At 43.2% G+C, this 144,179-nt stretch overlaps 2 protein-coding genes across 8 annotated transcripts; one reads left to right on the plus strand and one right to left on the minus strand.

The window, feature by feature from the left end:
- Nucleotides 1–6,083: 6,083 nt before the first annotated feature.
- LOC311040849 (uncharacterized protein) lies at nucleotides 6,084–85,485 on the minus strand. Of its 5 annotated transcripts, none has more exons than XM_084051215.1 (13): nucleotides 85,286–85,485; nucleotides 64,201–64,291; nucleotides 62,886–62,922; nucleotides 62,222–62,380; nucleotides 52,505–52,643; nucleotides 49,833–49,898; nucleotides 42,143–42,372; nucleotides 34,677–35,011; nucleotides 33,686–33,799; nucleotides 23,381–23,516; nucleotides 22,040–22,075; nucleotides 6,907–6,951; nucleotides 6,084–6,740 (listed from the first exon to the last, which is right to left on the minus strand). In XM_084051215.1, the coding sequence occupies exons 5-13, from the start codon at nucleotides 52,597–52,599 to the stop codon at nucleotides 6,475–6,477; spliced, it is 1,323 nt and encodes a 440-aa protein (XP_083907341.1). In that variant the 5' UTR covers nucleotides 52,600–52,643; nucleotides 62,222–62,380; nucleotides 62,886–62,922; nucleotides 64,201–64,291; nucleotides 85,286–85,485; the 3' UTR covers nucleotides 6,084–6,474. The 5 variants fall into 5 exon arrangements, with proteins under 5 accessions (XP_083907341.1, XP_083907342.1, XP_083907343.1 ...); XM_084051216.1 differs by having other exon boundaries at nucleotides 64,201–64,310; XM_084051217.1 differs by lacking the exon at nucleotides 85,286–85,485 and adding an exon at nucleotides 79,966–80,046.
- Nucleotides 85,486–86,439: 954 nt separating this feature from the next.
- Nucleotides 86,440–120,824, plus strand: LOC311040893 (NACHT, LRR and PYD domains-containing protein 1 homolog). Of its 3 annotated transcripts, none has more exons than XM_084051276.1 (15): nucleotides 86,440–86,789; nucleotides 86,988–87,057; nucleotides 90,722–90,888; nucleotides 91,219–91,351; nucleotides 92,253–92,302; nucleotides 92,482–92,696; nucleotides 93,247–93,497; nucleotides 95,620–95,733; nucleotides 95,966–96,107; nucleotides 107,488–107,769; nucleotides 108,564–108,637; nucleotides 111,541–111,586; nucleotides 111,811–112,053; nucleotides 115,467–115,718; nucleotides 119,348–120,824. In XM_084051276.1, coding segments are annotated over exons 3-15 (1,965 nt in total). In that variant the 5' UTR covers nucleotides 86,440–86,789; nucleotides 86,988–87,057; nucleotides 90,722–90,727; the 3' UTR covers nucleotides 119,350–120,824. The 3 variants fall into 3 exon arrangements, with proteins under 3 accessions (XP_083907402.1, XP_083907401.1, XP_083907400.1); XM_084051275.1 differs by lacking the exon at nucleotides 86,988–87,057 and having other exon boundaries at nucleotides 86,440–86,563; nucleotides 86,676–86,789; XM_084051274.1 differs by lacking the exon at nucleotides 86,988–87,057.
- Nucleotides 120,825–144,179: the final 23,355 nt, after the last annotated feature.

The following is a 144,179-nucleotide window of genomic DNA, read 5'->3' on the forward strand; positions in this document are numbered from 1 at the left end:
CTTGTACATTTAAGTTTAATCCTAATAATAAATTGTACACTTTCTTGTTGACCCTGGTTTGGTTTGAAATGTGTTACTCCTTTTTAACCTCTAGACCCTTATAAGGTCGTAACAACGCTGAAGACACACAACAGGTACTGTTGAGCATTCAAGCAACCTCAACAATAAACCCTCACTACACACATATTGCACTAAGGCAGGGGTCTTCAACGTTTTCAGACCAAGGACCCCCTAGCTGAGAGAGAGAGAGAGATGAAGCAGGGACCCCCTCTGTATTGTATAAAATTGTGTTTCAGATAAACTTTTGCTGCTCTTTTTCCCTATACACCTATAACTCTTTGCCAAAAATAGCCGATCTAGATCTGCTATTTTTGGCTAAAGTTCTCCTCAGAAAAGGGATGCTAGGGTTGAAGTGGTTAATGTAAAAGGAACAAAAATCATATCACACAAAGAATTGGCGGACCCCCTGTAGGAACTCTGAGGACACCCTAGGGGTCCCGGACCCCCTGTTGAAGACCCCTGCACTAAGGTGAACTGTGCAAAATACTAAAAGTGCCAATGTGCTGTGCAAATATCATTCAATAAATAAGGGTTATTCCAATACTCTTTTCATCTTAAAATAACTAATAACAGAAAATAATAGGCTATGTACAAGCTTACGTGTCGCAGACGCGTTGTAGATCGCCTATTTCCATTCAGTGACAAACTTCCATATTATGCTGACTATATCGATTCAAATCCAAAAGACTGCAATCTTTAAATCTTTAATCCATGTGGACGGATGGATGGATCATCAATCAAAAAAATCACACCTGTGTGAAGGTAGCGGCGCCTTTGATACATTTTGTCATCAATAAGTGTTTATAATGTGTTTATAGCCACGTGTCACGTGAAGCTTGACCAATCACTTTGTTGACGTGTCTGACCAATCAGAACGTTGACGCAAAAGCCGGGGTATAGAGGGCTAATATCCGCTCTAGCGCCGCTAAAATAAACCTTGACATCATAGTGATGTCATGAATAGTCCCCTTGCCTGACAAATCAGTCATCTCCTTGCCTGTGGTTCTCCTCTAATGTGATGATTTCAAACAGGTTCCAAAGCAGATCGGGTGTCCAAAGAGGTTTCATGCGAAAGGATAGTTTATAGTCATCACACTGGGGTTCATCAAATATGTACCTTGCCTGGCATGGTACACATTCTCGCATAACGGATGACTGGATCCCCGAACTCAGACTTTCTATTACTTCACCCTTCGTCTGTTCATCATTCAAAGATTGTATTTGAACATTACTTTCTTGTATCTTTCTCTTTCTATTCGTCATATTGGGAAGAACCTTGGACAGATCCCAAGATTCCCAAGATAAAGTTAAATTGAGGATCTAACTTTAAATAACTTACCTAGAAGGAGACTTTAGCCAAATGAATAATAAAATGAAATTATTAAATATTTCTAGATATTACTCATTGTTTATTTAGTCATTGTTTATATAGACATCTAATTCTATATTCATGACATCATAGTGATGTCATGAATAGTAACATAGTGATGTCATGAATAGTGACCAATCAGAACGTTGACGGACCTGACCAATCAGAACGTTGACGGACCTGACCAATCAGAACCTTGGCGAGCCTGACCAATCAGAACGTTGACGCAAAAGCCAGGTATAGAGGGCTAATATCGGCTAGCGCCGCTAAAAATATAGGCTGTGCCATCGATAACGCAGCTGCCCTGAACGTTCCAAACTTTGTGAACATCCCTATAGCGCTAAGAAACAACATATGAACGCGTGTCCTTCTCTATGAAGGGCAGGACAGACCAGTTCCACCTGAAGTGGGAAAGATCTCTTCACTATGTTAATGGCTTGTAATGAGAGACTACTGGCTGGCTCCACCATACTGTATGTATACCAGTTATAGGTATACTGTATATCCCTGCTTGTTCACAGGTGGTTCTATTTTTTTCAGGAAATGGGGAGAGAGCGATGTGGAGTGACACGCAGCAAAGGCCGTCGGGCCGGGACTGTCTCTTTCTGCCTGTCTCCTTCTCTGTCCCTGTCTCCCTGTCTTCTTCTCTGTCTCTCTTTGTCTGTGTCCTTTCTGTCTCTCTTTGTCTGTCTCCCTGTCTTCTTCTCTGTCTCTCCGTCTCCCTGTCCTTTCTCTGCCTCTCCTTGTCTGTGTCCTTTCTGTCTCTCTTTGTCTGTCTCCCTGTCTCTAGTAGGGGCTGCTAAGTGAAAAATCGTTACGCGGCGGATAAAAGCATGAAATTTGATACAGATGTCCCTTGGGTCATCCTAAAACATCCTAGAAGGGGTGCCCAAAAAAATCTTAAACAGGAAGTGAGTTATGGACAAAATCCAAAATGGCCACCTAAACTGTTGACCGTTGACTCAAAAGACAACTAAAGAATCTCCAAAAAGCATAAAATTTGGCACACATGTCCCTTGGGTCATCCTAAGACATCCTAGAAGGGGTGCCCCAAAAAGTCTTCAACAGGAAGTGAGTTATTGACTAAATTGAAAATGGCCGCCTACAGTGTTGGCGATTGGCTCAAAAAGCCTATAGAATCTCCAAAAAGCATACAATTTGGCATATATGTCCCTTGGGTCATCCTAACACATCCTAGAAGGGGTGCTCAAAATAATCTGAAACAGGAAGTGAGTTATTGACTAAATTGAAAATGACCGCCTACAGTGTGAAAGATGATGCAAGATACCTAAAGAATCTCATAAAAGCATGAAATGTGGTACAAATGTCCCTTGGGTGATCTGAACGCATCCTACAAGGGGTGCCCAAAGAGGTTTTAAACAGGAAGTGACCGCCTAAAGCAGTTGACACAAAAGAAAACATAAAGGGACGTCATAAAAGTGTACCATTTGGTAGGTACATTGAGTGCTTCTTAATATATCCTAGAAGGGTTTATTTATTTGTTTGTTTGCTTGTTTATTAAACTTTTTAGGAAGGGACCATGTTGAAGAAATTCTAAATGGCTGTTTAAACAGTTGACCACGGCAGTCTGCATATTATGCAGACTCAATACGACAGGTTATGCAGTGCATAACCTGCCATATTTTGTAGTCTACCTTCTGTTTTCATTTCTACATCATCTTATTTATTTTACTTTCTGCATTATTTGTTTTATTTTACTCTTTGAATCTTCTTTATTTATCTAACTCTCTGCATATTCTTATTTATTTTACTTTGCATCTTATCTTACTCTGCATATTCTTATTTTACTGTCTGCATCTTATTTATTTTGCACCCTACATCTTCTTGCTGGTTTTACACTATCTTCTCATGTATTTTCTTCTTGATCATTACTGTTTTTTTGTGATTAGTGTTTAGTAACTACATGTATTCATGTGTGCCATTTCGCAATTACCAGCACATTGTCATAATGCTCTGCAAGGTAACCCAGCATCCCGGCATCTACACTTTCTCGAACAGAAGGGCTCAGCTTTGCAGCCACACTTGAGTTCTCTACAAACTTTGGCAGCCTCTGGCAAGAGGGTTCCATAAAGGTGTCCACGAATCAGCGACTTTAATCCATCCATATTTGTCAGGAGATGGTAGAGATTGCATAGCTTTCAGGCTTCTGGACCAAATGCCAGATTGGCAAACTGCTCGATTTGAATGTTGTAGCAGTGCAGCCCGTGGGGGAGGAGTGTTTTCCATTGAGAGACTATTAAAACTATTTTTGGGCACCCCTTAAGATGCATTCAGATCACCCAAGGGACATTTGTACCAAATGTCATGCTTTTATGAGATTATTTTTTATGAGTGTCTTTTGCATCATCTGTCAACACTGTACACGGCCATTTTCAATTTAGTCAATAACTCACTTCCTGTTTCAGATCATTTCAGGCACCCCTTCTAGGATGTCTTAGGATGACCTAAGGGACATATGTGCCAAATTTTATGCTTTTTGGAGATTCTTTTGGTGTCTTTTGAGTCAACGGTCAACAGTTTAGGTGGCCATTTTGAATTTTGTCCATAACTCACTTCCTGTTTAAGATTTTTTTGGGCACCCCTTCTAGGATGTTTTAGGATGACCCAAGGGACATCTGTATCAAATTTGGTGCTTTTATCCGCCGCGTAACGATTTGGCCATTTTTTGTGGTTAGCAGCCCCTACTACTCTCTGTCTCCCTGTCTTCTTCTCTGTCTCCCTGTCTGTCTCTCTTTGTCTGTCTCCCTGTCTCCCCATCTTCTTCTCTGTCTCTCCGTCTCTGTCTCTCTATCTTCTTCTCTGTCTCTCTGTCTCCCTGTCGCTTTCTCTGTCTCTCTCTGTCTGTCTCCCTGTGTCTTTGACTCCTCTCCAGCCACTCCCACATTCAATCCCACCTCATCTCACTCCCCTCAGCCTATCCTGTGTGGATGGTGGATTATGTTCATCTGTGTATAAGCCTGTTCATTACTGAGAGCAACCTGCTACTATATGTGTGTGTTTGTTTGTTCTGTAAGTAACTGAATTACTAACTGAGTTACCTGGAACTTGAGAAGTTGGGTTAAGGACAGCGTGTTGCATCGCCAAACAGAGAACCAAGGGGCTATGCCAGCAACATCATCACTAACTGGTAAGGTAATTGGTAAAGTTATATCTTTGTTGAGAATTGACAAAGTTCTTGTGTTTGTGTACAACCGGGTGATATGAGTCTTAACATGAACCAGGTCGCATCGGCATTTCATAATCAAGAAGGCCCATAGCCATAACGAGAGCCCATGTAGTAAATCGTGGGATTACACCTGGCCGCAGCTGTGCAATGGATCGCCGCGAGCGGATTTTTCCCTCTACTTCCCTCCATGTTCCCTCTACTACGTCGACAACCCTGTGCGTGTAATGAGGCGAAGGTACAGTAAATTTGCCGTTTTTGCTGGCAGCGGGGTGCTACTATTACACTATTACTCTGGCAGTTAAAGAGATAAAGCCGATCTACATGTGTACACACACACAACGGTATATGCAGGGCTGTTACCTGACTGGTTTGCTCTCGGGGTCCGTGTCTCTGAAGCCCATCTCCTCCAGCTTACAGCGTTGGTACAGCTCGTAGTGCTGCGTGTGCGTCTGCTCACGCAGGTCCTCTATGTTCATGCAGATCAAGCATCTCTCTCAGCGGAACTCTATGCCCACGGATCTAAAACTAGTGTGTTTAACAGAGGACTCAAAATCATGGTTAAAGTCAAATCAACAGTGTTCACATGAATAGATTCTGACAGGTTATTGGAATGATTATGTTGCTTTAGTTTCACAGTTAATGTATTGGGTCTGATCAGAGTTTTTCATTACAATGTTTAATTCCTTGTATTGGATTGGTTTTCAGATTAATGTTCCATTTTGAAAAGCCTCCTGTGGACAGGTGTTGAAATGTCATTTGTGATGTCCATGTCAAATAAAATAAACATAACAATGCTTGTGTCATTGCCAAAAGAGAGCAGCCAGATCCCAATACTTAATTTCTGCCTTCGTTCTCAGTCTTCCAACGTGGCAGTGTAGTGTCACAGTGAAATTGGTAACCTGACGAAATATGTGACCATTTTGTGGACATAATGCACACAGCAGTGATCTATGCACAGACACTGACGTTATGTTAACCCTGGAACGCATCAGTGTCACTTTAGATTTCTTTGGCTATTCAAAAATAGCAGATATACAAGCTCATAGCGCGGTATGAGCTTGTAGATCTGCTATTTTACAAAAATCTTGGAATTTTTTTTGTTGTTGATTTTTTTTAAAAACTGGATTTAGAAAACATTTTTAAGAATCGCCTCAGGTCTTAATAGGTTAACCCATTGAGGAGGAGTAAAACTTGAACATGGAATCTCTGTGCTGAGAGTCTAATCATTGGACCACCATCACTCAGTCACTCTCAGCAAATGGCACTCTCTTCACCTCTACCTAATCTTTCACAAGAGAACAGATAAGCATGAACATAAGCATATGGGTCAGTATGGGTACAAATAACATGTTGGTATATACCTGTACACTTTTTACTATTTCATTTTTAAACAAACTAAATTTAAAACTGTAAAGTCAAAATACTGTAGTCAAAGGAAGGAAGTTTGTTTTGTGTCTTTGAATTTATTTTCAGCATAGTGTTCTTTAATTCTTCACAAAATGTCCCATATAAAACCACAGCCTGGATAGTGAAACGCACCACAAACAATGCAATCAGTAAAAATGATTTTTTTTTGTACACGAAAAAGATATAAACAACTAGACAGTAGCAAACCTTTCATACTGTACATAAGTAGGTCTTAGATAAACAAAATCATTGAGGAACGTTCCACTTCACATCGGGCCTGTATGAACCCTATTGGGGGTTGTGTTCCAATAATGTCCAGCTCATTGAACATTATCCCTATTATTCTAACTACTTACAAGCATTTATTTTACACTAAATCTTGATTTTAAAATGATCTGCATTACAGTGGCCTGTTGAGAATACTGTGGTCAGTTATCAGGACCAATCGGAATCAGTCAGACACCCAGTTATCCAGTAACACCATCATGAGTGTTTTCTCGTGCTCAAGAAGTGCCAGGAACAGGGCCTCTGCTAACACATCGGTGGTCACACTGTCAAGAATCCTCCTCACGCGTGCATCACAATGTGTCGCAGCATCAACTTTGGCGGCCATTTCTTCATGGAACCCCATACTTCGCAGGTCATCAACGATGGACTCCACATTCTTGACTCCTCTGACTAAAGGCCCCCGATTCTTCACAAAGAAATTCCGTTTGTCTTCATGCAAATGAAACGACAACATACTGTAATAAATATCTTAACATTGGATAGGTTAAAAGAACCTCCCCCACACACACACACACACACACACACACACAGGATATCTTGTAAAGGTGACATCTAAAGGGATTGTGAAGTAACTGTGTCAAGAATGGGTCTGTACCTTTAACAGTTGTTGTATTGTTCGTTCTATTTCGTTCAGATGGTCCTGTGGACGACAGAAGTGAAAGACTTTATTGCAGTGTGTACACAATTACATCTAGATTTTTTGGGGGGGCTTTTTTTGCCTTTTTTTTTTTACAGAGGGATAGGGAAAGTAGGCTGACAGGAAATGGGGAGAGAGATGGGGGGGTTTTTTATGCCTTTTTTTTTTACAGAGGGATAGGGAAAGTAGGCTGACAGGAAATGGGGAGAGAGATGGGGGGGGTGACACGCAGCAAAGGTCGTCGGGAACGGGAGTCGAACCCAGGACACACTTTCAGGCTGGCATTGCAGCCTAGGGTGCCTGGACCGTCACGCTACGGCCCAGGCCAATTACATATACTAGACCATACCCGGTGAAGGGCGCCCTTCACCATACCCGGTGAAGGGCGCGCGTCCCCTCGTATATATATAAAAATTTGCTATATAAAAGAGCAAAATAGGCTTGCTATTTTCTGTTGCCCTGCAGCAGGCTTGAGTATATTTTTGATGGCATTTTACACCACTAACAACATTAATCAGAGAATCACACGTCTTTGTCACAACTCGTGTTTTGTCTTTTTTAACCAACACAGTACAAAGTACTGGACACACAGATGACACACAGGTCATAGATGACTCAGGTCATAAACCTGGAAATACAGGAAAATAAACATTGTATTACCATATATTCATAGCATATATGATTCACAATTAAACAGCAGGTAATGTAGCACAGTCTATCACAGTAGAACCGAAATAGCAGAAAATGACTACAATACCCATGAGGCATTCTGAACCATGAGCCAACAACGCGTCGCCCCAGCTACCATTAAGTTACAGTGTCCAAGTTACAATACACAAAATACACCAAAATAATACTTTTCAATGGACTACTTGGGTAGCACTGATAATATTAACCACAGTAAGGTTCATAAAGTGTGTTGATGAAACGTTTACATTGTTGATTAAGTCACGATGACGACGTTAGCATTAGCGTTAGCCGCATGCTAGCGCCAAACGTCCGTTAGCTTAGCATCACGCTAACGGCTCATAGTAACTTGGTTTGGCTAATAAACATTAATCCCAACTAACGCCAACACAGTAATGGATGTAAACATACACAGACATGTTTTGGACATTATTATCAGGTTGCATGTTGGTGGTATGGGGTTCGTTTGGTTTGGCCTCGTTTTCATAGACCTCGTTGCTTGTTTCTCTCGCGAAACCTGTGGCCATGTTTCCCATTGAACCCGGAAAAAAACCCTACGTCCGCTGCCACTACTGCTCCCGGTTTGGCTACAATGGGAAACATGGCCACAGGCTGACTAAATAAGCGATTTAAACGGGTAGTTTCGCTGGCGACCTAAAATATTATGCAGCCGACCAAACCTTAAACATCCGTGCGGTTTAGAATCTACCATTAGTTTTGGGATACGATGTATACAAAAGGGTAAACAGCGGAGCCTTGGCGGACGTTCGCCCGATCCTGGAAGAGAACGACATAGAACCGTTCTTTATGGAGCTAATGTGCATCGTGTGTGGGGAAACAAATCTGGAGTGTTTACTTTCCACAGCAGAGAGTGGGCGGGGTCTATGGTGTAGAGTCGGTGTTGCCATGTCCGCCGATTGTAAGCGCTTTAGGGCCAATGTTGGTGTTATAGGGTTCGTTTGGTTTGGCCTCGTTTTCATAGACCTCGCTGCTTGTTTCTCTCGCGAAACCTGGCACACAACGACGCATGCGCAGTTTGATCGGAGACCCAAGACCCCATCCACCCACCCACCCACCGTCAGCTTACTAGAATTATAGTAGGATACATTTGATAAATATACTACTATATACAGTAATTATATGAAATCATTTCAGTCATCCAAGTAAGTCAAATGTTGCAGTATGGTCAGATGTTGTCCCAATTCAAACAGTCACTATAGCGCTATCTGAGAGTGATGTTGCTTAGACACACGTTGTAGTCCAGTGGTTCTCAAACTTCTTCACGTCAAGGACCCCCAAAATGATATGTATTTGGCCGAGGACCCCCATATAAAAATATTTTGTTCCAGGGACCCCCAGAAGCAAAGATTTGAGTTACAAATGTTCGCTTTGAAAATATATATATTCAAAGATTTGCACAAATTTAAGATTTTTCAAAAATAGCAGACCTACAATATCTGCTATTTTTGAATAGCCAAAGTATAAAAGGTCATAATTATTCTGATGCTATATTTACACATTTCTCTGGGTACCCCCTGGAACACCCTCAAGTACCCCTGGGGTCCCCGGACCCCACTTTGAGAAACAATGTTGTAGTCTAGACCAGTGTTTATCAACCCTGGCAAAGGGCCCAATTTTGGGCCGCGAGTACTGCAGAGGTGTGCCGCGCCGTTTGAAGAAAGTGTGAACCCAGTCCCTCGAGAACAATAGCGGTGATCGTCCGTCAATCGATACGGCCATCATCCGTTTCACACACAGCCACGCCCGAGTCCATTCAGTGTAGCGACCATCACCCATAGGAATGCAAATATGTTGTCCTACCTGATACTGTATAAAAGGGGCACAGGGTACATGCTTTGGCACTCAGTATTATTACTACAAGATGATGAGAGCTCCACCAGCAAAGAAGAGATGCACCCAGGGCCAGAAGACGCTAAATTCTAGGTGTGCCCTGGGATATTTTGGCTATGCCTTCATAGATTGTCCTGGAGGAGAGGACCTGGCAACCCTGACGTAGCCCCGACGGTAAGCGTGTTACGTTCCTATACTGTCTGCGACGCTAGCGAGACGTACATCGTTTAGCTGCGCAAGACGCTAACGTTGATATTATTGTATTGTTGTGATTTGAACACACACTATCACTGCTAACTACTACCCTATCTCTCTACTGTGTGGCGACTTTATCGCTGCTTGGGCTGACTGTCTAGCTAAAGGACTAACTTTGCCGTTGGCTGTTGGCTTCACAGTTAGCCTAGCTTTAGCTTTAGCTTAGCGGCTACTTTGGGCTGCTGGGCGATGGCTTCTCTCTCCTTCCCCCCCTCCTTCCCCCCCGGGTTCCCGTCTCGCTCTCATCCTCGCTCCTGTGCTGTATGTCTCATGCATAGTTACAGCTCCGACGCCTTTATTGGATGTACGGATGTTTGTGTCAAGTGCAGTGTATTTGCAGCGCTGGAGGAGAGGCTCTGGCGGCTAGAGGAAACCATGTCTAGTGGTGCTCACTTTAGCCTAGCCTCTGCTCCCGTGCAACAGGGAGCAGGGGGACATTACCAGCCACGGTCACCGACCGTGACTGATCATAGTCCCCACACGCACCCTACGACCCAAGACGGCTGGGTGACTGCTCCTGGTCGTAAGCGTAGAAATAAACAAAAGCACACGGGACACCAACCACTTCATGTTTCAAATAGATTTTCCCCACTCGCTGCTACACCCGTTGAGTTTAGCAGTGAGACGTCAGCCCCACTCTGTGACACGCCCCCTCCGCGTGTCGGGAGGCATGCGATAATCCGACAGACCTTTTCTCCGACTATGTGGCATCCGCGTGCGGTTAGGGTTAGGGTGCGGGTTTGGTTCGGGTTAGTATTGAAACGTCGGAGCGCTGCGCTGTCGGAGGAATGCGCTGTCGGACTAACGTACTGCACCCCCGCGTGTCACTGAGAACACAACTCTGGTTATTGGTAGTTCTATAATGAGAAACGTGAAGTTAGTGACACCAGGGACCATAGTCAAATGCATCCCCGGGGCCAGAGCGGGCGACATCAAATCAGATTTAAAAATGCTGGCTAAAATTAAACATGAACGTTATGATACAATTGTAATCCACTGCGGTGGCAATGACACACGACGTAAGAGATCAGAGATCACAAAGATAAATATTGAGTCTGTGTGCACATACGCAAAGACAATGTCGGACTCCGTAGTTTTCTCTGGTCCCCTGCCAAATATGATTGGTGATGAGATGTACAGCCGTATGTCTTCATTCAACCGCTGGTTATCAAGGTGGTGTCCAGATAATAACGTGGGCTTTATAAATCATTGGCAAACTTTCGAGGGGAAAACTGGTCTGATGGGGAGAGACTGCATACATCCAACTTGGGATGGTGCAGCGCTCATCTGTAGAAATATAGACGAGTTTATCAATAAACTATGACCACCCAGAGTTGGGACCAGGAAGCAGAGTTGCAGTCCTACACGCTCCTCTGTGCTTCCACCAGAGCAGCCACCTACCCTACAAATCAGAACAATTGAAACTACTCGACCCCCTAGGCATGTGAAACCAAGGGTTCGAGGAGCTGTGCATAAAAACCTGGCACAAATCAAAATGAATGCAGTAGTGCCACAAAACAAAATTATTAAATGTGGACTCCTGAACATTAGATCTCTACGCTATAAATTTGTGTAGCAACCACTAATGTAATAACGGCTCATAATGTAATAAGGGCTCATAATGTAATTTAAAAAATGTAATAAAAACTCATAATGTAATAATCAGCTCATAATGTAATAAAAAAACGAGCGCATAACGTAATAACGGATTTTTCAATAATGTAATAATGTAATAATTTGTTACATTAACAACCTCCACATAGGAGGCTCATAATGTAATAAAAGTTCATAATGTAATAATGTCTCATATTGTTGAGAAAAGTAAAGTGTTACATCATAATAATCATTATCAGTATCATGGTCAGTATCAGTATCATGGTCAGTATCATGGTCAGTACCATGGTCAGTATCATGGTCAGTATCAGTATCATGGTCAGTATCATGGTCAGTATCAGTATCATGGTCAGTACCATGGTCAGTATCATGGTCAGTATCAGTATCATGGTCAGTACCATGGTCAGTATCAATATCATGGTAAGTATCATGGTCAGTACCATGGTCAGTACCATGGTCAGTATCATGGTCAGTATCAGTATCAGTATCATGGTCAGTATCATGGTCAGTACCATGGTCGGTATCATGGTCAGTATCATGGTCAGTATCAGTATCATGGTCTGTTTCATGGTCATTACCATGGTCAGTACCATGGTCAGTATCATGGTCAGTATCATGGTCAGTACCATGGTCAGTATCATGGTCAGTACCATGGTCAGTATCATTATCATGGTCAGTATCATGGTCAGAATAATGGTCAGTATCATGGTCAGTACCATGGTCAGTATCATGGTCAGTACCGTGGTCAGTATCAAGGTCAATACCATGGTCAGTATCATGGTCAGTACCATGGTCAGTATCATGGTCAGTATCAGTACCATGGTCAGTACCATGGTCAGTATCAGTACCATGGTCAGTATCATGGTCAGTACCATGGTCAGTATCATGGTCAGTATCATGGTTAATTATGATCAGTACCATGGTCAGTATCAGTACCATGGTCAGTATCAGTATCATGGTCCGTACCATGGTCAGTATCATGGTCAGTATCAGTACCATGGTCAGTACAATGGTCAGTATCATGGTCAGTATCAGTACCATGGTCAGTATCATGGTCAGTATCAGTATCATGATACTGACCATGATACTGACCATGAAACTGACATTCTAAAGACCATGATACGATACTGACATTATACCGACCATGATACTGACCATCATACTTGCCAGGAAACAACAATTTGAGCCGTTATTGTCTCCGCCAGGCCGAAAGGCATGGCGAGAGAGTATGTTTTACCCCTGTCCGTCTGTCCGTCCGTCCGTGTGTCCGCGTGTCCGTCCGTCCGTCCGTCCGTGTGTCTGTCTGTGAACAGCTACCCTCTGGCACCGTTGCGAAACTGTGCACACACACTCCCTGGATGCCAAAGCCGAACCTCTGTCCTAAAATGTTCAGATTGTCCTGTTATAGCGCCACCAGGAGGCCGATTTGTGCGAAACACATTTTTGGATATCACTCCTACAGATTTTGTCCAAACCTCACGTAAATCGGTACACAGTATCTATATAGTCATGCGATCAACACGGATCTCCCCGATTTTTTATATTCTATCCTGATTGGCTAAGATTGGCTTCCAAAGTTTGCAGGATTGGTTTGTTTTGAACAAAATGCCTTAGTAGAGCATTGCAGTAGTTCAGCCTGGAGGAAACAAAGGCGTGGACGTGTTTCTCAGCATCTGGCAGGGTGAGTGTGGAGATGTTCCTGAGGTGGAAAAAGGAGGTCTTACACAGGTGTTTAATGTGTGCCTCGAAGTTGAGGTGCGGGTCCATTTTCACACCCAGGTTGTGACTGTGGGTGAGAGGGGGAGATTTTGACCGGAGAATGAGATGCTGGTTATGGGGCATGATTTGATCTGGTGGAGGGTGCCGATTAGAATGGCTTCAGTCTTGGAGCTGTTTAGCTGAAGGAAATTGAGGTTCACTAGATGTGAATCTTAGCCAATCAGAATGGAATATGAAAAATCAAACAGATCCGTCTTGATCACACGACTATAGAGATAATGTGTACCAATTTGTGTGAAATTAATAACATGGGAAGGAGTAATATCCAAAAATGTGTTTTACATAAGTCGGCCTCCTGGTGGCGCTATAAAAGGCAGATGTGAAAAATGCAAGGTTTTTCCTTGGCCTCTAGGGAGTGCACATAAAAAGGTTTACACAGATCGCTGTAGTTATAGGTAAAAACACAAATCGGCCTGTTATAGCGCCAGCATAAGGCTGAAAAATGTCATGGCAAAAAAAGTGTCATTTCTTCCTCGGCCTAGTGGGAATGTGCGTGCAACATTTCACGGATGTATGCTGGGGCAGAGGTTGGGGCAGAGGTTCTGCTCTGGCATCCAGGGAGTGTGTGTGCACAGTTTCACTGCGATCAAGCCAACAGTGCCAGAGATTAGCTGTTCACAGACAGAATGACACACGGACGGACGGACAGGGTGCAAAACATACTCTCGCCATGCCTTTCGGCCTGGCAGAGACAATAATCCGGGAGTAGCCCGATGATGACTTAAAATGAAAATGTTCCAATGAAACCATCTGCAAAGATCTGCCCTGTCATCCAGATGACAACAATGTGTAAGGGATTTGGCATTTACAATGAAAGTGCACAATCAACTGATATTAAAGGGATTCTAGGCAACATTAAGCATACATTTAAAAAATATTTATATATATATATATATATATATAGCGCTTTTTCCCCCTCTATCAGCCACTATATAATGATGCTGGGGTGTTTTCCTGCATTGAAACACAGTCCTCTTTCTGAAATCCGTATTTTCCCTACTATGTTTTGACATCCGGGTATCCGGGACGTAAATGAAGTGCATGTGCGTGTGTGTGCGTCCGTGTCCGTGTGAACTGTTCGAGTGAAACCGAATGGAACCGAGTGCAGACTACACAAATGGAACGATCCGCCATTGTTTTCTGCTGCGCTGTTTTAACTTTTTACTTTCGGTTTTAAAATGCCCTCTTCTTTTTTGAGGCACGGAATTTACTTTTAAGATATCGTTTGGATAGAATTTAATTGTTTAACTTCATATATGTGGTCAATTTATCATGACAGAGCCCATTTAAAAACAAATATTCAGTGTTTGACAACAGTTTTTTTCTTTTTTTGATCTCTGAACTTGCCTAGAATCACTTTAAGCTACAACACATTATAAATGTATGAAAATCAAAAGGAGACTATGATGGAGCACGTAATAACAATTTGAGTGGGGTTTAAATCCGGGCCACATGAAGACATTCTGGGCCCAAGGGCTTCAACATTTTACAACATTAGTCTCCAATGTGTCACCTGAACTCTTTTTCATGAGGTCTTTCAAGATTTGTACAGCTCTCTCCGCTAGTCCATTTGAGGACGGATGGTAAGGAGCTGCTGTAATATGTGTGATTCCGTTCTTTGCCATAAACTTACTTGCCTCACTGACAAAATTTTGAGCATTATCTGAAACAATTATCTCAGGAATTCCATGTGTACTAAAACTGTTCCTCAGACAATTTATAGTAGCTGCCGATGTGGCTGAACTCACAGGATACACATCCATCCACTTTAGTCCAGGGGCCAAGCCAGATTTTGGTACCACCTAAGGTGGCCGTACATTTTTGGTATTTTTGTATTCCTACATGTCTCTAGTTTATATTTTGATATGATACATTTTCCAATTCAGTAGCTTAATGACAGTAATCACTCTAAACCGGCTAATGTATCCGGTAGGAGACACAAAGTAGAATCTTTGTGTCTCCTACCGGAAATACACCCGGGCATCAAATTATTGCGACAAAAAACAAAATATATCCATGTATTCAAGGGAATACCAGTCATTTCGCCCATTCCGCAGTTCGCCCAAAAAGTCGGACATTTCGCCCAGACATTTCGCCCATTTTCACGGACATTTCGCCCAGACATTTCACCCATAGATAGTGAAGCTAGTTTGTGTGCGAGAATGAGAGAGGGTTAGGGTTAGATAAAAGCTCTCTCTCTCTCTCTCTCTGTGTGTGTGTGTGTGTGTGTGTGTGTGTGTGTGTGTGTGTGTGTGTGTGTGTGTGTGTGTGTGTGTGTGTGTGTGTGTGTGTGTGTGTGTGTGTGTGTGTGTGAGAGACGCAGTCAGTGGGGCAAACGCAGTCCCCACGAAAAATATTTACGATTCTGTCCCTATCGGTACATAACTCGGACGGCGCGTAGTCGACTAGCAGGACCATCGGCTGGTCGTTGCGGGCACTCGCGCCTGGAGGCGCTCGGGCGCAACTCCTCAGCCTCAAGGTCTGCTGAATCGGCGCGCCTCCGTCATGGTCCAAAACTATACTTTATCGGCGAAAAAAAGTAGTCCGCGGATGACTGAAAATTCCCCTCTTCAAATAAAGCCATTTATAATGAATCTCGCACAACAACTGATTGATTATATATTTATAATGAATGTCGGGCGAAATGTCTGGGTGAAATGTCAGGGGGTGGGCGAAATGTCTGGGAAAAACGTCTGGGGTGGGCGAAATGTCTGGGCGAAATGTCTGGGGGTGGGCGAAATGTCCGCTCAAAAACACGGGCGAAATGGATTTAGGGCGAAATGTCTGGTTACCATTCAAGGCTTCATGGGGTGTGCAATTGATAGAAAATAAATTATTTTTTGGCTGAACTCCTCCTTTAAGTTTCCCAGGGGGACTCTCTACCCATTCAGCTATGACCACCCTAGACCGAAGGAGGGTCAACATTTACAAGCTTATGGAAAGCAGTCTTTTTGCAAACACCAAAAATCTGAGAAGTTATCAATTGCACACCCCATGAAGCCTTGAATACATGGATATATTTTGTTTTTTGTCGCTATAATTTGATGCCCGGGTGTATTTCCGGTAGGAGACACAAAGATTCTACTTTGTGTCTCCTACCGGATACATTAGCCGGTAGGTAGTGATAACTGCCAATAAGCTACTGAATTGGAAGATGTATCATACCAAAATATAAACTAGAGACATGTAGGAATACAAAAATACAAAAACTTTACGGCCACCTCAGGTGGTACCAATTTGTGAAAATATCAGTGTTGGCCCCTGGACTACTTTGAGTGTGCATCTATTATCACAAGAAACATTTTTCCCATGAAAGGCCCGCCAGGGTTTGTCCGGCCACTCCCAGGGGTGGAGAGGTGCACTAGCAGGAGCCTTCCTGTGCTCTTGACATGTGGTGCATGACTTGACCTTATGCTCTATGTCCATGTCCATATTTGGCCACCACAGATAGCTTCTGGCTAAACTTTTCATTCGACTCATGCCTGGATGTGATTGATGCAGTTGCTCTAACATTGCTGCTCTTCCTTTCTGTGGAATCACTACCCGGGCCCCCCACAGCACACACCCATCCTGAACACTAAGCTCCTGTTGTCTCTGTCGATAAGGACTAAACTCAACCCCCATGTTATCAGGCCACCCCTTCAGCAGATACTCACGTACTCTCGCTAGAATGGGGTCTCTGCTTGTCCAGCCCCTGATCTGTGCAGGTGTCATCAAGGGGAACTGGTCTTGTGCCAGCATCAACACTTGGTCCTCTATGATAGCTGCCTCTGTATAATCAGGTAATGGTAGGCGGCTGAGAGCATCTGCATTTCCATTATCCTTTCCCGCTCTGTATCTCATATTCATATGCTCTCAGTGTTACCGCCCATCTCATGACCCTTGGCGAAGCCATCTGGGGCACGGCCTTCATCTCATTGAACAAGCTTATCAATGGTTTGTGGTCAGTGTAGATTTGAAACTTCCTTCCATACAGATATTTATGAAAACGTTTTACCCCAAATATCACAGCCAGCCCTTCTTTGTCCAATTGTGAATAATTTTTCTCTGCTGGATTTAGGGTGCGTGATACGAACCCAATGGGCTTTTCGGATCCATCCGTCATGCGGTGAGCCAGGACCGCCCCCACACCATACGGTGACGCGTCACAGGCTAGTATCAACTCCTTGGTTTCATCATAGTGCACCAATACACTGCTGGACTGTAATAGTTCTTTTGACAGCTTGAATGCTGCTTCTTGTTCTGGTCCCCATGACCACGGCACCTCTTTTCTCAGCAGCTTGTGCAAAGGTGCTAGTAATGTAGACAGATTTGGCAAGAACGTGTTATAGAAATTCAAGAGTCCTAGATATCCTTTCAGCTCTGTCACTGATGATGGTGTAGGTGCTTGCTGCACCGCTTTCACCTTCGTTGGCACTGGGTGAATGCCTGTGGTGTCCACTTGATGCCCTAGAAATGTCACTTCTTTCTCCATGAACTGGCACTTGCTTCTCTTTAAGCGCAGTCCCGCCTCCTTCAGACGCTGTAGCACCGAGTCTAGTATATGATCCTGGTCATCCTTTCCAGTCAGTATGATATCGTCTAAGTACACCGCTACTTGAGGGATGCCCCTTAACACCCCCTCCATAGTACGCTGGAAAATAGCTGGACTCGAACTAACCCCAAATGGTAACCTGGTGTACACAAAGAGCCCCTTGTGTGTATTAACTGTGACATATTTCTTGGATTCCTCATCTAAAACTATCTGTTGATATGCATGGCTCAAATCTAACTTACTGTATTTTGCACCCTCTCCTAGGGTTGCAAACATGTCTTCCATTTTTGGAATGGGGTACTGTTCTAGTGAAGACACTTTATTTACAGTCAACTTGTAGTCCCCACACAGCCTAACTGTCGTATCGGGCTTCAACACCGGGACTATGGGTGCGGCCCATTCTGAGAATGTCACTGGTTCTATTATTTTCTCCTTCTGCAACCGATCTATTTCTGCCTCCACCTTTTGTTTCATAGCAAATGGCACTGATCTTGGTTTATAGAATCGGGGCTTGGCATCACTGTCTACGTGTATCTTTCCCAGCTCCTCTTTGAACACTGTCTCATGTCTCATCAACACGTCCTGCACTCTTACTTCCTGTTCTGCTACTGTATTTACCCTTTGCCAATCCACCCCCAGCGCTTTTATCCACCCTCGTCCTACCAGGCTTGGTCCTACTCCTTCCACTACTACCACTGGTAATGACTTTGTCCTGTCTTTATACTCGACTTTCACATAAGCTGCACCTATCACTGGTACTGGATGTCCACTGTAAGTTCTCAATTGTATTCTGCACTGCTTCAACTTGGGTGTCCTGGCCTGCTTTCCCAAATTCTGAAATTCCCCTGTTGACATTATTGTATAGCCACAACCTGTGTCTACCTCATAAGTCATTGGTGTTCCATTCACCCTCAATTTCTGCCTTAGGGGTTCTTCTCTAGGAATGATTATCTCCTGATCTATATTGTACACAGTGACTACGTCCTCTGTACTATCTATGCTGTATACAGTGAAAACATCCTCCTCCTCATTACTATCCTCCCTTTCCTCTTGAATGAAATGCGCCTTTTTCTCAAATCTCCCTCTCTCTCTTCCCTTTTCTTCCATGTGTTTTGAGTACTCACATTTTCACCTGCCTTTGACTTACAGGCCCTCCTAATGTGTCCCATTTTCCCACAGTTATGACACTTTTCATCTGCAAATCTACAGTCATTCGCCAAGTGGGTAGTTCCCCCACATCTGAAGCATTTACCATATTTGGCAGGCGGCTTCGCCCGGACATCAGTCACTTTGTTTACAGTTCCCTCTGCAGCGCGACTCCATTTTGCGCTTTCCCGCGCGCTGTTTAACTCCTTCATGTCCTTGTGAGCCGCCTCCATGGCCTGCGCCTTCGCCTGCGCCTTCCTCAACGCAGTGTCAAAAGTTAATCCATCCTCCGAGAGCAGCCTCCGCTGAATACTGTCCTCGTTGATCCCACAAACTAAACGATCTCTCAACATCACCGTGAGAGTATCTCCAAAATTGCAGTCCTGGGCGAGCTTCCACAACATTTTAACATTTTCCCCTGGCCTCCTGTCCCTGGAGTTAAACTTCCACCGCTGTACTATTTCACTTGGTTTTGGGTTGAAATGAGTTTTCAGCAGACTCACCAACTCCTCATAGGATTTAGCTCCCGGGCGATCAGGACTTAACAAGTTTCTCATTAACGTGTAGGTCTGTGCGCCCACACAGCTTAGCAAAATGGCCCGTTTCTTCTCAGCATTCGTAACCTCATTTGCAATGAAAAAATGATCGAGGATTTCACAGTATTCCTCCCACGTCTGCACGCCACTGTCAAAGTGTGCTACCGATCCCACTGTTCCAGCCATCTTCACGGACACCACCGCCAGCACCGAGCCGCTCGGATTCACAACACTGTTTTCGTTCACAACAACACTGTCTTTATCCGACGACTCTGACGACATATGTCCGTAAAAACGTGATAAGACTTCTTTTACTAAAAAACAACGCAATCTCCTCTCACCCAAACACTTCATCCGATTTGTCCTCGTCGCCATATGTAGTATATTGAATATATAAGACGCCACACAATGGATACTGTATCAACCGGCACAGGCTGCTTGTTTATTCTCCAGCACGGACACATACAAGTAGAACGAGCGCCAACATACATGTACTGCCCCAGTGGGCGGATACTTCCAACTCTGGCTAACTTAACTCTTAGTCCTGGTGTACTTGTGCCCCCTCCTGTCCAGGCCCCATAATGACAGTCCATAACATCCTCCTATAATTCTAGTAACCTCACGGTGGTGGTGGTTGGGTGGTGGTTGGGTGGACTCTTGATCAAACTGCGCATGCGTCGTTGCCAGGTTTCGCGAGAGAAACAAGCAGCAAGGTCTATGAAAACGAGGCCAAACCAAACGAACCCTATAACACCAACATTGGCCCTAAAGCGCTTACAATCGGCGGACATGGCAACACCGACGCCGACGCTACACCATAGACCCCGCCCACTCTCTACTGTGGAAACAAAGTAAACACTCCAGATTCTTTCCCCCACACACGATGCACATTAGCTCCATAAAGAACGGTTCTATGTCGTTCTCTTCCAGGATCGGGCGAACGTCCGCCAAGGCTCCGCTGTTTACCCTTTTGTATACATCGTATCCCAAAACTAATGGTAGATTCTAAACCGCACGGATATTTAAGGTTTGGTCGGCTGCATAATATTTTAGGTCGCCAGCGAAACTACCCGTTTAAATCGCTTATTTAGTCAGCCTGTGGCCATGTTTCCCATTGGAGCCAAACCGGGAGCAGTACTGGCAGCGGACGTAGGGTTTTTTTTCGGGTTGAATGGGAAACAACGTCCGCCAAGGCTCCGCTGTTTACCCTTTTGTATACATCGTATCCCAAAACTAATGGTAGATTCTAAACCGCACGGATGTTTAAGGTTTGGTCGGCTGCATAATATTTTAGGTCGCCAGCGAAACTACCCGTTTAAATCGCTTATTTAGTCAGCCTGTGGCCATGTTTCCCATTGGAGCCAAACCGGGAGCAGTACTGGCAGCGGACGTAGGGTTTTTTTTCGGGTTGAAATGGCCACAGGCTGACTACATAGCCTGAATAAATAAGTTTGCCACGGGACCCGGGGCGGGCGCCAAACTGCACATTTTGGCTGCTCATACTCCCCTACTGAAAATAAAAATAAATAAAAAATAAAAAGCTCACAACGTCTCGCGATGCGTTGTGAAAATAGGGAGATGGAGAGAGAGAGAGAGGGACAGAGAGAATACTCAAATACCTTGAGTAAAAACACTTCACAGTACTGAAAATGAGTACAAATACTTAAAAGTACTGAAAATGAGTAAAAATACTTCAAAGTTGAAAAACAAAGTACAAATACTTAAAGATTGATAAAAACACTAAAAATACCTAAAAGTTGAGAAAAACAGTAAAAATACTTAAAAATAGGGGGGCGCCACCACGGGGCGCGCGCGGGGGAGAAACCGCGCCACAGGACGTGCATTAACCCCAACTTTGCAACTACTTTCGCCTGCGCCCTTCCCCGGGTATGGTCTAGTGCCTAGTAAACCCACCATATAACAGTAACATTTCTTTGATTAAAGAAGGACAAAACGATTCTCTTACAGGAAATGTTTTCTTGCTCATCACAGGTGAGACATAATAAGATCTATTCGAAGTTTAATGAAAACGTACAATGTATGTGTTTCAAACATATAACAGCACGATAAGCATAATATAAAATATATGCAGTGGTGTAAAGTAACTAAGTAAATGTACTCAAGTACAGTACAATTATGAGGTATGTTTTACTTTACTGGAGTATTTCCCATTTTCAATACTTTCACTTCTACTCCACTACATCTCAGAGGCAAATATTGTACTTTTACTCCACTACAATTATTTGAAAACTTTAGTTACTAGTTACTTTGAAGATTTTGAACATTATTACAAAACAACCACAACATAACCACTTATATATACATTTCGGACATTTGAAAATAGCCGATCTGCAAGCTCGCGACACATTGTGAGCTTGTAGATCTGCTATTTTCAAAATATTTTTATAAATTGTATACATTCGAAAACTTGTGAAATGAGGCATTCTGCACAATGAGCACTTTCTACTTTTGGTACTTTAGTATATTTTGCTACCAATACCTTTGTACTTTTACTTACTTACTCAAGTAAATTTGTAATCCCGGACTTTTACTTGTAACAGAGTATTTCTACATTACAGTATTGATACTTTTACTCTTTTTAGTAAACAATTTGAATACTTTTTCCACCACTGCATATATGACATAGATGTACAGTAGACAACTGTAGACACTGTTCACATATGCTCACCTTTATCGGCGCTCCTTGTCTGTGGCGGACCAGCATCTGTGGATTCATAAGCATAATATAATCGGTGGAGTAGCCGTTATATGCCGGCTACAGTACAACATAATTATCCATTTAACTTGAAGAGTAACTGTAAATTGAATTAATTCATCCACTGTGTGTTATCCAAATGTTCATATCCTTGGACTGCTCCAGAAAATATGAAAGCTATGCCTCCTTTAAAAGTAACCTACGGTAGCCTACTTAACAGTAACACACTGGACCTTTGATAGACATTTGCACTGTTATTCACTCAGCAGCTTTTGTCAGATGGTTGTCAAATGGCTGTTTTAGATCGATACGTTTGATCGTGACCAGGCATGCAATGCTCATTTGGTATGTTCTTGCACTCTATTTCAATGACGTGACGCGCACGTCGCTTAACACTTACACTGCAAGTCACACAATGGACAATTGATATGCATCTAGGCTTATTCCTAGGTTAATTCGCTAGGTGTGAGGTGTGAGTCGGGAACCTTTGAAAACTTTGTTGAGGTGCGAATTTAAAGTAGTTTTAAATCTATGCGTGTGCCTGCGTGTGCTCCTGATCAAATAGGTTCCGGTGCAAATAGGTGCAAGGCCGTCCAGTGAGCATTGCACCCCTGATCGTGACACAAGGTTAGGGCGAGACCACACCCTAACCTTGGCGAGACCACGCCGCAAGACCACAGTCTGGCGGCGGGCATTCCTGTGCATTTGTGAAACGCCCCGAGCCAACGCCCAATTATCAGCTGAATAGAGCATTATTGACAGTATTTATTCCCCCTGCGTATACACAGGACCTGGGAGACTTAAAAGGATCCCTGCCTTATTTTTTATTCATTGTATTAAAAAATCATGTATGTAAAAAAACATATTTTTTATATGCCTTAATAGTTAAAATAAAATAAAAACACCTTAGATATTTTCTTTTTTTTACAAATAGTTCAGGGAGAACACCGGTCACAAGTTGATGATGTAATTGAATTTGTCCATGTGTGGTCCAGCCCTATGGGATGTAATGGAATATTGTTTAGGTTAAATATGATTATATCAACTTGCGACCGGCGTTGTACCCCATGAGTTAAAGATAAACTATTTCTAAAATAAAGAAAATATTGAAGGCATTTTTCGTTAAAAAAATAATATTATAGAAGCACCAGACTCATACCAACGCAGTGATATAGTCTGGCTACGCGAGGCTAGCGATCTATGCCTGCATCAGCTGTGTCAAATCGTTGTCCAGACCGTCGCCAATGCAGCTCTTGCCACGGGCAGGCGTGTGTGTGTGTGTGTGTGTGTGTGTGAGAGATAATTATTGGATACCGTAGGTGGACACAGTCACAGGCCCCCAGACAACTTGTCGTAATGTCAATGAGACGTATTCTGCATTACGACCCATCTTCACTGTAAATGTGGGTGCGTATTCTGGTCCAAAGTGCAGTTTAAACTTTACTGGATTCTGAAAACAGATATAACACGATAAGTTCAGTCAGATAACTCACGTAGATTGAACCAATATAATAGAACAAATAGATTGAACCAATATAATAGAATGAGAATACAAGTGTGGATGTAATATTTTATCTTGGCGTTCAGGCTCTGCTACATTTTTCTCCCTGCTCAGCACAATGAAGACAACCATCATTAACCATTAAGAGCAGATAGATATACAATAACAGCCATCATTAACCATTAAGAGCAAGGAGATAGATATATAATAACAACCATCATTAGACATTAAGAACAGGGAGATAGATATATAATAACAACCATCATTAACCATTAAGAGCAGGGAGATAGATATACAATAACAGCCATCATTAAACATTAAGAGCAGGGAGGGGGAAACCCGCCCCATTGGTCAGCTGTTTGCCACGTCAGTGTATGACGTATGGGTCTTGCATGACACTGTATACAGCCACTTAGTAATGAGCATGCATGAAACCTCTCGAGTGTATACTGCCTGAACTAAACTCGCAGGCTACGTATCATATAGATAGCTATTGTATTACTTCAGTGCTAGTATTGGTTGTACATTGTACTTGTAGCAGTAGTAATAATACTATTGTATTATAATAGTATTGGTAGTAGTATAACTAGTCCTAATAGTCGAGGTCCTGAATAAAAGGCCCCGCTGAAAAAGAGATGTCCTATTAACACCAGTTGTCTTGTTGCTTGTTGTCTGTCTTGTGTGATGTGAAATTGTCCTTTATGTAATGTACAGTCAGTGAAGACAAATTTCCCCACGGGGACCAATAAATCTAATCTAATCTAGTACTTGAAGTAATTGGAAATGAAAGGAAATGATCAGGTTCCCTAACTCACATTGTTTTTAAAACATACAATAAACTATGGCTGCATTGTAGTATAATTTATTAAAGTAATGTAACTATAGGTTACTATCATAACCCCGGTTGTATGAAATACGAAGCAAGAGGTCTCGCTTTGGGAGAGCGCCTCCAAGCGAACACAGAAGCATTATCTTGATACACGTCAAGACAGGAGACTCCCTGACTGGATCGATTCATTCCCCTTAGTTAGGGAATTTTAGCAAGATGTTTGGACCATCTGTGAAAAGGTCTGCGAACCATCTGCGAAGGTTGGCCAATCAGGTGGCGAGTTCGAGTGAAACCGAATGGAACCAAGTCCAACCTGAGTGCACCCGACCAAAAACGAGCGGCAGGCATCTTTTCTGTGCGCGATATTTCTCCGCTGTTTGTTTAAACTTCAAAAAGCTCTCAAACTTCTATTTTGAGGCACGTAATTTACTTATAAGATATTGTTTGGATAGAATTTAGTTTGTTTAACTTCATATATGTGGTCAATTAATCATGACAGAGCCTATTTAAAAATAAAAATTCAGAGAACCGGCCGGGGCAGGCAGTGACACGTATGTATCCGAATAAAGCAACCTATTTTCGGCATAGCCCCTTCAAAAGTCCCCTTGCGTCATACTTGGCTGGGGATGGGGAAAATGAGCTGCTGATTGGCTGAAGGGGAACGGACTGCTGATTGGCTGAAGGGGTTGTCAGTCAACTGTACTAATCCAGCCCAGCTCCCAAATTGACCATACAGGCCTGTAGACCAGACTCCTTCCTGAAATCAAATGCAAATGAGATTTCCGGAGGGAGGGGGGTTTACCAGGTTAGACTTAAGGAGCCCCGAGGGCTTGGGTGAAAAAAAGGAAAAGTCTAAAATTAACTTGTGAGGTGTCTAACCAGGGGTTTTTAGGGGTGCTGAATCTATTACAACCAGATATACACTTGACCCCCTGCTTTTTACATAAATGATGAAGGTTTGAGCCAGAAAATGACATGAGACATGAGACTCCACTATAGCCAAGAAGAGACAATGACCTAAGATGACACTTCAATGTTGTTGACAGCAGTTACTGGAACTTCCACAGAAAAGGGAAATGGAATCTCAAGAAGTGGAAGTGTGGCCTGGTTGCGCCATCATTGTTAGGAAATGTGCCCATATAATAGCATGTGTCTGCTCACTCATCAGTTAACATGAGTTTAATATAGAGGGCTGGATGAAGTAAGAGAAATTCTCAAAAACACTCAAACACTCAAAAACGCTCTGCTCACTAGCATTATATTTCAGTTAAATAATGACTGTTAATTAAGGGCTTGATTAAAAGTGTTGCGCATAGTATCGCATAGTATCGGACAATTGGTTGAGAAACAGTGTTATAAAGGGTTATGCATATTTTAGTTCTTATAACTCTAATCATACAGAGTTATAAGCTGATCATAATATATCATAGACCTGGGATGCATAGTGTTAGTGTTACCAAAAAAAAAACAAATCTTAGCCCATATCCCCTCCCAACACAACAGTGGTCCCCAGGTTGAGTCTTAGTCAGGGTGGTGGTCCCTGGTTCAAAATCAGTTGAAAGCCCCTGACCTAATTAGACACCTCACAAGTTAATTTTAGACTTCTATTTTTTGTTCATATTTTATAAACCCAAGCCCTCTGGGCTCCTTAACTTTGATTGGCTCTCCAGGATTTTCCACGAGGATTTGGGTTTGCATTAATTGAGAGGTGATTCTAGACACCTATAAGAACACATTGGTGAAGAAAGCTATTGGTAGTAATTTTTTTCACAGATGGTCCAAACATGTTGCTAAAATTCCCTAACTACCTGGAGCGGAGGCCCCGCCATCCGCCCTATATAACCAGGGGGCGATCAGTCACTCATTCCTTCAGAATAAAAGTCCTCTTCTCGTCCACAGAAACAAGAAGGGGGTCCTTGCGAGACCTCTTGCTTCGTATTTCATATAACCGGGGTTACGATAGTAACCTATAGTTATATTTTAATACTTCGCTCCAGGTCTCGCTATGGGAGAGAATTTGATAAACTCCCTGATTGTAAAATTCCGAAGTGTCAAATGCCTGAAAACGACGCCCAGGACCGTGTCCACCACTAGGGGTGCAGACACAACCTAGGTGCACCAAACATTGATGGAACGATAGAGAAAAGGGTAAACAGCCCCTATCATAGGCATTCCAACAGAATACCATGTAGACAAGGCCCCTTTATATCAATATCGTTGACGAAGAACAAGGCCTACACCTGGTCGGGCGTGTCTGCTCCCGGCCCCTGCTGATAACAGGGCCCAGAGGCCCAGGTCGAGCACCCTAGTGATACGACAACTGGGAAAGCCAGGACGGCCGTGTAACGGCCAAAAAGGGGGTATACCCACGCGTGGGCTACCACACACACGTATTACAAAGTGGCTTATTACACACCCACTTTGATTATCTCCAACCAGCATGGTTGGAGATGCTCTGTGAGGCCGACATCACAGAGCCGTGCACGGTTTCGGGAGCCAGCGCCCTAGGTTGTGGACGTCAGTGCCACCCCCATTACGGTCCCCAACTAGACCAGTGTGGGGCCCCAAGGGACAGCGGGGAAAGACCTGCTGGGCAGCAGACCCATTTACCGGAGCCGAACTCCGGCCGTACATGCAACCAATCATTTGTTATGGCCCGCGTTACAGCGGTCAGCTCTACGTGGCAGCCCTGGTTGCCCACGAGGGTCCAGAGTGACACCCGGGAGGGAACCGCTAGTGACCCACAGACTTTTCTGTGGGTCACTAGCGGTTCCCTCCCGGGTGTCACTCTGGACCCTCGTGGGCAACCAGGGCTGCCACGTAGAGCTGACCGCTGTAACGCCTTTCGGGAGCCAGCGCCCTAGGTTGTGGACGTCAGTGCCACGTCAGTGCCACGTCAGTGCCACCCCCATTACGGTCCCCAACTAGACCAGTGTGGGGCCCCAAGGGACAGCGGGGAAAGACCTGCTGGGCAGCAGACCCATTTACCGGAGCCGAACTCCGGCCGTACATGATGCAACCAATCATTTGTTATGGCCCGCGTTACAGCGGTCAGCTCTACGTGGCAGCCCTGGTTGCCCACGAGGGTCCAGAGTGACACCCGGGAGGGAACCGCTAGTGACCCACAGAAAGGTCTGTGGCTAGGTCTGCGATACAACCAGTCACAGCCCCCTGGTGGGTCGAGTACGAACTGAGGGCCCCACATCACCTCAGGCTTGCCTGTCGGGAAGAGCTATGGGTCCCCCTGGCGGTTGAAATGCCACCATACCTAGCCTAGCCTCGTCGAATAAGCATGACCATGAGCAACTGTCCCCTATATGAGTCGAAAATGGCCGACGCCATGAGACCTCAGGCGCTGCGTAGTTTATCGAGGTGGCTCGCGGGCTCACCTTTGATGTGCACAGGATTCGGCCCGTTTGTCATGGAGAAAACCTGATAGGGCCAGCATGACAGTACATCATACAGTCCCGAGACCCAGTTACGGTGATGAAAGAAAATTTCTCATGCAGCTTATGCTGTCCTGCTCTCGTTTACACGACACAGCTCGTAGTGCCCAGCCACTGCTCTGCCGGCTGGGTGCGGGGTATAAGGTATTAGGCCATAGGCTGAGGGCCCTCTAAGCATGTATGACCGTGGTCTCAGTATACTATGGGCTTTTTTAATTTTTTACAGTTCTACGGTATTATCGTACCTGAGACAACATTGGTCCTACTGCTACATTTTCTGAATCAGGAGCAGTAGGCTCATCGCCCTATGGTCTGGGTAACATCACATATAGTTTGCAACCTTTATTCATATTTTGAAGAAAACAGACAGTGTTTAAACTGAAAGAGTTTTTATTATTTTAAGCAAGAAATTAAACATCCACCTTTAGGCTGCGTACATCTATACTACAATTTGATTGTAGGCGCATGCGTGGACGTTTGTAGATTTGTAAGTTTGATCAGTGTTGTGTTGCCAGATTGCGCGCGCGAGCAACAAGCAACCAGCTTCATGCAAAAACACAGAGCTGCGCACTGCGCATGCGTGCACGCACTTTCCCTAACCAATTACACGCCACTTCACGCTTACAACTCCTGGACATGGCAACCCCGCCAACCCCACCCCATCCAACTACTGTCTGTCTGAAACTTTACACTTCATCACAACACACCGAACCCACGCACGCACAGGACAAGACCACTTCTCATTGCTCACTACACATTTTCCACCTGCAACATAATTACATCTATTCACCACATTACAACCACACCGGACGGGGAAATACTTTCGCACCGTTTACCGTCAGCACAACCGAATGCCGACGACCCCACAGCCGAAACAACACAAAGCGGCGGCCATTGAAATCAGCGGTCTTCGCTCGCTCGATCCACACACACATTCTTCCACTATGATCCTCACCCAGCCAGCAACAACAACAAAACAATGAAGAATAATATTGCAAAAATAGTTCCAATCCAGTGCGTAACACACAAACAACACCACCTAATTTTTTGTCACGAGCGCCGTGAAGAAAAAGTATGCAAGGGATAATGCATGGGGAGGTAGTCATTATTGAAATTTAAAGCCCTTCAGGGCGATTAACCACCATTCTCCCGCTTATTACACGGCTACTTAATAAATACATAAATACATTTACCCTAAAGTAACAACACAACGAAGTATTTCCTTGCTTACGGCAATGAAAGTATTCCATAAGTATTGGGCTGGCCGGACAAGTTCGCCTCGCAAAAACAAATGACGAAATGAAAAACAACTCGCCCCAAAACACACTCGGATTTGCCCCGGGGCGACTGTGTTTTGGGGCGAGCGTTTTGGTATTTCCCCCGTTGTTCAAGGCAGGGCAGTGGATCAAATACAGTCACTTTTCGGTTATTGCATCGTCTATTTCTCACTTCAAATGTTTTCAAGAACATTCTTGAGAGCAACGTTTAGTTGTAAATGACATTGGTTGTTTGTTTACATGGCTGTCATGTTGGATAAAGCATAAAACCAAGCAGCGCAGGTTACATCTCTGCATCACCACAAAAACAACAACAGAAGCGCGTCCTCCGCTTCACCCCCCTATCATATATTATAGGCATTTCAGCCCTTTATCGCTTAGCACTTTTAATGAGCACAAATTCAATAAGATTTATGAAACAATCTCTTTATTAATATGTAACTCTTACAGAAGATTACAGACACATTGCTTCACATCCAGCTAAATAGCCTTTTTTTAAATACTTTCACTCACCACAGTCTCTCTGTTGCAAACGGTCAGTGGTGGAAAAAGTACTCACATTTTCTACTTAAGTAAAAGTATCCATACTGCAATGTAGAAGTACTCTGACACAAGTAAAAGGTCTAAAGTACAAAAGTATTGGCATCAAAATATACTTAAAGTACCAAAAGCACAAGTACTAAAATGTTTGAAAATAGCAGATCTACAAGCTCACAACGCGTCGCCATGCGTTGTGAAAATAGCAGATCTACAAGCTCACAACGCCTCGCGATGCGTTGTGAAAATAGCAGATCTACAAGCTCACAACGCGTCGCGATGGTTGTGCAAATAGCAGATCTACAAGCTAACAACGCGTCGCAATGCGTTGTGAAAATAGCAGATCTACAAGCTCAGCCAGACGAGCCAGTGCATCTCGCCGCTTCTGGTCAGCTTTCAGGAAATCATTGTATTCTTCAACGCGTCTACTTTTCAAATGACCCTTCAGATTTGTGGTTGAAATCCTTGCTGGTATTACCCCCTCTTCAAATCTCATTGGAACATGTCTTGCAAACTGCTAAACGGCGATCTTTCTCTGAGGCAGTGAAGAAATCCCACACAGCCGATGTTGTCTCTTTTATTGTATGTAAACATGAAACGCATGTAGTACCATACTGGCATGTGCAGTTGTTCTTTGGTGTGTGAGTGTAGTATTATACCACCACCTAGGGATCTAATCTGGAACTGCAGATTGGCTGCAGAAAACACACACTGTAGCAAGCACAGTCAGTGAAGCACAAAACACAAGAAAATATCAGTGTTGCCACATTTACGCCAGAAACAAGCAACCACCTTCATGAAAAAAAAAACACAGCCGAAGGGGTCCGCCATGTTCCACGGGGGTCCGCGGGGGTCCCAACACTCCCAGGGGGTCCGCCCCCCAAAAAAAATCTTTTTCACTAGAGCCCCGTGCGCGGCTAGCGCACGGGGCTCATTTTCGAAACAAAAATGTACCATACTAGAGGTCCCCCTAGCGGCTAGGGGGGACCTCTAGTATGGTACATTTTAGGGCCTAGCCAACAAAATCGTTGGATACAAATGAAAACATCGCGAACCCCTTTGAAAGAGCCGTTGTAAAGACTGTGTCATTTATGGCTCATGTGTATATTATATTCATTTTTAAAATATATTTAAATATGTATGTATTCATATGTCATAATAGTATGTATATGTATATTGTAGATATAATGTATATGTTAAATATGTGTTGTACTGTAATACAGCATATGACATTATGATATAATAATGCATTATTATATTTGATGTTATATAATATATAACATCATTAATACAATATTTAATATAGTATAAGATATAATATGCTGAGGGTGCTGCAGCACCCCTGGTAGTGGGGAGTCCGCTCCGTGTGTCTGGCGCTGTCTGTCAATCCGGCGAACAGCCTTTTCCCATGTTGAAGCGCAAGGGGGTGGGGGGAGGGGTGGGGAGAGAGTCAGCGCGCTGAAGTCAAGGCACAGACTACTGTGTTGTTGACAGACAACGGATGCACGCTTATGAGAAACAACACAAAGAAAACCAGTTGCGTGCATTAGCGCATGATGAGGATAAAGGAAACATTCAGTGTAAATGTCCAGTTTGCAAATTCACAACGACTGTGCAAGATAATCCCCACACCAAGAGAGTAAAAAAAGAAAAAAACGTTTCAGTCATTATTCAGTCCGACTTCACTGTAGCCTATAGTAGCCTTTTCATAAATTATGTTAGTACTTAGGCTGTCCTGAAAGTTTATAATATTTATACAAATGTAAAGTTTCAAATACAAAAGTAGTAGTAGTAGGCGAGAATTAGCAAGCTGGACATTTAAACTGAATGTTTCCTTTATCGTCATCTTGCGCTAATGCACGCAACTGTTTTGCCAGGTTTTATTTTTGTTGTTTCTTATAAGCGTGCATCCGTTGTCCGTCACCAGCACAGTAGTCTGTGCCTTGACTTCAACATGGGAAAAGGCTGTTTGCTTCAAGCGAATCCCCCCCCCCCCCCCCCCCGCCCACACACACACACACACACACACACACACACAGGAATGTGTGTGGAGAAATGAGCGCTGTTTTTGTGTGTTTGCGACAACAGTGCATGCGGACAGACGGAGGGTGAGTTGGATGCGTCTTTTAATAATGAGAACACGCACGCGCGCACACACAGACGTGAAAGCAATGGCTTAGCAAGTGAAAGAAAGATAAAAACATAATGACCGCGCGTCTTTCTTTCTCTCTCTCTCTTTCTTTCGCCGAGAGAGAGAGAGAGAGAGAAAGAGAGAGACAGCCAGACAGAGAAACAGACAGCGAGCCCTGTTAGAGGCCAGTGTTGCCATGTCCTTGAATTGTAAGCGAGTTGAAAGCGATTTTGAGCGAGGAGGAATGGAGGCAAATTGGAGGAAAATTCACAGACCATATTGCTTATTTGGCGCGCGCAACCTGGGAACTGCGTGCTGACAGCTAAAGGGAACTAACCTCGTGTCACCAGTCTTTCCACCTCGGAGGGTCTCGCTGGGCGGTGGTCAGCGATGACGCTAAGGAAAAACATGGTCGACCGTAATGTTGTGAGTTTGTGTTGGCCGCAATTAATTATGCTTCGAGGGGGCAGCCCCCCCCCCCCCCCCTAGGGCTGGTGTGTCCAGGGGTGGGCAATACCGCACACTTTGGTCTGGCGGCGGGGGGTGCTGGTGTCCCGGGACGCCTCTGCGTGGCGGCGGCAGGGCGTGTTGTGCTGGCAATGGGGGCCCTTGGGATCCTTTCGCGCCTGCGCCTCACCCTACCAGGCGGCTGTCCATGTCCAGGTGTTGACGACGTCACCGAACAGGCCGCGTTGGTCCAGGATACCCGCTCGTTCCGCATCGGGAAGGCAGGAAAGGTCCAGCCATCTCGCCCTTTCCATCGACACCAGAAACGCCATGGCGTGGCCGTTAACGGACAGGGCCGACGCGTTGAGCTGCAGGGCCTCGTCGTTCAGCCGCCGCAGCTCCCGCATCAGTTCCGCAGTGGGGACGTTCCTGGCCGTCTTAAAAATGTGTGTTGTTGAGGAGCAGGGGGGAATTGATGGTGCGTGCACCTGCACCGAGGTCCGCTGGTTGAGGGTCAAGAAGATTCTGTCGTGCCTCGACGAGAAGACTGGCCCTCTGGCCAGGTACTCTGAGCCTGGAGGCAGGAGGAGGGCCGCCATGATCCTCTCCACGTTGGTTAGCCCTTCTTCCTGTTCCCTCAGGCATTCAAGGCCTCTGAGGTCTGGGATGGGTGAGGAATATGTCCAGGACTTACGGAGGAAGTCTAGGGTGGCGGGCGCGAGGGGAATGGGGTCCCTCGACTCCTGCGTTGCCCTGGGTTCACCGATGCCGTCGAAGAGGGAGGGCCGTGGGATGGCCCCCGACTCCGGGGGCCATCAATTGCTAACTCCATTATGCTAAACTGGAGTTAGCAAGCTAACGGATAGCGACAAAGCTAACTAGTAATAACGACACATGGTGCCAAGTTATTCTTACGGAAGAGGCGAAAATAAAATCTGAAAGATCACCTGGATTCTGTGAGTGCCTCGTGGTTGCAGAAGTTTGATCCTGGCCTTTAGTGAGACGTTAGTTAAGCAATCCTGCGGTGAAAAAACTGAGGAAAAGGTGTTCTGTGCTCGTTTCACGAGAAGAGACGAAAGGAATGAGTGACTGTTCGCCCCCCCCCCCCCCCCCCCCCCCCCCCTGGTTATATAGGGCCGATGGTATCAAGATAATGCTTCTGTGTTCACGCGCTAGAGGGTACTCTCCCAAAGCGAGACCTGGAGCGAAGTATTAAAATATAACTGCAATTACTTCTGTAATTAGATTCTTTGGATAAGTCATATATCTTATGGACATGATCTAAGCCTTGGCGATTCAAAATGCTGTCCAGGAAGAGAGCTTGTCGAGTAAAATCGGGTGTTCAACGCTACTTGAAGAGATATTTCTTCAATGAATTCAAATGATCAGGTTCCCTGACTCACATTGTTTAAACATACGATAAACTATGGCTGTATGTGTATGTGTTATACCTCAGGTGTTACTTCATGAGGATGAGGGCAATGCAGGCTGTAGTCTTGATCTAGGATGAGAGGACAGTCAGATGTGGATGTCTTTTCTTCATACCCAGCAAGCTTTTTTTTCACCTACAATGACAACAACAGAAGTTGACGAGATATGTTATAATGCCTGGTATTGTCATGTCAATTGCATTGTACATGTAAGTCTTTCTCTTGTTGCAACAATACAAATCATTCATGTTTTAAGACTATGGCCCTCATTTATCAATGGAGTGTAAAAAACGGCTTATATTTTTCCATAAATTCGGCCGTACACCAACGTCCAAGTCACATTCATGAAGCGATCCTATACAGCCAATCCTAGCGTACATTTGGTTGGAGCCTTGATAAATGTCACGGTTGAAACCGAGCGTCATTTAAATAACACGCCCTTAAATATTCTCGAAACGCCCTGATTTTACGACATGAAGAACCAGAACGACCAGAATACGTTTGTACACATTTATGTAACCCATACCGAGCAGTGTGCGTTCGAGTTACACTAAAATAAAGCAGTCATGTAGGCTATTCCCCATGAGACTCGGGCGGACTGCAGGGATCCCGTGCAGCCACGTTAATACGAGATTGGAGCGTCGGGTTTATATCCTTAACCCTGCCAGGTTGTAGCCTACATAACTCCATACATAGGACAAGCTACTTTAAGTTTGTAGACCTCACTGTCCATGAAAAGATGGCCGAAAAAGCTCTCGCAAAAGCGCTCGTATATTTAGAAAATAGTAGATCTACAAGCTCACAACGCATCGCGATGCGACCCTTGTGAGCTTGTAGATCTGCTATTTTCAATGCAGCCAGATCTGCAATCTTATCTGAATCACACACACAAACACACACACACACACACACACACACACACACATTGCAGCTTTAAAATTCAAAATCATATCATGTTTTAGAAAAGATTCAAACTCTCTGAGATTCTAGCTTAACACATACAGATGTTTACCTCTTCGAGCAACACATTGACCGGCAGCAGGAATACTATCAGTCTCTCTTGTCCAACGAACAGTAGAATTTGACCCCGAATTAGGTTCGGGGTCAATTTCATGGTTCCTGGTTCCTGGTTGGGCGGCAGTTTAGTGCACAGACCATATTTGCCTTCGATTCTGAAACCTGTCTCGTTTCTCTCGCCTCTCTGAAGTAAAGCATAAAATGCCCATTTCAGGATCCGCCACAGCTTTCCAAAGCGAGACTCACATACAAGCACATAAGTCCCGTTCACTTTCGCTGGTTTTACACGATCGCCGTCATGTGTGATGTGGGCCACAGACAGGGCATCACCTGTGAAATGGTTTTGAAATAGTATATTCAATGTTATGGTCAACAAATCCTAATAAATGAATAAAATAACAAATGAATTAATAATAAACCTGAGCCCCTGTTTCACTAAAACTAAGATCAGTGGTTCACACAAAGCATTTACCAATAGAGAAATGTGATGTCTCCTCTGTACCAAAACTAGTGAAAGTAGCCGATCTACAAGCTCACAAAGCCTTGCTATCCAAAAAGTTGTGAGCTTGTAGATCGGCTATTTTCACAAGGAAATAGGGTATGCATTGAAAATAACTACTCTCAAAAGGGCTTTTCATGTTATCTTTAAAAATTGCGTATGCATTAATTAACCCTTCCATTGTGTTAGGGTCATTTCTTTTTACCCGTTTTCAAGTTTAAATAGGTAAAAGGTACCCTTTACATTTCTTTATTGGAACAGGGCTTCATGATATCCTTAGAAACAGCTATTTTAACGCAACAAAATGAATTACCACCATTTTAGTTATTCTGATGGTCTTAAAAAAAGTGACACTTGTGGTGTTAGCGGGTCAAATTTGACCCGGTAGAGAAGTGTGGCTCAATTCCCCCCAAATTGCCAATATTCAATGTTCACATGTTTGAGAGTGAGAGAGACTTTTAACTTCTATGGTATACGGGTGTCACTATTTTTAATAATATTTAAAAAAAATAAAGTTAAAAAACTAAAACAAGTATTAAAAAAAAAAAAAATGGAAATGTGTTCTAATTATTATTCTTAATTATTCTATTATAGCTAGATAAAATAATTTTCCATTGTCTTCATTATAGGAAATGTAACGAGTGATTTTTTTTACCTTTTTACAATTGAAAACGACATATATTGTCAGATGAAACCCTAACCCTAACCCAACATAATATTTAAAAAAGTGTTTACATGGATATGAATGCATTACAGGTCAGCTATGAGGTGGGAGAATTGAGTATTTTGGGCTGAGTTAAATCACGGGTCAAATTTGACCCGCTAACACCACAAGTGGATGCAGGTTTCTAACACAATGCGTTAACATGGTCATGTTTTGTGCAATGCCCCCCCCCCCCCCCACCCTCACTAACCTTAACCTCAGTAACACAACGCCTAAACCTAACCTCAAGAAACACTATTTGTAAAACTAAGAATTCCAAATCATGATCACCTCAACACATTGCCGGGGACAGGGATCGAACCAGCGACCTTTAGACTCACAAGCTGCCTCTCTTCTCATTGAGCTAGATATATGACCTTCCTAATGGTGTCTGTTGATATGTATATGTTTTTCCATCCGTTATGAACTAAGCCTCTGTTTCGCTAACTACTCTAGATCACTGGTTCACAAAACATTTACCAATAAAGACATTTTTTGTCTCCCTCTGAATAAAAACTAGTGAAAATAGTCGATCTACAAGCTCACAACGTGTTGCTATCTGAAAAGTTGTGAGATTGTAGATCGGCTATTTTCACAAGAAAGTATGTCATACATTAAAAATAACTACTCTCAAAAAAGCATTTCATGTTATTTTAAAAATAATTGCACATGTATTAATTAACAGGGTCATGTTTTGTACAATGCAATTTAAATGTAGCCTGCATTGAGTGAGGCTTGAACCGGGGACTTTCAGAATAAGAGGCTAACACTTTACTGATTGAGCTATTCGATCCACAGGCCTCACTCAGTGAGAAAGGAGAATCCAAAGATGCTTTTTTTTAAATGAAGCCAGGCCTCTACAATATCCATTAGCTCATGGATGCTTCATTTTTTCACGTACAAACTTCTCTTCAACTTGGATTTTAGATAATGGTCTGTAGATTGAGTGCAAATTGCTCAAAAATCACTGCAGAAACACAGGTTTAACAGTTTTTCAAACTGCTCAAAATGGCGGAAAATTTAAGGGCGGAGCTTACTGGTTAAAGTGATAGATGTGTTCCTCATGAGTCAAGGCACATGTCTCATGAGTCAAATCCACTCACATAATTCTGTTGGCATAGGTCCAAAGTACATGTGTGCAGATTGCTCAAAAATCCCAGGAGTTTGATTTTAACTGCTTTTCATATAATTGAAAATGGTGGGAGATCTAAAGGTCAGAGGTCAAAAGTCAGACCACAAAAGTTGTTAGGTATGTGTGTATCGAAGTTTCATGGCTGTAGTCGTACATGTTCAAAGTTGGCATTTTTCAATTGATTGCTATAGCGCCACCCTTTGGCCAATGGTTGTGAGTTTTGTGCCTTGGCCGTTTGGTGATGCAATAAGATGCAATAAGGTTCCGAGCCTAAAGGCCTCTGCCCCTTAACACATTGATTGCCAAGGTTTTAAACATAGTTTTCTATCCCTGTGCCGGCGTATAATTACCTCAATTTGATGATATTTGAAACACCGTGGAACCGACATTGTGTAAAAAAAGAAAACACGGAAAACGTTCCTGTGAGTAGGCAGAAGGATCTGTGTAACCATGGGAACGACAAGTTTCCAACCGCGATCCGCCATTTTGGAGCTTTGGTCCGCTGAAAACAGGTGGTTTTCAATGGAAAAATCAATGGAAAATCCTATTGTTGGGGCGGGTGGAAGTGACGTTTTTTGGAATGACGTCACATCCACATTTTTGAGCGGTGTAGCTGCTCCTATAAGTGGGGTTGGGACCCATGACCCATCCGTCGTGAAAATGTGTCTTTCGCTGTACTGTGATTGGCTGATAAGTATTCAGACCACTTTGTGATTGGCTAGCGAGAAAGGTTATAGCAAAAGATATAACCATCAAATAGCAATCAATCAGAAGAGGGGGCGGGGCTAAGTAATACCAATGAAAAACAAGGACTATAAACCGAGTCTAATGAGGCTACTCACAAGTGGCTACGACAAGCGGGTCAAAAGTTATGGAAAAAAATAGGAATTTACAATTATCAACCAATCAGAAAGGGGGGTGGAGACAAGTCTGTATGGCAATCAGCTCAAAAGTTACACAGAAACAAAAGGCCAAACTTGACCTTGTAGATCAGCTATTTTCACTTCCCGTTTGGCGGTGAAACATGGAAGTTAGACGCTTTGCCACGGCATGCCGTTTTACAAACTTTTAATCGTTAAGGTATTTTGTGTTTTACGTGGATCTGACCATACTCCTAGGACCAGTTTGTTTAAGTACGACCCGTGAAAATGGCATAAAATGTACTAAAACCCCACAATAAATTAAAAATGGCTGATTTGCTGGGTTTAGGGTTTAGGTCATGGTCACTTTTTTGTCAGTCGGGACATGATACAGGTGTGTAGCAATTATCATACATGTATGTAAGTAAAACTGTATTGTGGGGCTTCAACTTTAACATTTTGTAGGGTGGGCTATTGAGCAATTAGGCCACACCCCTTTTCAAGACCGATAACTTACATTTTCGCCACTGATGATGTGTGTGCAAAGTTGCACAACTTTTTGAGTACTGTTATGAAGGATCCCTGTCTGTTTAGCTAGGTGGGTCACTGTGACCTTATGTGTATTATTGTGTCACTTAATTGATGATTGTGTTCAAAGGGACTGGCAGCTAATCACGCTACAGGGCCAGGTGTGTTTAATCAGTTTGGGCTTTAGGCTGGCAGATCAGTATGTTTGGAGCCTTGGAGAAGTGAAGAGCTACTTTTATGCCTGACATATTAAACTTGATTTTGATCGTGTTTTGGACTATCACAAAGAGACTGTATTGTTTATTTTGCAACATAGGACTGTGTTGAACAGTACTTTCTGTAACCAAGGTTATAATAAATACCCTTGAAGATGAGAAGAAGTATCTCTGCATGCTTACCCATGCACCACAGTGATCACCACTTCCCAACCAGCTACATTAATTATCCTACATTACAAATGGTCCTTCGAGCCGGATCGAGTGACTGCTGGCCATGGACAACTATCCAACGGGGCCTGTGCATGCAGCATTGAAAGGAGAAGTGGAAGATGGAGACCCCCCTCCTCCAGTAACAGAGGAGGACATAAGGCCTCATTTACCCACTGCAGTGATGGACCCCAAACCTCCTTTATCCACTACCACAGACAGCCCACAGACTTAGTGGCAGAGCTGACCGCATGCCTCAAGAATATGGGGAGGACCCCAGAGCTGTTGCCTAGACCCCCAACACCTAAATACTGCGAGCCATACGAGTTTGATGAGTTGGAGAGGTCACACCATGCCTCAGAGTCACCAGTCATCCCACATAGATCGGCCTATTCAGTTCCTCCACATCGAGGCCTTCCTGATGACCAGAGACATGACGACTTCTACCCCAGCCGTCAGACAGAGTATGTGTATCGGGGCCCTCAACCCACCATCCCAGACTTCAGTAGGGGGGACCCCCGGGAGTTTGCCAGGCTAAAGACCTCCCTAGAGAACCTCCTCCCAAAGGATGCTACGGAGAGGTTCAAATATCAGATCCTGGTCGATCATCTAAAATTCGAAGAAGCACTTCTCATCGCAGACTCGTACACAAACTCTGCAACGCCCTACACAAACACCATGGCCTCTCTTACGGAACATTATGGGCAACCCCACCAGCTGGCGTTAAGGCGCATTGCAGACCTAATGGAGGCGCCTAGCATCCGTAACCATGACACAGCTGCTTTTAAAGGATTTGCCCTCAGAGTGAGAGCCTTGGTGGGCATGCTCAACCAGCTCGGACAGAAAGGCCGTATTGAGCTACAGTGTGGGTCCCACGTCACTAGATTGATGTCCAAGCTCCCACAAAGTATTTGGTCTGAGTTCATGAGGTACATTTATCCCCACCATGTCGGTGTCCCTACATTACATTACAGTCATTTAGCAGACGCTTTAATCCAAAGCGACTTACAATAAGTGCATTCAACATAGGTAGGGAACGAAACTACTAATCACCAGAAGTCTTAAGTGCATTTTCTGCTAAAACAAGCAACCAAGAGTATACCTAGCGCTAAGGTAAAAGTGCAATATATCAGCTACCTACTTTCTTAAACAGATGAGACAAATAGCAAAATCAAATGAGCAAGAGCTAAAACAAATAAGTGTATTGACTAAAGAAGATCAAATAAAACAATACAATAATAAAACAATAGTTTGTACAACTAGTTAATAACAAGTAGGCAAGGCGAAGTCTACGCTGCTACACTTAGCAGACTGGCTGGAGTTCGAGCTGAAGATTCAGGGGTATGGATATGAGTCTCAACACAGAGAGGGTAAAGAGAACACAGAGGCTAAAAGGGACAGGTGGAAGGACTCAAGGTCTGGTAGGCCCACCACCTTCCTCTATGGTGCCGAACAGACGGCAAGCAGCCCTGCTGTCCCAGACCCCCAATCCACCAGTGCCAATCCACAAGGCAAAATCTTCTTGCCGTGCCCATACTGTGGGGACGCCCCGCACTATCTGAACCAGCGTGCCGATTTCACCCAGCAGACATCTGGATGTTCTCCATGACCTCAACATTAGGCCAGTCACAGTGGACACCCCCTGCCTAGATAGGCAGCTCGGCTGCAGTTAGGTACTACTGAAGGTGGTTAAGGTCATGCTGCACAATGGAGAACAGACTATTGAGACGTATGCGATTCTAGATGATGGGTCAGAGCGCACCATGCTCCTACCAGCGGCTGCTAAGGTGGTAAAACTTGGAGAGCCAGAGGCCCTTGCATTGAGGACCGTGCGCCAAGATCTCAGAGTTCTGCATGGCTTATCTTTCTCCTTTTCCATTTCTCCTGCCAGTCAACCACAGAATACATTCAAGATCCAGAGAGCCTTCACTGCTGATCAGCTGGGGTTGGCGGAGCGCTCACAACCCATAGAGACACTCCAGCTTAAATACAAGCACCTGAGAGGCCTCCCCCTACAAACGCTGGACCGAGCCCGTCCCATGGTCCTCATTGGTTCAGACTAACCCCATCTAATCATTCCGACAGCTCCGATCCGTCTGGGACCTCCAGGAGGACCAGCTGCTGTGAAGACCAGGTTGGGCTGGATTATCCAGGGGCCTACCAGTGTTGGCCCAGATCTGCAAAAGGCCACATTCTGCGGTTCAATCACCACTGCCCCTCTTCCTCCCGAGACTGATGCCAGCCAGTTCACAAGTTTCAGGGACATGGCGGAGGCTGTTGTGCAGGCACGCGACGGGGCGGCAGGTGATCAGTCTACCCCATCTGCTCAAGATTATCGAGAGGTTGAGAGAGACCTGCCGATTCAATCCCAGATCGACTGCTTCACCAGTGACCTTCCAGACCTGGTAACCCTGAGTATGCTCTTGATGGGGCGGCCCGACCCATCGCTGCCTCAGGTACTATACCCAGAGTCCGAGCTGTTGAGTCCGAGCTGTTGAGCCGCCGCCGCTGGAGACGCGCAGAGGTCCTTGCCGACCAACTCTGGAGACCTCCCAGCCCTGCAGACCCGCACCAAGGGGCAGAGGGGAGGGTTCGGACAGCGGAGATTCAAGTTAAGAACAAGACCTACACCAGGCCGGTCGCCCGTCTCGTCCCACTCCCTGCCGTTCCTGGGACGGCACCCGAGACCTCCAGTCTTTCTCGGGGTCAGCAAATTTGACTGTGTCAATTTGGGGGCGGCTGTGATGAAGGATCCCTGTCTGTTTAGCTAGGTGGGTCACTGTGACCTTATGTGTATTGTGTCACTTAATTGATGATTGTGTTCAAAGGGACTGGCAGCTAATCACAGTACAGGGCCAGGCGTGTTTAATCAGTTTGGGATTTAGGCTGGCAGATCAGTATGTTTGGAGCCTTGGAGGAGTGAAGAGCTACTTTTATGCCTAACATATGATTACTTGATTTTGCTATCACCGAAGAGACTTTATTGTTTATTTTGCAACATAGGACTGTGTTGAACAGTACTTTCTGTAACCAAGGTTAAAATAAACACCCTTGAAGATGAGAAGAAGTATCTCTGCATGCTTACCCATGCACCACAGTGGTCACCACTTCCCAACCAGCTACATTAATTATCCTACATTACAAGTACGTTTAGGCCCTCAAAACGTGATTCATTTGTGCCTACAAATAAACACTTGCATTTCAATCGGGCTTCACACTGGTGCAGAGTTCGGACACTAAATAATGTCTCTTATACTGTAATTTTCAACAAGACACTTTAAAATGATTGGACAATAAGAAGAGCAGCGCCTCACCAGGTGTGACCTCACAGTGTGGCAGGTTTAGCTGGTAGATAGACAGAGTTGATTGAAGAGAACTCTTGATTTTGATTTCAAACAGAGGACCAGCAGGAGTGCATTCTGGGGTATCTGTCTTGTGCCACTTAACAGTGTTGTAGATGACTTCTCCTTCCCCTGTCATTCCAAACTGCAACCCAGTCATCCTGCAGTGGAACAGCCGCGCCTTGCCCGGCTTTTTTGTGTAACTGTCACACAAAAATAACAATAATACATTTGTTTTATTGATATAACCTATAGTCTTCATTAGGTTTGATCTTGTTGTTGTTGCAAGTACTGGGAGCTGATGGTAGGTGTTGTTGTAAGTGCCGGGAGCTGATGGTAGGTGTTGTTGTAAGTACTGGGAGCTGATGGTAGATGTTGTTGTAAGTACTGGGAGCTGATGGTAGGTGTTGCTGTAAGTACTGGGAGCTGATGGTAGGTGTTGCTGTAAGTACTGGGAGCTGATGGTAGGTGTTGTAAGTACTGGGAGCTGATGGTAGGTGTTGTTGTAAGTAATGGGAGCTGATGGTAGGTGGCACTCCACCTCAGCAATCCATCTCCCAGGGGTCTAGCACATTGTAACGGGGATAGACTCCCACGTTCACGGCTGATTCCGACAATAATGGAAATAAGCCCTTGGGCTATAGTGTTTTTGAGTGGTGCTAGCCACTCCAAGGACTGACTTCCGTGTCCGTGTGTCTGTCCGTATGTTATGTCTGTCTGTATGTTATGTCTGTCCGTATGTTTGAGCACGGCCTGTCTGTATGTTTGAGCACGGCCTCTCTGTATGTTTGAGCACAGCCTCAACAGCTTCGGCTGATTGCAACACAAAGATGCAACCAGTTACACTAATTATACATACACACACACACACACACACACACACACACACACACACACACACACACACACACACACACACACACACACACACACACACACACACACACACACACACACACACACACACACACACACACTTTTGAGTAAAAATACTTAAAATGAGTAAAAATACTTAAATATTAGTAAAGATACTTTAAAGTTCCTAAACTGAGTAAAATACTTAAAATGAGTAAAAATACTTAAAATGAGTAAAAATACTTAAAAGATGTTAAAATGAGTAATAACACGTAAAAATCAGTAAAACATTTAAAGTACTTAAAATGAGTAAAAATACTTTGAAGTCATCAAAGTCTGTAAAAAGTAACTAATGAAATTAACTCATGAAAGGCACCACTCTCTTCACACTCGGTGTGATTTTTATCCTTTGTGATGCTATGACTATCAATTTATCAATCAAGCCTTTATGTATGTATGTATGTATGTATGTATGTATGTATTTTTATAGGAGTGTATATGTGACCATACCTCTCTATTACACAGATAGACTACTGGAAATGTCTTGGACCCAGAACAATTGTTTTCTATTAACTTGTATTATTAAACTAATAATAATAATATATTCTGACAGCTGGTCAACGGTGGTTTCATTATGGAGTCAGAACAGTCTCATAATGAGTAAATGCATGAGTCCATTTTTTATTCACACATTTGATTTTTGAATGAACAAGTTCTGGTTTGCATTTGTTTTTTTGGTTCAGCACTACAAATGCGATGCTTTGCGTTCGTGTTTCAAGTCCACAGCTTTAAATCCACAGTCTGTGTATTAAAGTCACGTTTGTGTTTTGTGTTTGAAATCCACAGTTCACAGTTTGTATTTTGTGTTTCAAATCCACAGCTTTAAATCCACAGTTTGTGTATTAAAGTCACATTTATATTTTGTGTTTGAAATCCACAGTTTAAAATTCACAGTTTGTATTTTAAAGTCACATTCCAGATGCTCTGCTTCACAAATATAATTATCTATTTATCTCCAAAACACTCAATTTACAAATGCACATTGAATTAACTACAACACAAATCGGTTGGTGTGCATTTACACACTGCTTCTCTGTGGTGGATCTCCTCTGTGCATTCACAAATCTTTTTGAGACTGACCTGACGGTGGGCGTAGACGAACGTCGTCATTGGCTGATAAATCATCAGCCAATCAGACGGGTTCGCTTTCAGCCAATCATAAGTGCTCTTACGTTTTCTCCGACAATCATGCACGTGACGTCACCGTACGCGGAAGTCCTGCGGGAACGCCCACTGAGTGGCAAAACACTATTTTCTACGCAGTATACAGACAGTAGCGACGCAGCTTTTAAACACTATAAAACCGCCAAAAAGATTTAAAAATGGGAAAGAGCTGTTGTGCTATTTTACAGACTGCCGAAAGGCAAAGATAAAAGAGGGAAATGGATCCGCGCACTTCAAAGAAATAAATGGAATCCAGATCCGGACACAGAAACCTGGATTTGCGGGTGCCATTTCGTGTCAGGTATGTTTATTTTTTGTTGTAAAACCTTACGTTAAATGTAAAAGGGCCTTTTCACATAATGTCCCGTTTTAAACGAACCGAATCTTCACGTGGACCAAGAAGTGGACTAAGGTGGCAATACACTACGAGATAATCTTAATATGAACGATTTTTAAATCGGGTATCATCACACACTACAAGATAATCTTTCAAGATTCTCTTATCAGATTATCTTAACATGCACACACTACACGATTAAAAAAATCGGGGACGTCTCACACTACAAGATTCTATCCAGATTCTCGGGCTTGCCCGAACAGCAATAATACATAGAAAATTATATTAAAAAAATAATAATTATGAATTATTAATAATTATAATTATATAAGATATTATATCAGTAGCCTATATTATTTTGATATTAAATAAAGTTACACATTACAATCCGTACATTTTCATATGTCATTTCAGTGTTTTTCTCCGACAGCCAGCTGCGCTCCTGAGCAGAGCAGCGCAGCGCACGCACGCGCGCACGCACGCGCGCACGCACGCACGCACACACGCACACACACACACAGTGCACCGCGTCAGAGCAGATCTACAAGCTCACAACGCGTCTCATTCACGGTAGGCTACTTGTGGTCTTATATATCGCATTAGCTGTAGAATACAACTCTCGTAGACGTATTTATGATTATGACGTTTTCAATCTACGAGAGTTGTAGGGTTCACCCCCCGTAGACACTCCAAACATGTACAAATTGAAAATAAAGGTGCTTATTCCCACGCCCCAAATGTTAACTCTCGCTACGGGGTAGTAGTTTAATGTAATAATCCATATCTTTCAATAAAGAAGTGTTTTAATGCCGTCTGTGGCCGAATGCCATTTTTTGACCCTCGTTTACTTCCTGTTTACATTGAGTGTAATTCCGGGTTTCACCAGATGGGCGAGTCACTACCGCCCATTGGGAACTTCCGACAGAATCGGCCACAGACGGCATTAAAACACCTCTTTATTGAAAGATATGGATTATTACATTAAACTACTACCCCGTAGTGATAGTTCACATTTGCGGTGTGGGGGTAAGCACCTTTATTTTCAATTTTTACATGTTTGGAGTGTCTACGGGGCATAGTGCAGAAAGTCCTTATGTCCATGGGGGGGTGAACCCTACAACTCTCGTAGATTGAAAACGTCTAGAGTTGTATTCTACAGCTAATAACCACTCGAAACCATTGTGCGACGAAAAATAATGCTTTTTTTTCATGGATTTAAGAACTACGAAGGGTGCACCAACATGAATGTTTTTTTTCTAAAGCATTAGATGGCGGGCCAGAACATAATGAAAGGAAATGTATAGTTAACAAATGTAGCCTACTGGAACTCCAAGAGTCAATACAGAACGTCTTATATTTGGCACACATTTGTGATACTCTCACAGAGAATGAATCAAAATGTAAGCTATTAGGTGGCATAATAAACGAGCCCCCCCCCCCGTCCACCCCAAGACTGACCATGTAGCAAAGCCTACCGTCCTCATTATAATCATTCAATAATTTGAATGATTTTACTTTTATTCTCATTATATACCACTTCTGCCAATGCCAGACATAGGCTACAACGTCACATTATTGTCTCCGCTATGTTTTACCCTCCGTCCGTCCGTCCGTCCGTGTGTGTGTGTGTGTGTGTGTTACCAGCTAATCTCCGGCACCGTTCGTCCGTTCGCTCCGAAACTGTGCACACACACTCCCTGGATGCCAATTCAGAACCTCTGCCCCAATTTTTTTCACATGGGCCTGTTATAGCGCCACCAGGAGGCCGATTTGTGCTAAACACATTTTTTTACATACTCCTACAGATTTTATCCAAATATCATGCAAATCGGTACACAGTATCTCTATAGTCATGTGATCAACATGGATCTGTCCGATTTCCCATATTCCATCCTGATTGCCTATGGTTGGCTTCCAAAGTTTGCAGGATTGGTCCGTTTTGAACAAAATGCCTCAAACTATGCATGCAGCTTGCGATTTCCGTGAAATTTCACACACACATTCCCACTAGGCCGAGGAAGAAATGCCACCCTTTTCACATTGGCCTGTTATAGCGCCACCAGCAGGTCTAATTTAGCAAAACACATTTTTGGAACAAAATGCCTCAAATCGTGAATGCAGTGTCTGATTGCCGTGAAAGACCTAAGAATAAATGGCACCCTTTTCACATTGGCCTATTATAGCGCCACCAGGAGGCCAGAATAACGTACCTGACCTGGCGGAGACCTGTGCTCCGAGGAGCACTTTTTCTAGTTAAGCATGATTCATCAGGATCGCTTTGCAAATCCACAAGCTCACACTGCAGGCAGCGCAGATTGAATATATTCGGGGCGCAACACCGTTGTCAGTGGTGTAAAGTAACAAAGTACATGTACTCAAGTACTGTACTTAAGTACAATTTTTTAGGTATTTTTACTTTACTGGAGTATTGCCAATTTTCAGTACTATTGTATTAGGCCTACTTCTACACCCCAACGGTAAAAAATGTGTACTACAAGTCCACTACAATCATTTGAAAACTTTAGTTACTAGATACTTTGCTATTATCAATTATTATATTATAAAACATACATTAACCACTTTAGCCCTATTTTATAGGCCTACATAGGCTATTTGAGAAATAGCAGATCTACAAGCTCACAATGCATGGCATCGCAACACATTGTGAGCTTGTAGATCTGCTATTTTCAAACAGCACTTTTACTTTTGGTACTTTAAGTACATTTTGATACTAATACTTTTGTGCTTTTACTCAAGTAAATTTTGAATTCCGGACTTTTATTTGTAACGGAGTATTTCTATATTGCAGTATTGATACTTTTACTTTGGTAAAATATCTGAGTACTTTTCCCACCATGCATTGACCGTTGTACGTCGAAGTATAAATTGGTCGTTACTGGATGGATTGCAGCTGCTACTTATGGAGAGACAGACTGCTTGAGATCGCTAAACATTAATCTGCTCGTTAACAAGAGAAATGACACTATCCAAAAGTATAAACAGTATAAAAGTGTATAAAAGATATGTGACAGACAGTGCTGAAAACAGGGCATTTAAAGATGAATATGGACACATTTGACAGCAGCAGTGCGTTCGGAAATTGCGCACCAGAGCCATAGACCAGAGCGCACTCGCCTATTAGTTTGTATTGGCCAGTGCGCTCATGAGTTTCTCATGGTGTCATCAATGCAAATCTGTTGTGTTTCATCGGCTACACACGTTTTGGATGTTTGCAAGCCAAGGAATATAATTTTAGACGGCAAGATGAAGCATGGAATGGTACCAGGCAAGTTATAAAGTTTAATAAGCATCTTTCAGGTGGGGATATATTCTCTATGGACATTATAGATATCATAATAGCGATAGGACTGTCAGTCCATATTTTAAAATGAAAATAATAAAATCATTATCAAAATAATGTATTTTAATATAAAACATGGATCCACCGCAGCTGCACATGGTTGTCCATCCTACATAAACTGTGTGTGTGTGTGTGTGTGTGTGTGTGTGTGTGTGTGTGTGTGTGTGTGTGTGTGTGTGTGTGTGTGTGTGTGTCATTGCGGTGTTGGAACAGCGGCCGTATTTCTCTCGATCCGACCCGCGCCAGGTGTTCAGTAGCGATCCAGATAAATATCAAACATTTTTTTAAATGATTTTGATGATGACAAAAAAAGGGGGGAGGGGGGGTTCACCCGAGGGGAGGGGTTTTCAGTCGAAATATCAAACTATTTTGAACGTGATCGGAGTGGCCGCGATCGTCTTGTGAGCAACTCGGGAGGGTTCAGATTGGATCTTTCAACCCTCACACTAGACGATGTTTATGCCCGAGATTCGCCCCCGATCTAGGCTGGGGTAGACACGCCCCCCCGATACTCGGGAGGGTTGTTTTTTTAGCCCGATTATCTCGTAGTGTATGGCCACCATTACTGCAAAAGTAGAGCTAGAATGCTAGATTACAAATTTCCAATAAAAGTTTACAAGTTTAAAAAAGTACACACCTGTCCACATACAACCAGAATATCCTTCGGTGTCCTGGTCACCTTAATTTCGCCAACAAATCCAGCTTTGAAGAACGCCCAAGCATCAAGGCTTTTCCAAGCTTCTAGACTCTGCTGTGTGTATTTACCCGGCGACGAGATTAAGTACATATAAATGTCACCAAAATTGATATCTGGCCACATGTTAATGTCCGTGGTGGACCACTGGTTCTTCGGTAAGTCATAAGGATCACTGTCGAGTCCAACTGACTTTAATTCAACCGAATACTCGTTTGTTTTGATACCGGTTTCATTACTACACCGTGCCATGCTTCATTGTTTTGCCACTCAGTCAGCAGAGAGGGGCGTGTTCCAGCGGAATCGCAACGCACTTGCATATCCTCTATAGTGGCCATTTGATTGTCGGAGAAAACGTAAGAGCACTTATGATTGGCTGAAAGCGAATCCGTCTGATTGGCTGATGAACCTGTCAATCAGAATCATGATTTTGATTGACAGATTTATCAGCCAATGATGACGTTCGTCTACGTCCACCATCAGGTCAGTCTCAAAAAGATTTGTGAATGCACAGAGGAGATCCACCACAGAGAAGCAGTGTGTAAATGCACACCAACCGATTTGTGTTGTAGTTAATTCAATGTGCATTTGTAAATTGAATGTTTTGGAGATAAATAGAGAATTATATTTGTGAAGCAGAGCATCTGGAATGTGACTTTAAAATACAAACTGTGAATTTTAAACTGTGGATTTCAAACACAAAATCTAAATGTGACTTTAATACACAAACTGTGGATTTAAAGCTGTGGATTTGAAACACAAAATACAAACTGTGAATTTTAAACTGTGGATTTCAAACACAAAACACAAACGTGACTTTAATACACAGACTGTGGATTTAAAGCTGTGGACTTGAAACACGAACGCAAAGCATCGCATTTGTAGTGCTGAACCAAAAAAACACATGCAAACCAGAACTTGTTCATTCAAAAATCAAATGTGTGAATAAAAAATGGACTCATGCATTTACTCATTAGGACTTGTGCATTTACTCATTATGAGACTGTTCTGACTCCATATTTCATGAATGTATGTAGCCTATACAGACATTATTTTGGACAATAAATAAATATATTTAGACAACATTTCACACTTCAGCCAAAAAAGGCCCTTTGACGGCCAGACTGCAAAGACACAACTTCTACATCTATAGGAAGGTAGGCTACTAATGAAGCTGTATAGGATGAGTTACCTGTATTCTCCCTTTGTTGTGTCCACTTCCGGATTGAAACGAAAACTATCCTCATCTGGGGAGAGTCTAAAAACAAACAAACACACACGCACGCATGAAACAAACAGTCGTTGCTGTCCGGCAGAAACCAGCTAACTCCATTTTGACGCTTTTGCATGTTTTTTCATAAATCAGGGCCATTGAACACCCTTTACGTCTGTGTGTTGGTAAAAAAAATATTGAACCAATGAAAAGCATTAAAAAGTGCTTCTGACAAAACCAGCTAACTCCATTGGATCCTCAAATGTTCTGCTAAACAGCTGGTTTTGCTGACTCCAGGCTCCACCCCCTTTTGACCTTCAACCTCATTGTGAGCTTGGAGTTCCATTCAGCTGTTCTTATCAATGGTGAACAAAACCTCCTAACTAACATTTTGGAGTTAGCTGGTTCCTGCCGGACAGCAGAGATATGGTAATAGATAGAAAAGATAGAGACAGAGAAGTATTCAGCATCAGTGTTGGGAAAATTCACTTTCTACATGAACTAGTTGAGTTCATAGTTCACAAATTTAAAAATGAACCAGTTCAGTTCATAGTTCATAATTCCAAAATTTGAACTAAAAGTTCATGGTTCCAAAAATGACCTATTATATATATATTTTTTTCAATACGTTTCTGCGAGCTATTATTTGTCAAAATTATTGCCACAGCCCATATAAAACCACAGACCGCAATTATTGTATCCGTTTTAACACTGAAACTATGTGTCAGATTATTAGGCCTACTATTACTAATAGTAATACTATTAGTATTACTAATATTATTAGGACACCGTTGTGCTGTGAAGTATACATTAGGCTCTAGCCCAGCAGCAGCAGCAGCAGCAGCAGCAGCAGAGAGAGAGAAATAAACTGCATCAACAGTGAAAAGTTGTGAAACAGTGGAAAATACTTTGTTTTAAACACAAGCAGTGCACCGGTCCCAGCAACGTTGTTGTTCATACGTGTGTGTAGTTAATACAACGCAGAAGCTTGCGTTGTATCATTACAAAAATGATCTTGCGTCGGAGACTCTGCAAGAAGAACAACACAGCTGTGGATCATTATCACTCAGCGTGCTACAGTGACACAACAACTGATAAACGGACAGGGATTTTATAAAGCTAAGTGGGGCTTCTCTTGGATTTTTAATCCGAGGGGCTATCTGTAATCACGAGTGCTGCATAGTTAGTCTGTAGTCTTCACGTAGACTGAGGCTGAGTGGGTTCACTCCGCGCTGCGCAGATGAATGTCAGAGCCCGCCCGGCTTTTATTTTTTTGGCTGATGGTGTGTTCAAGGCGCCTCGGAAACACAGGATAGGATGAAATACAACATGACAAACCGATATAACCATGGAAATTTGGCACACTCTTGAACAAAGTTATACTGTGAGAGAGCGCCGTTCACTAACGCCAGAATGAACGCATTCACAATAACGTTCATCTAGCGGATATACAGTACGTTCAGTTCACGTTCGCCCAAAATATGAACGAGTTCATGAACAATCGTTCAAGTTCATTGAACGCGTTCAGGCACAACACTGTTCAGCATATATGGTACGTATAAAATGGAAAGTTAATTTGACTGCTGCACATAGCAGATGGCTGCTCAAATGGCTCAGATGAGCAAATGGAGGGGATGTTTGATTCTTCTTCTTTGTCTTCTTCTTCTTATTATTTTATATCGTACTGTTTAGACTGATGATAGGTTCTTGGTTTACCTATGATCCTATATAACTATGTCTATGAATTTGATGTATTATCTCGTGTTTACCTTGCTTACTGTAAATTGCTCTGGATTAAGAGTGTCTGCTAAATTTCTAAATTGTAAATTGATATTAGAAATTGGTATTTATTAAAACCCAGAATCTACCACTTTTGAAAATAAATAAATAAAATAAAATAAAACGAGGTTTGAACCAAACCGTGAATTTGGCGAATCGTTATACCCCTAATAAATAAATAAACAAATATTTCCCAACATTGTCTAAGAAATACTTGCAAATATGTTTGCCCCACCGTCCAAGTCAATACAGACAAACACAAATAAGCTCATCCCACTTTCTCAATACAGAGAGAATGCTCCAAGAGCATGTATATGCGACAAATAGAAGCTATAAAAACAGCGCACACCATTTTAAACAGGAGGAAAATAAGATATTAATAAATAAACTGTTGAAATTAAAAGTAATGTAAGTGATATTATTTACTTAAAAAAAAACAATAAACAGGAGTCTCCCTGTATCTCCAGCTCTATAGTAGACAGACATTTTCAGCCAATCAGTACCCATGTATCAGCTTCAATTTTATAGTGTTCCAGTTTCTTCTTCATTTCATTTCTTTGTCTAATTTCACTTGTTTATCCTGTATCCTGAGTTCTCTCTCCTGATTGGATGAAATTAGTATCCCAACCTGAAAATGTGTCTGCTTATTAAAGAGCTGGAGAGACAGGGACACCCCTGTTACTGAACAAACACACACACACTAGAGCGATTTAACACTTATATTATCAAAAAGCAAACACTTGCTTTACCTTTAACTGTGTGTTTTACACAATAAGCTGTTACTAGCAGCATTGCCAGTGATTTTAGAGCTAACATTAACCAACTGGTAGCACCACAGACAAATTGTGCAGATGCTAGTAGTATTGATAAACCTTATGATGGCAGCGATGGCAATGGCGATGATGGCAGGAATGCTGATGGCAGCAATGGTGTTGATGCCAATGTCGATGGTGTCTCTTGCCATCATGGTGATGAGAGCAATGGTGGTGATGATGACAAGCTTCAATATTTCTGAAATGAGACACCCAGGTCCAGTCAAAACCATTTAAGAGAGAGGGAGGGGGAGAAAGAAAGAGTTATTAACAAGATATGTCCTGTATATAGTCGATTGTGTTTTTCATGTCATTGCGTTTCCATTATTGACCTGCATCATTCTTTTCTCCCTTTTAGAATGCAAGACAGTTCAGAAAGACCACTCAGTGAATCAAGACTCAAGAGAATCCTGCTGGAGTAGCACTTTAAACAAACATCACGTTAATAAGTGAGGTATCATTTTCAAACATAAGCACGTTGTTCCATATAAGTAATTGTATTTAATCTTGAAATACAGTACTAGGTGACTTTGAGTTTTCGCAGTTAACAGTGCTTGGAGTTGAAAATGGGGACATCCCCCCATCTGTTTATGCAGGCTGAGGCTGAGATGCGATCGATTCACCTAATCCTTTTGTTCCTCTGCACTGATATGTAGAACTTCAGAACCTAGGTGTCGACACACTGTAACCCCAGGGCCAGGCTTTTGTCTTAATTTGAACGGATTAAAATAACCATTGTTCCCTTGTGAGAGGCAGCTGGCCCAGGGTTTCCGTTAGCCGGTATTTACCGGCCATTGACCGGTTAAAATATGAATTGGCCGGTATTTGAAAACACTGCCGGCCACCGTGGCCGGTTGGTAAAGTGTTAAATATATATATATAAATAGTGCATTTATATTAAAATTATTATTTGGATAATAAATAAAGTAGTAGCCTAACAACATTTTATATGAAGACAACCATATAACATTGAAATCATATAGAGCATTATGTTGAACGCAAATTCTCCATTTGTAGTTGCAGCGGAGCACCGAATCTGCGCCCCGCGGTAAACACACACACACACACAAACACACACAGTCAGAGTGACAGACACACTCAAGCAGGTGATGCAATGGCGGCGCCGAAAAAGCAAACATCCCTCACCAAATTCTTTAAAACCTCCACTAATAAAACAAACGAAGAGCAGGCCCATGAAGAGGAAAGGGTTGAAGAACATGAAGAAGACGTTGATATTAGTGATACAGGGCCAGCTAAAAAGAAACAGAAAACGAATCGATCTTTCAGGGACGAGTGGTTGGAAATATACTCATGGCTGACACGAGACACAGTTGACGGTGTAGACAAAATGTACTGCACATTCTGCCAGAAAGCAGGAAAGGTGAATGGATTTACAAAAGGTTCAACCAACATTAAAAGGGGAGTGATAAATGAACACAGCAAATGCAGCGATCACATGGCAGCAGTGAGTTTGAGGCTGCAACAACATGCTATGCAAGAGCACTGTGATAAAGCCAAGAAGTCATCCTCAGATCAACTCATATTATATCACAGCTCAAAGTTGTGTTACATTTGGCTAAAAATGACATCGCTTGCCATCAATTCCGTGGAATGACAGGGTTGCTAAAATCGCTGAAAGCCCCCGACTTTCAAAACGACACGAGCCTGTATAAACACAGTGACTCTGTCAGTGATATGGAGAAAGCCGCGTTTATTCATTTTATGCACTCCGCCAGCAGAACAAACCGACTCTGTCAACTTAGTGCCAACTTAAACGACGAGGACATGACAAGTTTAAAACACCACTGCGCAGTCCGCTGGCTGTCACTAGACAGGGCAGTGAATGCCATAAAAAAGAACTGGCCTGCGCTGGTGATGGAACTAACTGAAGAGGCAGATGGGGGAAATCCACAAGCCTGTGGGATACAGAATCAAATCCAGTCATATCACTTCATTGCAATGACCCACATGTTATGTGACGTGCTCCCAGTCATGACAAAGCTGAATTTGGTCTTTCAAAAAGAAGATGTGAATTTAGCCACCATCAGACCAATGGCACAAGCCTCCATAGCAGCACTAACACAGCTAAAAGAGAGCCCGGGCCAAGAAGAACAGATGTTGCTTCTGATGGTGTCTTCAAGGATATTAAACTCACACAGACAGATCAGAAGTTCATCCACGCATTTGACTCTGTCAGAGAGAAGTACATTCAGCACCTGAGCGATGCTTTGAAGGAACGATTCCCCGAAAACGACCTGGATATCATCAACTGCTTTGATGTCTTGTTAAATCCTACCAGATACCCGTGCAGCAGCCAGGGTGAGTCATTCTTTCATTCATATTTGCATTTGGTGTGCATTTAAAACCGTATAATTGTGCCCAACAGGCTACAGCCTATATAGCACTCATCAGTCAGGCTATTCTCCTAAAAAATAGTTCATGTTCAATTTCAAGTTCTAGTGCATTATATAGAAGGCAATGAATGTGCTAAAAGCCGTTGGCTAATTGAGAAAAAAAATCTTTACAGAGTTTCAAGAATATGCAGAGCCAGCCATCGATCAGCTCCTGGAGCACTATGGAGAAGAGACGCAGGCAGAGGGACAGACTGTCACACCTTTTATCTGCGCCTCAGATGTGCGCAGAGACGCGGTGCCAATGATGACAGCACTCAGTGCATACGGTGGATTAGGGTTCACCACAGGCTGCCAGGCGCTTATCAAGGACCTGGGCGACATGTACCCCGATTGGGCTAAACTCGCAAAGATTGCATGCACCATCCCTGTGTCAAGCGTTCCAGCGGAAAGGGGATTTTCCCTTCAGAATAGGATAAAAACGCTGATGAGAAGCCGGCTTCTTGAAGAAAAGGTGACTTGTTTGATGCGTTTTTCTAGCTGGACCAAAGACTTGAACACGTTCAACTTCGCAAAGGCAGCAGCGCATTTCGGGTGCATTTCTCCTTTCCGACATGTCGCCTTTCCGACGTTGACGAACCCTATACCTAACCCTAACCGCACGCGGAAGCCACTAGTCGGAGTGGTGAGATGTCGGAATGGAGAGTGAACACCGCGCATTTCACAGCCGCAAAATCACGTCGCAAATAGGCCTATATAGAGCAGCACCACGCACCAGCAGCTAAACAATTTGAAAACAGCAACAGACGCACCGTATTTCTTTTCTGTTATATTTGCTTAATACAATGTAAAGGTGCAATAGCCTACTTTGTTTTCTTTATTCCTTAAATAGGTATTTATTTTCTGTTATATTTGCTTAATAAAATGTAAAGGTGCAATAGCCTACTTTGTTAAATTAGTTAAATATGCCTATCAATCTAGGCCTGCTAAAGACCGCATTAATTGGGCGTCTCGTCTCGTCTTTTCTTTTTCTTTTTTTTAAACTGACTGCAACAGTTGTGTTCATTTCGATAATTTGATTTAATGTGCAATAATTTGTTATTGTTTTATCCATTTAATCTCAGTCTAATTTTGGCAATAGCCTACTTTGTTTTAGTTAAATATGCCTATCAATCTAGGCCTGTAAAGGCTGCATTAATTAAGGCTCGTCTTTTCTTTCTTTTTTTAAACTGACTGCAACAGTTGAGTTAATTTCGGTAATTTGATTTAATGTGCAATGTGCAATAATGTGTTATTGTTTTATCCATTTAATCTCAGTCTAATTTTGGCTATTTTAGCCCTTCAATAAGACTGCTATTTTTGTTTGCTATTATTCTGGCAGCAGCTGCAGCTCATTTCGTTCATAGGTCCGACTTCGTCTAATTAATAGTTTGAGGCAACGAAGTATTCTGTAATTTCATTTTGTAGCCCACAATAAAATATTCGGTTTACAACACTGCATTTGGCTTTATCTTTTAAACATGTAGTTTTGCAAACAAACATAATAGTAATGTCACAAGTGTTAAATAATGTTATTTAATATGTGGCCGGTAAAATTGTGTGTTGGCCGGTATTTTGGAACGCTGCCGGCCAAGATGGCCGACGGGGAAAATGGCCCCGGAACGGAACGGGGCCATTTTCACCTGAGCTGGCCACAGATAGTGAATGCGTGGATGGTAATCCAGGGACAGGATGTCTGCAGAAGACACCCACCTTTTGACAAGAAGGTGGAGAGTTTTAAGTGTTTAACTTTAATGCTGGCAAAATAACACTACTAAGAGCCTTTTAAATGAGTAGTTAAAATGATTAAAGTCTTGATAACTATGACCTGTGTTGTTAACAAAGAGAAACGTCAGTTAAGGGAAGTATTCAGTCTTAAAGTAACTGCTGTCTTTTGTTGACTCATTGTATTTCTAACTGCTGTTTCTTTGCAATCATGAATGTATAATGTGTGTGGACTTATTCTAAAGCTTGAGATATGCTGAACCAGAGTTATCAAACAGGTTATATTTTGTATATTAATAACTTGTATATGTCATACAGGGAATACATGCTAATGTTATACCAGGATGTTGGCGGGGGGTTCGGCCACGATCCTTCAGTATTCATGTTTATGTATGTGGGATAGGCCTACAGGAATTAGGGGCTGGGCTTAAACTACCTAACCCCTCCTCTTGCTGCAGAAGGTAAACAGTGTATAAAGATAGATACAGGCAGGCAGGCAGGCAGGCAGGCAGACAGACAGACACAGAGATATGCACGCACGCGCGCGCGCACGCACGCACGCACGCACGTACGCATGTACTTAAGTACAGATTCTGAGGATCTGTACTTTACTTGAGTATTAGATTTTTTTGATACTTATTACTCTTACTTGAGTACATCTCCGAGACAAATATTTTACTTTTACTCAAGTATATTTCTAAGAAGGCTGTAAAGTACTGAGTACTTTTAAGTTGGCTGTTTTTTCCACACTACTGCTCTCACACTAGCATGTTTCTGGCTTCCCTCTCCGCTCGCCTCTTTGTTACATCTTGTATGGTTGTATAGGAGTAAAAGTATTTAGTTCTGATTACTCAGTCATTTCTATTTTCATTTTTATAGGTGTTTCTGCAGGCTTTGTATAACGTAGTGGTTCTACAAGCACATCAGTGCATGCAGTGCAGGTGGTTTCAGAGAGTTACTTCTCTGAAACAAGAGTTATGAGATCTACTTAAAGAGGCACTATGTAACTTTTTTTTAATGAATGAAATGTAATTTTGTCAAATCTGTATGGTAGAGTATGTTAATACAATATAACTTATCCAATTGGGGTGGTTATATTTTGTCTCCCTGCTCTTCTTAGAGATTGTGTCAAAGGTCATGTCTCACCAAGACACAGGATCTGACATGAATTGTGACCTGATGTGTCAGTATGGGAAATCAAAGGTTGTTTGTGTGGAGACCAAGCAAGTCGACTTGTCTGTCTGCCATCTTGTTTTGACAGGGTGAAGTTCACCGCTGTGCATGTCGGCGCCATCTTGTTTTGTTAACGGTTGTGCGTGTGGGTAGATATGAAACCTCTGCTCTCATGAGAGCAGAGGATGTGGTCACAAAGAACATTTCTTGCAAACAACACCTGCCTCTCTGCAACCACCATCTCTGACTGCAGGCATGGATGCCGATTTATGTTGGGTGGGTAGCCACAGCACACACACATCAACCAAGTTTTAACCGCTTAATCAGAAATACCTGATGAATGTCAGTTGGAAACATTGTACTTGCAATAAAATACTTTTTTGCTGTAAGTGAAGACAGTGTGCACGATCATCATTCTTTCCTGTCTCATTCACTGGCTGCCTGCTCCTACGCACTTGTCCCAGTAGGTGTGCAAAAGTTTTTTTTTAACTACATTTCAAGTCATACAATTTGATTATTGGCTGATGATGAAACCATAACTGGTATAAGGACTTTGCAGATTACAGGGAGAGAGTTTGAATGACAGAAATCTGTTCACAATAACACACGGTATCAGAGCGGGTACATCATGCATCCTGTGCACGTTACAAAGCATCACACAATAGTCATCCGACCGACACATTTCCTGTGGGTGCTCGGCTTTCTCATTGGCCGCTCGGGCTCCCCGGCACCCACAGGATTGGCGCTAATGTCTGCAGGTCTCTGCACAAACATACACTGAACAGAGAGAATGTTCTGTTTTCTATGTCAACTGTATGCATGCAGAATGAGCATGTAAGGTAATCACCAGATGTTACTTGTAATCTGATGAAAAAATATGTGTAATCACGGTAATCAAAACGCCATTCATGACAGTTACTCTATGCATTTATTTTTATTATGATTATTTTTTTATAGGACAGATGGCCGCAGTTTAAAGTTAGCTCCATGTCCTAATTGTTGAAGCTGAATATTATTGTATCTTGACAAAAAGGTCACAGTTGATGGCCCTGGATCTGAGAATTTGTACCAAAGTACTTTAAGAACTGGAATATAATTAATGTGATCTGAGTGCAGCTTTGTCAGCGATGTGTCACTCATGTGTGACTCCTGTTATTTCCTCATGAGAAAAAAAATCTCTTTTGAGGCACTGGGGTTCACTGGGGTTTTTGTTCTTTGATTTGATGTATTGCTTTTCTTTTACCTGTGCAGCACTTTGGTCAACTAAGGTTGCGTGGAAATGTGCTCTATAAATACGGTTTGATTGATTGATTGATTGATAAGCTAGTAACTCCCATCATGATGACTGACTAACAGATGACATTACCCGAGTCTCAGACACAGCAGAGAATGTAAGGGAACTACTACTGGCAGTAGAAATGGAGTGCAGGAGGATCTGCCTCAAGGATCTGGCTCGAGGTAGTCGAGGACTTCAAAGGACTTTTACTTTTACTTGTACTTTAAGTATTTTTAAAAGCATGTACTTTTGAATACTTAAGTATATTTAAAAGCAATTACTTTTTTACTCTTACTTGAGTAACATTTTCACTGAGCTACTTTTACTTGTAGTGGAGTAAATTTGACCAGGAGTATCTGTACTCTTACTCAAGTACTGGGGTTGAGTACTTTGTCCACCTCTGGTATTGAGGCAGAATTGTTTGTTGTACTCAACTGTAGAAGAACAACAGTGATAACAGTTAGATCCATGGATGTTTCCAATGCATGTTAAAATAAAAGTTGTTTAAGTACAGTATTCAGCTTGATCTATACTTAGTATATGAGGATGGCGCACTCAATGATGGACAAAACCTCCTAACTCCACTTGAGCAGGATTTGGGTAAAGTGGTGATAATATAATGACACATGCAAGTATCTGATAATATATAAAGTCACAATACCAAGTTTGATGAGGCAGTATTGCTTTGTTTTAAAAATATAAGGTTTTCTTAATTTTCTGAAAAAAATATATTTTGTTTTTCATTTCCTGAACAATTACCATTTTGGAGTTAGCTGGTTCCGGCCGGACAGCAGAGATATGGAGAAAATGGCCACCGATCAGATTAAAATGCTTTTTATTGAACAATACGGATGATACGGGTACTTCTGAGAGCCCGTACATAAATGTAACATCCGTGGCCATGGGATAAGCACTTTATATTTGAAATATGAACATTTATGTAGATGTACGGGCCATAAATGGAGAAAGTGCAAACACCAGGTTGAAGTTCATCCATGACGGTCGTGACAGTCGACCGTCGTGTATCCATGGCTATTACTCCCTCTAACATTTCCCATGTTTTTAGTTTATTGAAATAATGTCATGCACATTTGTCCAGTGCATAGCCTACTGCAGGCCTTGTTGACTAGATTTAGAAGAGATTTTGAAGCTCTTGCTCCTGAAATTATCGATTATTTTTAACACATTAAACGCCAAGAACGTAGTCCTACGGTCCATTAAATCCAACTGTTAAGCGCCGAGACCGTAGTGCTACGGTCCGGGTGCTTTTTCCTTTTTTTCGATTTTTTTTTTTTTTTTCAATTTTCTACATGGACCATTTTCAGTGTAACACCACCGGAACGGAACTATTTGCGATCCGGTTTTGCCGTTCCCGTCGGCCTCCATTCTAAAGCGCACACAAAAACTCTCATTTTCTCTCTTGTAGTTTTTTCTCCTCGGTCATCACTGTTTAACATAAACCGTTCTAACTACAACATGGATGCCCCGTTTGACACGTGGTCTGCACTGGGAGACACAGGGACATGTGCACGATGTTTACAAACAGTGCATCGCGCTTTCTTAAGGATTTTAACGGGGTCTATGGCGACGTGAAAAAAACAAAAAACAACAATAAAACCTTGGCACTGGTGAGTACATTATGAGATTAACCTTTGGCGGTGGATGTGTTAAGGGGAAAAGCCGTCATTTAACATGCAAGTCAATGGGTGAAAAGCAGAGCTTGCCAGGTGCTGCCAGGCCTGGGTGTGACTAACTTCGCACCACCAGTCACATTGGAGTGGGTGGGGCTTAGGGTCCATTGGTGCTGGGAGTCTGTGACCGGGCCGGGTGCGATTTCACTGGCACTCCTGGAGCAAGTGCTGTTCTGTGACCCAAGACATCCACCACTACAGTTTCTACTTGCTGCTGGTCAAAATATTCTCCTCTTGATCCACACTTAGTTCCAGTTTTGAGCCACGATTGTATCATTTTAACTCCGCTATTTATTAGTATCTTGCCACTGTTTAGCTTGTTGTGATCCTTGTGATTGTGACAAATACCAAAACGCTCGCCCCAAAACACAGTCGCCCCGGGGCAAATCCGGCGGTATTCACCTGGTATTCCTAAACGTAACCTTAGTAAACTACGCCTAAACAAAACATAACCTTATTCCTAAACGTAATCTCAGTAAACCATATGCCTAACCTTAAACTTATTTCTAACCCTATCCTCAGTAAAACAAATAAGAATACAAGCACCTCTGATGCACCTCTTTGGTCCCAAAAAATGGGGGCTAGCGTGTTTAGGGGCGAGTCTGCCGGTTACTACCGTGACCGCATCACAGGAAAGCAAAAGTTATACATAATTCATAGAAGTATTTCAATAGTAGCCTATTATACGTTTTTATATTATTTTATATCTCAGTTCCCACTTTTTTTCTTTTTTGGGGAGGTTGCTCTGCGTACCACCAGCGGGGGCCTCGTGTACCATACCACAGGTAGAGAACCACTGCACTACACTGTTCTCTTGGCATTGTATTCGTGATATTTTGTTTTGTATTGTTTAGGTAAGTCTGTAAAAATGCCTAAATTAGAAAATCACCAGGTTTATGAGAGAAATAATATGCATTGCAGGCATAGATTTATTTTTTCATTGCAGTTGAAAAGGCTTTAGAAATCAGAGAGAAAAAAACAATGCGTCACCATGCGACATATTGTGAGCTTGTAGATCTGCTATTTTCAAAAGATTTGTATACATTTGAAAACTTGAAATGGGACATTTTGTATAATTAGTATCTTTACTTTTGGTACTTTAAGTACATTTTGATGCAAATACTTTTATACTTTTACTCAAGTACATTTTTAATCCCGGACTTGGACTTGTAACAGAGTATTTCCAAATTGCAGTATTGATACTTTAAAAAAACGTTTGGGGGACATAAACAATATGACATTAAATATTAAATATATATTTTTAAATGCATGGTGTAGATCCTCTAAACTGTCTCTGTGTGGACATATAACCCTCAGAGGTCCATGTACTGTGTCTTAACACACTTGGCAGGACATAGGTAGTAAATTATTCCTTGTTATCGTTTACAGGCACTGTAGATCTGAGGATGATTATGCAGCAGCGTTAGTAAGAACTATTCTTAACAATTTTCAGTTTTCAGAGGAGTTTCTTTGCACTAAACTGCGCCATGGCTTCAAGAGCTCTAAAAACACATATCCTTACTTTAATATGTGATGTGCTGTTGCAGGTGAGGTAGATACGGAAAGTGTGACTGTTGCCACTACTGCCCAGAGTCTCGAAGACCAGCACCGCTCCTTCCACTGTCTTCTGGGAGCAGGAAGCGGATGAGGAAGTTGGATCATGGCCCTCAGTTTTAGCTCCCTGTTCAAACAGGAAAATCATAATGTCTACGGAATCAAAAGCACTTCATGTAAAGTGAAAAAAGAAAAGAAAGATCTATGCTAAAACATGTTGCCTATACCTCCAGGAATGTAATTATTTTTCTTTGACATGGAGAGAAAGTCATAGTCTGTAAATTCTCTCTCTCTCTCTCTCTCTCTCTCTCTCTCTCTCTCTCTCTCTCTCTCTCTCTCTCTCTCTATCTCTCTCTCTCGCCACGTGCAAATCAGGACAATGTGGTATTACAGGTGAATTTGCTTTATAAGCCAGAGAGAAGTTAGTTGGAATGAGTATATCTGAGGCTTGATTTATGCTCACACCTTTTGAAAAACATTTGAGGGAAATAAAAAATATGATATTAAATATTACATTTTTTTTTAAAATTCATGATCCTTTGAAAAAAACACAATAAAGCCCTAAGCCTAAGGCTTTAGACCTAATCAATAGATCACATTTTGTGAATGAATTTGCATTGCATGTCTCTCACCATCATGCTCATCCGATGAGCTATTTGCAGACAGCACCTAAGAATGATGAGACAAAATCATGAAACGTACATTTTGACAGATAGCCTATGTTCCATATTTTGGATTTTTGTCTTAAGGTCCTTACAAACCAAGGACAACGCAAATAAACAATACAGAAATGTGTCGGCTAATATTACACATCAAACTATTAATTAGGTGATGCCTCATTCATACAGGTGGATGATTTGTGACACTTATTGATTAACAACTAGTCATTGAGCATTTTTGCAGTTTTTCCATTTCATATGAAAGCAGAAAATCATAGCAAACACACAAGATATTGGTTAATTAGATTGAGTGAATAGTTTTGAAACTGCAGCTTATAGAACTGAAGTCAAGTTACCTTAACCAGCGAAATCATCATTTAAATGGCTCACATTCAGAGATGGTACTATGCTCTCCTATTATCTATCTATCCCATCATGCATAGTGGGGATTGCATGTCCTTAGAGTACTGGGCTCTCTTTGTTCCTGTATGGTCTTTGAGACCACCCGTTCGACTCTGCCCCCTGTTGGAACCGGCTGGAACTAGTAGCTCAGGAGGATTAATAGTAGCTATATGTTTTAACAAAATATCATTGTCTTTATATCTTTCCTTGATATTTACGTTAAACACAAGCCAACAGACTACTGATACCTAGAGTACGATTGTGTATGAATCGCAGATTTTACCACAATTTAGCAGGATAATTGACAAAACTGAGGTAACTTTTAGTATATGCTAGCGATGGCTAGCTCTAATCTTACATCTGATCTTACCTAGATGTTTATGTATGTATTTCATATTTACATGTTGATTTAAGCTCTGGCATTTATGTCAAACATACTCTAGTACAGGGGTCTTCAACAGGGGGTCCATTTCAACCCTATCCTTATTTTGAGGGGGACATTAGCCGGAAATAGACACTCTACAAGCCTCGCAGAGCGGCACGAGGCGTTGTGAGCTTGTAGTTCGACTATTTTCGGCAAAGAGGATTGGTGTAGGAAAAAAAAAAAATTTGGACAAGTTATCTAAATATTGAGGGTATAAAAAACTCCATTTTAACCTGTTAGATGAATTGGAAACTTATATTGTCCGTCCTCCTTGGGGTGAAATACGAGCACAGCCAACAGATATGGTGGCTACAGGCACACGAAAATCGCTGGCAATGGCAGTCAATGTGTAGATCATATATATATATATATATATATATATATATATATATATATATATATATATATATATATATTGTTCAAAGTGATATAGGTCTGTTATGGACATACATAATGATATACCTCTGTCATCTTCAGTTTCTCTTCCTCGAATGCATCAGGGAGGACAAAGGACTTTGACCCACTGGGGCCTCCAGGGGTAATGCTGGACAACCTAGAAAATTTGAGGAAGACTGTGTCAGTTAGTTACACATATTATAACACACACACACACACACACACACACACACACACACACACACACACACACACACACACACACACACACACACACACACACACACACACACACACACACAATGTGTATATATATGTTACAGGCAATTCCAGGGAAATTGAAAGGGGAGCGCTTGTTTTCACCGCCCCCGAGGCAATTCTGTAGAACCAACGCTAGAAGGCAATGCAAGCCAGACATGAGCCCCACACTACACACGCACACATGTACACACGCACAAACGAGCACGCACACACACATGCGCGCGTGCGCACACACATATGGAATCAGAATAGACTCTTAATTATCTGTATCCGTAAAACAGATTTGTACTCGTACAGGCAATTCGTAACAAACAGTCTGTAAGTGTGAATCAGATTTGTACTTGTAAAGTGCAATTCGTAACTCTTATTGTCAGATTTGTAACTCAAATATCAACATTTGTAACTCAAATATCAACATTTGTAACTTGTGTATCAACATTTGTGTCAACTTATACATTTTAGAAGGAGATTTATTTGTGACTTTCCACCGATTTGTGTGAGTAATTATGAGGCTCTTTTACCTCGCAGTTAGTCATATGATTCGTAACTTGCAAAAAAAAAATCACCTATGCATGCAGAGTCATTTGTATTTGTGTCTCTAAATGTACAACTCGTATATCAACATTTGTGTGTCAACTTAGACATTATCAATGCAAATGTAGCTGTCAATGTGCACGGATGTGTGTGAGTAATTTTGAGACTGAGAGAACAGTCTCATAATGATCTGTATCCATAAAACAGATTTGTACTTGTAAAGTCCAATTCGTAACTCTTATTGTCAGATTTGTAACTCAAATATCAACATTTGTAACTCGTGTATCAACATTTGTGTGTCAACTTAGAAATTATAAACGCAAATGTAGCCGTTAATGTGCACGGGTGTGCACGGATCATTTAGAGACTCTTGTTCCACGGTGTGGTTCAGCCAATTCGTAATTCGTATTGGAAGCAGTACCGAGTGCCTCCAGTAGATGGCGGCCATGCACAGATGCAAGGAGATGTTTATTATGTTTTGGTATGTGTTTCCACACGGACCGAGTTCAGTGTGACACACCAGTGCAGGCTGGCTGCAAGCCCCCAGAACCCAGTGGTTTCATTGAAGCCAAATGGACATGCTGGCCATTCATGGTACTGCAGCTTAGGGGCCTCAACATGAACGAGCGAAAACGGTTTCGACCAATGGGCTCGACTCACGAGCATGCGCAAGAGCTTGCGCACGGGGCTGCGCGCTTCTGTGACGCAAAACGCGTCACAGAAGTGACGCACTGGGGCCCAAAATAGGCCGCGCCCACCAAATTTCCAACCCGGAAGAAGGGGTGATTTAGGACTATGCGCTGGGTGAGCAACTCAATGCAAGTGGATGGGAGGAGATTTCGGGTGCCCTCTCTATTATTTTCAACTCTATGGCTGGCTGACACAGAGAGCTCTGTTCCATTATCAGCAATAAAAAATGTAAACTATATTAAAAGTGTAAGCAGCTACAATTGCAAGTATTTATTGTATCTGTACACGCACACTGTAAATGATTATTATTATTATTGTTATATTGCATAGTTTTAAGGCCTATATTTGTTGCATGACAAATGGTCCATTTTCAACAGTGACAGCAATTAATTGACATGTCTCATATCAAGCTCTGATATATATGCATAAACAAATGAGAATATAGGATAAGCCAGGGGTCTTCAACGTTTTCAGCTTAAGGATCCCCTAGCTGAAAGAGAGATGAAGCAGGGACCCCCACTACAAACTGTATACATTTGTATTTTCATAGATTTCATAGACCATTGGACCAACACCAAATGTCTTTGCCAAAAATAGCCGATCTACAAGCTCACAACGCCTCGTGAGCTTGTAGATCGGCTATTTTTGGCTATTTTTGGCCCCGCCCCACGCCTAAAAACAAGTGCTCCCCTTTCAATTTCCCTGGAATGCCAATTTCCCTGTGACATATATATTCCTCACAAAAAAGTTATGAAACTAAACTTTGGTCGATTATGTTTCCCCTTCAATAATACCAATTGGTATTGTGTATCAATTTTATCATTATATTAGTCATCTTTACAACGAGGTAAAACTTGTAAGAGGATCGTGCAATCGTGGAATTCCACGGGCTGTGGACTGTGTTGTGATGGTTATGGTTACGGCAGACTATGGGATCAGAAGCCGCTGGGTGGACTTAGCTTGACACACACAACGCCATACAGAGAACGGCAGAACAGCACAGGCAGACCTGGGTCACAGCTACCAAAGGCTTTGATTTAGGAGCTGTGTTTAATGCGCTGAGGAGCGCTTTGCATGTAACCTCCATAGCACTAGCACACAGATTGACATGTGCAATGTTCGAATGAAAGTCGTGTTAACATGGACTTCACATGGCTGTTGTGGTAATGAATCGACTGGTCGTAAATGGCCGGGTTGTCAGTGTCACACACCATACCAAATGCCACAGGATGATATCAGCAGTGCTCCTCTTCAAAAGTTCAACTATGCATACCGAGCACATATTAAAATAATCCCTGGCTAATAGGCCAAATACGCCTTAATATATTATAATTGCCCACTATAACTAAAATGTTTTTTTTTTTTAAAAACACCTTATTTTAGAAACAGTTAAGGCCTTTGCACACAGGGTGCGATTAGTCAATCAGTTTTTACCGCATGCGAAAAGACGCACAAATCGAACTGGGTTCGATTGAAAAAAAAAACGCATCGCATCACCGCACGGTAAATTCGGAGCCGGTGTGCATGAGGTCATTGAGAACCATGTGTTCATTTAAAAAATGATATTGTCCGTTTTTTCCGTGCGGAAAATTGCACCCTGTCTGCAAAGGCCTTTAATCTTTCACTCAATTAGGGCAATGCCCGTCACAAGTTGATGGTGTAATTTGCACATGTATGGTCTAGAATCTGTGTACCTTTCGTTCAGTTATTTTCAAAATAAAATCCGAAAATGGATAATGGAAAAATGTGTTGTTTTTTCAATATTTGTATTTTAAAACCAAGTAAAAAAATGGATAATGGCTCATTTTACCAATGTCTAACTTGTGGCTCTGAATCGAAGGTTGAGAAAATGGAAAAAGCCCTTTTGGAGCCTTCAATTTCAATTTGTCATTTTGTCTATTTATCACTTTCTCCTTTTAACCGCTACCGGAAGTAATTCGCTGTAATTGTTCCAATGATACATTCAGAATGGAAAAATGTAAAATAAGGATAACGACTCATTTTCCAATTTATGTTCTTGTGTTTTGAATAGAAAATGGAAACATCGGATTACGACCAGAAGGGTGCCATTTATTTATTTATCCTTTTATTTTTATGTTTTGAACGCAGCTTTTGATTGGCTGGAACGGGGTAGGGAGCGCTCGGCTGTATCAGCTTGGACCGCACGCGAGACCGCGAGGCGGTGTTAACAATAGTAATAATGATAATAATATTTGTATTTTATTGGGGGTGCTGAGGGGGAGCTTGGCTATTAATTATGGGTGCGACATACATCACTGTGGATATAACCTGAGCACCAAAACACTATTAATTCGGTATCAATGGCTAGAAATATTTGGCCTTAAATTATATTACAAAATTATTATATGATGCACATGCCAGAGTTCAATGGAAATTGTGAGCCTTCAATCATAATCACATTTAAAATCACAGGCTCTCCAGGTGTAAATGGGTGATATTAATATTGTTTTACTACCAGCTCCATCATTTAAAGTTTTCAAGAGAGAGATAGAAAGAAGATCAAAGGAAATGAACTAAACTGTGTGTGTGTGTGTGTGTGTGTGTGTGTGTGTGTGTGTGTGTGTGTGTGTGTGTGTGTGTGTGTGTGTGTGTGTGTGTGTGTGTGTGTGTGAGATAAGGATGTTAGAGAGCTGGCTGTTCCTGGACCTAAGGAAGCGTAAGGTGCCACTGTCCATGGGATCAGAGTCCCACTCTCTTAGGGCGGATTCACACTATGGTCCCGGGTGTGCACCCTGGACCACTTGGCTGATGTTGTGATAGTGTGAACGTTGCGTAACGTTCCCCGAAACGGATCACCGTACCGTACCCGAGACCACCTCCGGAGGTAGTCTCGGATCCGGATCATGCGTATTCGAGTACGGAACGATGCAATGTGAAGCCATCCGTACCAACAGGAGGAAGTGGACTGCTAATCATATATCATTTATATATTTTTATAATGACACATTATTTTAGCTGGGTTATACCTTCTCATAGTTCTACTTGAATGTTGACAAGAAATAATAATCCCGCTAGTGTAGCGTAGAGTAGAGTAGCACGAGCCGTGAAAAATAATAAACAAAAAACATATGAGTAGCGAACGCGTATATCCTCCTATAATTCTAGTAAGGCTGAGACCAAACCTGTGAGCCCAAACCTGTGAGCCCAAACCTGTGAGCCCAAAAACATTTCTGCCCGGTTCTCCTCTGTGCCTGGAGCTATTGATCTCAAATTGCGCACAGCCATTGACCATTACGATGTGCATGGAACTGCGAAGCCCGTTTTTTGATATCACTAAATCTCAGCTGTTTACTCGCATTTTTATGTCAAAGAATGTCTGGAATGCTGCCTGGAGAGAGAGGGGGGGGGGAGAGGGGGAGGGGGACAGCGACAGACAAGGAGAGGGAGAGAGAGGGAGGAGGAGGACAACGTCGCGCTGTTGCCTTCACAGTGTGTGTGTGTGTGTGTGTGTGTGTGTGTGTGTGTGTAAAAGAAAACATTCTCATACAGCCCCACAGCATTACACCGTTGTACTCACAGAACGAGCTTCCCCCAAGTTACGTGTGTGTATGTGTGTGTGTATGTGTGTGTGTGTGTGTGTGTGTGTGTGTGTGTGTGTGTGTGTGTGTGTGTGTGTGTGTGTGTGTGTGTGAGAGAGAGAGTGTGCGCATGAAATGCACTGCATTCCTTTCGTGTAAAGGTGATAGCACATCGCGTTTAAGTAAATCTCTCCACCAGAGACACAAAAGTTAATCTCATCTAGCCCTTGCACCATGTAGTCGGAGTAATGGGATGTCGGACTTATGGGCAGTCCCCGTTTCATTATCTCGCCCCTAAACATTTTTATGTCAAAGAATGTCCCCATGCTTATGCTGCCTGGAGAGAGAGAGGGGGGGGGAGAGAGAGGGACGAGGAGGACAACGTTGCGCTGTTGCCTTCACAGTGTGTGTGTGTGTGTGTGTGTGTGTGTGTGTGTGTGTGTGTGTGTGTGTGTGTGTGTGTGTGTGTGTGTTCATTATCTCGCCCCTAAACACGGTCGCCCCGGATGGCACCGAACGGTCGGGGGTGAGCAATCTGCGCCTAATTAGTGGAGGAACAAACCCTCAAAAAGAGCCTTAGTTTTTGAGATACCCCTCCCCGGAGTAGAACAAAACGGGACATCGTTTTTTCATATCTTTAGGATGTCCCCTTCATGAAATGGATTGTCCCAAGTTTTACTTTTACTGCAAAAGTCATGAAATTGATCCATGAAGTGACTCACCACATAGGCAAAAAAAACGCGCTATGCTGAAAGTGGGAGCTCCAAGTAAATCCTCTGTCATTTTCTACCTGCTGGTTGTTTTTAGATCATACTTGCACAGATGGTCTACATGTAGTGTCCCTACATCCCAAAACAATCAGAATGCCAATATGTGGTTCTATTGTGAATCAGTAGCCTTTTATATAAGGCCTTAAATAGGCGGAAATAGCAAAAAGGTGACTTTTCTGAGCAATATTTACTTGTAACTTTGGTCCAGCTCTTTATCAGGGGTAAAACTAGATGTGACATTGTTTTTTCATGTCTTTAAGATGTCCTCTTCCTGAAATGGATGGTCAGAAGTTTTACTTTTACTGCAAAAGTCATGAAATTCATCCACAAAGTGACTCACCACTGCCAAAACACGCCTACCCTGAAAAAGGGAGTTTGAAGTCAATCCTTTCTCATTTTCTACCTGATGTTTTTTTGTTTTACATCATACTTGCACAGATGGTCTACAGGTGTCACGTTTTTCTTGTATTATTATGAAAAAGCTTTGAAACATGCTGTAACTCATTCACTGTGACGAAAACCCTCTTTCTGCGCCGAACACAGGTTGAATCTGTCGCCCTAAAACACAATCGCCCCGGGTCAAAATCCAGCCACCATGGAGCGGCCGTGGATGGCCCGCTCAAAAGGTGCGTGGGGCGGGGTGTTTTGGGACGAGCGTTCCGGCTGCCCATGTAATGAATTGATGAAGTAAAACTCATCTGTTTTCGCTGCAGCTGCTCCCTAATAATATTGTTTTCATTTATTTTTGTGCACGTATGCTATTAAAACAATGCAGCTATTGCAGTATTGGGCCTTAACATGTGATTAAAAATGTATACGTATTTGGCCCCTCATATATAAAATAGATGTAAAATCTGATTTCAAATTGAAACTTGCAGCTGATCAATGCGTTTCTGCGTTTACGTGTGGACAGGGATTCTTTTTAAAAACTGAGGACTAAAATAACCGTTTAGAAAAAGATCCATAAGTGTAGCCTAGGCCAGAAATCCTCGGAGCGTCCGTTCTCCTGGACAAGTCTGGGCTTAACCATTACAGGCTTATTAAATGACGCTATAGAATAGAATCATTCATTTTATCCCGCAGGTGGCCGAATAAGAGATTTGATAGGTCATTTTTGGACAATTCTCACAGCACTACTAAGCACAGACATGCGCAAAGGAATGCATGTATTCCAAACAGAGAGGAGTGTTCGGAATAAAGTGTTTACATGGTCAATTCCGATTGGTATATCCCGATTCAAACGGTCTATACCACCCCTCCTAACCCGAATGAAAATTCATTCGGGTCAGACTGGAATGGAATATTCTATTCCAATTGAGGTGTTTACATGAGCATTTCTATTCTGAATGAATTCATCCATTCATTCATTCCGAATAGAAGTGTATTCATTCCGAATAAAACTGTCCATGTAACAGCAGCCATTGCATTTTGGATGTCCACTTTCTTTACTAACACAACCCCTCCCCCCAAGTCAGCGTGTGTGTGTGCGTCTCACACGCCTACCCCCTGCAGTTTCACAGTGTACTACTACTGTTCCCCTACAATTACAGCACAAATCATTCACCACTCCTTCACATACACATGTATGCATGCAATATTCTGCCTCCATCAACATTTACTTCAGCAATTCACATGTGCACATTATAACACCTACTGTGTGTGTGTGTGTGTATGCGTGCGTGCGTGTGTGTGTGTGTGCGTGCGTGCGTGCGTGTGTACTTTGTTTGCATAGCAAACCACCTCCCCCAAGTGTGTGTGTGTGTGTGTGTGTGTGTGTGTCTCTGGGTACACACACTGTATGTATGCACGGCTCTGACTGCATCCACATTTACAACATGTATTAACATGTGCTCATGATAACACCTACATGCCTTCTCCTTCCTCAGATGCGCACCAAGACCACATTTACGGTGTTACCAACACACACTCGGCTGAGATGACCCAGGCCAGAGGTAATTACTGCTTACCCTCACAAATTCCATCGACCCCAGTACTTGAGTAAGAGTACAGATACTCCCTGGTTAAATTTACTCCACTACAAGTAAAAGTATCTCAGTCAAAATGTTATACTTGAGTAAGAGTAAAAAAGTACTTGCTTTTAAATGTACTTAAGTAATCAAGAGTACAACAAGAGTAAAACACTTAAGTAAAATACTTAACACATCGGGTGCCAGCATTTTTTCATAACAACTTACCGTGGGTGCCAGCATTCTCCCCATTGACTGCGCTTTGCTGTTTAACGTTTCCGCGTGCGTTACAAGCAAATCCACGCAAAAAAAAGCATCGATTCATGTTCTGCCATGAGCCTGGCTACTGCCTGGAACCATAACATTCCCCTCGCGGGTTACAACGGGGGGGGGGATCGCTCATCGCGCATGACCGTTTTTCCCCACAGGAAACAGATTCGGAGATATAGGCGTTTCAAAGTAGGAAATAGACAGGAAGCGGATGGGGAAAAAAAAGGTGTTTCCGGTGAGCGATCTGGCACTTCCTTCGCATGATTACAATGGGTTCTCCCAGAGCTGCTCTAGCCCCGCCCGCGCGGAGAAAAACGAAAAAAACAAAAAGACTGAAATCACGGTTCAGACCGTGTTCGGCACCGCCACTATGTAAACACACGGTTCAGACCGTGTTTGGCACCCGATGTGTTAAGTAAAAGTAAAAGTACATTTCTTATTTTTCACATCAATGAATTGCTGTAATTTTTTCACAATAAATGTATAAGACCTTGTAACTCTTGTTTCAGAGAAGTAACTCTGAAACCACCTGCACTGATGTGCTTGCTTGTAGAACCACTACGTTATGTAAAGCCTGCAGAAATGCCTATAAAACATAGAATTGAAATTAATGGGGTCGAAGAGGTTGTCATTGTCATTTTCATGTTTTATTAAACACCCCCCGCACAGTAGGCTACACTCATTTTTAGAACACATGTTCAAGCAAGTGGGTAAGCACCTTATATTTTGCATTTGTACATGTTTTGAGAAATACAGGCTTTACTGGTGACATTTCAGGGCGAACTGGGGGGTTGTGACTGACAAGCTGCGCGTCCTACGTTACTGCCTCTGATTAGCCGAGCTCCTACATGCTTGCATGACGGGAGGCATGCGTTAATCCGACAGACCTTTTCTCCGACTATGTGGCATCCGCGTGCGGTTAGGTTTAGGGTGCGGGTTTGGTTCGGGTTTAGTATTGGAAACGTCGGAGCGCTGCGCTGTCGGCGGAATGCGCTGTCGGACTAACGTACTGCACCCTGCATGACACCCTCCACCTTCCATAACTTCACAGTGGTAAATCCGTGCTACTTTAAGTCATACATTAATTGTATTAAATGTATTTGCTCATTCAGATCATATAATGACACATTACAGCATTGTCACACATACGGCCTTCCACATTTGATACATATCATCACATGCCATCAAAAACACGTATCCAACTGCATTGCCTTCGCAGCTACGCGCCGTGATGATCATTCCCAGCCAATGGACCATGACACTCAGTCATTAGAGCCGCCCAACGCCACAGGTACATACTCATGTTTTCCATTAACCCTCCAAAACATGCTAGCCACTACACTTTAATATATTCCTTCAGCACATCAACACAGAAATAATGTCACATATTTGTTCCATACATCACATATTCATTGTTCAGACTAAAACAACTACATCCAAATGTCTTCCCTTCTCAGCTCAGCGCCTTGAGGACAGCCGCCCAAGAAACAAGCGGACCCGATCACTCAATCTGCCCCACACCTCAGGTAAATACTCATGTTTTCCCATTCAGCATGTTCAATACTCTCCCCACCACACTGACATTGTCATCAACACAAAATATGCACAATGATCACATTATGCAAACCTTTTACCAATCCCCCCCTCGCTCCATCATTCATGCATGCTGTCCTATCTCACTTTGCAGAACAATGCCACCTAACACAGAAGATGTAATCCATCAAAACGGAAGAAAAGACAAAGCAACAACAGACAAAATAACAAACACTTCAGAACAGCCTGGACACCTCCACAACAACTCACAAGAACTGCTCCCTTTCCTATACCTAAAATGGACTCTGTCTGTAATTCATGCGCTGCTGTCATGTTCCCCTGGGAGACGTCAACAAAGAAAGATGGTAACAAAACATTCAGTGCCTGCTGCAGTTATGGCAAGATCCAACTCCAGCCATTCATGGACCCCCCTCCACCACTACAGGCTCTGTTTGACAGGACTTCTGCACAATCTACACAATTCATGGACAACATCAGACAGTATAATGGCTTGGTTTCACTGGCTTCAAAGAATGTCACTGGCAAGATACTCGACTTCAAAGGACGTGGACCCCCCACATTCAAAATGAGTGGCCAGATGTACCACCTCACTCCCTCAGCAATCTTTCCTGACAACACAAAACCACCTGCATTCTCTCAAATCTTTGTGTTTGACCAAGACAATGAAATAAAAAAACACCTTCACCACGTAAAGGGAAACACACCTATTAGGGAAGACACTTTGACCTTGCTTCAAGAGCAATTAAAGACAATAAATCCTTTAGTAAGGTCCTTCAAGAGCGGAGCACAAATATTCAATGAACAGCCAACTCAAGACCTCCGAATGGTCTTCAAGGCCAAAAGCTCACAGGGGGCAAGCAAACCTCACCTTAACCCTAATGTCACTAGCGTAGTTGTTGTGGCACCAGGAGACCAGACACAGCCCAGGGACATAGTACTGTACAGATCACCTGATCATGCACCTAACAAGAGACAGACAACAACAATTCATGAACTCCATCCCATGTATGACCCAGCCGCCTATCCCTTGATCTTGCCGCATGGCGATGCTGGCTTCAGCATCGACAACCCCATCAATAAGGTTAATGGAAACTCAAGCACACAGAAAGTTACTCTTCAGGAATTCTTTAGATTCCATCTGCAACAGAGAAGGAATTCATTCAACACTTTACTCAAATCAGGTAGACTTGGTCAAGAATACTTCTGTGATCAGTACAGCAAAATTGAAAGTCGCCGTATGCACTACTACAGGCGTAAGGAACTGCAGGACAAGTACAGGGCCCACCAGTATTCAGGTCTTATTGATGCCTTGGCTACCCAGCAAAACCTGCCAGGACAAACTGAGGAAACCAGGGTTGGTCAACAGATCATTCTTCCAGCATCACACTCTGGCAGCCCCAGATTCCTCTACAAGCACTATCTAGATGCCCTCGCTATAGCAGCCAGATGCAAGAACTTCGACCTCTTCATCACTATGACCGCTAACCCAAGCAGTGCAGGTGTGCTGGACAACCTCTTTCCAGGACAGCAGCCCAACGACAGACCAGACATTGTCAACAAAGTATTCAAAAAATGTCTGGATGAGCTGCTAAAATACATAAAGCAGGGTCTCTTCGGAACGATCAAAGCTAGAGTACATACCATTAAGGGACAGATGAGAGGACTGAAACACGCCCACATCCTGCTACTCCTACAAGAAATCTTGACTGTTGATGATATTGACCAAATCATTCGGGCAGACATACCCGACAAACATAAGGAGCCAGAGCTGCATGCACTGGTATCTCAATCCATGCTACATGGACCCTGTGGGACAGCTAACCCTAACAGCTCCTGCATGGTCAATGGTAGCTGCAGCAAGAACTTTCCTAAGGACTTCTGTATTGAGTCTCACCTGCCTCACAATGGTCATGGCTACCCACAGTACAGAAGACCCCAGAACGCTCACACCATTGAAAAGCATGGCTTCGTGTTTGACAGCAGGTGGGTCGTGCCTTACAACCCCTGGCTCCTTCTCAAGTTCAAGTGCCACATCAATGTGGAATTCGTCGGATCCTTCCATACAATCAAATACCTCTACAAGTACATCCATAAGGGAGTTGATGTTGGCACTGTCACCATTGAAAATAGGGATGAGATCTCAAAATTCATCAATGCCAGGACCATTGACGCTTATGAGGCACACTGGAGAACAATGGAATATAAAATCCAGGACAGATACCCTGCTGTGCTCAATCTCGCTATCCACACAGAAGGCCAGCAAAATATCGTCTTCACAGATGGCCATGCACAGGACGCCTTGACTGCTGCCAAACGCACACCATTGCTGGCCTTCTTCCACCTAAACCACACTGACCCACACGCAAGGCAATATCTTTACATGAACATTCCTGAACACTACACTTGGAACGCAAAGCAACGCATGTGGAAACAAAGACGCGCGCAACCCATGCAGGGAGAGATTCCAAGAACAATAGGCAGGATGTGCAATGTATCAGTAGTCCAAGGAGAGAGATTCTACCTGAAATTGCTCCTAGCCCACATCAAAGGACCACAGAGCTATGACAACCTTAGAGTGCATGATGGCAACAAGTATGACACTTTCAAAGACACCGCTCGAGCCCTGGGCTTGCTTCAGGATGATGCAGAATGGACTGCCGCCATGCATGAAGTCTCAAGCTATGCATCCTCAAGGAAAGTCAGAGAAACCTTTGCCATCATTCTCCACTACTGTCACCCATCAGAGCCCCAACTTCTATTTGAAAACTTCTTGGAGCAGCTTAGCGATGACTTTGTCCATGAGGAGGCCAAAGCACAGAGGTGCCCTAGATATGAAGTACACAAGGACTTAATCCACAATCTGGTGCTGCTGGCAATTGATGATGAGCTGTCGCAAATGGGAAGTAGCCTATCCAACTACAAGGCCATGCCACAACCAAGAGCACTATCTGAGCATGAAAAGGTCACTAAACTCTTCCGATCGGAACAATTCAACACAACGGAGGAACAACAAATTGTACTCTCGCTTACTCCTAAGCTGAATGCTGACCAGAGGGAACTCTGTGACGCAGTCTATCAGGCAGTGCATACACCAAAGGAGCACGACATCACAAGACAGCACCTGCAGGCTACGGAAAAACCTTCACATTTAAGGTGATTGCAGCTACAATCCGATCACAAAATGGCATTGTGCTGTGTATCGGCAGCACAGGTTTGGCTGCTCAGAACCTCGAGGGTGGTAGGACAGCTCATTCAAGATCCCAATCCCCATCTTTGAAGACTCTGTCTGCAGTATCAAAGTCGAGTCCTCCCTGGCTAAGCTAATTCGAGAGAGCACGTTAATAATCTGGGACGAGATCTTCAGCGTTCATCGACACAATGTTGAATGTGTAGAAAGAACACTCAGGGACCTGATGGACTCACAACAACCTTGGGGTGGCAAAACTGTCCTGCTGGGTGGAGACCCTAGGCAAACACTCCCTATTGTCAAGAAGGGAAGCAGCCCACAAATAATTCGAGCTTGCATTCAGATGTCAGACCTCTATCCTCACATGAAGCAGCACAACCTTCACATCAACATGCGCACTGATCCATCAGAAAAGGACTTCTCCAACTATCTGCTTGCCTTGGGCAAAGACAAATTACCACACGGGGACACAGACATTCAAATCCACATTCCTCCGCAGCACTTGGTGCATGATCTGCACAGTCTCATTACTTACACCTTCCCTGACGTCCACAATGGATGTGGCCACAAAGGCAACCTTCTCTCAGGAACTATATACACTCCTCTGAACAATGACATGAGAGACATCAACAACATGTGCTTGGCTCAGTTCCCTGGAGAAGAGAAAGTATACTTCTCAGCTGATTCTATTCTAGAGGCCAATCAAAAGGATTCTGTGCACACTGAATTCCTCAATTCACTGACACCCTCTGGAATCCCTGACCATAACCTAAAGCTAAAAGTAGGCGCTCCAATTATGCTGCTTAGGAACCTGCAAGCTGGTCCTGACCGAACTCTATAAAATGGCACTAGAATGGTCGTGGTGCAAATGATGGATAGAATAATTGAGTGCGAGATCGCACTAGGGGCAAACAGGAGTCAAAGAATCTTCCTCCCAAGGATCCCACACCATGACAGAGGTGAAGAGCTTCCATTCACCTTTATCAGACGACAGTTCCCTATCAGGTTGGCTTTCTCAGTTTCCATAAATAAAGGTCAGGGCCAAGAGAATGACCGAGTTGGCATCTACCTGCCTCAGCCTGTGTTCGCTCATGGTCAACTGTACACAGCCTTCTCCAGGGGAAAGAAAGCCAACGCTGTGAAAGCTTTTATTGTTGACAATGACGACGGAAAAACCAACAACATTGTATACACAGAACTCATTTGATTGCTTTGATTTGATGTTACAATAACATACTGTAGCTGCCTTCATCATAACACACTATCCTGTCGCCAAATGCTGCTGAACACATTCATGCAATATTGCATATGTATTTCCTTTCCTTCAATTTCACACTGTATTAATAACACACCGTACAATTCCCACCATTCCGTGTTGTAAAACAATTTCCTAATAAAAACACCTATTCAACACTACCATTGTACGCTTTATGATCACGTTTCACTTCACAGCCAGCTCTCTAACATCCTTGTCTCTCACACGTACCCATGTAGGGTAATCTTCCAGACAAGTAGTAGGTCTATGCCACTGCGGGCACATTACGTTTAAATTTAGTTAAGCAACAATACGGAAAACCCTGGGCACCATATATGTATTTATTTTATATCTTAGAATGTATTAAATAGCCTACTTACATTTAGTTCATAGGGAGGGGGGGGGCGTACATATAATGATTTTGTAATGTAATTTAAGGCCCGATATTTCTAGCCATTGATACCGAATTAATAGTGTTTTGGTGCTCAGGTTATATCCACAGTTATGTCGCACCCCAAATGAATAGCCAAGCTCCCCCTCAGCACCCCCAATAAAATACAAATATTATTATCATTATTACTATTGTTAAAGGAGCATTTCACCCCTGGAAGAAACTGCAATCACTCAATGGTAATAGTATTTGTAGTAGATAACAGTAGCACAATTTAAAATTTGCACCCTATGGCCAGAAAAATAATGAAATCTGTGTGTTTGACTAGGTTTTGACTGGACTGCTTATTACTACAATGACCATAATGCTTTTGGTGCACTGCCCCTCCTTGTGGCAGGGGAGGTTCGGTGTGGGTGGGATCTCCAACAACAACGTTGAAACAGCATGGCAGTGTTGCCATGTCTGCTTATTATAAGCGGCTTCTTTCTAAAATGTAGTTGATATTTGGGCTTGTTTCCAAATGTTTTGATTGTTGTTTAAACCAGTGGTTCTCAAACATGTTCATGTATTTTTCCACAGTCCCCCATCTGAAATTATAATTTGTGCCAGGGAGCCCCTAACAAATATGTGTGTGTCAAAAATATTCCACATTTTGCACTTTTTCCCCCTCAAGATTTATTTGTAAATAGCAGATCTACAAGCTCACAATGGGTCGCGAAGCATTGTGAGCTTGTAGATTGGCAATTTTCAAATATATAATATCCCATGTCTAGGTAAAGTGCTCTTGGCCTAGTTATCTTCTTTTGGGTTTGTTTTCATAGACCTGGTTGCTTAATTCTCTCACAATATCTGGCAACACTGACTGAAGAACGGACACGTTCATCTAGTTACATATATGTCCAAGGATTCGTTAGTGATGTCATATCACTGACAGATCCTTGCTATCTTCATGCAGTTCTACTTCCGTGTCGCATAGTAGTGACATCACTGTCGAATCCTTGGTATTTTTATCCTAGCCTTTCGCGACGGTTTGTTTACCAGCGCTGCCACTACACGCTGTCTTTTTTTTTCACGCTTGCGCTTATGAAACACTACAAAGGATTATTATTTCATGTCAACATTCAAGTACAACTATCAGAAGATAACTCAGGTAAAGTCTCACTCTGCAAGGGGTTTGTCCGCTGGGCGCAGCTAATGGGAGTGACTGGCCGTGTTGGGACACCCCATTGGGGCGGTCTTTGGAGCTGGTCTGTGTGAGACGCGTGACGCGTCGAGACAACATGTAGTGCGGAAAAGGAATGACATAACTTCTCGTGACGTAAATAACGTCACGAGAAGTTCGAAGATTACTAGATATCTCAAAACACAGATCATACACAAAAATAATAATAATTGAGTCCTAAACTTCATTACCATTGGGTCAGTTTCTTCCAGGGGTGAAATGTCCCTTTAACACCGCCTCGCGGTCTCGCGTGCGGTCCAAGCTGATACAGCCGAGCGCTCCCTACTCCGTTCCAGCCAATCAAAAGCCGCGGTCAAAACATAAAAATAAAAGGATAAATAAATAAATGGCACCCTTCTGGTCGTAATCCGATGTTTCCATTTTCTATTCAAAACACAAGAACATAAATTGGAAAATGAGTCGTTATCCTTATTTTTAATTTTTCCGTTCTGAATGTATTATTGGAACAATTACAGCGAATTACTTCCGGTAGCGGTTAAAAGGAGAAAGTGATAAATAGACAAAATGACAAATTTAAATTGAGGGCTCCAAAAGGACTTTTTCCATTTTCTCAACCTTTGATTCAGAGCCACAAGTTAGACATTGGTAAAATGAGCCATTATCCATTTCTTGACTTGGTTTTAAAATACAAATATTTAAAAAACAACACATTTTTCCATTATTCATTTTCGGATTTTATTTTGAAAATCAACTGAACTAACGGATTGTCTAGCCCTATACAAAGTACGGAATGCATGTGAAAAAAAATGTTTCATAATACTTCCTAAGGTTAATATGAGCATCAAATCAATATATGTTTTATTTGCACATGCATTCCATAAATTCCATAGGGCTAGACCACACTTGGACAAATGACATCATCAACTTGTGACTGGCATTGCCCCATTGAGTGAAAGATTAACTGTTTCTAAAAAAAATAAACAAATTAAGGTGTTTTTAATTTTATATTTTAGTTATCGTGGACAATTATGATGTATTAAGGCATATTTGGCTTATTAGCCAGGGATCCTTTTAACACATACAGTAAGCCTGCATATAGTTTGCCTGCGCACATCCATGTGTATGGACTAGTGCACACACTCCATGAGGACTCGTCTTGCACCTGTAGCTGTTAGCAGGTGACTGTGACCAGCATAGGTGACTGTTGCCCTGACCTGGATGAGGGGGTCAGTTGTAATGTCCTCTGAGACCCTCAAAGTCTCTGAGTCAGACCGCAGCCACTCCAAAGACACTTCAGTGCGGACACAGAGGTCGTTCAGGTCTGGCCAGTCTGACCAGACACCAAAACCAGCGGAACGGGTGTCGAGTTTCACGCTGGGTTTCCTCCTGAATCCAAGGAAGTGGGACTCTGCCTCCCTGGCCAGTGGGACCTTACGCCTCCTTAAAGGACGACTTCACCACTTTTCAACATATCTTCATATAATAGGTCCTCACTAATGCTCATATAGCCAAAACTGAGCACTTTTTGATCTATAAGGCCACATCTCATTTGAAAAAATATATTAAAGAGTATATGAAAGCCATTTAAAATGTTTATACTATTGACACACCTGCTCCCAAATAATTACCAGCGCACAGCGCAAAAGTAGGTCAAGTCAATCAATCTCTCTCTCTGAGAGCAACAACGAGAAACAGTGAATGTAGGTTTTCCTGCCGGTCCAGCCGGACCGGCAGGAAATTGTGGTGACTGAATCCACGGCCACTCTTCTTGGACACAGTAGTTACTGCCTTAGGCCCTCCCTCTACCCAAATCACTACTCGCCAGCCCCCCACGCTATACCTCACATAATGTCAAGTAAGCAATAGCCTACTTAATAAATGCTGGAGACATACATATATTTACGGGGCCAGGCTTCCAGCATGGACCCGTTTTGTTATTGGCATTATTCCATTTCTTCTTCTTCTGCCGTTTTTGCCAGTTCTGGCTGAACCGTGCATACGCTTTTTATGAAACTCGGCCATATGATAGATGGTCATGAAAAACGATCAAAAAATAAATCTCACAATCTTTCGTCAAAAGGTGGCGCTATAGCACTCAGTTGAAAATGCCAACTTTGAACAGGTACAACTCATGCCCTGTTTGACCTACAGCCATGAAACTTCGATGCACACATGCGTCTCCTCATGCCTAACAACTTTCACTGTTTGACTTTTGACCTCTGACCTTTAGATCTCCCACCATTTCGAATTATATGAAAAGCAGTAAAAAGCAGTTAAAAATCTCCTCCTGGGATTTTTGAGCAATCTGCACGAAACGTTTTACACATGAACTTTGGACCTATGTCGACAAACGTTGTAAAAGATTTTCCATAAGTGAAAAAATTAAGCTTTAATGAGCCAATGAATATTGCAGTTTTATGACAATTATTCATCTGCCCCTAACACATACATGCAGACTTACCATTCTTTGAAACTTTGCAGAAATGTAAAGGGCCATTCCAAATATCACTGAAACCAATCTTACTCCAATTGGTAAAACGGGGGCGCTATAGCAATTTTTTGAAAATGCAAACTTTAAACAGGCAAAAGTCATGCCTCGTTTGGCCGACAGCCATTAGACTTGCTTACACATGTGCCTTGACTAATGAGGAACACATCTATCACGTTGACCAGTAAGCACCGCCCTTAGATTGTCCGCAATCTTGAGCAGTTTGAAAAACACTTAAACCCAGGATTTTTCAGCTATTTGCGTGAAACTGTATGATCAGTGTGATCTCTTTTTTCAGAGGATTGTCTGTTGGTCAGATAGCTTCCCGCTTAAGTGTATGTCTCACAACCTCAAGGTCACAGGTTCAAGCCTCACTTGGTGCAGACTTCATCTAAGTTGCATTTCACACAACATGACTATCAATGAATACATCTGCAATTGTTAAAGATAACATGAAATACTTAATTGAGTGTTTTTTACATACTTCATTGTGAAAATAGCTGATCTACAATCTCACAACTTTTCAGATAGCAATGAGAGTATGTTTTTTCAATGTATAACATACTTCATTGTGAAAATAGCCGATGTACAATCTGACAACTTTTAATGGTTTGTGAGCTTGTAGATCGCCTACTTTCACTAGTTTTGGTTCTGAGGAGATGTACAATTTCATCATTGGTAAATGGTTTGTGAACGAGTGATCTTAGTGTTAGTGAAACAGGGGCTTGGGTCATGACAGAAGGCAAGAGTTTGTGATCCTCAGCAGACAATATCAGCCTGGACAAAGCTATAGCACTATAGGTAGTGTTGCAGCTACCTAAGAGTGCCTCATGACCGCAAGGTTGCCGGTTCAAGCCTCACTTGATACAGACTCATTTAAGTTGAATTGCAAAAAACATGACTCAATCTATTCCGTTTCCATGGCTCTCTCTCTCTCTCTCTTCAATCTATTCCGTTTCCATGTTAAAAAAAAGTCATCACATCTGTGCCCTAGACGGCTAGACCAGATGTAATGACAGTGCCCAGTCAGTCACAATCATTCATTTTACCTGAAAAGAATAACGTTTTGTTGCTTAGTTGTGTAACCGAAATAAAATATAGTCATCTTGGGTACTGATTATTTATATATATATTTATAATATTATTATAGCGAAGTATTATTATTAATTTTATATTGTTCATTGTTGATCATTGAGAAAGTGCACAACGGACCTGTTGCGATCAGTGTTGCCATATTTTGCGAGAGAAATAAGCAACCAGGTCTATGAAAACAAGCCCAAAAGAAGTGGCTTAGTGACATCGGCTACTTGAAAATAGCCGATCTACAAGCTCACGCGAGCTTGTACATAGGTTATTAAAAAAAACTCTTGCAATAAAATAAAGAATATTTGGAATATTTTTTAAAACATTCTAACAACACAAATGCTCCCTGGCACAAAACATTTTCATGAAAAGATTTGAGAACCACTGGTTTAATCTTTTTCATTTAAAAAAAAAAGCCTAAATAAGCAAGTACCTAAATAAGCAAGTACACTTTATAAATAAGCCACACAAAACTACTAATTTTACAAGCAACTTCACAGAAAAAGAAGCCCAAAGTCGCTTATAATAAGCCGACATGGCAACGCTGATGCTCGCCTCGCCTCGCCTCCAACAGATGTTTATATGTTTGATTGTGTGCTGTCATGCTCGTTTGAGCTTATATGTGTTTGGGAATGTTGTTGAAGGTTATGTTATTTCATCAGCTACATTTATTTGATATCTCCGACGTCTGAACACTTGCTGGCAGACAGACAAGAGTCCCTGGCTGTTTACTCATCCACCGTGACCATGAGCCACCCACGTTAGACAACGTTTCTCAGACTGGACACATAGAATTTAGCTGTTAGCTCAATCTCATTGTATTTAAGATACCCATGCCAAGCCGTTTCTTTGATATCTCCGACATCTGATCTCCAACAGCTTTTCCTCCAGGTTGGAAATGTGTGCAATTTAACTTTTTTAATTTAACGTCTGAAACCTTGGCATTGCATCCGATAATACAGCACTGTCGTACCATTGCTAAATTAGAGCAACAGACAAGTTAGAGATAGATAATAATGTACACCGTCTACTTGCTGGACAACAAACACAGGACTACAGACTACACTACACTACTCTACACTTGTGGCAGCTGTCAATCTACTCCCTCAAGATGGCGGTGAAAGTGGGCTGACCCTGTGATGTCGCTATGCCCGGCCCCTATAGTCGTGTACAGTGCCATCTATTAGAGAGTTACGCCAACTCTGTCCACTTCTTCGGGCCAGGTCTTCTACATACACATACATTGGCGAATAGTGACAAATCCCTAAACCGGAAGTTCATGGAATGCATTGAAGTCGACGGCTCCTTGTCACTATTTCCAGCTACATGAACCATGTGACCGACGCTGTTTCTGACCCCTCATTGGCACTCTCTAATAGAAGGCTCTGGTCGTGTAGTATAGTACTGAGTTCTCTCTAACGCCCTGCCAGGCGCTGGGCTCTGCTCTTGTACAAGGAATTCCACTGCCCTGCGAGGGCTCCAACAGTATAACCTGACTCAGCCAGATGAGGGCGGTATTGAGTTTCACAATACACTGTGAAACAAAATGTGTGTCAAGCTTCTTCCATTTGGCGGAGTCAGGTTAGTGAAAATAAACAAAACCATTTCGCTACACACCTAAACAAAGGCTGATGGTGCAGATTGTGCCCTCAGCACCACCTTCTCTGTATAATACACCTTTTGGCCAGAAAAGAAAATATTTCACCGGAAGGAAAAAATGTTTTTGGTTGCTCCACAGTGCCCTCTACAGATCTGGTCAATGGAATTTACCGCCTTCCCAAATACAAAAAAGGGTTCCGAAAGGGGCTAATGCATTACAATGTTATCAATGTGTATACCACAATGGAGACAAGCCCTTACAGCTTGTTGTGTTATCCTTTCATCACCATTGTATAGTCGTACCACACCACTGTACTAATTGCAAACTGTTAGTAAAGTATTCAATCAATAAAAATATTTAAAAAAACTTCCTGTCTTACCTTTTTCCAGCTTCACGTCTCTGAACCGTCTGTTTCGGGTGGTAACAACCTTTTAGAAAACAGACCGGGAAAATTCTGCAGTGGAGAACGAGCACTTTAGTGTCAGACGAGGGACAGCCTTCACTTTGATCTGTTTTATAGCACTTTTCTATCTACTTGTTGTTTCCAAACCCATTCGAGCAAGAATTCACTTTCTTCCTTCTCGCTGCTATGGCTGAGCTGTGTTCAGCTAGCAACAATAACTCAGCAACATTAAGACTTTCGGTGGATGATCTCTTCAGAATAAGAGTATGCTAGAGTAAACAGAAACCATTGAAAAACTGTTCATTTGCACATTAAAACAATAAATTAAGCATTTAAACGAAGCTATACAACACAAATTCAGGGCCGTACAGTTAACACACACACACACACACACACACACACACACACACACACACACACACACACACACACACACACACACACACACACACACACACACACACACATTTTCTTTTTTATACTGTGTATCCTTGTTGTATGTATGTCGTTATATAATATAAGTTATACATTTATGTTTCTGATTACATTCGTATTTGTATTGTACTTTTGTTGTTAAATAGGTGAGATTAACTTTATAACCCCTACACGGTTTTGTAAAGTCTCACCTGCACAATCTACAATTATTTGTAGCATATTTTGTTGATGCTTTTATGATTGTTGATTTGCTTCTGCAAACAATAATATAATAATAATAATAATAATAATAATAATAATAATAATAATAATAATAATAATGACCTCGCCTAAAGGCAGCATTATTACAACAATGGACAAACAATACATATATTTAAGACACACAAATGAACACAATATCCAGTCAAAGTGCAAAACAGGATCAGAAACTGTGCTAAACGTGTGCACATTTAATGGGGATCAATAGCCAATTTGAATATGGAACAACATGGCACGTAGAAGGGCTCTAGTGTATAAGCCATTTAAAAATACATAGCATGCGTCATAAATGTATTCATAAAATGAATATGTGTCTTTTAAAAAAACATTAATTACGATTATCTTATTTTGAAGGCCAAAAACCGGAAGTGTTATGGTTGCCAGTGGAACGGATCTGCTGCTAACCTCGGTTCCAGCCTCACTCATCTGCGAAGAGCTGCTGCTGACTCAGGCGGAACAACGAAGTTTGTCTTTTTTTTTTTACGGAATTGTTGGATGTGTGTCGGATTTCAAGCTCTTCGCCTCAGTTGAGTTGACCAGGAAATCATCTTTATACGCAGGAAGTGTCGAAATGAACATTTTTTCACTGTATTGCCGTACCTATTACCCTTTCCTCCGAGGTGGAAAGACTGGTGATGCGAGGTTACCTATTACCGAGTTTGAACATAAAACAATGACTTTACTTCGACATTCGACGCTGTAACAAACCAACAAGACCGAAAAACTAACAGGACTACAAAAGAAAACACTGACTCTTTGACTTGATGTGTTGAGCTGAATTCACCAGGTAAGGATCGTACCAGAAAACAATACTAATGTTTACAAGCTTTATGCTATGCTAGTACTAGCTCCGACGGAACCTCTCCCTCGAAGCTATACAGCGGAGGGAGAGGTTCCGTAGGGGCTCTGCTAGTACGAGATAATTCACTGTTTCAACCACTTACGTCAGACCTGAAGATATATATTATGTATTTGTTTTTTTTAGAGACGGGGTTCTGATAGTTTTACTACCGTGGAGAATAGACTTTCAACACCCTGGAACTGTCTTTGTTTGTGTGAGTATAGTGAACTATGTAGTCTATGTTGACTATAGTGTTGTTGACATCGTGCACCCGTTCAAATGGGGGACATACACACTACAGTCGCACAACGTTAAGGAACACTATGGACCAGAGCTACTAGCTACTTAAGTAATTTGTCAAATAGCGAAAATAACCGGGGAAAGCACTACATTAGTGACGTTTCATGTAAATAGCCTACACACTCTCGTGCAGACGAAATTTCCTTAGATCAAGGCTTCGTACACACGTACACGGGTATTTTCATAAACGTAGTTTTTTATATGCGTTTTGGGGGGTTCGTCCACACGCAAACGCGTTTTTGGTCCATGTAAACGCATCTTTTTGAAAACTCCAGCCACAGTGTAGATTCCTTAAAACGGCGTTTAAGCGTCGCCGTGTGGACGGCGTAAACTGAGTTTTTCACATTATAAGCATGCGCAGTTGAGAGTACTGTAATATAATTTAATATTATATAATAATTAGCCTATAGCCTACATCATTTATTTAATATTCCTTTCCTCACTGTCATTGCATGTTGACCGCGCATACACTTGTCTTCCATTGATAGTAGGCTATGTTCTACGTATAGGAACGAATTATAGTAGGGGCTGCTAAGTGAAAAATCGTTACGCGGCGGATAAAAGCATGAAATTTGATACAGATGTCCCTTGGGTCATCCTAAAACATCCTAGAAGGGGTGCCCAAAAAAATCTTAAACAGGAAGTGAGTTTTGGACAAAATTCAAAATGGCCACCTAAACTGTTGACCGTTGACTCAAAAGACACCAAAAGAATCTCCAAAAAGCATAAAAGTTGGCACACATGTCCCTTGGGTCATCCTAAGATATCCTAGAAGGGGTGCCCAAAAAAATCTGAAACAGGAAGTGAGTTATTGACCAAATTTAAAATGGCCGCCTAGTGTTTTCGATTGACTCAAAAGACAACTAAAGAATCTCCAAAAAGCATAACATTTGGCACACATGTCCCTTGGGTCATCCTAAGACATCCTAGAAGGGTTGCCCAAAAACGTCTTCAACAGGAAGTGAGTTATTGACAAAATTGAAAATGGCCGCCTACAGTGTTGGCGATTGGCTCAAAAAGCCTATAGAATCTCCAAAAAGCATACAATTTGGCACATATGTCCCTTGGGTCATCCTAACACATCCTAGAAGGGGTGCTCAAAATAATCTGAAACAGGAAGTGAGTTATTGACTAAATTGAAAATGGCCGCCTACAGTGTAAAAGATGATGCAAGATACCTAAAGAATCTCATAAAAGCATGAAATGTGGTACAAATGTCCCTTGGGTGATCTGAACGCATCCTACAAGGGGTGCCCAAAGAGGTTTTAAACAGGAAGTGACCGCCTAAAGCAGTTGACACAAAAGATAACATAAAGGGACGTCATAAAAGTGTACCATTTGGTACGTACATTGAGTGCTTCTTAATATATCCTAGAAGGGGTTATTTTTTTGTTTGTTTGCTTGTTTATTAAACTTTTTAGGAAGGGACCATGTTGAAGAAATTCTAAATGGCTCTTTAAACAGTTGACCACGGCAGTCTGCATATTATGCAGACTCAATATGACAGGTTATGCAGTGCATAACCTGCCGTATTTTGTAGTCTACCTTCTGTTTTCATTTCTACATCATCTTATTTATTTTACTTTCCGCATTTTTTTTTTTATTTTACTCTTTGAATCTTCTTTATTTATCTAACTCTCTGCATATTCTTATTTATTTTACTCTGCATCTTATCTTACTCTGCATATTCTTATTTTACTCTCTGCATCTTATTTATTTTGCACTCTACATCTTCTTGCTGGTTTTACACTATCTTCTCATGTATTTTCTTCTTGATCATTACTGTTTTTTTGTGATTAGTGTTTAGTAACTACATGTATTCATGTGTGCCATTTCGCAATTACCAGCACATTGGCATAATGCTCTGCAAGGTAACCCAGCATCTACACTTTCTCGAACAGAAGGGCTCAGCTTTGCAGCCACACTTGAGTTCTCTACAAACTTTGGCAGCCTCTGGCAAGAGTGTCCATAAAGGTGTCCACAAATCAGCAACTTTAATCCATCCATATTTGTCAGGAGATGGTAGAGATTGCATAGCTTTCAGGCTTCTGGACCAAATGCCAGATTGGCAAACTGCTCGATTTGAATGTTGTAGCAGTGCAGCCCGTGGGGGAGGAGTGTTTTCCATTGAGAGACTATTAAAACTTTTTTGGCAGCCCTTAAGATGCATTCAGATCACCCAAGGGACATTTGTACCAAATGTCATGCTTTTATGAGATTATTTTTTATGAGTGTCTTTTGCATCATCTGTCAACACTGTACACGACCATTTTCAATTTAGTCAATAACTCACTTCCTGTTTCAGATCATTTCAGGCACCCCTTCTAGGATGTCTTGGGATGACCCAAGGGACATGTATGCCAAATTGTATGCTTTTATGAGATTCTTTAGTTGTCTTTTGAGTCAATCGATAACACTGTAGGCGGTCATTTTAAAATTTGTCAATAACTCACTTCCTGTTTAAGATTTTTTTGGGCACCCCTTCTAGGATGTCTTAGGATGACCAAAGGGACATGTGTGCCAAATTGTATGCTTTTATGAGATTCTTTAGTTGTCTTTTGAGTCAATCGACAACACTATGCGGCCATTTTCAATTTCGTCAATAACTCACTTCCTGTTTCAGATTCCTTTGGGCAATCCTTCTAGGATGTCTTAGGATGACCCAAGGGACATATGTGCCAAATGTTATGCTTTTTGGAGATTCTTTTGGTGTCTTTTGAGTCAACGGTCAACAGTTTAGGTGGCCATTTTGAATTTTGTCCATAAGATTTTTTTGGGCACCCCTTCTAGGATGTTTTAGGATGACCCAAGGGACATCTGTATCAAATTTCATGCTTTTATCCGCCGCGTAACGATTTGGCTTGTGAGCTTGTAGATCTGCTATTTTTGGCTTTAGTCGTCCTCAGAAAAGGGATGCTAGTGGTTAAAGTAAAAAAAACGTACTTATTTATTTTTGCTTTTAGTTCAAATAAGAAAATAATTTTGCATTAAGATAAGATTTTCTTTGTTAAAAAAGATTGCCATTTTTAATAAATAATAATTTCAATAACTGATCTCAATATGGACAGATAATAAGTTTTGCCAAAATCATGCACCTCTATAACAGTGACAGCCATGACAGCAATGGTACAAATAAAAAAATAAATGATATAGGCTGCAGTAATATTCTTTTTAAAATTCTAATTGTTTTTGTAGTGACTTTAGGACTTTTGTTGCATAGTTAGGGCCATATCATATCATATTATAGCCATATCATGATATTGGACTGGATATCGTCTGTGATTTTGGATATTGTACTATTATGATATGGCTTAAGTGTTATTTTCCTGGTTTATTGGTACTCTGTATTGGCAAATACACAAAACTAAGTACTTGTACTCAGCCTGAAAAACATCTAGTTAGAAAATAGAAATCGGTATCGGTAAAACCGGTATCGGCAGGTCAGACTTAAAAAAAAACGGTAATCGGTATCGGCCAAGGATTTTTCAATCGGTATCCAGTATTCTGCATTATTTATTTATTCATATTTTGTGTGGTACATGAATGACCTCTCATTGTAATCCTCTACCTCTCTCCAGTGAACAATGGCAGAGTCCAGAAACTCAGATTTTGCAGTGATTGGTGAGAAGGGTCTGAAGGACTGGAAGGGGATTGGCGCAGGTGGATTTGGTCAAGCTTTTAAGGCCAAGGCAAGCCCTCTTCATTGGAGATTGATTTTGGCCAATAAATTATGTCTCGATGACAGGTAAGTGCAAAAGTATACATCTGCTGCTATGCTCACGCACCGTTATATCTTATCTCAGGTACCATGTGTAAATATGTAGATGACTTTTCATTTTTTATTGTTCTCTTGTTTGATCTCTCCCCCCCCCTCCCCCTTCTTCCCTTTATTTCTTCTATGGAAATAACGATACGATGGGAACTATGCACAAAAAAAAAATTCACACACTTTTTTGCTTCTGTAAATCTGTGATGTGACAATAAAGCTGATTCTGAAAGTACTAAGTGGTGATGACGTTTTAAAGGATACATATTTCAGATTCAATACGTTTTAATTTGTCACTTACTTATACAGGTACAAGCAGCGACAAAATGTTGTGGGGACATATCCAGCAGATTATGCTACATATAACAGTCTCTTCCCTCCCATCATCCACCCGGAACTGAAGCCAGGCAACACATTGCTCGACACTTGCGTAAATGTCAAGGTGAGTCCCAAAATGATTGGATGATGACCATCGGTGAGGGGCCAAGCATGTCCATCTTCATTGTTCAAGCTCATCACCATTCAGTTGAAAATGATTACACAAACCGACCAATAATATGTCGGGGGGCCTTGTCAGGGTGCCCGTTGTCGGATCTGTAAATGCATTTAATTTGTGTCTAAACAAGTACAAAACAAGAAATGACATAGTCATAATATAGCAGATTGCGGCAGGCTTTTTTTGCCCCAATCTGCAGCACAAAATGTAAAAGTTGTCTTTAAATTAAAATCTCAGCCATTGAGAGAGAGAGAGAGAGAGAGAGAGAGAGAGAGAGAGAGAGAGAGAGAGAGAGAGAGAGAGAGAGAGAGAGAGAGAGAGAGAGAGAGAGAGAGAGAGAGAGAGAGAGAGAGAGAGAGAGAGAGAGAGAGAGAGAGAGAGAGAGAGAGAGAGAGAGAGAGAGAGAGAGAGAGAGAGAGAGAGAGAGAGAGAGAGAGAGAGAGAGAGAGCTTCAGAGAGCAGCCTTAACATTCCATTCAATCAGGTCTTTTGTTTGCACAGCTGAGACCACTAATGGCCCTCTGCTCGCTGCAGGGTGGGGGGGGCGCCCGGGGGGGGGGGGGCGGGGGGTGTCGCAAATGTGTCGAATGCAAATCTGTAATGTGTCGACTACTGGTATGCCTCTTCTTAGAGCAGGTTTACAACCTGCTAACAACTATTTTTTTTGGAGTTAAGGCTGTTTTACATGTATTTGTCACATTTGGTATAGACAACGTGGGTGGAAGATTTGAATTTAACAACTGCATTGGGGGATGATATGAACTGTGTTTTGCACTCGGTGCTAAGCGGCATGGTGCCGGGCAGAAGATGGGGCCCTTATTGTTTTCTATTGCTTTCTGTCTTACAGACCAGTTTTTCGCCGAGCGTGAGCACAGCACACACAACCAATGAATACAGGTAACTCATCCTAAACAGCTTCATACCTTCCTTCATAGATGTAGAACCTGTGTCTCTGAGGCCATCAGCTCATGTTGTTTCTATTGAACCGACCACTGTGAAAAACTGATGCAAGAATTGGCCCGATGAGACATAATGAATTCAATAGAGTATATCAATAAACATGTTTTGTGTCACAGGTTCAAGTCGCCCGGAGCAGGGCTCTTCCACTGCAGGGTGACAGGGCTGCTGTTTAAAACGACAGGGGAAGGAGAAGTCGTCTACAGGACTGTTCAGTGGGAGGAAAGGTGGCTCCAGTCAACAGGAGGGACTCCTGGAGGTCCTCTGTTTGACATCAAGTGTCCTCAGAAGTCTGTCTGCCAGCTACACCTGCCACGCTGTGAGGTCACACTGTGTAAGGGGCAGCTCTTTCTCATTGTCCAATAGTTTTCAAGTTTCTTGTTCAAAGTGACAGTATAACAGACAATATTTTGAAATTCATTGTGGGGTGTGTTATATTTGATCAATCGGTCCAACCGTGCCGGAGAGTAGCTGTTCACGGACAGGGGTGAAAACATAGTCATAGACAATAATGGAAACAATGAAAAGAACCTTGGTTGATGCTGGAGCTACAAACATTGAGATGCAATGTCTTCTGAGATATTTTAGACTGGAAAATGTGTGAATGAATAGAGAGGGGAATGCCTGTTTTGTCTTTCAATTTAAAATTCTCAGGTCATCAGTTCTATAGTGTAGTTTCTGTTTCATTTTATAACTCTGATGTTCTACTTTCATATGAAATGGGGAGGGAGGGGGCAATTTTGTCTGCAGTGTCTGTGATGTTCCGCACATATCTTCCCGCTGAATTTAGTCGGTTTACACATGTTGTTAAAGAATCACACATTTCATTGAGGTTTTGTTTAAAATGAAATGTATAATGTTTCACTTGTAAAACACTTTCACAGGTGATGACCCGTCTGTGGCCCACATCACAGATGAGGAGAGGAACCTTTTAAAACCACTGAAAGTGACCCAGACTCATGTGATTATAAATGTCACCCACCTGTCTCTCTTTGGGATTATCTCTCAAATTAAGGATATGTTTTTCGGTCCAAGTCCAAAACAAGGTCAAGTTCTGCTGCTCCTTCGACCACCGGAAGGTCGGAGACAGATATTGAGTGTATTTCTGCTGCCGAGCGATCTGCCTTGGCAAGAGGTAAAATATGTCTGTTAAGTGGGCTAGTATCTCAATTTGAATCTTTTGAGGCTGCAGCATACTCCAACCAACGTCCACACACACACACACACACACACACACACACACACACACACACACATATTATTTTTTCATGATTATTTCATGAATCAGATTTATCTGTCACATCACAGGTTTGCAGGCGTAAATCAGTCGCTTAAATTTACTTGAAAGGAAATAAGGGGGAGAGGAGCTGAAGAGGGGCAGAGCAAGGAAAACAATAAAAATCAAGTTATCTACATGTATACACATAGCATAATAAGCATCAGGTATGTGCATGTGGTTAACATAAGTTGCACAAAGTAGCAGCACACACACGGCAGGTCCAGGCAAACACTTCACAAGTAACAATCCACATGGTAGATCCATTAAGTAGTTCTCATAGGGGAACAATCCACATGAAGGAGGTAATCCAACGAAAGGAAAAACAAGCAGCGTCAAAGGAAAGTGTTCCAGTGTAACAGGCCAGCTGGACACAGGTGGTGTTCAGGCCTTTTTCAACAGTTCTATGGTAGCCGGTAGCCTGGGACCAGACGAATCTGCGAGTGCAAAAAAAAATTGCACTCTGGGATTTGGGTCTGGCACAGCTCCATAGAGAATCCATTTCCTGTCCCAGAAGACGTGGGGCACCAATCAGGGCCCAGTATTCGAATATGGGCGACTGTAATTGGTAGTTGGTTGTAGGTCTAACCAATTGCGTCGAGGGACATTGTTTTGATCCCGCCCCTTGGGAAACAAAACGTCCTCATGGAAGCACCAGACTCACATCCACGCAGTGATATAGTCTAGCTACGCCAGGCTAGGTAGCCGGGTGGAAGCTGTTCAGAAATCAGGTCATTTTATCATCTACTCAGGCCTTTGTGAACCCCCCAGACAGTTTTTAAGTTGCTTGATTCATTATTTAGATATTTGATATTCATTTTATCAGACACGCCCCCTTCCTATACAAACCATTGTAACTTCAAACTTCATTTTAACCATGTTAGATTCATCAAAAACACCCGTCCTTGGTTCTGGTGACTCATCCTGCCCTCCTAATGCGTGAGGGGCCGTGTTTTTTCAATTACTTTTTTCATTTATTTATTTTTTTAAAATTGGAAAATGGAAAAAAAAAAAAATACAATAAAAAAAATGTACTAGGTCTGTACCGGACTCATTTTGGGATTTGAATGTGAATATTTGACAATTTGCTTTATATAGGACTGAACTCCATGTCCGTTCTTTTGTTTACTTTCGACCAGTGTCAAGATTGATTGACTGAATACTTTATTAACAGGATTGTAAACGGTACAATCAGTACTGTTAATAGGTTATGATAAAAGGATAACTCAATAAGCCCTGGGAGGCTTGTTTCCATTGTGGTCCATCAATTTATAATGGATTGGCTTCAACTGAAATTAAGATTTTCTCAAAAATTATGGGCGGATTTCAAAATAAGAAACTTAATATAATTAGTCAACACTGGTTTTATTAAGTCTACTAACAGGAAGTAGATAGACTCACTTAGAAGTAGGTGACACTATAGCTAGTAACTGACGCTATATTGGGAAGAAATCAATCGGTAAAACATTTAATAGAATAAAATAATTTCTGTCAACTGAGGGGTCTTCGACTGACTGGGGGAGGCTTAGTCATTACACATTTAGATATATTACAACAAACAACCAAGATGGCAATTAATTATAGAGATAGCACACACTTTGTCCACTGTGTCTGTCGGCAGAAATGGACAAATGATGTAAGCACGTCAGAGATTCTGGCAGAATACTGAGAGGGTGGGGTCGTGCATTCAGAACTCAGCCAAGTTTTGAAGCACTGCGAAACCAAAAAACGTCGCTTGTTCGGTTGGAGTATTTTGCAGCCTCTGATTTTTATAAGACAACCAAAGGCTAGTATGCACGTGTCTGCACACTTATAAACAAATCTAAGGCCAAAGTTTACAGAGCAATGTCAAAATACCCTGTTCTTTAAGTTAACATAGACTGGTGAAGTAGCCTATGTACATAGCCTGAAAAATATGCACACATACTAGACATTATGATTATAATAACTATCTGGTCAACTTGTGTTGGTGTCATTGTAGGTGCAAGTACAACATAAAGAGGATCTACGCATTGATATGGAAGGCAAATGCGCTCTCAGCCAAAACAAACTCTACAGCCTGCTCTGCCATCCACATACAACAATACAACCTGAGGTACAGTATAACACATAAAAATGTTGCCATAGTTTATTGAATGTTTAAACTCTGAGTAAGGGAACCTGATATCCTATCATTTCCACCAATTACTTTAAGTATTATTAGGACTAGTACTACTATTATCAATATTAGTGCTATTCCTTCTTCTGCTACAACAACAACACTACTATTAGCACTACTAAAATAATACAATACAGTACAAAACTTCAATAGTTATATATTTTTTCAGGCTGCGTTATATCATCTGCACTATGGACCAAATTTCCATCCAACATTTGAGGTCTGGTTGGATCTCCATACAGAAGACGTCTCATTGACATTACTGGGACCTGACACCAAACATGTCTGGAAGGAAACATTTGACCTGAAAGGTAAAGGCATTTATGCAATTATTGGATGTAGTATTGATATTCCCCATCATAACTATCTTGATATTTTGATAAACATTAAATATTTACTTTTATGAGGGCAATGACACAAGTAAGTTGTGGTCAAATTGTCAGTGCAGGAACCAAACCCCCCAAAATTAGGACATATCCCTACCCGGGGTAGAACAAAACATTTTTATTTCTCCATCTTTAGTATAGGTATTAGTTGCACATTAATGACCTGGATTAATGACATGGAGTGTGAATACACTGAGCACTATAACAATAACTATATCATTCACCATTGTTCTTTTTTATACTTGGTGTGAACTCTGCCATCCACTTGACATATATGTTTCATAGTTATAGTGCTCTGTGTGAACGGCCCTTTACACAGATGGTGGAGGAAACCCTGCTCACGTTTGTGGTGCCCCCTATGGCCATGAGTGAAAGTGTTTTTGGAGGTGCACTCTTTTGATTGGTTGATTTAATTATTTATTAACAGTTTGCAAACAGTTCAGTGGTACGATTATACAATGGTGCTAAAATGATAACACAAAAAGCACTGAGGGCTTATTTCCATTGTGGTCCTGTGTATTCAATTCATAGGGACAATTAAAGACATACAATAACATATCCTGACATCAACACTATTTGCAATAAAACATATATGTACAGTAAACACACTCTACAGAGGGCCCTCAACATGTTATTGCAATTTGGGAATGATTGGATGTTGTGTTCAAGATGTGCCGTTTTTGCAAGTAATACTAATAGGCCAATTGTATGAATCTAATTACAGGCACAATTATGTTGCATTTATACATCTATACACCTATCAACAAACATGATGATGTTTCTGCCTAGTAGCCTTCATCAGAGCTCTGAGGAAGGCTACTAGGCAGAAACCTTGAAGTGCAATGACACTTTGCTAGAAGTTTGTGTTGTGTAGGCAACGTGTCATTATGGAACTAGTCCAACTGGTGAGATATCTTTCTCTGTTAGGCTACTCCATTGATTAGAAATTGATATCCCCCCCAAACATCTCCTCATTGACTGGCACTGTACGGTGAATTGTCTTTCAAAGTCACTCTTTGAGCACATATACAAATGTGAACAAAACAGATTTATACTGTACGGTGTATATACCAGTAGTGGAGTACATCCCAACAATACAATCAGAGAGCCGTGCGCCTTTGGAACCTCAACCACTAAGGAACAACTCACGGCCAAAGCACTGCTCCATTTTACTCCCAACTTGCTACAAAAATCGCTCATGCAAAACTATATAAGTAATTCTACTTAATTTTCAACCTTCACATGTGCCTCCTTTTCTAATAATCATAAAGTGTCATAAAGTGTCTGCTCGCAATTTACTTCCGGGTGGTCAATCTCACCAGCCAATCATCATCTGCGAAACAGTGACCACCCTTTCACGTTTGCCACGTCCGTTGCCACGTCGCGCTGACGTGCGCGAAACAAGCGCAACCAAAAGCGTCAAAAAATCCGCCGACCATTGCTTGTACAAAAAGTCAGACCTGGCAACGCAGCCTACGCCAATCATGTGTGAGAGATCTACAAGCTATGGGGCAGAGACGCCGTGTGCCATGCACCGTATCTTAGCAACAACGAAAGCGCTCACTCTCATTGGTCGTGTCACGCTAAGAGCAGTTTCCAGACAATGGCATCTCAGAGAGCTTGCTGTAGTGTTTATATATCTATTGCCGGACAGGGCGCTGTGATAGTTGGCATGTAGCTAACGCTAACGTGGTTGTCATGCCTGCAGCGGCTGTGCAATCACTTTGTCAACAATGCACGTTCGTGCGGTAAATGTTATTATTGCTGCTCCGTTAGTCCATTGTAGATGGTGTATGTTGTGGCCTTATGTGTCTTCTGGTGTAGCTCCACAACTCCAGTAACTAACGTAATGGCAGGACCGCCCCGTGCAACGCACGTTTAGGCTGCATTATGGTAATGTAGTAATTTCAGATCATTTCGGTCCGATAAGGGCAGTGGCTACCCCCCCCCCCCCCCCCCCCCCCCCAAATAATCATATTTGAACTGGGGACCCCCCCAATTTGTTTGACTCCGTTCCACAAGTCAATATTGTGAAAATAGCAGATCTACAAGCTCGGCTATTTTCAACATGTTTGCCTCCTTATATTATTTGACAATGTGGCCAATGTTTTATAGTATAGTTTGTTGACTACTTTTGTTGCAGTAATGGTCTTTTCCTTTAGCTTTTTTATTGTCTCCGCCAGGCCGAAAGGCATGGCGCGAGAGTATGTTTTACCCCCTGTCCGTCCGTCTGTGGATAGCTAATCTCCCGCATCGTTGGCTTGATCGCAGCGCAACTGTGCACACACACTCCCTGGATGCCAATTCATAACCTCTGCCCCATTTCTTTCACATGGCCCTGTTATAGTGCCACCAGGAGGCCGCTTTTTGCAATGCAGCCTCCGATTGTGGTCAACTTTGCACGCACATTCACACTATGTTGAGGAACAAGTGCTACCATTTTAACATTGGCCTGTGGGGGGTCCCCACCGACTCTACCTGGCCCTTAGGTGGGCCCCACCTAGGCAATTCTATGTGGGGCCGAGGTGGGTCTTAACTGCGATGCCCATTCGGGCTATAAGTAGCTTCTACCTGGCCCTTAGGTGGGCCCCAACTAGCCACGTTTATGTGGGACCAAGGCGGGTTTGCCCATGCAGGCTTTAACTGGGTTCTACCTGTTCTACCTCCTCCACATTGGTGGAGGAGGAGGGGCCGCAGGGCGACCACACACATCGCTGAACCAATGGTAGCCCACGGATGTTTCCTCTGGAGATTTAAAATCTGCCCCTCTATGCCACATATCATCCGCGCTACAGGGTCTTCACTGACCGAGCCACGGCCCCACTGGCCCTCATGACGCTACGCCACTTATATGCGCTGCCAAGTGGCCGCGGGCGCTACGTGGGCGTGGCGGCGGGCTAGACGCGAGGCCCTGCGTAGCAGGGCCGAGCTTCTAGTGTACTCAGTTAGACTAGGGCTGGGCGATATGTCGATATGTATCGTCTGGACGATAGAAAATGTCTATCGTTTAATAGGAAGCTCTATCGTTTATATCGCAATATATAGTATTAATATATATATAATATTAATATTAATCCCAGAGCACCCGCGGGACGAGAGGGCAGCGAGCCCCCCCCCCCCCCCCTCTCTCTCTCATAGAGTTAGGTCCCTTTCCGTCGGCTACGAGTATTTAAAGTTTGTCGAACGGCCGTGTTGCGCAAGTCCCCGATGCCGCGCGTAGCGGTAAAACATTATTTTCGGTGCGACACAAGTAGTGTAGCTCCTATCTATGTTTGTTTCTGTAAGTGTAACTTATATTTTCCCCATCATTATCAAACTACTGTTGGATGCTGTGATCCAATGTAAACAATACGATGCAAAGCACTTCCTGGTCAGTGTTGCCAGGTTTTGTGAGAGAAATAAGCAACCCTGTCTATGAAAACAAGCCCAAAAGAAGCGACTATGAACCGTATCTTTGTCACAGTGGTGGGAAAAGTACGCAAATGTTGTACTTAAGTAAAAGTATCAATACTGCAGTACTGTAGAAGTACGCTGTTACAAGTAAAAGTCCCAAATTCAAAATTTACTTGAATAAAAGTACGAAAGTATTGGTATCAAAATGTACTTAAAGTACCAAAAGAAGTACTAATGTTTGAAAATAGCAGATCTACAAGCTCACAACGCGTCGCATCGTGGCGCGTTGTGAGCTTGTAGATCGGCTATTTTCAAATAGCCTATAAAATAGGTCTGAAGTGGTTAATGTAGGTTTTATAATATTATAATTTATATCTGCAAAGTAACTGGTAACTAAAGTTTTTAAATAATTGTAGTGGAGTAAAAGTACAATATTTGCCTCTGAGATGTAGTGGAGTAGAAGTTAAAGTATTGGAAATTAGAAATACTCAAGTAAAGTACAAATACCTCAAAATTGTACTTAAGTACAGTACTTAGTTACTTTCCACCACTGCGTTATGTATTCTGAGTTTTTCACTTCCAAGGAGTAGTAGTAATACAATGTACAGTAGGAGAGGACTTTGCCTTGTGAGACAAAAAAGTGTTACATTTTAGTTGAATGTTAATCTACATAAGCTAAATACTGGATATCAGTAAATATGCTTCTGGAGCCATAAGTGAAAGACCTACTTATTTCACTGCTGTGAATTGTTTACACAAAAAGGTAATTATTTGTTTAATTTTATTTTTATTTATTGAACAAAAAGTACTGCATTTCCACATTGCAATTTTATGTGAATTATTCATTAATTGAATTTACCAAAAATGTGCTATATCGTGATGTATATCGTATCGGGATATAAAATGAGCTATATCGGGATATGAGATGTTGGTCATATCGCCCAGCCCTAAGTTAGACCCTATGATTATTGACTTATTAGACCCTATAAGTGTACAAATGGAACCAAATAGACCCTTATGGGTCCACACAATGCCTTCTGGGATAGATCTAAGATCTTTACCTGCCCCCCTCACACCCCACCTTTCACAGCAACGCAAGATGGTGGTGTGGACCCGCGGTCAGCACACACAAACAACCAGGCCAAACTTGATAAGTTTGGCCTATAGTTTGTGGTGTTTGTGTGTGCTGACAATACAGATCCCAGGTCGCTGGCTTTGCAACCCAAATATACACCTTCCAGGGATTTGTTCCCACTGATTCTCCTTCTCCCTAGATTGCCATGGGGCATCTCGGTTTACTTCCTGCTTGGATACCATCACAGCGGGTCTTGAATCAGGTTAAACAACCAGTCGAGTATTTGGTCTTTTGTGTCAGGATGCCCGGAAACCCATATATGGAGATAATAACCCAAGTCTGACGTCATTGATGAAATTATTGGAGTATCAGGAATGTGACAAAAACTAAAAAGTCTCCATGAATTCAAAGCTTCATGGGGTGTGTAATTGATAGAAAATAAGATATTTTGTAAGTGGTTAATGTAGGTTTTGTATTAATAATCTACAAAGTAACTAGTGTGGTATCTTTTAAAACCACAGACTTACAGGTTTACTGCACTATTGAAGTTGCCAACAACGCCATATTGTAAAGATAGTTTGATGTTCCAGAGATGGGAATGAATGGTGAAGAATGGATGAGACATCACTCCAGCAGTGAGGTTACTTCTTCCAGTTTATTTCATAGCACAAACAGAGTACAAACAGCTTTCAGAAGGAGCCAGGGAGCCGAAGCTCCCTGCAGCCTCACGTCGTGGGACAACAGTACTAACTAACTAGTCACTTACAGTCACTCTTATACAGTACAATGTCGCTCACACTCATTACAATGCAAACGGTTCATGTGGGGTGGGGGTCAAGCCTCCACCTGTTGATCATGCTCTGAAGTCCTTTGAACATTGGCTGATTTGATTTGCAAGTGCCTGGAGGAAGGGAGTGAAGTCTCTTAGAAGATGTAAATCCCCCTTCACACCTATAGCCAGGCTAGGCTTCCTCTTGAACAACAATAGCCCAGGAGTGTAGACGGTTAGACTGTGTCTGTCTGTGACTGTAGTAAAATCATTTATACATGACTTTACTTGCAAAAGTAGTGTAATCCTATAGTAATTCTAACATATGGCTTAAATGTGTATGTTATGTTATGAAATATACAACACTAGTAACTGCATTTTTCTAATAATTGTAGTCGAGTAAAAAGTATAATATTTGCCTCTGAGATGTAGTGGAGTAGAAGTGTAAAGTATCAAACAATTTAAATAGTAAAAGTACAGTACTTGAGTACATGTTAGTTACTTTCCATCACTGTTAATTGATAGACTGTTGATAAGATTTATATTTCTACAATCTACATTGTAAAATCCTCAGTGTTAATTTAATTCTGAGTGAGCAAATGGAACCAAATTCACTCATAGCCCAGTGGTTCCGAAATATTTTTGGGGGGTCTCTAGATGATTAGCTTAATGTGCAACAAAGTTTTCTCACTCAACAGTAAACACACCAACATACAGTATAAGTGTATACAGGGCATCTGCACATTTATAAAGTTATAATTTAATGACTTTTTTAAAGACCTTTTTAATCCCAGATTGGCCAAATTGTCAAATATTACGTAATAGGCAAACATTGTGAAAATAGCTGATCACAACGCCTCGCAGTGTGAGGCGTTTGAGGCTATTTGCACAATATTTATCTGTGGAACCAAGTCAAACTAAATGTAATGCCTACAATTCCAAGTGCTTGTGAGGGTGGGGGGTCCCCATTTCAAATAATTTGTTTAGGGGGGGGGGGGTTGCACCCTGAAAAGTTTAGCTTACTAGTCTGTAACTCTGAGAGTGTACAAATGGAACCAAATGGACCCATAAGGATCCACACAGAGTTAAATTAAGCCTGTTTACAGTGTAGCCTAGACTGGGTTCCCACTGAGATGGAAATCATATCAAATGGGGTCCATGACAGCGTAGTTTGAGTTTGCACCTTAGTCAGTTCCCATAATTTAATCCATTTTCTCCACTGTGCTCAGGGGAAACATCTTTTATTATACAGTATTAATCTGTGCTCCTTTTCGATCACTTTCCATATCCCATATGCGACAACAGATGCAAAAGACAACGTAACGCTACTGTGTTGTTTTGGTGAAACATCTCTGACACACAAAGGACCAAACTTGAAGCCAGACATACTCTTTTTCATACTCTTGATCAAATCTTTATTTATAAAGCACATTTAAAACAACCAAGATTGACCAAAGTGCTGGTACAGTAAATGTGTATGAGCAGGGCTGGCAATTTTCCAGAAAACCTTTTTGGTTATGGTGGCGTGTGCAGCAATTATTATTGTAGCTGAACGAGGGAAGGGGAGCGCTTGTTTTCCTTACAAGCCCCGGCCGTGCACCGCCCGTGAAGGACGGCTTACAGGCTGGGCTTGTAAAGAAAACAACCGCTTCCCATCCCATGCAAACCATCTCTGCTGGATTCTCAGCTACAAGGCTAAGTAGCAGTTTACACAGGAAGTTCACAGACGTAGTAGTTTCTATAGAATATCTTAGCTACAATGAGATGGAGCTAACAGTGAAGTTTTGTTTCTCTTTGTGTTTGTTTGGCTGAGTAAACAGGCACTAGTCTCTTTCAGGAAGTTGCTCTTCCTGGTAGCCGGGAACTACTTTCTTGTAGAAGTTGTTCTTGTAGAGAATTATTAAGAACTGTTTTAATAGGGACGTGTCTATGATTTTCATGTTGCCATATTTGTAACTCTTTCAGAAAAGCAATAATAAGCAATAACGGCTGAGAAGGTTGGAGGCACTCATCTATAGCGCCTCCTGCCTCACTACACCCCTCAGCCATTATAAAATACACTGTGAACGGTGACCTCTAGTGGCATATTGCTTTATTTAACCAGTACTTATGTCCGGACCTGTCTTGTTGTATTTAACTCTCTAATAAGTGTGTGTGTGTGTGTGTGTGTGTGTGTGTGTGTGTGTGTGTGTGTGTGTGTGTGTGTGTGTGTGTGTGTGTGTGTGTGTGTGTGTGTGTGTGTGTGTGTGTGTGTGTGTGTGTGTGTGTGTGTGTGTGTGTGTGTGTGTGTGTGTGTGTGTGTGTGTGTGCGTGCGTCCGTGCGTAGGCCTCCATAACCCAGATAAGCCCTCAGGGCTTGTTTCCAACTTTCCATTAATGTCTTGTGTAAATGTATAGACAAACACTAATATGCTAAAACATCATATATACGAGTAAGAAAGCGAGTATGTACAGTAAACAATCCATATTCAAACATTTTGTTTTCCTCTCCCCCGCGTTCCGTGTGTGCGTGCTTTGTTAAAACTAGAAGTTCGGGCCGCTGCACGGCCCTCACATCTAGCGTGACGCGTCGTACACTTCGCATCACAGATCCAACTTACAGCCACCTCACAGTGTGAGGGAGAGTATTGTGTGAAAGTAGGGCAAAGTCGCTTATAATTTTTGGACATGGCAACACTGTGGTGAAAAGTAAGGCAAATCCGCTTATAATCAGAGGACATGGCAATGCTGAGTGTCCTGTGCTCCCCTCTTTCTCTGTCCCTGTGTGTCTGTCCCCCTGTCTGTCGAATAAGGTTTGGTACGACATAGAATAGCCTAGTTGGGTGTCACCTAGGGCCCAGTCCCAGTTGGGACCCACCTCGGTCCCACATAGACTTGCCTAGTTGGGGCCCACCTAGGGCCCAGCTAGAACCCACCTAAAGCCCACATGGGCAACCCAGTGGGGACCCACCTCGGTCCCACATAGACCCCCTGGGAGTCTTGGGACCCCCACGAAACATCGCGGACTCCTTCGGACCCCTGTGAAACATCAGGGACCGCTTCGGTCCCCTGCGAAACATCGCAGACCCCTTGGGGGTCCCTGGAGACCTAGTGTGTTCTAGCTCTGAGATTAATGGAGTACAAAGGGAGAAAAAACGAAAAGGAAAGATGCAAACGAATTGTATGTGTGCATTGCGTGTTGGTCGCGCAACCTGGCAACCCTGGGCTGAGGCAGACAACACATGGCGAACAGCGAACATGTCGCTCGCGCACCCAGGCAGACACAGACATGGCGAAGGAAAACGGAAGACTGAAGCCACAGCCAGAGGTTGCACATGAACTCTGCAGCCGCACTGAGGCGCTCCAACACAAACACTCTGACATTAAGCTTCACACAACAAACATGAGCACTACGCTGCTGTTTGTCCAAAACACACAATATCTCTTCTCCCACCGACGGCATGTGTTCATTTATCGACAGCCGTATAGGGTTGGGACTTGTTATTATAACACTGTTATTACAACTTGTACAACTATTATTTCAACTTAACAACAACACTATAATTATGTGCATGCAGTTATGCACTTAAAGGGTGCACGTTCAACAGTGGAGAATGCATGGGCGTCCTTAGCAAAGAAACGCTCTCCACCTGTTTAGAAGCATATCGCCCACCCCAGACCGTTTGTTGCGATCGGGGGCGAGCGTGTTTAGGGGCGAGACAATTAGGTGCAGATTGCTCACCCCAGACCGTTCGGTGCGATCCGGGGCGACCGTGTTTAGGGGCGAGATCATGACACGGCCGCATCGTTACGGTGCGTTTTAACAGCGGGCAACTCTTGGGCGACATCGTCCAAAATATAAAGAGAGTCTATGAGAGCCGGCAACTACTGGCGATCGGGCGAAGTGGGCGGAGGGGGGGGGGGGGGGGGCGATGAAAGATGGATTTTCTTTATCTTTTTGGACGATGTCGCCCGGCATCGCCCGAGAGTCGCCCGCTGTTAAAACGTACCGTTAGCGTGTACAGATTTTCGGAGACTCGACACGGTGCAATGGCTAGATCAAGATGAGATTAACTTTTGTGTCTCTGGTGGAGAGATTTACTTAAACGCGACGTGCTACCAGCTATGCACGTAAGGATTGCAGTGCATTTCATGCACACACAAGCTCTCTCTCACACACACACACTCCTCCACCTCCTCCCTCCCTCTCTCTCCCTCTCCGTGTGTGTGTGTGTGTGTGTGTGTGTGTGTGTGTGTGTGTGTGTGTGTGTGTGTGTGTGTGTGTGTGTGTGTGTGTGTGTGTGTGTGTGTGTGTGTGTGTGTGTGTGTGTGTGTGTGTGTGTGTGTGTGTGTGTGTGTGTGTGTGTGTGTGTCCCTCTCTCTCTCCCTCTGTCCGTTTGTCTCTCTCCCCCCCTGTTACATGTGAGGGTTATTTCTATAGTATGGGTTGCCCAGGGTTTGGTATGCTCCGTGACATGCATTCATTCAGCTCAGGTCCTGCTGTGGAGGAGACCTGGCTGCCACTGATTGGCTAGGCACCTTCAATCATCCTGGACCAATCACTGAAGAAGACCTCCTATTTAAGAGCTGTGAGCAGCTGTGCAAATTGTCAGTGTGTTACATGGTGTAACATGCTGTCCACTGAGTGCTGTGTTGCAGTAGGGGTGCTAAAAGTTTGGCAGCCCCTGTGCTCTACAGGTGCTCACATTTTGAGTTTGTGAACCCACTATTTTCTCCTTTTTGTATGGATAACAAACCACCAGCGCCAGCTTTTTGTAACCAAACCTTTTGCCTTATGTAGATTAGAACAGATAGATTAGTTTAGATTCCCATTGTACTTTTTGTTTTGATGTAGGTTAGGATAGTTGGAGGGTTAAAAGTAAGGATAGATAGGTTGTTTTGTTTGTTTATTGGTTTGCGTCTGGGGTTGTTTTCAAGTATGTAAAAAGCTGCATCCATTGTAAAATATTGCATTAAGATTCTTCTGTAAATATCATTTAAAACCTAAAAGAAACCAAAAGAAAGGTCACAATAATAAAACAACAATTCGCTTTTCAACCTGATGTCACGGTCCTTTCATTCCCTAGACTAAGGATTGTAACACCCCCACACACACGCACACACATCTCTCCTTGTCTCTCTCTCCCTCCCCCTCTCTGTCTGTGACGATCCGGCCACATCTCTCCTTGTCTCTCTTTCTCCCTCCCCCTTTCTTTCTCTCTCTTAGTCTCTCTCTCCCTCCCTCCCTCCCTCCCCCTCTCTCTCTCTCTCTCTCTCTCGCTCGCTCGCTCTCTAGTCTGTTTTGAGGCATAATAACTGGTGGCTTTCGTTGCATAAAAGTGAATGGAGTTTGTTGGTCCGTGCGTGTCTTTCTGTCTTGCCTGTGTGTCGGCGACGCTGACTGGCTGCATGTTGCTGTGATGATGAGCTACGTTGAACTGGGTAGCCAGGTCTGCTTTGTGTGTAAGCGATTGTGGGCTTATTTGGGCGCGCTTTTGGGCTCGCTTCCATAGACCACGGCAGCGCTTGTTTCTTTCCCGTGACGGATGTGGCAAAAAAGGTTGCGAAACGAACCATCCGGAAGTAAATTGTGAGATGAAATATATAGCACTTTTTGATTATTACAGAAGGAGACACATGTGAAGGTGGAAAATTAAATGTAGTTGCATGAGCGATTTTTGTAGCAAGTTGTGAGAGAATTGGGCCACTCCTGTGGGCGGGGGGCTCAATAGAACCATTGGGGTTTGAGAAGGAGACGCTCTCTGATTGAGTAGTAGGATAAGTGTTAAATGGCTCCACCATAATGTCCTGGGCTAACCCCTGGATATCACACAACACTTTAATTAAATTCCTTCAAAGGCTTCATTCACTACTATGAATCTGGACAAACATGGATGTGTAAAGACATACAACCACAATGCTGTGTTTCTAGTTTGAGGTCTTCGTTTAAATGTACCTGCAATTTTCAAGTCCCTCTGTTGGTCTGTCTGTCTGTTAGCCTTTCTGTTTAATCCATTAGTCTGTGTTAGTAAGACTGTTTAATTATGTATATCAATTGTAACTGAAAATAATGCATAATCTTTCTCCAGGTGCTCGGAGTCAGCAAACGACATCGTTGAGGTCTGTGCGGTCAGAGTTCGTCCACCTAGTGCCGGAGCCCGTGCTCGATGGTCTGCTGGACATACTTTTGAACGAGAACGTTGCCAATGATGAAGAGATTGACTCCATCAGAGCAGAGAAATACAGAGCAGATAAAGCACGACTATTGATTCACATGGTGACAAAGAAGGGCAAAGAAGCATCTTTGAAGATGATCGCTGCACTAAATGAACTGGATCCGACCCTTCATCACCGTCTGGGTTTGGAAGAAGGTGTGTGAATTGTCATTTCTGTTCAGTATCAATGTGGCCTGAAGCCTAGAAATGTTTTCAGAAAACTTAAGTTAGGATTTAGAACCCGTTTTTAATAATCAGCCTCATTTCCAAACGGGCTAAAGTGTTGCAGAGAGATTTCAATGATACTCATAACTGCAATAGGGTCCAGCAGAACAGTGTGCTGTTCAGCGCTGATTGGCGTTGATTAAACATGTTTACTCCATATTTAAACTAGTGCTGGGACTCGATTAAAAAAATTAATCTAATTAATTAGAGGCTTTGTAATTAATTAATCGCAATTAATCACATTTTAATCGCATATCAATATTTGACCTGAGATCAGTGGAAAGCATTTTTTTCAAATGGATTTTGCCATACGTCTTTAAGTACACGTACTCAAGAACTGTACTTATTTTTGTACTACTGTACTAATTTTGAGTTATTTGCACTTGACTCTCGAGTATTTCAAATTTCTAATACTTTTACTTCTACTCCAGTAACTCCATTATATCTCAGAGGCAAATATTGTACTTTTACTCCACTACAATTATTTGAAAACTTTAGTTACTAGTTACTTTGTAGATTTCGATTATTATTATAAAACATACAGTAACCATGTAAAAATAGCCGATCTACAAGCGCAAGGCATTGTGCAGATCTGCTATTTTCCACCACTCGAGGCTGGTAGAGTGTGTTGTTGTTTTATAGTGGTTTAATTAGTGTGTGTGTGTGTGTGTGTGTGTGTGTGTGTGTGTGTGTGTTTGTGTGTGTGTGTGTGTGTGTGTACACAGTGCATTCAACAGCAGTGTCAAGAGCTGCCATGAGTGGTGGTGATTCTGGAAAAACAAGAGGTCGATCAGGGAAGGTACGGACTTCAACCTTTGTATTCCACACAGCTTTCAGATGACCCACACACATGTTTACTGCCCATGTATTTCATATCTGTACAGGAAAAAAGGGCCGCCAAATCTTTGTGTGTTATAATGTCTTTACATTAACCACTTGAACCCTGGCATCCCTATTCTGAGGGGAACATTAGCCGAAAAATAGCAGATCTACAAGCTCTGCAAGCTGTTGTGGGCTTGTTGATCTGCTATTTTCGGCAAAGAGGTTTGGTGTAGAGCAGCGTTGTCAAACTGGCGGCCCGCTGGCGTTTTGCGGCCCGTGGAAAGGTCCATGCGGCCTGCAAAATACTTTAAAAAATAGCTAATTGATACTTCATCTAATAGACATAGAGTTGCAGTTTGCATTGCCTTGCTGTGCGTCCAAGCAGCTCTCCCCCCTCCCCCACTCGCTGCAGCGAGTACCTCTGATGGCCCGCTATAGACGAATCCACAGACGCGCTGTCTGTAGCTGCCTGTAGGCGGCCATTGCTGCGGTGTCGCGTCCGCGGAGCGTTGACACCACAGCAATGGCTGCGCGCAGGGCAGCGCTCCGTGGATTCGTGTATAGAGAAGCATTGTCTCTTCCCAGCTGTGGAATGTTCTGGCTGATTGGCTCGTCTGTGTCTCTCACACACACACACACACACACACACACACACACACACACACACACACACACACACACACACACACACACACAAACGTAGTGCAGTGTTATGAAAATAACTGGTCCCTGACATTGGCAAGTTGGTTAAAGCAAAGAGGTGTCTGGAAGGAGCAAGTGATTTAGGTGAAATTTCATGCTGGCTACACCATGTAAATTTGCCATTTTGGATATTTTTGAAAATATAATAATGGTAATAGGTAATTAGAAGCATTAATCATATATGTGTTAAAAACAAATGTCTTCTAAATCCTAACAGTTTTCTGAAACACTTATGTTGCTATAATATGTGGTTCTCTAACTTTTTTATGTCAATATTATATATATATATATATATATATATATATATATATATATATATATATATATATATATATATATATATATAATCTAAAAAGACAGTATGTGTTCCCGGATTGAATGCTCCTTACAAATTGCATTTTGTTTTTAATGTCAATAATTAAAGTAGCTATTCTTCTTCATAATAACATGTTTTTAAAGGTGATATACTGTAGTTAGTAGCAGTGACTGAGACAACAGACTGAAAAACAATGCTGTATAACTGAATGCGTGTGAGCACACATGCGCGTCCGCAACTGGTTTCGGACCACATCAAGTCACCATTTGACCAATGTGGCCCGGACCCCAAAATGAGTTCGACACCCCTGGTGTAGAGGGACAAAAGAGCAGACCAAGTACTGAGCCAACAATCAAATGTTCTAAGTATTGAGGGTTTAAGTAGTTAAAGGTCAACACTGATGATAGTGTCTGTCAAACAAACGGTTACATGGCGCCTTTCCGACATGTCGCCTTTCCGACGTTAACAAACCCTATACCTAACCCTTACCCTAACCGCACGCGGAAGCCACTAGTCGGAGTGGCGAGATGTCGTAATGGAAGGCGGTTACCCAAACAAGCCTATGAAGCTATCTGAAATCTATGAAAAAGTTTAATCACAGCGCGCACCTCTCTCTACTAGGCTATCATTCTCAACAAATATCTATGATTCTAATTTTACTATAATCAGCAGAAGGAAGGGTGTCAATTCCTTGTGTCAAATGTGTTTATATAAGTCTATTTAAAGAAGACTTAGTGCATCGCGCGCTGCTTAATCCCCTATATGCATTAAGCAGTGGCGTGCCGCCACCCCTTAAATCTGGCCGCCACAGTATAATTAAAAAAAATACAAAAAATAGTAAAAATAAAATCATGGACATATCCGTGATTGGCAGGTAATGTGTTGAGTAAAAAGTGTGAGTACTTCCTCCACGACTGTCTTTTTTGTTATATATGACAGTTTGTCTATACTACTTGGTCTAATAAAAGTATATTTTCCTAAATCTGGAGACAATTCATATGTAAACTATACAGATATTTTCCTTCTCATTACTGTGCACATGTACTATATATGTCTTATAAGTCTTTATAAGTCTTTGGGTTCTCATATGCATTTTGAAAACCCAAAAATGTTTAAAAAAAAGTATCCAAAAGTCACTGGAAGTAACTAGTAGTTACTTTTTAAATTGGGGTACTCGGATTACGTTACTGACTACAATGTTTAGCAAGTCATTTGTAACTGTAGGGGATTCTTTTTTTAAAGTAATCCTCCCAACCCTGATTGTAGACAAGGGATGCATAGCAAGTGTTACTGAAAGGGTATTCGTGAGAAGCTGGCACTGCACAACGTGAAAGCACACACACACACACACACACACACACACACACACACTATGACTCATCACCACGACTGCAAGAAACGATTGAAAGTGAGAACTTCCATAGTACATGGCTTTCATGCCATAACAAAGTGATGTTAAGTGAAAAACTTTTATTCTTTTATCAGTTTGCTTCTCCACCAGCGTAAAACTGAATAAATTAATACATATTTTGCTTTTCATTTCATTGTTATTTCCCCCACAACCCGAGCCCTACCCGACCCGACCTATTAGCAAACATGTTTGGCACAACCCTGTCTGGCCCCATCGGGGCCCTTCTGGCATGGACTGAAATTGAGAACTTTAATTATTTTAACCTGTCTTTGCTTTTACTGCCATATATGTGTCACAGAAATGTCTCTATAGAAGGACAGTATGTTCATCTCAGGTTCATGTTTAAAACCACTACTGTACCCAATACTATACAAGACATAACATTGTTTTACTGTAGTCAATACCATACAAGACATAACATTGTTCTACTGTACCCAATAATATCACTCAGGTTCAACAGGATGCTGATGATGATGACTTGACAGATGCAGAGAAAGGTGAGGTTTATCTGTCCTTGCTACAGTTCAATGATTGAGGAAACTAGTGAGGTTGTTGGCTGGTGCTAACGTTTGTTTGACAGGTTGTACATCCTCAATATATTGTTCCAAAATTATAAATGTACCAGTTGTTATACTAATTTTTACAGTATGTGGGGACAGATGCAGAGACCTCAATGTTCTGCTATGTATTTATCTCAACCATTCTCTTTTGTCTCTTGCAGCATATTTTGTAACGCAGAACAGGGCAGATTTGATTCAAAAGGTTTCCGAGGTGGTGACTATAGTCGATAGTCTAGGATACATGGTCCATCCTGAGCTCTATTTCGAGATTCATGCTGAGAAGACAAGCAGGAATCGAATGAGGAGACTGTATACAACAGTGTTAGATCCAGGAGGACGAGCCATTAAAGCAGCATTTTACGATGCCCTTAAACAACACCAACCCTTCCTGTTGGAGACACTTGGTAAGTTCAGATGTACTATTTAATAATAATAATAATAACTAGAAAAAGTGCTCCTCGGAGCACAACTCTCCGCTGTTGGGAATGTTGGGAATGTTCTATCTGTATAAGTGTCCTATCCGTCCTGTCTGTATAAGTGTCCTATCCCTCCTGTCTGTATAAGTGTCCTATCCGTCCTGTCTATGTAAGTGTCCTATCCGTCCTGTCTGTGTAAGTGTCCTATCCGTCCTGTCTGTGTAAGTGTCCTATCCAATTGTTACAGTATCCGCCATTTCTCAACCATTTCGTGATTGTTCCTGTCTTACCTCACTCTTACCAGACTTGTGTTGGGAATGTTGGGAATGTTCTAATTCTTATGTTCTAACTGTCCTATCCATCCTGTCTGTATAAGTGTCCGATCCGTCCTGTCTGTATAAGTGTCCTATCCGTCTGTATAAGTGTCCTATCCGTCTTGTCTGTATAAGTGTCCTATCCGTCCTGTCTATGTAAGTGTCCTATCCCTCCTGTCTGTGTAAGTGTCCTATCCCTCCTGTCTGTATAAGTGTCCTATCCGTCCTGTCTGTATACTGTAAGTGTCCTATCCGTCCTGTCTGTATACTGTAAGTGTCCTATCCGTCCTGTCTGTGTAAGTGTCATATCCCTCCTGTCTGTGTAAGTGTTCTATCCGTCCTGTCTGTATAAGTGTCCTATCCGTCCTGTCTGTATAAGTGTCCTATCCGTCCTGTCTGTATACTGTAAGTGTCCTATCCGTCTGTGTAAGTGTCATATCCCTCCTGTCTATATAAGTGTCCTATCTGTCCTATCTGCCAATTATGTATCAGCCATGCAGCCATTTCGTGATGGTTCCTGTCTTACCTCACTTTGACAGTGGCAAGACACTGTCAAAGTGACGCCATGTATTTATACAGTGTTTCACCGTATTGTCACGTGTCACGTGAGGCTTGACCAATCGGTGTGTCATATTTAGAAAGTGAAGTCCAGTGAGACTTACGGAAAAACATAGGAACTATCAAATATTGCCCAATCATAAGAGGCGGTGGAGTTATGTAACACGAATGAAGGAAGGGGACTTTAAACTCAGTCCAATTAGGTGACTCACAAGTGGCTACGACAAACTGTTCAAAAGTTATGGTAAATGATAGAAACTATGAAATATCGACCAATCAGAATAGAGGGCTGGGCTGCAACCATCCACCCTCTGGAAGTTGGGTGCAGGGGCTTTGTGGGCAGATCGGCAATCCAGCTTCTCTGTGCAGCTGGAATGACGGAGGCTAACCTTAAGAGGGCTATTACAGAGATGGAGAAAGAACACTACTGGTTGAGGCTAAGGAGGTATAGTATTGGGTTTCAACTAGAGGTGTAACGATATAGTAACTGCATCGAAAAATCGTTTTGAATTTTCAACGATCTACTATATCGATATGCAAACAACTAAATATCGTATCGTTTGACTTTGTATCGAATCGTTTTGCAATGCAAATAATCGTATGGAATCGTTCTGCAATGCAAATAATCAATTATATCAATACTAAGTACTTTTAAGAAGAAAAAAAGAGAAAGAGGGGTTTATAGCCAGTATCCAGGTATGTTGGGTAAATAAATAGTTACTATATCGATTTTAAATCATTGAATCGAATCGTATCTATTCTAAATTAACCTATCCTGTATCGTTCATGTATCGTATCGACTAAATCACTGAATCGAAACGAATCGTATCGTTCTAAATGAACCTGTATCGCTCATGTATCGTATCGACAACCAAGTATCGTGATACGTATCGAATCGTTGTTAAAACGTATCGTTACACCCCTAGTTTCAACACAACAATGAGGATAATTTGCCTCACAGCTAGAAGGTCCTGGGTTCGGTTCCCGCCGGGGACGCTGTGGGTGCTGGGGATGTGTCCTCTCCACCGCGTCATCAGCGCCCATACCCTTGGTGGGGTTGGTGAAAGGGCCTTTCTATATATATATATATTTGGATAAAACTACCATTAAAACCCATCATAATTATTTAAAGTTTTTATCATGATCTGACAATGTCAGTTTGGGTTCATTCCCGACAGCCTGACGGTGCTGCTGTGTCTCACAGCGCTGTAGTTATCCGATAGATCAGCCTATTCTTCGTACCATCGTGTTGTGCGTTGAAAATATCAGACCTACAAGCTCACAACACGTCGCAACGCACAGCGTTGTGGGCTTGTATATCTGCTATTTTCGATACGCAACAACACCGCCATACGGCAAAGCACAAATGAAGCTTTACACAGCTGCGTCACCTAATCAGCGCTGCGTACGGGTGGTTCGCGGGTGTTATGATGAACAGAACCGGGGTCCCGAAGTGATAGAATCTGAACCAAGCCGGACCCACTTGACGATAATAAAACTCGTCAAAACCAGAACTCGTATGGGTCGTGGATATTATACAAGCAAGCACAGTGACTGTCTGTCTGCAATGGAAAAAGTGTTAGTGGCGAAAGTTGGTGACACACATTTCAGGCAAGTAATCAACCTCCCTTGCGCCATCATTCATGTATAACATTAACAAAACTAGACACAAGCTGTAGGTTTTGCATATCTCTGGTGGCCGGCAGAAACCAGCTAACAACAAAATGTTCATTTTTCAGGAAATGAAAAAAAGTGGAGTTAGGAGGTTTTGTTCATCATTGATAAGAACAGCTGAAAGGAACTCCAAACTCACAATGAGGTTGGAGGTCAAAAGGGGGTGGAGCCTGGAGTCAGCAAAACCAGCTAACTCCGGTGGAGTTGACTGGTTCAGCAGAGAATTTGAGGATCCAATGGAGTTAGCTGGTTTTGTCAGAAGCGCTTTTTAATGCTTTTCATTGGTTCAAGGGTAAGGCTTACAGACTGTGACCTGGTTAGTTCATATTCAAAACAGAGCAATGCACATATCCTGCAACACATTACTACTACTACTGACTACTGTAACACACTTCTCATCAGGATGATGAGAAGTGCCAAGAGCCTCCAAAAGCTCCAATACATCCAGAACAGCTGCTAGTATCCTGATGAGAGTTTGTACAGTAAATACAAGTACATCACACCCATCCTCCACTCACTGCACTGGCTTCCCATCTCCTCCCTGACAGAATACAAGATCTCTCTCTTAACCCATCAATGCATCCACAATGGTGACACCTCCCCCCCTCCACACACACCCCTTGAGGAACTGCTCGAGCCACAATCCTCCACTCTGGAAACACTAACCCAATGCAAATTATTTTGTTTTTATTCTGTATCGTAGCACTTTGAGATTTGTTTCAAATGTAAAGTGCAAAATAAATAACATTTATTTATTATTAACAAATTGAAACAGACGTAAAATTAAGATAAGATAAGGTATAAGATGCTTCACCCACAGAGTTTCACTAACAACTCAATGTCCATTCCTCTTAGCTTCAGGGAAACACTTTGTCGACATACATCGGCATATCCTGATTGAGAAAGTGACCATAGTGGAACCCATCCTGGATCTACTCGTCGATGAGGGTGTCCTCACCATGGAGGGCTACGATAATGTGAGGTCTAAGTGCACTCTACATGAGAAGATGAGGGTACTCTATACACTCCTGAACTCCACAAGAGCCAAAGACATTTTCTACAAATGTCTAGAGGAACACGAGAAGCTTCTCCTTAGTGAGCTGATGTGTAAGAAATTTGCATTTAAATTCATTTTTTGACCAAACACTGCATTAGTAGAAGAGGTGATTTATTTATTTATCGTGTTTTCGCTCCATCTCATTGTAACGTTACTGTTGCATCCTGGGCGACACAGAAAACATTGACATTGTACGTTTCTGCAAACCTCTGATAAGTAAAATTATGATGTTTCTGAACCCATTCAACATCTATATTGAAGTAGCCTACTGAACAATTTAATAATATATTATAACTGAGCTTTCCAGAATGCTTTTTTTTAAATCTTTCTCAATAGATCCTCATCATCACCAATATTCTCAATGTCAATATTCTTTTTTGTTTTGCACAGATATGGTAATTAACAGTAGCCAGTGGTGGAAAGTAACTAAGTACATTTACTCAAGTACCGTAATTTTCGGACTATAAGGCGCACCTGAATATAAGCCGCAGCAGCTAAATTGAATGATGTGTACATATATAAGCCGCACAGGACTATAAGCCGCAGGTGTTTTAATGTTTAATTACCATATGTAAGGGTTTGTGCACAGAGGGGATTGTCGGGAAAGAGATGGCTGTTTGGGGAAGCTCCCATTTATTAACATTTCAACAAACAAGTTGCATATTTGCATAACTTATTCAAGTGTTACCATTTAGTGCAATAGTAGCTACGGAACATGTACTGTGCTGTGTGAACTGTACTGTATCACATAGCGTTTCAGACACACAAACTTTTCAACTTTCAAACTTAAACGGTTAAGTGCGCTCCCAACGCACGTCCCGGCAGTGATCTATAGCAGTGGTTTTCAACCAGTGGTCCTTGAGGGAGTACTAGGGGGTGAGTCACCCCCCTGGGGGTCCCCAGCAAAATGAGTTAATAGCGTCACAATCATTTAACCACTTAGCTTTGGCTATAAAGAAATAGCAGATCTACAAGCTCATAGCGTGACACAGAGTGCCTCACTATGAGCTTGTAGATCTGCTATTTTTGAAGCTCATAGCAAGCTCATATTAAGCTCAACAAGCTCATAGCGCGGCACCGCGAGGGGTCCCTGGCCCAAAACATTTTCAATTGGGGGTCCGCGGCCAAATGTGTATCAATTTAGGGGTCCTTGGCATGAAAAAGGTTGAAAACCACTGATCTACACTACAGTATAGCCTACAGTAGTAACATAACAAAAAACAAAGCTTACAGCGCTTGACGAGTCAATATCAATGGCTAAATTAAATGAGTGCAAAATAAAGTGCCTGTAACACGGCAGTAAGCCTAAAGGTGCAGTAACACGGCTGCTTAAAATATTATCAGCCTACCAGAAAAGTTATTAATCCTCGTCTTCATCGTTTAGGCTAAGGTGCAGTAACACGGCTGTAACCAGAAAAGTCAAGTCATTAATCCTCATCTTTGTCTTATTCCTGCGTACTAAAACCACCAAAGTCCTCGTCTTCAGTGTCGGAAACGAACAGGCTCAGGGTGGCTTCGTCAGCCACTCTCCCAGTCTCTCCTTCGTTGTCGCTCTCAAAACCAACGAACTCCTCTTCGTCACTGTCGGAATCGAACATCCTCTGTAGGGCCTCAGCCGTGGCGGCGTCCTCCTCTTCATCACGCAGCAGTCCAGCCTTTCGAAACCCGTTGGTGATCGTGGATGTTTTGACACTCCTCCACGCTGTCAGGATCCACTCGCAGACTTGAGCGAAAGTTGCTTTTCGCATGCGACCAGTTTTGGTGAAGGATTTATCGCCTGGTCGGTGGGTTATAAGTATTGCTCTGCCTACCTGTTCATTCTAGTTGCACTCTTCTGCTGGGCTGTCGTGCCGACGCTGCTGCTGCGCTGTTGCTGAGATCCTGCGGATAGCTCATTAACTAGCCTCCCACTGAACGCGTAGTGCCACTTTGAATGCACGATTCACACTGATGTCGAGTGGCTGCAGATGCTTCGTTGTGCCCCCGGGAATCACAGCTGGAATTGAGTTTGTGCTCTTGATGGCTGCTTTCACAGAATCTGTTATATGGGCCCTCATGCTGTCCAAAACGAGCAACGCTTTTTTTTGGCGAAAGAATCCTCCAGGGCGATTGATGTAGCACTCATTCAGCCACTCCTTCATTCCGCTTTCCATCATCCACCCTTTCTTGTTGACTTTAAAGGAGATGCCGTTAAGGATCTTTTCTTTTGGCATGGTAATCCGCTTAAAGATCACCATTGGCGGAAGCTTTAATCCAGATGCTGTGAAACCCAGGACACAAGTGAAATTTGTTCTCTCGTGGCCAGTGGTTCTCAATGTGATGGGACGATTAACAGTCCTAGTCCTAGTGAGAGGCAGGTCAAATATTCTATATCTTCTATCTTTCTTTATGTGAATTTGCAGAAGTTTGTTCTTTTTTCCTGGTAGTCGGGAGGGAGTTGCTGACACACAGTCGTCCGCACCCTGATGGACAGTCCCTTTCGTCTCATAAATCTGAAACACCAGGATGGTCCACCTCTAAAATGTTCAATCTTCATTTCGGTGCCGACTGTTTTGGCCTTCAGTCGGATCTGCACGGTGGAAACACCTCGGCCGTCTGCTCTCTGTGTGTTCAGCCAATCTTCAAGAAAGTCTTCAAGCTCGGGCCATCTGATTTTATTGCCTCTGAAAGCTTTTTTCGACTTTTTGCATTGAGACAGTTCTCGTCTCCAACGTCTCACCATTGACTCATGATGCCAAGGGTACGTGCAGCAGCTCTATTTCCTTCTTTAACTGCCAGATTGACTGCCTTTAACTTAAAAGCTGCATCATATGCATTTCTTTGTTTGTTTTCCATGGTTTGTGCATGAAAACCTCCTTTGCACAAACTGTCTCGCTCTGTAATGTCTGTCTTGCTCTCGTTCTGTCTCTCGTACCACTCTCTATCACTTTTTCTTTCGTTGTTGGCGCGCTGCCTGTCTCACTCTTTTCCGGCGTCCAGCTTTTCCTGCTGGAGCCCGCCGCTTAAAGGTGGGGGGCTCGGACCGGCCATAGAGCCCATAAAGTTAAAGGTGGTGGACTGTAACCTGTAAAATCCATAGATTTAGAAGGTCCCCTAGTGGCCGTTAGCTGTAAAAATCCATAGATTAGCTGCACCGTTATATAAGCCGCAGGGTCCAAAAATGGGAAAAAGGTCGCGGCTTATAGTCCGAAAATTACGGTACTGTACTTAAGTACAATTTTGAGGTACTTTTACTTAATTGGAGTATTTCCAATTTTCAATACTTTTACTCCACTACATCTCAGAGGCAAATATTATACTTTTACTCCACCACAATTATTTAAAAACTTTAGTTACTTTGTAAAACATACATTAACCACTTTGAAAATAGCTGATCTACAAGCTCACTACGCGTTGACGCCTCATGAGCTTGTAGATCGTCTATTTTCAAAGGATTTTATTTTATACATTTGGAAACTTGTGAAATGGGACATTGTGCATAATGGGTACTTTTACTCTTAGTACTTAAGTACATTTTGATGCCAATACTTTTGTACTTTTTCTCAGGTACATTTTGAATACTGGTACTTTTACTTGTAACAGAGTATTTCTACATTGCAGTATTGATACTTTTTATTAAAGTAAAACATTTGACTACATTTTACCACCACTGACAGTAGCGTTGTTCTTTTCCTCTTAGGAAGTGAGTGATGCAGTGATGAAGCAGAAGTTATGATGTCTGAGCTGTGGACTGCCTGTTCCTCCAGTCTCCTCCTGTACTTCCATACTTGTCCACCAGATGTTGCCTCATCTTACCCTTTTGCTTGTAATCCCTGTATTAATAGACCCCTTAAAGGTTCTATGACATTCATTTTCACTTTTTTTATTTGTTATGTTTTTTTGGGTGTTTTATGACCTCAATTACACCCAAAAAATCTGAACTTTGAACATTAGTGGATTTTCTGTGGTCTGGGGTTTTCTGAATAATTAGGCTGAAAAGTAATCTGAGCTTGGCCCTTCGACAGTGAGGTCACTGTCGATTAATCCCTCCCACTCTCCTCCTCGCCCCTCCCCTCCCCTATCCTTTCCTTTGGGGCGGGCGGAGCAGAGGCGATGATTGACAGGCAAAATCCCTCACCAGCGACACCCGCAGGCAAAGATTTATTTTTTCGTTGCAGTTGAAAAGGCTTTAGAAATGTGAGAGAAAAACACATGCCATGGATCACTGGAGTGGAATTTTTGGTTAAAACTTTCTATACACGTTTGAAGGACCATGACAAAGACTTTTAATGTGTGGTAAAACTGAACGTCATGAAACCTTTAACAGACGACGTCACGCTGGTTGCAAGCGTCATACTGCGCAAGCGTCAAACCCATTCTGTCAGGTCTCGCTAGGGTGCGCAGCACTAGCCAACACACAAGAGGGGGTTGGGGTGTGCTGAAACTAGCGCACCCCGAAACAACAGGTTGAGAATTGATTGCATGAAACAATCACCTGTGCATCCAGTCTCAATGTTGGTAAACAAATAATTGGTCTATTGCACATGTGTTGATTACCCATTACCTTCACCTGTTAGTGGATTTAGCCTGTATCTCAGTCTCTGTCTTGTTCATGGCCTTTTACTGTCTCTGCCACTATAGCCTCGTATCTACGGTGGCCACCAGCAGAACCTCAGAAAGGAGGACAGGCACAGCAGGGACCCCCAAATTGATATGTATTATAGCCTTGGACCCCCTTCTCAAGATATTTTGTGCCAGGGACCCCCCAAGATTATTCCAGATCTTTCAAAAGGTTTAGAAAATACAAGCTATGAGCTTGTAGATCTGCTACTTTAGAATATGAATGAATGAATGAATTATTTTATTTAAGTGTCATCTTTTTTCCTGCAGTACTCCCAAATCTACTTTTACACTTCATGTATTCATGAGTCCCATTTACTCCAGTTTCTTTCAAATAATCTTCACGGTTTCCCATTTTGTATGTAATTCTTTCCATTTCTTTAATATTTTCAACTGTTAATTTCCAATTATTAATAGATGGTGGGTTTATATCCAACCATTTCCGTGTGATTTGTTTTAAGGCAGCAATACGTAATATTGTATACAGATATTTATCTCCCTCTCTGTGTATTTCTAATGGAATAATACCTAATAAAATATTGATTGGGTGTATGGCTTTTCTTATGGAAAATGTATTTATTATATTTATTTTCACTGTCTCCCAAAGCCTCAATTTTGGGCACAAATAGAAAATGTGTGTATGATTTGCTTCCAGCTCTGTACATTTCCTCCAGCATTCAGCACTGCCTGATGGTCTATATTTTGATAACATTGTGGGTGTTTTAAAAAATCCTCATATTAATTTTCCAAGCAAATTCTTTCCAATACTTTGATTGTGTCGTCTTAAAAAATATTTTGCATGCTTCTTTCCTATAATCTTCCAACATTGTTATTGATAATTTTTTTTCCCATTTCTCTTTGGTATTATCCTCTATAACCTTAATTTCTTGCAACATTTTATAAAGTTTTTCACTATTTCTGTTTTTGCTCAAAAAATCCAGTAGCCCATGCATTATCTGTCCCTGGTCTCTCTGCTATTTCATGAGGTAGCTTCTAATTTGTAAATACTTAAAGAAATGATTTCTATTTATATATAACTTATTAACTAAGGTTTCAAATGGGTCTACCATGTTATTTGTAATCATCTGTGAATATACCTGTAATCTCTTTCTAGCCCATTCTTCTGGTATTTTATATGAGGCGCAGTTTACGGAGCTAGTTCAGGCCAGGCAACTCAGGGATTGGGCCATCCGACCAGGTGACTAGTCACTTGCATTTTTCTCCTGGTCGGTGGGTTATAAGTATTGCTCTGCCTACCTGTTCATTCTAGTTGCACTCTTCTGCTGGGCTGTCGTGCCGACGCTGCTGCTGCGCTGTTGCTGAGATCCTGCGGATAGCTCATTAACTAGATTACCATCATGCCCCAACACTTCCATAGGGATTTTCTTTGTCCTTATTGGGCCCAGTTTGTTAATTTCCTTCCAGAACAATTGTGGGTTTGAAGTTTGAATCCTTTCAAAATTCAATATCTCTCCCCTTTGATAAGCTCTTTTATTTTTCCTATAGGTTTTATCAAATACACACTGACACTCTTTAAATGTTTTCAAGAGGTTCTTTTTTCCAGACTGTGTGCCTACATATTTCAAGAATGAGTGCTCTGCCTTATGCATAGCCTGCCATAGATGCTGGAGCTCTTCATTCCAATAGGGTTTTCTTGTGTATTTGGGTTTTTTCATTGTATTACTATTGTCTACTACTTGTATTCTCTTTTCCCACTTTTTCGTGGATAAGTGTACAAAAATGATCATACCACTTATCCAAGCCCTTTTGATCTACGTGACTACTCTGTAAACTCTCATTCAGTATCAGTAATTCTGATTGACTCCCCTCTGATTTTAAAAAGTTTTGCGGTAGTTTCCTACATACCTTCCCTTTAGAATAAGGTAGAGCCATTTGAGGAGCTGCCTCATCATACTGGTTAGTCACTGTCCTTGTCTGAAATTCTAGATATATCAATGAGTGGTCAGGAAGTCTACTCTCCAATTAATTCTACACAATCTGCATTATCCACCAATTGAGTTGGAGTGATCACCTCAAAAGAGATACAAGACTGCAAGCAGTCATGTGGTACCAATATGTAGTCAACCACAGCTTTTCCTTTAGTTGATACAGATGTATAGTTATCTTTGAGGGGACAGATTCTGCCATTGACAATACAGAATTTAGTCTCAAAAATTCAATGAATGATTCTCCATGTTTATTAATACCTGCATCTAATGGGACTCTTGTTGGAACTTCATCAATCTCTTTTACATAATCATATAGTCCGCCCACCCGACTGTTCAGGTCACCACATACATAAATAGCATCAGTTTCTGAACATAAATATATCTGACTCAAGAGATGACTGTAAACAACAGACACATTTCTCCCCCACACAGACATATCGGGTGGAATATAACATGTAAACACCACGAATGTATATCCAGATTTTAAATGTGAAAACTGAAGGCCTGGAATTCCATCGTGATTATACATTACATTCACTTTGTATGATTTAATCAAACCGTGACCGTTACACAAAACCCCACTCCCCCCGACCATTTTGGAGCCCTATATGCTTGACTCTATTATTGCCAAACCATGCATAGCCTTCCAGATCAATGGAGTCCTCTCCAACCAAGTGAGTCTCGTTGACTGAGATTATGTCCGGGTTCATAGAATGAATAATAACGGATCTCAACTCACAGTTTCTCATTGTCCACCCGTTCACATTCCAATGTGCAAGGGAGACAGTGTCATGGGCTGAGGTAGCGGTTCAATGTTCTCCTCCTTCTGTGGGGTCGATGCGCTCCGCACCGCCCCGTTCATTGCGCGCTCCGTCCCGTTTGACCAGCCTCCCGTTGCCGGTAATGTAAAAGTCTTTTCCCTTGGGAATCTCCCGAAGCAGAGTGCGAAAGTTTAGGTCTATCAGCCTCTCTGCATGAGATTTTGCAGACTGAATGTACACCCTGCTAAATCCCTCTTCTTTACGTAGGTGTTGTTCTTAGCACCGCTACTTTCTCCTCCACGGAGCCCAACTCTGCTTTGATGAGACCCGGTCCGCGTCCCCTGGGATTCAGCCTCTCCGCGTTCACTACGCTGGGCATAGGGTGGCATTTCAAACCCTCCTTAAGAAGCCGTTCCACCCGTTCCTTTACCTCCTCGGCTCGCCCTCCTCGAAGGGGAGGCCAGCCACCGTGATGGAAACGCCTATATCGAATTTAGATCGTTTCATATTGGCCGCGGTGCCTTCCATCTCGTCAAGTCGGGATGTTATTAATCCAATATCCATGTCCACGTTGTCCTGGATCCGCTTGGCTTTTGCCTCGATTTCTTGTTTAAGGGCTGCTTTGTTCTCATTAACAGATTTAGTCACGAAGTCTCGCAGGGCATCCACCTTCCTGGTAAACTCTTCTCCAGAGACGAGTGTAGATTTTTCAGTTTTTCGTCAAACATTGACCCCAGGCTTGTATGCATGCCGTTAATACGTTCATTCATTATTCTCAGCTCTTGCGCTATAGTAGGCTAGACAGGTTGTGAGTCTCAGCTTGCTCGGGCCTGTCCTTGTTACTGCGAAGATTAATGTTTTTCTCCGCCATTGTCACTTGCTATCTAACCGCAGTTAGTAACACAATTTTAGTAGCGAGATTATACTCTCAATATTCAAGTTAATAAAAGTTTGTTAGTTTGTTGGCACAGCGTGTTTGTTGGCACAGCGTGGCAAACAAACCGACCAGCCTCACCGGAACCGGAAAAACCAATACATAGAATATAGTGTAAAATAGGTTTAAAGGGGTTTAAACTGATTGTGATGCTCTATTAACTATTAGCTGGGGTCTGGGGACCCCCTTTATTTATTAGCTGGGACCCCCTTTATTTAGGTAACCAAATGTCACATAAAGTGAATATTATATTATATGCCAGGTCCTCTATGAGCATGTGTTCACCGGTGTGTGTGTGTGTGTGTGTGTGTGTGTGTGTGTGTGTGTGTGTGTGTGTGTGTGAGAGAGAGAGTTGTGGTTGAATGGCATATGAAATAAATCAGTCTGGTGATGGACCCTGTGAAGCTTGTGTCAGAGCGTCCTGTGTGTTCTAATCCAAAGTGATTACGAGCGTATGAAGACGCCACATGGTGTTAGAAGTTAAAGGGATAGTTCACCCCCAAAATGACTTAGTCACCCCATGGAGACTTCAACTGTTTTTGAGATGTTTTTGTCTCATTCCTAAGCCAATAATCTGATGACCGGCAGCGCTTCCGGTAGGAGACACAAAGAGTCTCCTTTGTGTCTCCTACCGGAACCGCCGATCATGCGTCTCGCTAGCCAATCAAAGCACACCCGTTCAACATATTGTCACGTGAAGCTTGACCAATGTTAGCTTGGTGGACACACGGAAGGACGAGAACGAAAACATAGTCTCCTGGCGGAGACAATGATAATGACTTGTAATGAGATAATGAGGAGCAATGACTTTCGCGTGCACAGCACAGACCTCCCCCTGGCCGACCACACGACCAAGGTACGTGACCGTTGCACGAGCAAATTCACATTTAGCAAGATTGACTGTTACCGAGCATCAGCCAAACGCTGAAAGAGAGAGTGGATGTGTCACCGGTGGACATGAACTTGACAATGAATAGCTAACGGACAATATATATTATGGACTGAGTTATGATGGAGGCTGTTATACTGGCGAGTGCCTGTGTGGCTCTATGTTTCTCCTTTCCCGCTGCAGGTTTAATGAGAGGGTGGCGAAACAGGCGGAGGTGATACCTGACGCGCTGGTATTGGACGGCAGCTGTATAAAGGAGGCAATATTCTGCAGCGCGCTTCAGACAGACACGCCGCTGACTACCGGAGACGCCCAACGCTACGCTGTACACCACGCCACCACGACCACGCTGTCCGCCAGATAACATCGAGCCCCCTGCTGATATGCCTGCTCACCCAGCTTGAAAAGGGACGTATCCATGAGAGACGAGACCGAGCTGTTGTGTGAGTGTGACGCTACCTTGTAAAACCGACCGTTACTTATACGAGCTTTCTACTCCTTCCCAGTTCCACTCCTGGACGCCGCAGAACATCGCTGATCGCCCCCGAGGTCCCGCTGCCGCTGATGGTCGCCGCGACAACGCAGAATTATACTGCTACATGCCAGCCCACCCGGCCTAAAAGGGACGGTCCTTCCGAGATCTTAACATTGTGTGAGTGAGACGCTACGTCTATTCCCGCCACAATCGCTTACAGCCTTCTGTTTCCTCCCAAGTTGTTTCAATCTACGGACCTCAACGCGGCTCTGACACGGCTCTCTTCACACGCTCCTTCCCGTTGCCAGGCAACCGACGCCCGGCTTCCTTTCTTCCGGAGCCCTGATTGGACGAGGGACATTGATGCTACTCGGCCCGACTGGGCCTCGATTTGAGGAGGACTGAGTTTGAACAGCTGGGCTCTGGGGCCGTGAGTTTGGGCTTTAGGTTTAGTTTATTTCTTTATTAAGTTAGTATTCATTGTGATTCTCTAACTGTTATTTTGATTATGCTTTGTATGATGTTTTACTAATAATTGTAGTTTAGTTAAGTGGGGCTGCTCGCAGGGGTGGATTAATTCTCATTGGGGTTTCATAGCCTGTCTCTCTTACTGCCCCCCTTCTGGCGAGCACGCATGGTTTGGATTTTATTGTTGAAATTAAGGTTATCCTATTTTTGTAGGCTTATTGCAGTGATCCTAAAGTGTGCATTTGCTTTGCTGTGACGTATTTTATTATAGAAGTGTATTGGTATTATTGGGGCGGGTTAGAGAGTGGGTGGAACAAACCGTGGGATCATATCCATATTTCTGTGAGCATAACATTAAGTGGGACTGTACCTATTGCTTGTGCATTGCTAACATTTTATGTTATTTTAACTTATAATAAACTTTGTACTTATTTTCTAACTGACTTGCCTGCTGATTGTGGTGTCTCGGGGGTATTGCATATTTTGAGCCCTTGCTGGGTGACACAAAATTGGCGTTGTCGAGCAGGACCCCTGACACCCACAACAGTATGGTTGACGAGCAGCCCCCAGAAAATAGAGAAGAGCCTCTAAACTTATCTAATGATTCAATAGAACCAATACGTACTACAGGCATGAATGCATTTATGATGCCTTGGTTTATGGGGGCTTCCTGGGTTCCCAAATTCAGCGGGGGGGGAGGGGCGGTTAAGTTTAGCCAGTGGCGGGCTCAGGTTGTATCTTTCCTACGGGCTCAAATGCTGAACTCCCAACAGAAAGTAGACTTCTTGTTGAGTACCCTAGATGGCAGTGCCCATAGAGAGACCATGCTGCTCCCCCATGCTGATAGAGACTCTGACCATATCTTGCAGGCCCTAAGTAAAAAGTATGGAGACCACCGTTCAGTAGAAACTCTCCGGGAGGAGTATTTCGATTGTAAGCAGACAGTCGGAGAGGGAGTTGATGATTTCATCCTTCGCCTCCGTGAGTGTTTTTATAGGTGGCAGATGAGTGATCCGGACCATGCTGGGCCTGAAGATGGAGTACTGCGGTCACAGTTCTCCAGGGGACTTAAGGAAGGGCCATTGAAGCAGGAGTTACAGCGCCACCTGAGGCGAACCTCAAACCTGACCTTCGATGCTGTCTGCAGAGAGGCCAAGTCCCTGGAAAAGGAAGGGAAGGCCCAAGGGGGCGAGGCTATGGCCTGCCAAGCTCGAGCTACACCACAGCCTTCGGTACCGGAAACGCAGTCCCAACTTGGCTTGCAGCAGTTAAATGAGTCCCTCCGGGCTGAGCTGAAACAGGAGATACATGACCAGGTGACCCTGCTGGGAAAGAGCATCGTTGCCGAGATTCGGGATCAGTTTTCCAACTTCCAACCAGACCCCGTGCCAACAACATCTCAGTGGGGCAGGCCAGCTGCTGCACCACCGTCTAACCGACGCAGACGTCCCGACACCCAGGAGCCACGAGACTACCAGTGGGATGACCAAGGCCGTCCTATCTGCCGGGACTGTGGGGAAGCCGGACACGTACAGCGGTACTGCCCCCGCAGGCCAACATCCACCCAGGGTTTTCGGCCCCTCCGGTCACTGCAGGGCGAGTGACTGGAATGGGAACACCCTCCGAGACCCTAGAACAGTCCATTATGGTAGGCCGCTGTCCAGAGGTCGAGGTCCTTATACGTGGGGAGAGGGTCCCTTGTGTTCTGGACACTGGCTCTCAAGTGACTCTATTCAGCCAGTCCCTGTTTGAGCGATGCTTTGGCGATGCGGTGATGCTGGGAGCCGAAGACCTTTCCTGGTTGACTCTTAGAGCGGCTAATGGCCTACAGATCCCTTATGTAGGGTATGCAGTCTTGGACTTTACTATCGGAGGGATAGAGGTGCCGGGTCGTGGCATCGTGATCGTTAAAGATGACTGCATGAGCACTGACTATGGACTACTGGGCATGAACGTGATGTCCGAGTGCTGGGAGGCCCTTTTCAAGCAAGGCCATCCAGGGCAGGCCGCCTTTAAGTCACTCTTCTCCCCAGCTGCCAGGAAAGCGTGGGAAAAGGCGTTCACCATCTGCCGACGAACACAGGTCACCCCCACCCAAGAGATGGCCGAAGGCGTGGCCAAGCTGGAGCGACAAGCACCAATATTGGTGCCACCGGAGTCCGAGATGATCGTCTGGGCCTACGTACCTCAAGCCCTGGCTGGAGAAGACTGCCCCGTGCTGGTGGAGGACCTCCCTGATGGCCAGGGCATGGAAGAGCGCAGCTGGCGGGTTGCCAGAACCTTGAGCTGGGCCCGTGGAGGTAAAGTACCTCTTCGAATCTGTAACCCTAACCCCTCCTCTTTGCACCTCCCCCAGAGACAAGCACTGGCTGTAGTGTCGAGAATCAACCCTCTAGAGGTCCATGGAGCGAAGGAGCTGGTGATCGACGACACAGAGCCTGGGGTGCTGGAGGTGGATGTCCGACACGTGACCCATGCACCCGTCGCTGATCACCCAGCCTTGAAGTTGGAGGGAGACGGGCTTGCTGCGGAGCAACAACAACAGCTCACCGGTCTAATAGGTCAGTGGACGCATGTCTTTGCCAGCCACGAGGAGGACTTTGGCTACACTGCCGCAGTCCATCATCAGATTCCAACTGCCGAGGCACCCCCTATCCGAGAGCGGTACCGGCCAGTCCCCCCTAAACTGTACTCTGAGCTGCGGGTGCTACTGCAGGGGATGATTGATGGTAAGGTGATCAAGGAGAGCTCTAGTCCCTGGGCTGCACCGGTGGTACTGGTACGCAAGAAAGACGGCTCCTGGCGCTTCTGTGTCGATTATCGTAAATTGAATTCTGTCACTCATAAAGATGCTTTCCCCTTACCCAGGATCGAAGAATCCCTTACCAGTTTGACGCAGGCGGCCTGGTACAGCACCCTTGATCTGGCCAGTGGATATTGGCAGGTGGAGGTGGCTCCGGAGGATAAAGAAAAGACTGCTTTCACAACTCCGTTGGGGCTCTACCAGTTTGAGAGGATGCCCTTTGGATTGTGTAATGCGCCCGCCACCTTCCAGCGCCTCATGCAACGCTGTTTGGGAGGACAGGTACATGACCATCTGCTCATCTACTTAGACGATGTAATCGTGTACTCTCCTGATTTCCAGAGCCACCTCAAGCACCTAGAGCAAGTGTTCCAACGCCTACAAGACCACGGCCTAAAACTACAACCAGCTAAATGCAAGCTCTTCAGACGCCGGGTGACCTACCTTGGACACGTGGTCAGTGCCGAGGGGGTTTCTACAGACCCGGAGAAGACCCAGGCTGTCGCCAACTGGCCGGTCCCGACCACAGTGAAGCAGGTCCGTTCTTATCTCGGATTCGTAGGATGCTATAGGAGATACATCAAAGCCTTTTCCCGGATTGCGGCCCCGCTGAATCATCTGCTACAAGGGGTGACTGGCCGCCCGTCCGCCCCTGTGAAATGGACTCCAGACTGTCAGGGGGCCTTCGAGCAGCTGAAGCAGGCCCTCCTGAGTGCCCCCATCCTGGCCTTTGCCGACTTCGCCCAGCCCTTCAAGGTCTATACCGATGCCAGCTTGGAGGGCTTGGGTGCAGTGCTATCCCAGGTGCAGGAAGGGAGAGAGAGGGTCATCGCCTATGCCAGCCGCAGCCTCAACCCAGCCGAACGCAACGACCAGAACTATAGCTCCTTCAAGTTGGAGTTGCTGGCCCTCAATTGGGCAGTGACTGAGAAATTCAAAGACTACCTGTGGGGGGCACAGTTTACCATTTACACAGACAATAACCCTTTAGTGCACCTGAACACGGCCCGGCTAGGGTCGGTCGAGCAGAGGTGGGCTGCCCAACTCGCCAACTACTCCTTCGACATAAAGTACCGCCCTGGCACCGCAAACAAAAATGCAGATCTCTTGTCCCGGCTGCCAGAGACTGTTACTGCAATGGCTCAAGTGGTTGAGGAACCGGCTGGCCCAGTAGATGGATCGGGACCGGAGCCTGCTATCACCACCACTGCCCCGGAGACAACGCTCTGGCAAGCATGGCAGCAGCAGGATGCCGAGTTGAGCCGCCTCCGTGAATGGCTGGAAACAGATGAGCCACCATCTCGAGATGCCCGACGATGTTTATCTCCCTACCTGTGTAAGCTGTTACAGGAGTGGGACCATTTGAACCTACACGAGGGTCTGTTGGTTCGGGTTTGGGAGGAGCCCGATACCAAGACCCTGGCTCATCAGCTGATAGTCCCTGCTGACAGAACGCATGCACTCTGGAAGGAGTACCATCAAGCAGCCGGCCACTCCAGTGCTGAGAAGGTGTTGTCCATCCTGCGCCGGCGGTTCTTCTGGACAGGTATGGGGAAGGATGTGCAGGGTTGGACTGCGGCCTGTCCAAGGTGTGTAGTGAGTAAGGCGGGGACAGAGCCTCGTGCCCCCTTGATGTCTGTTCAGAGCAGTTACCCCTTCGAGGTGGTGGGTCTGGACTACTTGTCCTTGGGCAGGCCTACCGATACTTACCCGTACATACTGGTTATAACTGACTTGTTCTCCCGTTACGCCCTTGCAGTGCCAACCAAAGACCAGACGGCGGCATCTACGGTGAAGGCCTTGTGGGCAGCGTTGATCCAACCTTTTGGATGTCCGGAGAGGTTTGTGACAGACCAGGGGCCTGCCTTTGAGTCCATCCTGATGCGGCAGCTTTGTGACCTCTATGGCTGCACGAAGAGTCGGACCACGCCTTATCATCCCCAGGGGAATGGGACTTGCGAACGATTTAACAAGACCTTAATCAGCCTGCTGAGCACATTGGAGCCTGAAGTCCAACCCCTGTGGCATCAGCGGCTTCCTTTCCTGGTTCAAGCATACAACAACTCGACCCATGCGACCACAGGGATGACTCCGCACTACGTCTTGTTCGGCCGACATGCCAGACTACCTGTCGACATGCTTCATGAGGTATCTCCCCCGCAACAGAAGGACTCCCTGGAGGGTTGGGTGCAGAGTCACCATGACCGCTTGACAGCTGCGTATACCAAGGTGAGGAACAACGCCTCCCAACGCCAGGCCTGGGACCAAGCCCGCTACAACAAGAGGGCCCGAGCACTCCCTTTACTGCCAGGTGAACGGGTCCTGGTGAGGAACTTCAGGTGGCGGGCCCAGGGGAAGCTCGCCCCACGTTGGGTTCCGAGTCCCTTTGTGATTGTTGCCCAGCTACGTCCTGAGCAACCTGTTTACATCGTTCGTCCCGAAGGAAGGGGGGGCCCCACTCGTACCCTCCATCGCAACAATCTGCGGCCATGTCCTGCAGAAGTTGGGAACAGGCCAGAGGAAACTGCACTCCGCACCCCTCCTGAAGAGCTCCCAGGGGAATCCGACGGCCCCACCTTTCCCTTTCTCCCATTGTCTGTACCCAACATCACTGCCACAGTTCCAAATTGCCCGTTCGTACCCCCGAGTCCACCTCCTGGACCTATCCAAGTCGAGCCTGAAGCAATACCTCTTGTCCCTGATGTCAGGACAGTGCCCATTCCACCATTAGAGGAGCCCCTTATGCCCCTTATGCCCCCTGTCCCTGAATGGGTAGATGTCCCTGGTCCTCCTGCGCCCCCTACCCCAGATGTCACGGTAGTGCCCATTCACCCATTAGATGAGGCCCCTACCCCTGAACAGGTAGATCACCCTGGTCCTTCTGAGCCCGCCCAAGCAGGTCCTAGCAGGTTGGTCACTTTGGTCAGTAACGAGGGGTTTCCACTAATGGGAGGTTAAGCGGTGCCCGTAGTTTGTTGGGTGGGATAGATGCGATTCACCCCCCCAGAGCCTGAAGAGGACCAAAGCAGGAGCCAAGACAATGTAAAGAAGGGTCACTCGTTTGGACCCGACCTTCGACGTTCTCGCCGCGTGAACTTTGGTATGGCCCCATTACGGTTCCGACAACTCTAGTGGTCGGGACGACCACTGACAAAGTGGGGGGGAATTATGTCACCGGTGGACATGAACTTGACAATGAATAGCTAACGGACAATATATATATTATGGACTGAGTTATGATGGAGGCTGTTATACTGGCGAGTGCCTGTGAGGCTCTATGTTTCTCCTTTCCCGCTGCAGGTTTAATGAGAGGGTGGCGAAACAGGCGGAGGTGATACCTGACGCGCTGGTATTGGACGGCAGCTGTATAAAGGAGGCAATATTCGGCAGCGTGCTTCAGACAGACACGCCGCTGACTACCGGAGACGCCCGACGCTACGCTGTACACCACGCCACCACGACCACGCTGTCCGCCAGATAACATCGAGCCCCCTGCTGATATGCCTGCTCACCCAGCTTGAAAAGGGACGTATCCATGAGAGACGAGACCGAGCTGTTGTGTGAGTGTGACGCTACCTTGTAAAACCGACCGTTACTTATACGAGCTTTCTACTCCTTCCCAGTTCCACTCCTGGACGCCGCAGAACATCGCTGATCGCCCCCGAGGTCCCGCTGCCGCTGATGGTCGCCGCGACAACGCAGAATTATACTGCTACATGCCAGCCCACCCGGCCTAAAAGGGACGGTCCTTCCGAGATCTTAACATTGTGTGAGTGAGACGCTACGTCTATTCCCGCCACAATCGCTTACAGCCTTCTGTTTCCTCCCCAGTTGTTTCAATCTACGGACCTCAACGCGGCTCTGACACGGCTCTCTTCACACGCTCCTTCCCGTTGCCAGGCAACCGACGCCCGGCTTCCTTTCTTCCGGAGCCCTGATTGGACGAGGGACATTGATGCTACTCGGCCCGACTGGGCCTCGATTTGAGGAGGACTGAGTTTGAACAGCTGGGCTCTGGGGCCGTGAGTTTGGGCTTTAGGTTTAGTTTATTTCTTTATTAAGTTAGTATTCATTGTGATTCTCTAACTGTTATTTTGATTATGCTTTGTATGATGTTTTACTAATAATTGTAGTTTAGTTAAGTGGGGCTGCTCGCAGGGGTGGATTAATTCTCAATGGGGTTTCATAGCCTGTCTCTCTTACTGCCCCCCTTCTGGCGAGCACGCATGGTTTGGATTTTATTGTTGAAATTAAGGTTATCCTATTTTTGTAGGCTTATTGCAGTGATCCTAAAGTGTGCATTTGATTTGCTGTGACGTATTTTATTATAGAAGTGTATTGGTATTATTGGGGCGGGTTAGAGAGTGGGTGGAACAAACCGTGGGATCATATCCATATTTCTGTGAGCATAACATTAAGTGGGACTGTACCTATTGCTTGTGCATTGCTAACATTTTATGTTATTTTAACTTATAATAAACTTTGTACTTATTTTCTAACTGACTTGCCTGCTGATTGTGGTGTCTCGGGGGTATTGCATATTTTGAGCCCTTGCTGGGTGACAGATGCGCGCAATGTGACTCTCCCAGGTATCACTATACACGACTACGTCGCCGAAATAGACGGCACAGCCCTCGAGGTCACCAACAACCATATTCATAAGGCGTTGGAACGTCAACGGCGCATTTCGCATTTGGCATGACCTTAAATGAATAGGGACCGGACGGAGTGATAATGGATGAGATCTCACAAGCTCTCTTTGACAGTGGGACTTGCCAATATCCCTTTAACAAATCAAATTTGCTGACAAATTTTGCAGACCCTACCTGATCAATACAATCATCCATTCTGGGCAATGGAAAGGCATCGTTTTGTCACATTGTTAACTTTCCTAAAATCTGTACAGAACCGAAATGACCCGTCAGACTTTGGAACCAAAATGCATGGTGAAGCCCAGCTAGATGACGTCGGCTTCGCAATACCATTCTCCAACATATAGCGGACCTCTGCATCCAACACCCGGAGTTTGTCTGCAGAGACCCGATAAAACCGCTGTCGAATGGCTTTTGCATCAGTCAACTCCATGTCATGCTCAATGAGATGGGTTTGTGAGGGTGTATCACCAAATAACCCTGGGAAACTTCCAATTAAACCAGCCAACTCTGAACGTCGAAGCCTGGGGAGATGACACAATAGGTTGTCTAAACTATTAAGAGTCTCAGTGTTTTTCAACCGGCCATACACCAACGTCTCGTCAAATGTGTTGGTGTCCTCGGTCTCAGCCACTGCCACCGACTGAGACGTAGAACCCACACCGGCCGCCAAACACACAGGTAGAATCTCCCCAGACTCGGCCATAATATGGTTTTAACAGGTTTACGTCACACAGTTGAGTAGGTTTACGACGGTTAGGAGTTGAAATTACATATTTTTCATCTGAGATTTTCTCCACAACAGTGTGTGGACCTGTACATTTTGCTTGAAAAGGGGACGTCACAATCGGCAAAAGAGCCAACACCTGATCGCCTGAACTGAACTCCCTGCGTTCAGCCCGCCGATCATAGGAACTTCAGCCTTTGCCAAGTTTTCTTTAGCCAAAGTGCCAGCTACATACAAGCGCTGCCTGAACCCATTGACTAAGTTAATTAGATTTTTGGGTGGATCAGGAGGCTTAAAGTTGTCATGAAGCAGTGCAAGAGGACCACAAACTAAATGGCCAAAAACTAACTGGTTAGGACTAAATCCGATACTCTCTTACAGCACCGCACAAGCAGATAACAGTAACCAGGGCAAGCCCTCCTCCCAATCTTTGCTCAACTCTGTACAATATGCCCGCAGCAATGACTTCAAAGTTTGGTGAAATCGCTCTAGCGCCCCCTGACTTTGAGCATGGTACGCTGATGACTGAGTGTGTTTCACCCGGAGCTGCTTCAGAACCTGAGCAAACATATGGGAGGAAAAGTTGGACCCCTGATCACTTTGGAGAACCTGAGCAATACCAAATATGGACATAAACTGGGAGAGAGCTTTAACCACAGCCCTAGTTGTTATTGAACGTAGTAGATATGCAGCTGGATATCTGGTCGCCTGGCACATAACAATTAGCAGATACTTAGCACCCGACCTAGACGGAGGAAGAGGACCAACACAATCAATTATGATGTGCTCAAATGGTTGCCCTATAGCAGGTATGGGGTGTAATGGAGCAGGCTTAATAACCTGATTTGGCTTACCAGTCATCTGACATGTGTGGCATGTTCTAATGTATGCAGCAACATCCTTCTTTAACCTAGGCCAAAAGAAATACTGCAGAATGTGGTGGTAAGTTTTCTTAACCCCCAAATGGCCCGACTGGTCATGAAAGAGTTTCAACACTAAATCCCTGTATTTAGCTGGAACTACCACCTGGAACATTGGTTCCCCTGCCCCCAGTTCCCCACAAGGCATCCACTTCCTGACTAGCAACCCATTACCCAGGAAATACCCATTTGCGCTATCCTTCACCTCACTACCTGTCAGAACTCCTTCAAACAGGCCTCTGATGGACCGAATTTTCTACTTCTTCACGCTCAATTTCACAAGCCCCGGCGCGCGTCACGGCCGCAGCCGCAAACACCTGCGGAAAGTCCCACTCGCTCTCGTCTGGCTCACTGCCCACCATCGGAACAGAACTCACCAGTGGTGCCAGTGGCACCTTGGCCCATACGAGGCCACCCGCATGCATATTTCCCAGGAGGACATCGACCCCAGCCATCGGGAATGCCGAGCGCAACGCCACCTCCACCTCACCATGGACAAGTCCACAGTCAAGTTCGAGTTTGTGTGTAGGAGAAGAGATGATGGACATGCCCATACCACGGCTCAACATGGCATCCCCAGTTGCAGACTTTGAGGAAAACTGTAGAACAGAATCAAACACGTATGTGCCCAGTGCCGCTGTGTCCCGCAGAATTGTCACAGGTACTTTTACACTGGACCCAACAAGGGAGACAAAGCCCCTCTCCACGAATGGACGGTACGCCTCGTCTACATCGCCGAGACTCCTCTCGCTCCCATGTAGAGAACTTACCGACCGCGACACCACTGACACCGGCGCAACAAACGCTGCTGACTTCACGTTCCCGTGTGTTTTGTTCCTCTGTTGGAGTGAGTAACAGTCTGCTTTTATGTGACCTTTCTTGCCGCAATAGTGACGCCATCACTGGCAGCCCTACTTTTCCCATCCTCCATTTTTAAACTCCTGGTGGAAGGTGCGTTATTATTATGGCTGGATGCGTTATAATGATGGCTGGGTGCGGTGTTCTCCCGGTGCGCAATTTGGGCACCCCGCAGTACCCATTCCCGGTGCGTCAAAACATATTGGTCAGCCCAAGCGGCTGCTTCTACCACAGTCTTAACCTGCTGTTCTGTAATATACGTGGCTATACGAGCCGGAATGGCATTTTTTAACTGTTCTAACATCATCAAATCACACAAGCCCTCACAGGTGTTCCCACTTGCAATCATACGCCACCAGTTGAAGTTGTTGACCAGTTCACGTGAAAATTCAAAGTATGACTGTTTGTCCTCCTTTCTGCCATTCCTAAATCTCTGACGGTAACTTTCAGGCACCATCTTGTACGCTTTAAGAACAGCAGATTTTACCGTGGCATAGCTTACACTATCGGTTACCGACAAGGCTGAGAACGCCTCCTGTGCCCTCCCAGTCAGAACACATTGCAGCATTACCGTCCGATCCGTATCAGGCCAATCTCTAGACTCTGCCAGTCTCTCAAACAAAGAAAAAAAAATGTTTCTGGGTCTTTCTCGTTAAATTTAGGCATTAAGCGTACATTGCTCACTAAATCAAAAGTGCGCTGTCCAGACGATGAACCTACTGTACCTCACCTACCAACAGCTTCTGGTCCATCTTACCTTCCCTTACCAGCTCCAACTTCTCCCTCTGTAAACTAAGTTTTGCCTGCTCTGTTGTCTGCCTTAATTTTTCCACTTAAGTCTGTTGCTTGGTTCTATCCATCTCTAACTGTATTAACATCAGCTCCTTCTGCTGCTCAAAAGAAAGATGTGCTTGCATGCTTTGGATCGGCATCCCCTGTTTCACCACCCGGTAAAACATCCAAATCCTTTAGGTTAACTATAAATATTGCTTTTAAAGTCTCCGGTTTGCGTCTCTTATCCCCAATGTCTATTTTATAGTGTTCTGCAATCTCATTTGCTCCTTTGTGCATCCATCTAACAATTTCTCAGATGGAGCAGCAAAAAAATCCTCAATTTGAGCCATTATCAAAATCACTTGAATACTAGGGGTGGGACGATATATTGATATATCGATATATCGATATATCGCGATACTTTCTCCCACGATAAATAATCGATATACTGCCGAAAAAAAACGATATAAAAAAAAAAAAAAAAAGTTTGTGATACGTTGTTTTTCCTACTCTAGTTTGTGTAATGATGATTTTGAACTGTTTGGTGCTATTTTATGTGTTTATGAATTGAATACAAGGACTATCGTGATATATCGTTGGTGAATTTTCATGCAATATATTGTGATATCGCAATATATCGTTATTTTCAGATATCGTGATATATCGTTGGTGAAATTTCTTGCAATATAAATCGAATATCGTGATATCGCAATATATCGAATATCGTGATATATATTGTTATCGTGGGCCTAATATCGTGATATATATATCGTATCGTGAGGTACCCATATCGTCCCACCCCTATTGAATACAATGGACATAAGTTAACTGACACACTGAAATACACTTTGGCCGTTTCTCAATACCCGAACTTGGGAAGCACGGACTTGCGTCCTTGGAAGTTCAGACTTGCAAGTTGTCCTCGGAAGACTTCCGAGGACGGGAGGACGTGAGGACGGGAGTACGGTAGTTGGAAGTAGGAACTTCCGAGGACGTGAGGACGGGAGTACGGTAGTTGGAACGGCAGCGTACTCGATGACGTCACCATCTCGTTATTTTTGTACCACGCCAGCCGCGGGAAGATGTTTTAGGGTACGGGTGCTGTATGCGTGCACATGCACGTGCGTGCAACACGCGCGCGTGCGTGACAAGCGCACGCACAGCGTGCGCGAAAATTTGTGGTTAAAAAATGTTTTTTTAAAACCTTTTTGGGGGGGTTTTGTTACTTTAATTTGGTTGCTTCGGTTCCAGAACACATATTGCACTAAATCCCCCCCCCCCCTCAAATAACGACCAACAACAAACAAAAATGTTTTTAATATTTTTTTTTATTTTTTTTTATTTTTTCATACATTATTTTCAGGGGGTGCTGCAGCCCCCCCAGCACCCCTACTTCCCGCGGGTATCAACGGAGTCCGAGTATAAAATAAGTTTAATGTGCTGTTTACAACAAAACATTCTATAAAAAAAAAAAAATTAAATAAAACAACACTGCCTCTTTTCATTTTTAAAAGAGAAATACATGTTAATATCCCATTTACTGTTATATGTCTTAAAAAGCGTATAGAAATATGCATATGAATAATTATTATATATTATATTCTTACCACGACTGACTGGCCAACAATGTAATTAATCAAGATCATGTACTAACTAGCGTCTTTATAATAAAGTCAGCTAACATGATTATAACCGCTTCCCTAGATGATATTGTTCTGAGGCAGAATAAGCCATGCTTCACTGGTGTAGTTCACGAGGGCTCTTTATTGTAAACCCCATGTAACAACAACGTGAAAAACTGCAATCACAAAAACAAATAATATCTTTTTAAACAATGAATTATAAACATGATGAAATATTAATGTCCATGTTGACAATCATACTGTCTTTTTAAATGTCCATGAATGAATTGTCCGTGTTGGTGAATGAATTGTTTGTCCATATTATTAATCAAATGTCCATTTCCACATAAACATAACACATCCAATACAACAATCAATGATGACATTTTACACAAAGACAACAAATAACAAAGAACATACCGTGTGCGCCTTCTGCACAGATATCTAGGAGGTTAGATTTGCTGTAGTTTTTAGAAACTCTTTGTTAGCTGAAGGAGAGCTCCTTCCCTCTTCAGCAACTCAGTAGAACTGATTACAGGCCTCTAAAGTATAACAGGTGAACCCAATGCTCAGTGATTGGGGCTACGTGACTGACCAGGTAATACCATGACACGACCTGAACTGCAGAGGGCACTGAAGTAATATGAAACTAACCAATACAGTGTTTCACTCATATAAACCACATTCAAAATGTAAATAAAATACAAAAAATGTACAACCAATTTATGGCGACAGCTACACTGCCACCAAAATTACAGTGATTTGTTACTGCTGTAATGAACTATTTAGGCTGTAGAAATATGTAATTTTCTTATTGAAACAAAAGTATAACATTTTTTACTCCTTTTCTTCAATCTTAAATTGACCTTTAATCAACCCACATGCATCTTTGTGTTTTTTTTACTTTTAAAGGTGTTGACCATTTTGTTAACTTAGGGCCCATTCTCAACAAGTACCACCAGCTTTTGGACTGGACGTTCAAGAATAGAAGGTTGTGTCAGACGTTCACCTTTCTTTCCTAAGTTACTCTGTCCCATTTGGACCTTGACCTTCCGTACCAAACCATCATCATCTTCATTTGATTCAATGATTCTGGCAAGCTTCCACTCGTTCCTGGGAGCATTGTCATCCTTGACAATAACTACGTCCCCCACTTGCATATTTCTTCTGGGAGTATGCCACTGTTGTCTGAGCCTGATGTTGGCCAGAAACTCTTGACGCCATCTGCTCCAGAATTGTTCGGCTAAGTATTGAACCTTGCGCCACCGTTTCCTGGTGTACAAGTCTTCCTTAACAAAGTTGCCAGGAGGTGGAAGAGGCACAGATGACTTCATTGTCAGTAAGTGGTTTGGTGTTAATGGTTCAAGGCTCTTGGGGTCACTGATGAAGTCGGTGGTAAGTGGACGACTGTTCACAATTGACATGGCCTCGTAGAAGAACGTTCTCAATGAGGTGTCATCCAATCTTCCTGTTGCTTCTGTCAGGACTGAGCTCATCACACTCCTGACTGTTCTTATTTGACGCTCCCATACACCGCCTCTGTGACTTGCATCAGGAACATTCATGAGGAAGTCACATTGTTTTCCGGCAAGGTAAGTAGAAAGTCTTTCTGAGTCCAACTCTTTTAGACCCTTTTCCAACTCGTTTTTTGCACCGACAAAATTCGTACCTTGGTCCGATCGAATTTGTCTCACTGCTCCTCTGATTGCAATGAAGCATCTCAAGCCGTTCAGGAATGCATCTGTTGTAAGATCTTCCAACATTTCAATGTGGATCGCTCTGGAACTAAGGCATGTGAACAACAGGCCATACCGCTTGAATTCTTTCCGGCCTTGTTTTGTGTAGAAAGGACCGAAACAATCCATTCCACTGTAAGAGAATGGAGGTGAAGGTTCTACTCGGTCGGCAGGCAGATCAGCCATGCGTTGTTCTGCACTCTGTCCCCGTGCTTTCCTGCAGGTGACACAGTTTTTGATGTGCTTAGCTACTGCTTTACTTGCACTTATTATCCAATAGCCGTTGGCCCTGAGCTCGTTCAGTGTTAGCCCTCGGCCTTGGTGCTGTGTCTTCTTGTGACAGTAGTCAAGTATTAACTGTGTTACAATGCCTTCCTTGGGAAGGATTACTGGGTGTTTCAAGTCAAGTGGTAATGAAGATCTTTTCAATCGCCCACCGACTCTGAGCACTCCATCCTCAAGGATAGGATCAAGTTGGTACAGTTTGTGAGTTTTAGGTAGTGTGACAGAACCTTGACTGGAACATTTCAGTTCTTCAAAAGCTTCTTGTTGAGCCAACTTTATGAGCGCAAGAGCGGCCAACCTTCTTTCTTCCACAGTTATGGGTCCTGACTGACCTTTGTTTTTCAATCTTCGAATTCTTGCAATGACATTGAGGGCTTCCTGCCAATCAGAAAAGCGTGACAGTCTCTCCAGAAAGCTGTCAGTTACAACGGCATCTGTTTTCAGGACCCTCACTTCTGGGTCACCAAGTAGAAGCTCTGGGTCTCCCTGGTTCAGGGCTATTTCAGGTTCCCACAAGAACTTGGGTCCCGTGAACCAATTAGAGTCAATCAAGTCTGCCACCCTGAGACCTCTAGATGCGTGGTCTGCAGGATTCTCTTCCGTTTCAACATAGAACCATTGTTCAGGATCCGTAGTTTCTCTTATTCTCTGTACTCTATTAGCGACAAACACATGGAAGCGCCGGGCTTCGTTCTTGATGTACCCGATCACCACCTTCGAGTCAGTCCAGAAGAACTCCTGGTCTATTTTTAACTCCAGTTCTTCTTTAAGGACATTGCTTACAGAGGCCGAAACTGCGGCTGCAGTGAGCTCAAGGCGTGGTATTGTGACTACATTTGAAGGTGCCACTCTTGCCTTTCCCATGACCAGTGAGCAGTGAACTCGCTTGTCAGTCACAATTCGAATGTAGGAACATTGCCCATAACCATGAGTACTAGCATCTGAGAAATGATGCAGCTCAATTTTTTGGATGATGCCAATGTTCTCAGGAATGTAACATCTTGGTATCTGAATTTGTTCCAGATTTGCTAAATCTTTTAGCCATGTTTCCCACTTTGGTTTCAATTCATCAGGAAGGGGTTCATCCCATCCAACACCACGCTTGCACATCTCTTGCAGAACTCCTTTTCCATTCAGGATGTAGGGAGCGAGAAACCCTAGTGGGTCATACACACTTGCAACTGTGGAGAGGATTCCTCGCCGCGTGGCAGGCTTTTCATTGGGTGCGACTTTGAATGAGAACATATCAGACTCCACATTCCACTTCACTCCCAGTACACTTTGCATTGGAAGTTCACTGTAGTTCAGATCTACATCCTTCACTCCACTAGCGCATTCCGACACTGGAATGGCATCCAACACGTGTCTGTTGTTTGACACAAATTTGTGGAGATGCAGTTTTCCTTTGGCAAATACTTCTTGAGCTTCACTGACCAGATGTATGGCAGCTTCAACTGAATCAACGCTGATAAGCCCATCATCTACATAAAAGTTCTTCCGAATAAAGCTCGATGCCAATGGGTGTTCTTTCTCATATTCACTGGCAAGGTGTTTCATACCATAGTTGGCACATCCAGGAGATGAAGCAGCTCCAAAAAGATGCACTCGCATGCGATATTCTTTGGGTTCTGTTTCTGTATTCCCATTTTCCCACCACAGGAACCTCAAGAAATCGCGATCTTCGCTGTGGACATGAAATCTGTGAAACATCTTCTCCACGTCACACGTGACAGCTATTTGGTGCTCACGGAATCTACACAGCACTCCAGTGAGTGCATTCGTTAGATCTGGTCCTGTGAGTAGATGATCGTTTAGAGAGGTGCCTCCATATTTGGCAGAACAATCAAAGACGACCCGTATTTTTTCGGGTTTTCTAGGGTGATAGACCCCATGGTGTGGGATGTACCATGTATTTCCCTCTTTTGGTGGGCTTCCAGCTTCTTCAGCATCACCATCCTGAAAGACACTGTTCATGAATTTCTTGTAGTCTTCCTTGTACTTTGCATTTTTCTCCAACTTTCTTTTCAGATGTTTCAGTCGGACTGTAGCAAGGTGTTTATTGTTGGGAAGCTGGGGGCGCTCTCTGAAAGGTAAGGGCATTTCCAGATGTCCTTCTTTGTTATATTTGACTTTCCCATTCAAGAGCTGGAGAAACTGGATATCTTCTTGCGATATACTCTTATCTCTAGGATTCGTGTCCAGAAAGTCACTTTCCAAAGCTCTGATCACAGACGCAGGTGTGATTGGAGGGATTTCCTTAACAGAAATGCGGTGACAGAACCCTGTCACATTGTTTGAGCTTGCATGTGTTATGCACCCCACAACACTCCAGCCTAGGTCAGTTCTGACTGCATAAGGCTCATAATCTTCACCTGCTATGACTTGTGTTGGCTTCAGAGCTCTTGCACAGTCGTATCCGATTAGAAGACCAACAGGACAGTCCAACAAGTCAGGCATTTGTTCTGCTATGCCGTGAAGGTGAGTCCAGAGCTTTGCCGTTTTCCGAGTGGGAATACTGTTCTGCTCCAGCGGTATGTACTCCCTCGTGTATGCAGGTGGCAAATCAATGGTTTCTTGTGAGAAATAACCCCTTATCCTCAGACCAGTCACTCTTTGGCATTTGACCACTGAACCCCTGTCGGTCATTGTTGACAGTTTCAGTTTGACTGGCTGTGCATCTGCTTGAATTTTTTCTGCAGTTTCTAGCTCGATGAAGGTGTTACTGCTTTGTGTGTCCAGCAGCGCATACACCAAAGTTTCAGGGCAGGTGCCATCGGCCGATGACAGCCACACCGGAACAATCATTGATGTGCGATCACTGTTGTCTCCAGTTACGCTGCATGAGACGTTTGAAGCGGTTGCCTCCAGCTGTACTGATGTTGCAGAAGGCTCCTTTGCTTCCGAAGTTTCTTCGTGAAGTGGAGATGGATGGCTCTGTTTACAAATATTGCAAGTGGCCCGTTTTTTGCAGTCTTTGGACATGTGGCCAACTCTGAGACAACCAAAACACATCTTATTTTCAATGACAAATCTTTTCTTTTCCTTTAGCGACAATGCTGCAAATCTTTCACACTTATAGATAAAGTGATTTTGCTGGCAACATATACAGCTCACAGGTTTTGCATTTGCTGAAGGGCTATTTTTGAAATTCACAGTCTCCCTTTTTCCACTTTCCACTGTGTTTGACTGAGTGTTTTTGGGGTTTGACTGAGCATTTTTGGGGTTTGACTGAGCGTTTTTGGGGTTCTGAGACACTTCCGCTGTCGTTGCAAAGACGCTCGCCTTTGAGCGCTTTGGTTCTCGCCCAGACGCAGCTGTAGATCTTTCATCCAAATTCTTCAAAGCATGCAGGGAGGTGATGGGGTTGCATGCTGCCCGGGCCTCTCTTGCCACAAAGTCTGAAAATGCTTTAAAACTTGGATATGGCTTTCGCTCATACAAAGCGTCAGTTACATGTTGATTCCAGCGGGTGGTGGCCCAGTCTGGAAGTTTTTGAACCAATTTCTGATTCTGTTCACAGTCATTCAGGACCTGTAGCCCATCCACATAGGGCATGGCATTATTGCACGAGGTCAGGAAGTCACTGTACTCCCTCAATCTAAATGACTCCTTTGGTCCAATCTTTGGCCAGTTGTTTATTTTTTCTCTGAAGGCCCTTTGCACCACAAAAGGGTGTCCATAACGTTCATTGAGGGCATCCCATGCCTGCTTATATGCTTCCTCATCGCTCCTATAAAACGTGCCTTCCAATACACAAAGTGCTTCTCCACTAATATATTTTTTCAAATAGAACAGCTTGTGCACCGGCTTTGTACAGCTTGATTCTATCAGAGCTTTGAAACATGTGCTCCACTCAATGAAGCTTAGTGGATCTCCTGAAAACATAAATGGCTCTGGTGCTGGAAGCCTAGTCAGTGTCAGGGACTCCTGCAACGCCTGAACCAATGTGACTTCGTGCATTGTGGCCTCTTGTTTGGTTTCAGTTGAAGGAAGACGCAGAGGGGCATTAGAGGCTTGATTATTTGGAGTGCTGCTTAGTTGAATGACTGGATTATTTGA

This window comes from Gymnoscopelus microlampas (genome assembly GCF_963454915.1).
Source record: "Gymnoscopelus microlampas genome assembly, chromosome: 24".
NCBI lineage: Eukaryota > Metazoa > Chordata > Actinopteri > Myctophiformes > Myctophidae > Gymnoscopelus > Gymnoscopelus microlampas.

Coding starts and splice junctions, on each gene's coding strand:
- LOC311040849 (XM_084051218.1), bottom strand. CDS start 52,599: ATGATGGCAAGAGACACCATCGACATTGGCATCAACACCATTGCTGCC. Junction 35,012..42,142: donor ACACTGTGAGGTCACACCTG/GTGAGGCGCTGC, acceptor ACCATTTCACAG/GTGATGCCCTGTCTGTGGCC. Junction 22,076..23,380: donor TGTGACTGTGTCCACCTACG/GTATCCAATAAT, acceptor ATGAATCCACAG/ATGCTGGTCCGCCACAGACA.
- LOC311040893 (XM_084051276.1), top strand. CDS start 90,728: ATGGCAGAGTCCAGAAACTCAGATTTTGCAGTGATTGGTGAGAAGGGT. Junction 92,303..92,481: donor CACACAACCAATGAATACAG/GTAACTCATCCT, acceptor TTTGTGTCACAG/GTTCAAGTCGCCCGGAGCAG. Junction 95,734..95,965: donor ATACAACAATACAACCTGAG/GTACAGTATAAC, acceptor ATATTTTTTCAG/GCTGCGTTATATCATCTGCA.